Source organism: Ammospiza nelsoni, chromosome 1 (genome assembly GCF_027579445.1).
Source record: "Ammospiza nelsoni isolate bAmmNel1 chromosome 1, bAmmNel1.pri, whole genome shotgun sequence".
In the NCBI taxonomy this organism is placed as follows: Eukaryota; Metazoa; Chordata; class Aves; order Passeriformes; family Passerellidae; genus Ammospiza; species Ammospiza nelsoni.
Genome location: NC_080633.1, coordinates 59684097 through 59822882, shown reverse-complemented (window position 1 = coordinate 59822882; position 138786 = coordinate 59684097). Strand labels below are relative to the sequence as shown.

Sequence of the window (138786 nt, the reverse complement as noted above, 5' to 3'; positions counted from 1 at the left end):
TAGAGGTAGGGAACCTGTCAGATTTTTTAGAATAGCATTTTTAACTTCTGAAACTACTCATGCTCAATTTTCATGCAACTTTGGGGAGTCTATTGAGTGTTTAATCAATTTTAATTTCTAGTTGGGCTTTGAAAGGATGTTTTGCAACATGTGCTGTAAAGAACCAATGGCACCATCAGGCTAAAATAGCGAAATAGGATTTAACAGCAAATTTATTATAATAAAGATGAAACTTATGCATCTGATGAGTCACCTCAAGAACCATTAATTAAAAGGAAATGTGCAAAGGTTGTTGCTGACATTTAACCTGTCACCTGGGTTTCAATGAAGACAGATGGCTAAGGACAGGAAAGAAGACCTGCTACAGGTGACAGTCTTCAGCCACACAAACTCCCTCCTTCCACACTGCACCCAGAGCTGTCTCAGCTGGAACTCACTTGAATGTTTCATGCATGCTCTTGGGCTTTAAATGAGCTGCCATTCTCCATTAAAACAAAAATGCTCAAAAATACCAATATGAAAAGGATTGCTGGGTTCTGTTTAACAAAACTGCGTGCCCAAAGTATCTGAAAGAGTGCAGTATAAAACAAGTGACATTTTTTCCCTGCAGAGATTCATCTCACGAGAGCCCCAGCATGAAGCATCGTTAGATCTGCCCGGTGTGAATGCAGTCAGTCAGGTTATAGCATGGATAAGTAAGTCAATTTTGCACTCCCAAGCACTTTCATCTCTGTCATGATCATTATATGACAAAAAAACATTTTGCTGAGATGCAACCTTATCTTCTGGCTCTGCTAATTAATTATTGGTCGAGGAGGGGCAGTCTGTCAGCTCCCAAGCAGCACAGCACCTTCTTTTTCCTGAGCTACTTTCCTCGGAAATTGGCTGCACTTCAGAAAATGAGCTGAAGGCACCCAAGGAGGCTGCTGCTCCTTGAACATCTGCCTCTTTTCCCCTCCTTGCTTGTCCACCCTTCTGGCCTGAAACTGTTTCCCCTCTGTAGAAGTGAGAAGGTTCCTTCATAATGAAGGAGAAGGAGCTGAAGGCAAACAGCTCTTTTGTGATACTTCCTGTTGATGCAGCCCCCACCGGTGTTTCTGAAGGATCACCTCAGTGAATTCTGAAAATTGTTTTGTTTTGGTTAGGTCTCTTTGTTGCCAAAAATATCACTGACAACACTGGGCATTCATTTAGGGGTAATTCAGTCATTCAACTTTCCTGACAATTTTTTGTTTCCTTGCTGTCAGCAGCTCCATTGCTATTAAGCAGTAAATGTGATAAGCAGTGCAGATAAAACACTAGTCTTGTTCTTATCAAGACTAAACACTGCGAGAAAAGCCCCAGTTATCACACGAATCTGCTTAAATAATTCTGCAGGTCCCATCACTGAAATTACTCATGTTCTTCACTGCAGATCTTGTTCGGCTTTGTGTTATAACTCAGCCAGTGGCATTTAAAAAAATGCAATAATTTAGAAATAACTCAATTTTACAACTGATGTAACATACACCAGAGCTCTCTTTATGTCCTTAGCGGCATCCCGTTTTTTGTTTTAAAGACACACTGCTAATGTGAACCATGATGGAATGAATGGGGTAACCACATTCCTTCCCTCCCCTCCAAACCACACTTCTCTGGATGTCAGCACTGGCACTGTTATTCTAACTCTCACTTTTACAAAAATATCCACAACTGACAAAGTTCACAGGTGACACTGACCATATTGCTGCCCTAATCTCCTCTTTCCATCAGCCATTGCCATGTGCTTTCTCATCTGCTGTTTTCATAGGTAGGGATAGGTTGGCATCCATGTGAATAATTTACAAACAGCCCACTGGTTGTTCAAAAGCCACCTGAATCCCAGAAGGTGACTGTGGCTTAGGTGGATATTTGAGGTTTGTGTGTAGCTGCTTGAGACCCACCTGTGGCCCTCTGTTTTTCTCTCAAGCTTAATTGCTATGTAAAGAGCAAAAGCACTTTGGCAAACCTCACCATTTTCTCTAATCTGTGCTGCAAGCTGCTGGAACAATAGCTCTGTTGTTTTTTATGAAAAAGATGCCATGCATAGCAGCAACATGATACTAATGGCAACATGAGCAAATCATTTACCTGACTCCTGTTTGTTGAGTGGTTAAGTGGAAGCCAAAAATAGCACATCCATTCCTGACCCCTGAAATTTGTTTCAAAAGCTCTGCAGTAACTTCAGCTCCCACTAAGAAGCTGGAAACGTTATTAATAATAGAAAGTCTTTTAAAAGAACCAGGCAAATTCACTAAGCCCACTGACCTCTTGCTTAGTGAATTCTGTGGACTGCATGCTCATTACATACAGGAGTCTGGCGTTTCGGATGTTATTTAATTTACTATTTCTCATGGCAAACAGACTGGGGCAAGAAAAGCTTCAGGGCTAGTTCTCAATGCAGTTTTTATAATGTGGCCTTCACCACAGAATGCTGTGCAGAGTGTTAGTTCTGCATCAAATGCCACGACAGGCTGAATGGTGCCATAGGCATGAATCTGCTGAGTGCTTTTCTGCATTCTTTTTTCCACAAAATGAAAAATACCAGCCTCTCTGCTAACTCAAGGAGTTCCACAGCCACTCTCTAGCAGGTCCCCAGGACACTGGTCACCCCAAACTCACAGCACACCCAGGCTGCCATCAGACTAGCCCTCCTGTGAAGCCCTGCTCTGTTTCAGAATATCTACACTAGCATTGAAGTTCAGATTATTCTTGATTCTCCCCACTTAGTGTGTGTTGCTCAATACTCCCCAACCAGGGTCTTTCTGCAGGAGCTAAGCTGAAAGATGTGCTTCAGGCACTAATGGGCTTTGAGTCCCTGGGAACACACCACAGCTACACTGCAGAAAAAGCTCCTGAAAGACAAATGTTGGACCCACGTCACCATTTTGCTCCTAATGCAGACATAGCTATCCTTCACTGTTTGGGCTCTGATCCACTTTGTAGCCAAAGTGCTGCAATATGTGCATGGCAAGATTCACAAAGCATAAATTCTACTGACCGGGATGCATGTCTGCAGAGAAAGTTATTGTGAAGTTAGTGAGTGTGGCTGGGAACTTACTGTACACCTACTCTTCCTGTAGACCACTAGTAGGGATAATTCACTCCTCCCTGAAAAAGGCATATTCTCCTTCAACAAAAATTTAAATGCTACTTTAGAGCACATTAGGATCACCATGTTCATAAGCCTCCAGACAATGCTGGATGATTAAACATTTATCTGAATGAACTTTCAGAGTGATTTTATTAAACTGTTTTAAATTCTATGTACTGGCATTTGAAATTAAGGGAGACGTAATTTTTTTCAAAGTAAAGTACAATTTACTGTTGAAACCTTAATTCTGAGTCAAAGAGCCAATACAAGAGCTTGCCTTGGTTTAATGATCCATGTCAAGAACCTGAAACTAGTGAACTTGGCTTAATTTTTTTTTTCTGAGAACAACAGTGCAAATAAACCCCACAAAAATCATTCTGATATTATTTTTCTGTCACTGGCCTTGATTTTCAGCCAAATGGATTAGGAGAACCCTTCAGACCACAAAACCTGTATTGAAGCAAACATAATACTTTGAGGTGAAATGTTAAATTTACACAATGAAATGTATTTAAGAAGCAATTTTTCCCAAAGCAGGGCAGGATCAAGCTTAACATTGTTGGATTCATTTTCCATTTGTCTGGCTGCCTGACCATATATTTATTCAGTAATTATGCTTTTATCTCAGAGTGTTGGGTGCTTATGTTTGATTTGAGAGAAAAAATATAATTTCCAAATTGCTTCCAGTTTATGTTCTGTATTTCTTCCCATTTATAGAATGTTTTCTGCCTTGGTCTTTTGAGTGGGCAAATCCCCACACTAGCAAAATGCCTTTTCAGCCTGAGCACGGCTGCTGGGATTTGTCCTATCAACATGGAGGCAAACATATGTAGATTTTTACCTCCAAACCTCCTGTTGATTTTCACCTCCAAATCAATATGTGGATTTTTAGCTCCTTTGCAGACAAGCAATCTCTGAGCACGTGGTGTAGCATGCAGTCAGTGCCAGTTCCTGGGCTTGGCAGCTCGGTCAGATCTCTACAAAGAGACAGTTTTCAGCATAAGTTTGCATCTGACCTGGAAAAATTGAAATATAACTATACATGTTGTTGTCGTAAGGCTCCAGTTTTGCTCAATGTTAATACGTATACTGGGTCTCATTTGCAAATCAAAGAGCCAAGTAGCTAAGAGTTTCTTGCTTGGCAGAGTTACTCTCCCCTGACCCTCCCCAACACCATGACTCTGGCAATAAACAGACCCAGAAGAACATAAACTCCTTTCTACATAACAAGTTTTCTTTTTCAGGGTAGGTTTGCATATACTACCTTAAAATTTAGTTTAGCTATAATTGGAAGGTGACTTGTACACTGTTTGTTACGACTGTGCTCCTGCAACTTGAGGCAAGAGATTACAGAGATACAAATTCATTGCTGACTCTCAGCAAAATGACAAAAAAACAACCTAATATCTAACAGAAGAGGAAATACCAGAGCTGTAACTCACAGCAATATTATTTCCACACAAAAAGGATACAGAGTGTTCACAAGCGATCACCACAACAGCTATCACCACAGTAGCTCTATTACATCTTCTATAACTTGCTTGATTTCCTTTTGCTTTCTTGAATTTAACTTTTGTGATTTTCCAACCTAATTTCCCCTGAAATAATTTGAAAAGTTGTTATTAATATATAAGTATCTCCTGCTTGCAGCATGTTATATAATTTATACAAATAGTCTGCAGAAAACTCTAAATTGTCCCTTTGATACCTCTTTAACAGAAGAAAATAAGTACAGAGAAAATATTATATTTATGTAATATATACACATGGCCATATTCATGTAATGTATACACATGGCTACTGTTCTAATAGATCTAAAATATTTTGCACATGAATGGTACCACAAATAACCTGAGGGAAAAACTACTGCATCTGCTGTCATTGCTACAATTATATTACCCTTGCCTTCTGCATTGTTACCTGCAGTATAATTTCTTAGCTCTTGTTCCGATCAGCTGCCCCAAACAGAATTGGTTGCAGTCATGTAAATAGAAGTTCAGCTTAATTATTTCCCTGTTTGAAAAATCACTTTTACCTGAAGCAAGTGATGCTCCATTTCCCTTTCCGGTTTTCCCTCCCTTCAGCTACAAAAATAATTATCTCCATCACAGGTACCAAAATTTTGCTATCTGCCTCTCTCTCCCTGCAAAAACTCAGCAGCACTTTGTGACAATCGATCAAAAGCATTACAATAATAGTGTTCAACACAGTCTTCACAGACATATTCACTTATCCATCTCTGAGATTTCTGTCTGCTATGAGAGCTGAAGAGTGGGAGTCATGCTTCCAGGGGCTTCCTTTTGTTCCTGCCACCACCTCCAAGGAGCAAGTTTCTATAACCATTTCCACAGTCTACACACACCCCAGCTGTCATGGCCACTATCACCTTTGTTTCCCTTTTTGTGACACCTTCTTTTACGTAGAATCCTCTTTCTAACATATAGAATTCACCTCCTGCCTGATGCCACGTTTTTAGGCACATCCTCTGCAAAAGCTTCCAATTCCCTACTTGGTCCCTTCCAGGCAGATGGGCATGTACCAGTTTGCAGCTAAAACAACTTGCCTGAGTGGGACACCAGGGTGAAAGTATAAAATTCCAGCTTTAGTGCAGATTCTTACTGCCTCTGCCCATATACTGTTTCTTTGGTCATTGGTGAACTAATTTAACCATGGTGAACTAATTTAATAGGTTCTCCATCTGTAAAACATATGTACTTACATGCATAAACTCTTAACCCTAAGACTGCTGATCCCAAATGAGTCCTGAGAAGCTGAATATATTTGAAGAGGGCTTATTGACACTCAGATGAAGCATCTTATTGACCTGTAAAATAGCTTCTGGATGACACAAGTCCTAAACCAAATTCATCAATACAACAACTGAGATGCTAAAATAATCAAAACAAATCAACAACAACCCCACAATTCTAGGAGTTATTCTGTTGTGAATCAAAAGGAAAAGGTATATCCTTTCCCCTTTCACAGCTCTGGGGTAATATTCCAGCCTTACTCAGATTTCAGATTTTAAAAAACCCCTAAAGTATTGCATTTAAATCTGCTTTTTTTGCTTTACAAAAGTTGGTCTTGCTGAGCAGTGTAAGCAAGTGGCTTAATGCTTATTACAGTTTAAAATTTCTTAAATATGCTTTCTAAAAACATTTAAGCATATTTAAGAAATTTTAAAATAATTGAAAAAGTTAAACAGAGGTAGGCTTTGTCTTCTACATTTGCCATGTCACTGCCACTGAAGCTGCGATCTGTGGAACAGAATGGCAATAGCAACACTAATGGGATGGATTGGAAAGAAATGGGGAAACACACCTGCAAAGCATTTAATCATACTCCTCTGAAATTTTTGGTACTTCAGATGGTAATTTCATTTGAAGCAGGACCAGGTCCAAGTAAAAAATTAAATTTTTGAACTGGAAGACTGATGAGGCTGCACCCACACACCTGTATAAAGAGAGCTCCTCACAGAAAGCCATACAAATGTGTTTTCAATTGCAGTAGAAAGGCATGACTGTAAACCAAACTCAATTTTATTTACTCCAAGCAAGTCCAGGAGGAAGAGTAAGAAGAAATGATTGCTGTCCCAGTCTTCTATAGGCATGGATATGAAACAAAGCTGCCAATTTACCTTTTGTGGCACACTTCTAGATGTGAGGGTCTTCAGGAGGATTGGAATGGTGCCTGTAGCCTCCCTGCTGCAGCTGTGGGTGCTGTGTGAGTCGGGAATAGCACACATGACGTGGCCTTCAAGGAATAGGAGCACAAAGCAGCACCAAAGCAAGAGCACTGAGAGAAAAAGGCTGGAGCCAGAGACCCAGTTTTCAACAGAAGTAATGCCAAGACTGCACAGTTTTGATCCTGTCCAAACCAATTAACTGCTGCATGCAACCTTTTCCCTATCTGTTTAGAAAACTGGAATTGTATTATTTTAAATGGTAAGTGGCATGGACCCCATAAATAACATTCTGCTATTGATTTTCAATTTTACTCATCACTATCATCTGTGAAGTAAAGGAACTGCAACTTAGTGGAACTGGGGGGTGGAGGAGACGGTATACTGTTTAATATTTTGGAATTATTAAAAGTGGAATTACATCTGTCCAGTCATGCTGACTCTTCACTTCTGAGGATGCACAACTAATCTCCAGTGTAAGCTGAAAGGTAACCTCTTAGAAGTGAGATCCTAATCTCCATAGCCTTGTCAAATTACTTATTGGGCATTAGAAGGGGAGGGGGAAAAAAGGAAATACCTACCTCTGTCTTTGTCAACACAGATTATTTTGAGGAAATACAAGCCATAAGCAGGTGGGATAAATCCGTGCTAAATAAATAAATAGAACTGGCACAGAAAAGTAACTGCACAAAAATCTTATGCCAGGGGGAATATGTTCCAGGCTATCTGTGCTGTCAAGCAGCAAAAAAATGAAAATAAAAAGGTCTTGCTGTATGAGAAAGACAAGTGGTTTCAAATAGTTCTTTCACACCGATACGAACAAGGTCAGATTTTGTGACGCCTGTCTCGCTTCCAAGACTTCAGTGGGAGAGCAGAGGGGAGTGATTCATGGAGATCATGCAAGAAGCAGTGCTGAAATGGAGCTGAGAAGGCCATGAGCAAGGTCCTGCTTGTTTGTCTTTACATAATGCAAGACAAACAGAATATGAAATGAAATTAGAAGGCAATGTACTTAATTGCCAATTCTTCACTGCTATCTTGAAAACCAAATACTTTAAGAGCAATGAATTGTTCCCATGAAACTTTATCGGTTTTGTAGTGGTTGTAAGCAATAATTACTAAAAACCATGAAATGCATATACATGTACAAAGAGAATCTCCATAACAGCTACAGATACTATAGGCAGAGCTATGTCCTACTCTCCCTGAGACAGAGTTGGCTCCTTGCAGAGACAAGGGGCTGCCTGGGACTGACAGTTTCTGTCAAGTTTGACCTAACAAATTCTTGCTCTTGATCCACTAACTGAGAAAAGCAACTAATTAATACACATATAATCTTTGCTTCAATATTAAGAGGCAAAAATCATGACAGATGCCAGAACTACCCAGAATTTTCCCCAAGAGGAAAGGAAGGAAATTTTTTTAAAATACACCAAAAATTAAAATTAATGAATGCCAGGATCAAAATAAAATAAGATAAAATACGATAAAATAAAATAAAATAAAAGTGTTTAGACTGACAAAAAACTGGATTCAGGTACTAGCTACAGAGGCATTTTGAAAAAAGCTGACAGGAGATAAGAGACACCTCAGGAAATGCATTTCGATCCTTACAAATAGGTTGTAAGGATCCTAACTACAAATAGGTTGTAACTTGGTACCGATCGAGGTTTAGCGGGGGGGCGGGAGGAGTCGGGGTAGAGCATCCTCGTTACTAAAACTATAAAAGTTACGAGCGTGGTTACGAGTGTGCTTTTGGTTTGCCCGGTGAGCGGCATCCTGCGGCGGTGTACATGCGGTGTACGCGCGGGCAGAGCCTGAGCGCTCACACCGGCATCCAAAGGCCTAACCTTTCCCCGAGCGCCCGCTCGCAGATCGGGGACATCAAGCAGGGCAGTGGTGTCTCCGTCTGACCATCTGTGAACGCCGCTCCCCACTTTGCCCCCCGAGGGCTCCTGGCAGCCCCGGCACACACGAACCCGCTCGGGACGGGGTCGGAGCCCAGCCGCGCTCTGCCGGAGCGCCGTCCCCGCGGGCTGCCGGCCCCGCTCCGGCTGCGCCGGGCAGGGGTAGAAACTCGGGGAAAGGGCTCTCCCCGCCTTGGGAAGCGCCTGGCCCGCCCCGCAGGCTCGCTGACAGCGCTCACCTGCCGGCTGCACGGAGCCGCCCGCGGGCTCGGAGCGGAGCGGAGAACTCAGCCGGGAGCGCAGCGCAGCCAGCACAGGTCTGCGCCCGGGAGAGCGCGATCGCCGCCTCAAACCGCGTCACGGTCGGGCTCGGGATGAGTGCTTGGGCAACAGCGGGGCCCGCGCTGCCCCGATGAGGGGAGGGGGCGCTGGTTAAAGACATGAACGATAGATGAGCGCCGCTGCCCGGCCAGGACGGAGCCCCCTGAGGCTCGCAAGGCGGCCGGGGCAGCGGCGCTCCGGGGCGGGGGGGCCGTGCCCCGGCGGCAGGCGGCGCTCCGGGGCCGGCGCTGGGGCTGCGGCGGCGGCGAGCGGGGCCGCACCAGCCGGAGCGAGCGGGGAGCCGGGAGCGGGGCGAGGCGATGGAGAGGGGAGCAGCCGGCGCCGTCCCCGGTCCCGGCCGGGAGGAGGCACCGCCTGAGGTGAGAGGGGCTGCGGGCGGGCGGGCCGGCCGGGGGCACCCGCTGGGCGAGGGACTGGCGCTGGGTAGCGGCAGCTCCGCCGGTTGTTTGGCCGGCGGCACCGTGCGCGAAGTTGCCGGGTCCCGTCCCTGCCCGGGCCGTGCGGAGCGAGGGGCGCTGCCAGAGCCGGCGAAGCGCGGCCGCCCCGCCCCGTCCTTGCCGCCTGCCCCGGGCTGGGCGCTCCCGCGGCCGGCCCTGCCCTGCCCTGCCCTGCGGAGAGGAGCGGAGCGGAGCGGAGAGGAGCGCGGCCGGCCCTGCCCCGCACCGCGGCCGCCGCTGAAGGTACCGGGGCAGGGCGGGGGCGGCGGCGCCGGGAGCTGCGCCGGGGCACGGCCGCTGCCCTGCCCGGACTGCCCCGGAGCGCGGCTTTGCTCGCTTGCCTGCTTGGGGATTTCGGGCGGCGATTCGCTTTCCTTACAGAAGCGGAGTGTGCGGAGCTGTCACTGGAATGACGGTGGTGTGCCCGTGCATGGAGCTGCACAGGGGCCCCAGATCCTGTAGTTTTTGCTTAGGCAGAGCTGCCGCTGGGTTCCCGGGTCTTTCTCAAGGTTTATGAAAAATTGAGTCTTTAGTCAGGCTGCAACATCTCCTAAATAATATGTTTAGCTAACGTGATTATGAGTTTCAGTTTGGATCCTAGGCAAAATTTGCTCTGAATAGGCAAGGCATAGTTAATGTTTGGTAAATGCATTACTGTCAATTTGAGTGCATATTATTAGCATGATCATACCGTAAATCTGAAGGAATATGGAGGGGCTGTCTTTATTCAGGTCTATACCGTATGGTTTGAATATTCCAGTTTTGGCACTGACCCTGAAAACAGTGGTTAAGGTTTGTCCCAAAGAAGAAAGTACCTGACCATAAGACCCTTGACGAACCTGATCACTTCTAGTGGAGTCTTTTTGGAAAGGCAATCTCTCCTTTCTTTGAAGCACTTGTGCAGCAGATACTTTTGCTAGAAGAACTTCTTACTGCATCTCTCTCCCCAGGGTAAAATTGGATAGGTCCATAAAAAGTGGCAAACCTCCACCTGAGGGCATTTTTTAAGTTCAGCCTGAAGCACCAAAGTTTATTGAGAAGAAAAGCTGTCTTTTGAGTCTGCTTATCCCTCCCCTGGCTATTTCCACGGTTCTGAAATGACTTGAGGGTGACCTTCAGAGAAAGAAGTCAGCTTTGCTCAGAGGTTTTCAAACCTTTTATTTGTCCTTTGTAAGGTTTCTCTAAAACAAACAAGCAGAGCATTTGGAAGGAAACCTATGATTGAATATTCAGCAGTTCATTTCCCTTGGGTAAAAGCTGATAGATGTTTTCACTTGTTTTGGAAAAGTTTCTAGCCAAGCAAGAAAGATCTGATTTGACACTGCTGAAGTAAATAATGAGGTAAGGCAAAGGAAGGTAGTATTTTTTTGGTACATCACTCCTGATGTGTGGAAACAGGGGTTAGAAACTGGGTGAACTGTTGTAGGGCTTCTTCAATTATACTCTTATTTTGGTGGGTTAATCAGTGTATCAGTTTCTGTGAAAACTCAAGACTCCTGCCTTTTAAAAAACATTAGCAATATCACTGGATATTTTCAGGCAGTGCATATCTGAGACACTGAGACACTCACCAAGAGATGAACAGCACTTGGCCCTGTGCCTCTGGGCTTGTGCCTAATAATACATCACAGGAGCACTGCATTAGCTGTCAATAAATGTTTGCCTTCACTTCGGGCTGAAGTACGGAGTGGCTTTAAAACAGCACGGAGAGAAAAGTTTCAGCTCAGTTTTTAAATGTGACACAGCCCTTTGTATGACTAACTTTTGGTTCTTGGATCTATTGTCAGGGTCCCCCTTAATATAGCCCAGCTTTGTTTATGTGGCTTTGGTTTTGAAAACCTAAAATGCATGAGTTTATTTCTTTAATTTCCCCATAGTAGCTCCGTGTTGATAAAACAGATTAGAGAAGAGTTTCATTAGAATTGCATTTCTTTGCTGAACTTAGACAGGACTGTGATAGTCATATTCATATTCCCCTTTGTCATTGTGTTTGATTCTGGGAGAAATCCTTTTAAATGCCTGACTGTGATTTCAGGACACTGTAAGAAGTTACCCCCAGGTAATCAGATTGTGCCTCGCACTGAACCCAGCACTGTCTGCAGTCAGACAGGATCACTAATCAAGCCAGTGTTGGATGGATTTTTTGACACTGTGGAAACTCTTGGACTTCTCCAGCGTGAGACCAGACTAATTGGAGAAGCTAGAGCCAGAAAAGCTGGTGGGAAGTGAGGATGCTCTAGCTGTAGTTATGCTAACATTGTGCACTGGTACTCTTGGTACAGGGTGAGTACCCAAGTGGGGAATTATTCCAGAGTATTGTCTTCTGAATGCTTGACATAGCTTTTAGCTTGTGAACTTGCATGCACACGGCTATTTGATTGCTTTTTTGAGCGATTAGGGGAAAGACTGAGATGGATTTGAACCCTCTGTCCTCAGATTGTTCACAAGAAAGAAAAAGAGGCAACATTTTAAGACTGAATGAATGCTAAAAAATAAATGTTCAATTTAAATAGTATTAAGAGAAGAAACAGGAAACTGGAGATAGTGGAAACTCCAAATCTTTTAAATGTCTGAATGATTGAGGAGCTTTTCTCTTATTTTAAAAATTACATGGGCAATCAAGGACCAGTGTGTTAAGCCTGTGATACAGATGGGTTTCAGTAGAGGGTTCAGAAACTTTCAGATGCATGTAGGTGATAAGGATTGACATTATTTCTTTTCAAATGTTTTTTCAGCTCTGCTGAAGACATGAAGAAACCTATCAGGTCTGGTGCAGTACCTCTTTAAATACTCAGTGTGCCTTGAATTGCATGGAATAACTTATTTGCTCAGTTAAGACATCAGAGTTACCTGACTCGTGTGTTTCCCTACTCAGATGAATGTCTTCATCAGATTCTAAGAGGTGCCATAATCAGCCAAGGGACTTCAGTGCTTTATTTGCATCAGGCATTTTTAAAACCAATTAGTTAAACCTGACAACTTTAAGTTACTTGGTACTGCTTCCCTGGTGTATGCTGCCTCTGCACCACACGCATGTTCCATTTCAATGCAGTTTCGCCCCATGGAAGGTCAGGGTCTGTTGCTTCTGTTCCTCTTGTGTAGTGTTTTACCTGTGAGAGACTTTTTCCTTGCTCTTCATTTAGTTTTGTTCTTCACTGGACTGAGATACAAATGCTAATTCAGATTCTCTGCACTGTGGTTAAATGGTGAGCTGAGTAAGAAACAATGTTTGTGAATGCTCTGGTGCTGGTCATAGTGCCTGATGAAAGAGCAGTGGCCTTTCCCTGACTTCCCAGCAGAGAGGATGGACACTCCCTATGCTATTTAAGATGAGAGAGGGGCTAGAGTCACCCTGCTTTCTTAATATTGTCCTTCTGCCCTTGCCAATTCAAAAATCATCTGTGATGGTTTACTGAATGCTGATGTGCTTTAGGATGAGTGCTTTACCTCTTCAAACTTCCAGTGCTTTCACTAACCTTAGGTGCATGAACAGCAATTTCTGGAGCATTTTTCTTCTTATTAAATATTTAAAATCTTTGTTTTTTCACCCTGGAATTAAGATAAGAAGTATGCAGTCTCCCAGCTTCTTAACATGAACTGGCATCTTTGGTAATTGTTCAGGTTCTACCAACAAATTTGCCATTTCACCACTATTTGGTGATAAAATCTAAATCTTTAAAGCAAGTCAGAGGTTAGTGGTATTTTTTCTAGGTGACATAAAGCTAAAGAAGGAATTTAAATTACTGTAATTGAATTAAGCCACTATATTCTATTCCTATTCCTGAGTAAAAAAGGTCCCAAATGATTTCTTTCTTCTTCTCTTTCAGGGTTCTAAATAACTACTTTAAAAATAAGGATAATTAAGACTGTAAGCTGTGATACCAGCTATTGGTCAAAATAAATGTAAAACCACTATGTTTGTAGGCTACTTGCACAAACAATGGTTCTCCATGCTGTGTGCTTGGTCAGCCAGTGTCTTTCAGAGCTCTCAGTAGAATCTGTAATGCTTGTTGAAAACAAGAGATCCAACTAAAGTGTGTTATATTAGAGTTCTGCATAAGTTGCAGGAGATAAATCAATGTTTGACAAATGAGAAAGGATATGAGCATTTAAAAGAAAAAGTGTACTCAAGATTCTAGGAATATTAAAGCAACCAAGATGAAACAAAAATAAAGCATTAAAAATATATCCTTTCAGTGTTGTTTCAAGAAGAAGAATTACACATGTTGGTGTTTAAGGAGATTATTCTCATCTTCTTATTCAGAGCTTTGTGTTTCTTGAAGATACAAATAATATTTAGACGGAGATGGTACCCACAAGAAGCACTTCGTAAATATTAATGTTGTGGGGGATTTTTGGCAATTGAGTTAGAGCTGTTTGTCTCAGCCATATATAAATGCTTCTGTGAACAAAATAAATAGACTGATACCAACTGGGCAGGGAGTAATGGGTAAGATCCATCTTTGTCTGTGTGCAGAGTAGTGCCAGGATGCCCATTAGGGAATGGGAGCAGTTGGGGCCATGCTGGTGATACCCTTCTCTGCTTGAATTTCCTCATTCCTTAGGGAGAAAAGGGTGCTGAGACACAGCAGAATCATAGAATCACTTAGGTTGTGAAATCTCAGGATTTCTGCTGGTCAGAGTGACTCTTAGATACATACAAGTCTGTTTTCCCTGCCCAGCAGTCGAAGGAGTCAGGATTCTACTGTTTTCGCTCTCAAGGTTGTTTATTGTTTCTTATCTGTAACATTCTTTCTCTGGCCTGCCAAGGTCTGTTCAGCAGGTTAGACAGAGGCACACACTGACCGCCCTAAGAGCCGGTGTTGTCTTTTATACTAAAAACAAAGTGTGCATTATTTACAATAACTAACCTATCACCTATGCTAGACAGTGAGTTTCTACCTTAAACCAATCCAAAAGTGCCAACATCATCCAGAAGTTGGAGGCTAGGGAGAAGGAGAAAGAAGGACAAAGCATGCCCAAATTCCTCCATCTTGGGACTCTGAGTCCCCATACTAAAAACCCCAAAATTCTACTTTTTCACCCTGTGATAAATTCACTGTCATTCTACCTAAATTTTCTTGACTTGTAACTCTTCATATAAATGTGGTAATTTGCTCCATGGGTCAAAATCAAAGGCACAGGGGTCTTGGGCTCTGTGCCAAGGTCTCTGCCAGGGCCTCCAGTGCTCCAGGGCAACCAGAGGAATTTCCTGGGTTCTGACAGTGAAAGACCTTTAAGATCATGAAGTCTGACTGATAACACTACCAAGCCCACTACTAAACTGGTTTTGTTTAGTACACCTGGGATTTGAGCGTGGTCCTCTGGGAGCTGTGGAGAGGATTTATAAACATGTTTATTTGTTTATTATATATCTCTTGCCATCTTGCAATGTTTGTTGGGGTTTCTTATAATATTTCTAGTCAAACACATTTTTGGGATGGACTGACAATGTGACCAGTTTCCTAGATGTTCTGTGTAGCAGTTGTGTGTTGGCTGTGAACCGGATTCCTCAAATCATCATTTTGTGCACATTTGCTCCACTGAGTTACAGGATATCTGTGATTTTAAAATGTTTAAAGAGAAACTGGACAGATTAAGGAGAAAGGAGGAGAAGTAAACTAGATTTAGGGTAAACCATCCTCCAGGGATTTGGCACAGCTGTGAGAATTTTTTTGTGCCTAGGCCTGTACTCCTGAAAACTAAACCTAACTTGTTCAAGTCTGGCACATTTCTGAGACTTTGGTATTTTATCTGTCCAGGATGTTGAACAGAACTGAATCCTGAAATAGACCTCATTTCCACTCATGTTATAATTTCTCAAGTTAGAACTGGACCTATACTACTGCTTTTAAATGTTTGTCACATCAAACCAGCTTTAAGTCAAGGAAATATACTGCTTGGATACCCATTTGTCTGAAAACAGGTATCTCTTAGTGCAGATCTGCTTACTTTGGTGACTTCAAGGGTGTAAACAATTGCATCCTTTCAGAGTCTCTCCTTTTTTCCTTCTCTTCCCCTTTGGTCCCTGCCTTGCTGTGGTTGTACATGGATTGTGAGCCCTGGTTTCTGTGCTGTGTACAACATTCCTGGTTCGGGTGGCTTTGGCTTACTGGGCTGTTACTGGCCTGAGCTGGAATTGATTCGCAGCTAAACTCTGTATTTGTTTACAGCTGAAGCAACACTGAACTGCATGAGCAATAATATAAGAGCATCACATTCAGAGTCAACAAGAATGGGAATGTGCTGGTTTAAACACACAAATGATGTAGATTACTGAAGGGACCAATATGTGATTCCCATTAATGGGTCTAGGTTGTGTTGTTTGCCCGAGTGGTGTAAGGCAGTGTCATCCAGGAACCTGTCTTACTGTCTGAATGTGGTTATCATAATGATGGACAGGCTTTTGCAGTGTATGGAAAAAAATCTCTAGGTTTTGTTTGGTTTTGGACTTTGGGGGTTTTTGTTAGGAGTGGGCGTTAATATGTTTCTAAGAATAAGAACCAGGATCTTGCTTTGGAAATGAGGTGGAAACAATTGCTAGAGAAAGTGCATTGTCAACACTGTGAATCATTGAATTCACAGACTGAGCTTGAGGGAAGATGAGGGGTTTTTGAACTTCTCAGAGTGAAGTGTGAGAATCCTTGGTACTCCATGCTGAACAAATTGTAATGGATGTGAGGAAAATAGTTGTTTTCTTTCAGATTATCAGTGCAATTTTTTTCAGCTGGTAAAACCAGGAAGCCAGATCCTCAATGGAGACTCTGCAATCACGATATGAATTAATTCAACGAAACTCTGAGTGAAACTCAAGCCTCTTTAGAGCTTTTCAAACATTATCCCAAGACTAAAGTCTGTATGGGTTAGAATTCTACTTTATTTTTACCTGTCAGGATGAAATTTTTGCTTGGTTGTCACAAATTAAATCTCTTGCCTCACAAACTGCCTTTGATAATGTTCCAAAGTTAAGGAACAGCTACTTTAAAAAGCAGATATTTCCCAGGAGATGGAGACCATCCCATAAATTTTAGTTTCTAATTCTGACATCAGAAATTATTGCTTTTGGAGATCACTATAATGTGCTCCTGGTTAATGAAGATTGTTGTAGGCCATCAAGACTGATTCTTGCAGTGAAATTGCAGTTATACTTTGATGGCAGAGACCTGCTGTGTGCCTCCATGGATGGTTTAGTACCACTTTGTTACCATTAGTGGACCTTTTGCCATCTTTTCAGATTGCCAGAGCTTGTTGTTCAGTTGAGCTGTTAAATTTGATTACAGTAATGCACGCTGATGTACATTAATGCCTGTTGATTGCAATAATGCATATTGATATATTTCTGAACTTACCTCCATGCTCAGAATAATGACCAGCCTTACCTGCCAGGCCTCAGCAGGCAGTGAAGCCACAAGAGGCTGGTCTGTGGTTTCTATTGATGTGCATGAGTATGCTAACTTTGAATGGTATCCTTTATATGATGGCTTTCACTGTAGAGGAGCACACAGTAAAATCATGACCCTGTTACGTTTAATCAGACAGTTTCTGTGACAGTACTCAATAATATATTCATTCTAAGTTCCCAGCTAAGCTTTAGGGTTTTTTCTGGCTTGCATTCAGTTGAACTTGTGTTCATTATTTAAGGGAAAGTCATATCAATTCCTTAAGAAAGTCTCCTCTATTCAGCCTATGAGAAGGCAGGAACAACTCTAGTCACACTAGTTCTGGTTCAGATAAGGTTGATTTGTTTTAAGTTCTGTACCTAGAATAATTTTATTGCCATGTTCTTGTCTGTTGTGTTTTTCAAGGTCATTTATTCAAATTCTGAGGAGTAGTTTTTAATGTTATTATATACTGTAAAGTCATCAAAGGTGTTTCAGGAAGGACTTTTCTGAGTATGACTTTAAAGCCTGCAAAAACCTTTGCAAATATATATGGATTAAGGAAGCTGATCAGGGTTACATATGAAAGAGAGAAAAAAATAGAAATTTTGAAAAGTCTTTTCATGACAAGTTTAAGTAGTCTAGAATGAGATATAAGGCTCCATTTCATATCTACTCATTTAGAACCAAAAGGCTGAGTCCTGTAAGGCTGGAAAACGCACAGCATACACAACCTTTTCTTTATCCACCAGAAGCAGCAGCAGCATACTGCCCAGGCTTTAGAGAGTCTCAGCATTTTGTGATCGTAGATTGTGAATATCCTCTTTCACATGATTTTAATTCTTCAATGTAAATGTCACTGAAATATTTCTCAGTTTAGTACTGCATTTAGTGTTTCCCTAAAAGCCTGATTTTGAGCTCAGCCTCTCCTGGTGGTTATGTGAGGCTTCACACCATGAAGGCTTCCTCTGGCATCAGAGGGACTGGAATTTGTTCTGCAGACTGGTGTTCAGGGCTCTTAATTGGGAGCAATTCCTGGCTGCATGGCAGGGAAACGTTCTTCTTGGCTGAGGTAAATCAAAGGAGCTGTCCAGACCTACCTTTGTGTAAATGAGAACATGTCTCAGTCCTGGGTGTTTGTACTTATATTTCTTTGTACCTGTACAGTGGTCTAGAGTTCTGACCTAGAGAGTTAAAACCCTCAGAGTTATGGATGAATAATATATCACTCTTGGACCAAGCAAGAGTAAAACTTCTGATTTCATTTCTTTCCTAACTTTAAAATAAAAAATTGTGAAAAGATGTCATTCATTAGACATTGAATGTCTAATCCTGAAATGCTTCACCGTTAGATCATAGAATTGTAGAATATCTTGAGTTGGAAGGAATCCACAAGGATCCTTGAGTCCATGGAAGCAGTTTGTTCTATGGCTTCTCAGTTTCCACTGCAGTCTGCTGGTGTTCTTGCCTAATTGCTTTTCAATTAAAATAGGTGATTCTCACTTGGCTTTCTTCCTCTACTCTGAGTTCCAATGTGATGGTTCTGCACTTGGGTCAAGTGAGAGCAGCCTCAGGACTGCCCAACTTGGTCTGTTTGTAGACATGTATGATCTGGGATGCACTTTCCATTTGGAAGTCACTTTGGCAAGCTCTGCTTTTCTCCTGCAGGAAGGGAATCAGCATAAATACCTTTAAAACATGCACTAGCTTGGACTTGGCACCGTAATACTGTGTCTTCTGTAGGTGAAAATTTTAACTGAGCAACTGCAATCAAAGATTGGCCTCTCCCTGCACTATTCCAGTGGCATTGGAGAATAGAATAGTATGAGCTGGGAGGGACCTTTCATGAGTAATTCACACAAACTACTGAGTACGTTGGTGTCCTGAAGCTGATGGGCTCACAAAATGTAAGGGGTTTTGAGTGGGTCCTTATAGAACATTGTAAAGCCTTTTATTTATCAAATTTCATACACACTCTTTTATTTATCAAATCTCATTCATTCTAATGACTAGCTCAGGGTTCTTGTGCTTTGTCATGTTAATAAGTGCAGTGAATCATCTTTAATAACCATTGCATTTCTCTGTAAGCTCTGATAGCATCTGTGGGAGACTGTGACAAATAATACCTGTTCCAATGCTGCACATGTGGGTATGCATGCTTTTTTGTTTCATATCAAACATGGCTCCTTGTTCAACAACTTACTACAATTCTAAATACTGGATTTCATTTTTTTTAAAGATTATCTAGAATTTCTTTATTCCTCAAATGAAGGGATTCACCTTTAGCTTAAGTGAGAGAAGACTGGTGTACAATCCAAAACTCATACTTTGATACTTTTTAATAAACTGGATTAATTGAGCTTCTTATAAAAAAAGTGTTATAAGAGGGGCACATTACTCTATGCACACATCAGCATGAAGAACCAGAAAGTCAGATGAGGATTTGTCATGTATAGTGGCAGCCACCTGATTCTTTTCTGAAGCCTCTGGACTTAGCATTTCTCTGGGCTCTTCCTACTTCATTCTTGGTCAAGATTTTTCAAGCACATTCAGACTATTGAAGTTTAGTGACATGATTCCTTCCTCACTTTTTTGCCTCCTTGGCATCCTTTATACCACTCTTGGCATTCTCAAAAGAGAATTAAAGAGAAAAAGTAATTGTACCACGAAAAGATTCTACTCTACAATTTTTAAGTTATTCTATGCATCACTGGAGATTTCCGGGAAAGATCTTGAAGCAAGAGACAGAGCTAAAGTTAAATTCAATAGCATAAGAAAGATATAAAAGAAATCAAACCCTTTGATTTCAGAATGTAAATGAAAATGCAGCACTGGGGTTTAGGGGCAAACTTCTCCCTAGAGTGGAATACATCATGAATGTGCAGGTTCCTTGAACCTTCCAATGAAGTGTTCTGTAACTACTGATTTTGTTATCCTGTTACCACCTATGAAAGCTAGTAGGCATGGTCCAACTTTGAGACATCCATTGCTGGAATTTAAGCTGGCTATTAAATGTATTCAGGTGGTCATAATAGAATGATCCACTTTCACTTAAAATAAGTTAGTGTAGAATTACCACAGACTGGTGTTTTGACTTAAAATACTGCTAGGTCAGAGTAGAACAACAGTGCTCAGGCTGTTTATCTGTACATTTTGCATTATTTTCTGTCCTCTGTTGTAATAAGTAAGAGATTTTCTCAATTCATTTTGTGCATTCACCTACCCATTCACAGAGATAACAGGTGTCACCTGAAATGGTTTCAGAGTCACCAGTTGCACATTCATGGGACTGTCTCTGAATATAGGTGTGGGTCCTGACCAGCTAGAATCTGACAATGCCTGACTTCAGGTTTCTGAATTAACTCCTCAGTCCCATGTAGGGGCTGGATGAAAGGCAAAGGCAAAAGGGAACATGACATTTTGCCCTACATTGGTGATGGTACAGAGCTTGTGTCTCGTACAGTGATAGTGAGGATGGAAGATAATGAATGAGTGTGATAAGGAAAAGTGTGTCCCTCTACCTTTTCCATAATTTCATCCAAGCCAACTGGTAAATGTTGGAGTGCCAGGAAACAACATGTGGGCTTCCAGGGATCCAGTGATGGATTTTAACACATTTTTGTGTTGCTTATTTTCCAGTGTTACATTTTTGCTATACCAGTGGGTTCTCAACAGCACAGGAATAAGTACATTAGTACACTTATGATTAGGACTTTGTAGTTATGTAAAGGCAGTCTCATTTATCAGGTTTTATTTCCCACCCACATTCCATCCTCTGGCTTTTATTATTTTTTTGAGTGGAGTGGCAGGCACGAATGTGAGGGGCAAGGCCTTGGTAGTTTTGCAGGGGCAAAACGTGTGGAAAGTGATGCCAAAGTCCCTTTGGAGAGGAGGACAAGGCAGGCAGCCAGGGGGGTTCGGAATGACTGCTATGAGCTGGCATGCAGGATGTGGCTGGAGGGAAGGCTTAGGTGAGACTGCAAGAGGGAGGTCTTGCCTGGAGTTTAATTTCAAAGCTTTTTGAGCCTGGGAAAGGCTGGGAATGGTTTGTGAGCAAGCTTGGCTGAAAGAGCTCCATTATTGCACTAGACAGTGCTGACTCCTGATTGGCACTGGTGTCACAGAACTCTTCAAGGAGTCTCTCTTGGTACAGAAGGTACCACTCAGCCTCAATGACACATACTGAAGCTTTTGTTCTTTTTAGCATGTTATAGGGATAGATTTAGGCTGGGCCTAGCAGAGCTCATCTCCCCTTGCTCCCTTGATACAGTGCAAGGGAATCAGAACCACACTGGCTTCTCTCCACCTCCTCAACACTGCATGCTCCTCACAAGAAACCAGAAACAAAGAGTGTGTCACATGTCACTTGTGTCTGTGATTCAGCCTGCCAAGGACCCTCAAAGGATCATATGTCCTACTGCATCACCTGGTACACTGTGTGTGGAAAAGAGGCACCTGCTCCTCTGAGGGGTGCCTAAGGCACCAGAAACCTGTTTCAGTGACTTGAGGTGGGGCAAGAAGACTTAATTAGCCTGCAACTAAGTAAAGTGCACATGGTTTTGGGGAAGGCTGAGCCAGCGGGCTGAAGCACACAGAGCTGGTTTCCTGCAGAGGGGATGCGAGTGAAGGAGGGATAGGCAGCAGCATATGGCAGTTCAGCTCCGAAAAGGAGCTGTGGAAAATGGCAGCTCCTTATTTAGCAGATCAGCTTCCTCTCTGGATGCCCTGACTGGATTTCGTAGAAGACCTAATTCTTTCCTTGATAACTGAATGGATTTGGTCTGGAAATAGAGAATCTCATGGTGCCTCTAACTGAAGATTTTTTCTGGAGTGGAAAGACACTATCAATTTCAAGGCAAATAACATATGTTTGAGGAGAATTTTAGGAGGCTGCATATCAAGATTTTAGGCCAAACTCTGACAAAACATTTGGAAAGCATTTCAGAAGTAAGTAAATGCAAAAGATAGAACCATGGAGCGGGGGAGAAAAGTCTATTTACTTTCATCTGCTCTTTAGCTGGACAAAGTCAATGGAAGATCTTTGCTTAATCACAGACATGTCTTGGAAACACCTGCAGGCTGAATCTTCAAATAACCTCCTTCCTCCTACTCTGAATGTTTGGAATGGGAAGCACAGGTGGGATGAGACTGGGGCTTAGGAGAAAGAGAAATTGTGTTTGTTCTGGCAAGCTGCACATTTTGTCATTTGAAGCTACGTTAAGGTCAGTCTTGTGCTCTGTGAGTCACCTGGAAGAAGTCATGGAGCAGTGCCAGGAGCTGGCAAGCTACTGATAGTAAGTAACTGACTTAATTACAGTGATATAGTTGGAATAGAGCCAGAAGGCCAGATATGACAAAAATAGCTCAGTGTAAGTGACAGATTTTGTTTTCCTGTGCACTTTTATGGCCACACGCAGTTATTTTTCATGTTCCAAGTCAACATAAGAAGTACCAGTTTTCAAAGCAAGAATTAGAGTAGGAGGCTTGCAGAATATTTCTTTGAATTTTGACTTTGCAGCATGTTGCTAGTCTAGTATAAAATTTACTGACCTCACCCTCCAGAAGGAAAAAAGAAAACAAAGAGATGCTGAAATATATATATCCTATTTGCCTTAGGCAAAGCAGTCAGGTAATGTCATTTCACTAAGAGTAGTTGAAAAAGTGATGAGGAGAAGAACTGTTCAGGAAGTGGAAAGAAGTATATATTTTTCTAGGTAAAACATGCACTTCTGGTATTAGGGTTTGTATAGTGTGCCCAAGTTCTACTTCTAAGCATTGAATGACAGATGAAGCAAGACTGAATAAGGCTAACTAGAGAGGTATGCTCAAAATTTGTAGTTGTATCTTGTCAGGGTGAACCTTATGTCCTTTTGCATCAGTATTGAATTTCAGCAGACCAAATTTTGAAAGGTTTCAGAACTGCCAAGGATAATGAAATTAGATCAGTCTATGGAGGGAAAAGAAGTTGAGGGATCACAAAAAGTGCTGACACTTAATGTAGTAAACTGAAAGCCTAAGGGGTACACATACTACTTAGCAGGAGGAAAGAAGCCTAATCAAAAGACAGGAGGTTTGATACCAGTCCTTGTCCTAGAAGGTAAACAATTGTATGAGAAAGAGGGGCATATGGAAGGTTAAATGTAACTATTGCAAGTAGTCATTGGAAGTTTCAAAAGGTGAAATATTCAGAATTAAACAGAAAGAAATTGGAGGTTTAAGGTAGCCTTTATTGGAACTTAACTAATTGGAAAAGGTTTTAAGAATAGATATATGTCAGCAAAACAGAGTGATCCTGAAATAAATTATGAATGTACCAATTGCACAAGTTTGCTTGTTCTGTTTGTGGAAGCACATTCTGCATTTTATAATAGCCTCTGACCAGATTTATTTTCAGTGGATCAAATGTGATTCTTTTCATAAAGGAACTGAAAATGTATAAAAGGATAGCAATAATTTACACTGTTGCAACTTAGAATGTGTTTCTTAATGTGTAATATCCTCTAGATTAAATAGTCAAATCTTTGTTTGGCTTCTGGTTTGTTTGTTTACAGTCATTCAGGTATGAAAAATCTACATTTGACAGTGTACAGATGCATTTGAATAACTGCACAGCTAATTAGCTGATACATTTATGTGGAGGTATTTTGAACATACAAATAAGGAGGTGGTGAAAATGCAACCTTAAATATAATTTATTCTTGCCACAGTTTTGATAATTTAAAGAGCTGTTAGTCTCTGTTTATTGAAAGCATCAGGAAAGCTTCATGTGTTGTCCTGTGTCCTAATAGTTACTCACCAGCCCTTTTGGGCTGGCACACCCAGCAGTGATCGAGGATGGAGAGCAGATAACAGCAGTGTGCAGACCCAGACATGAAAAGTCAGGGTCAATCTCAGCTTCTGAACCAAGCACCAAAGAAAGCTTGCCAGGTAGGAAGGTAATTAAAGTATTGTTTCAAAAATAAATTTCAAGGCCTGTGGGGATGAGATCACCATAGCTTTGAAATTAGGATCTAGGCAAATAAATTATAAGTTATTGTTTCCAAGATGCAGCTTCAGTAACCTGTATTCAGTTAACTTTTGACTTTATGGCTTAGATTTGATAGCTAAAATTGGGATGAAGTTTGCAGTAGATAACAATTGCAAGTCAATTCTTTAGAACATATGACAATGACTGCTGATTTATATAAACTATTTCACATAATGTAATTATGCAGGTGTCTGCAGAAGGAAAAATGGACCTGGTAATGAGGAGCTGGGACTGATGCATGGTGTGTTGATACTGCAAGACATTCATTTGGGGTGAAAGGGTCCTTAATACGAGGAAAAGTATGTTGCTCTAGCAAAGAATAGCTTGGAGAGAGAGTAAAGAAACTGTCCAAAAGGAGAAGAGATCTGCCAGATTAGTAAGAAAGATTATTAGATCTGCCAGGAAGTAAGAAAAGATATTGCAAGTGACTTCTTCACCTTTTCAGTACTAGGAAAGCAGCAGAAACTAGGCTAATGGACAGAGGTGTTTTATTCATGCTTTAGAAAAAAAAATGAGCTCAAGATTTGATTGAGGGGATCACTCATTAAAAAGTGACATGGACATAAGAGAAGATGTCCATAAGGGAGGTGCTCATCAACAGCTGTGACACTTTCAGGAGAATTTGAAATGATTATGTCTGTAACTTGTATCAAATTCCTCCCCACTGTCTGTCTGGGATGGCTTGTCTGGGGTTCTGCAGTCCTCATTGCTCCTGTCTTACTGGGTTGGAAATAAAGATGTTAAGGAAAGAAAGATGTGAAATGAGGTGAAAATGAGGCAGCATATTGTCTATTCTCTCACCTTGTTCCCATCTTGTCCCTATAATCTTAGACTCAGTTCTCAAGAAGGCTCCTTTATAGTGGTTTCTATATTGCTTCCTCTTCTTCCTCTCATTTGGTGGAACCACACGGACTCCAGTAAGTCTCGCTGATCCTGAGAGAGCATTATTTTCTCTGTGCAAAATCACAACAGTCTGAAAACCTTAACAGGTTTACATGCAGAAAGACAATCTGCATCTTTCTGTATCGAGAATTAAAACACCTCCTTAATTTAGGCGTGTGTAGCCTGTCTGTACTGCAAGATTTCATCTGCAGTTTGTAGCTGTGTGTTTATAAATCTTTATGACAGTCTGACAAACACACAATATCCAGGCATTCCAACACAGTGAGTGCTCACATGATGCCTGGATATACATTATGAAAAGTGCTTGCTTTACTCTCATAGACTGGTGAATTAAGTGGCTTTGCTTCTTCTGTCATTGCAACAAATTCCCAGCTTTGTCAAGTCAGTGGGAATGCAGACTATGCATAAAACAGAGGCAGGAGAAAGCATGAGATTCTAATACATGAAAAGCATATTTAGGTGGTTAGGTTTAATTTATTTTTCATAGCTGGGCTTTGGTTTTGTATAAATGCAGTGAGTAGTAGAATTTCTACGGTTTGGAGGAAACTGGTACTTTTTTGCTATGGTTCACAGAGGATGCATTTTAGTTTAAAACACTTCTACTTACCAGTCCAGGATCAGGAAGGCTATTTGCTATTTTTAGAAAACAGCATTTATCCAGCAGCAGAAGAGGTAGCACCACTTGACATTAACCCTTTCACTGGCTTCTCTTTTTTCTATTTGGCTCTTGGGTGTGTGTATGTGGAAGGGTGAGGCCCACCAGATTTTCCATAATGGCATTGTGTGACCATGGTATCTCCAAAAATAAGGAATAATTTGCACTGCTTTTCAACCTGTACACACATTTGTACACACATTATAACTAAACACAGACTTATTTCCAGGTGGTCCCCATCACAAGTACCTTTAAATGAGCAAACACCTGATCAAGCTACAAACACTGGAAATTCACACGCATAGGCTGAGTACTTGCAAAACCAGTATCTGCAGTGATCACATTGAACTTGAGCACTGAGGAGTTATGCTCTGATTACAGATTCAGCAAATTGCTGAATGTGTTCAGCTTGGGTAAAACAGCTATATTTATTTAGTAATAAATATAGCAGCCTAATGTGAATCTTATGGAAACTTCTTCTAGGATAGTGTTTAGCTTTAATAACAGAAATTTTCAGGTTTACATGCACCAAAGCATGGTAGAAATCCACTATTTTTTTTAATAGCACTTCTGCTGTTTCAGTGAGTATCTCATCTGCATGGAGAGATCAGTTGGTCTGCAGCACTTGCTTTTGATGTAAGAGTGCCATACTGTAAAAAGTTATGAATATGAAGGATCTTTTGTCACTGCCAAGAGATTAAAAATAAACCCCAAAAGGCTCTGTGTGCAAAGATTCTCAAAGGACCTGTTTACCTAGGGTAGTTCTGGTTGCCCAAAGATGGCTCATTCAGATGTACTAGCACCTCATTCTTGCCATCCAGCTGTTGCTGTTGTGCCACATCTGCTGTCCTCAGATATGCCAAGGTGTCTCAGATTGCACTGGGTGCCTCTATGCAGGCACCAGATTCAAGCTGCTCATTTCCACTGGAAGCCAGTGGGAGCTGATGGCTGATTTGACCCTCCTTGGTGCTTCCTGGCCTTGTGCTCCTGCGGGCTGGAGCTGTGCCACAGGCATGTGGTGTTGCAGATCTCATATCTGTCATTTCCCTGCCTGTTGAGGAGAATGTATGGATATCTGCATAGATACACATATGAATGGGGGAAAATACAGCATTTTCTAGGGGAGTGTTTATATATAACTAAGCATGGGCTTAGTACCAGTTATGCATGTACTTGGTAATGGTTTTCTTAGGTGATATAGCAGACTGGGATCCTGATTCTGAGAGCTTCTTACAAGCTGCTTGGCACTTGCTGACTTACATTAAGAGTGCAGGAATTCAGCATATGCTAGAATTAGGCTCTAAAATAATGAAGTAACTGCTTTTACCATATTGATCTCTATCCTTTTATTCTTCTCCTCTGCCTTCACACTGTAAATTACATGTGGGTTTTTTTTTTTTATTTAGTAGTTGTAAACATAAAACCACCACATTATTTTCATTTATGATCACATTTTATCTCAAAACAGTTCCATTTACATTTCTTAGCTGACCACAAGAGGTTTAGCTAAGTGCTTTCTCTCTCCCACTCTCTTTCTTTAAATCCATCTGTGTTTGCTCATGTCTCTTTATTTATTTCACACTTTGTTTCCCTTTCAGATCATGAAGCTATCCTTTACACAAAAATATTTCTATAATGATGACAGAGACACAGAAATGTATCTTGTGAATGGGCTTTACTGTATAGCACTGGTAGGATCTTTCCAGTTCTGCCCAGCAAGTCTTCACAGGGGTACCCTCCGCTCCAGCTCCTCAAAAGCCTGAGGATGGACCTCTCTAGAGCCCAATTCCACAGTCCATTCAATTCCTCTTGATTCAGTTGAAGCTAGACTTTGTGGAGTATGATTATACACTTCAGGACAAGGTTTCTGAGGCCAAATGGGGTTTCAAGTTGCTGTCAGGGTACAGAAGTTTTCACCAGCCAAATAAAATATTGCTGTTGGGAAGGGAACTGATTGAACTGGAGAGCAGCTGCTTAATCAGAGTTTAAAATAAATTATTCTGTATCAGTGAGCTACTGAGACTGAATGCATTAAATAAAATAAAACAAGGTCATTTAAAGTGTAAAATAAATAATACAAAAAGAATTATGCAGTACAAATCAGATTACATGCATTTTTTTTGAGCATCTTCATTAAGTAGCTGTTAGCTGCATGTTTGCCAATCTTTATTCAGATTTTTAGATGCTGTGCTTTAGATATCTGTGCTTGCTTTTTACTTGATGAGCAAGCAAATTGGATATGAATTCATATTTTATGAGATGTCTTTCAATTAAAAATTTTCAGGAGGAGAGAGAATGAAAATTATTTTGTTGCTTATTTCTTCAGTGTATCTTTTGTGCTAACAACAAAGGTTAGTTGTTAGCAAAAAACCCAATAATAGAATAATGAAGTTTTGTTTGGAACAAATGCCCTAGGATAAATAAAATTGAGGTAGATAAATCTGGGGTGTTTTGCTGTATTGCATGATACAAATTTACAGAGCTGATCATATAAGCCTTGTGCCTGAGAATCACTTCTGTTCACTGCTGTCACTGTGGAGAGTTCCTATAGAGACCATGCTCCAGATTCTTCAATGTAGTAGATAAACCTTATATTTACCAAAGTACCGGCTTGCAAAAGAGCTGGAGCCCAGCTTTTTTCTTAGATCGCAGAATGGAGTTTTATAGTACTTTCTTATGTAGCTGAACATCCATCTTTTTTCCCCTGACTATGCCAGTACTGCAGTGCCCTAGCAAACCCAACCTCATGAGTTAGACCAGCGTATTCATCTGCAGAGAACTTTCCAGGGAGCCTCCTTTGGCAGTCAGGGAGCATAGCTGGAAAGAAAAAGAGGTGCAAAATTATTCCTACACTTGCCAGTCTCCAGCTTCTTTGAGAGCCCATCAGATCTTCTGGCAACACAAGAAAGTGAGCGCAGCTTTCCATTGCTCAAAGTGAAATAGGCATGGATATCCTGTTAGCTGCACTATGAACTGGCCACTCAGGTAAAGGTGGAAAGAAGAAGAAACTTGCTCTACTCTGCTGGCCCAGTTCACCGTCTTGGTCACCCTGCTGTTTTCCACTGGCAATGGAATTGCCAGGCCCGCTGTCCTTTGTAGGCCTGGTTCTGAGCAAAGCCATGGCGGCACGCGCTGGGAGCGGCAGCTCCGCATGGATCCCTGTGGGACTCAGATTTGGGGTGAATTGATCTGTGCAATCTTACTGCTTCTACTGATGTAAAGCTTCTTTGTGTGTCTGCATGGTACCCCACAACTGGCCTCTCTCACGGAGCGCTGCCGTGGGAACCTGCAGGGGGAAGTTAAAACCCATGAGGCGACCATGAAGGAGGCCTAGAGTGAAGTCTTGAACACCTCCTGAGCAAGGCCCTTGGGTAAATTACCTCCTGAGGATTAAGCATGAGCACCACCGACTGTGCAGCTCATGGGATCTTCCTCATGGAAGGGGAAGGCCAGCTGGCAGTGAACTGAAGTAACTGGAAATTCCTCATCATCTTTCTGATGGTAATAAGATTTAAAACATGATAATACAGAGGAAGAAACCAGCAGCTTTGAAGTGTGCCAGAGATACTGGGATCTGGCAGTGATTTATTGTTTGTCTCACTTGCAGAATAATGTATGCCTTCTGAGTAACAACATGTCCTTTTGCTGCATGAAAATAACTACTCAGAAACAAAATCTTATCAGTAGTGGTGACACTGTGAAATTAATTCCTTAGTGGTATTTTATCCCAGTGTTTCTATGTATTTGTCAATACTGCAGGCAGAAAGGTGGTGAGCAATCTGACAGAGACTGATGGAATTCTGGACAGAGGAGTGCTTTCTCATGGAGAACAGGAATTGTTCATTTGCTAGCCCAAGTGCAAAAACAATTAGTGAATAAATAGCCACCCTGTTCATCCTTTAAAGGTATTTAAAAGTCTAAAGCAACCTTTAAAGGATTGTTGTCATAGTGTTGATATTATTGCCTGCTTTCACTGCCCCAAGAGCTCACCTTATTCAGTGGTACATATAAACCTATTGGGTCAAAAACCTCTAGACTGGGGAGCTGGTCAGAGAATTGGGCTTCTCACAAGTGGCATTATAGCAGTTCTCTGGAAATGTTGCATCAGTGCTTCTGCATGACATCTGATCAGGGTTCTCCACCAAGATATCAGTGAAATGTTTTCAGCTATTGCATACATGAATAATTAGCCTGTCAGCCTTTCTCTTGTATCTGTTCCAGTATTTTTGAAAGGAAAGGTGATTTATGAAGGATTCAATGATTGCTGAAGATATTGCACATAACTGGATCAGTCATATTTTACCTAATTTTAAAGCCATCATCTTCACAATGGAATCCATTAATTCCCACTGCATTGTGTAGACAAGTCCATTGAAATTTTCTAGAGAACAAGGTCTTAAAAATGCTATCATCCTCACTCTGTGTGCATACTGAAATAATTGCATTAGAGAAAATGCAAAGTTTTCTTATCATTTTGGCTTTTTATGAAAATTAAAACTGGTAACATTATCAGATGATCTTTTAAGTGAGTGAGTGTGTTTCATGAATTCAAGTGTTTCTCTACTGAATTTCTCCACAGAAATGGCAATTCAGTGGAGGGGAAAATGGGTTGCAGGTGAGAGAAATTACAGAAATGCCTTAGACTATTGCAGGTCGTTTTCATCCTGTTCAATAGCAGGGTAAGAATGTGGAAATGCATTTGTAAACCCAAACTGCAAAAGACCTCTCTACCTGTTTGAGGGGGAAAAATATAAACTGTCTCCCACCTTTTCAGGAAACAAAAGAATCAGTACTTCTACACAGGTGCTGTGGCTTTGTTCTGTCAGCTTTTGTTGGGAAAGTTGATGTTGCTACCACATTTTTCTAGGAGGAATTCAGGACAGAAGGTGTAATGGAATTGACATTTTGAAACAGAGTTTTGTGTTAAATCTATATAAATACATGAGGGGTTCTTTGTTAGTCATAGTATTAGTTTTCCTTCTTATTTGAGCACAAATTTTAATTTTTTTATTTACTTCAAGCTGCTGCAGTATTTCCAGTTCACCGCAACTGAAAGCTGCAAAATGCAGATGTCCCTGGGTAAAGACTGCCCAGAATAGAAGGGAAGGGCTCTAGGAACGCCCTGCTCCAGGCAGTGGTGGTCGTTCCTTGTGCAAATGCAAGTTGTGTACAGATTTGGAACACCACTTCATTTAAAAACACATCTGGAGGACAGGATTCCTGAATTCTGTCCGCAGCAGATAGGGCAGGTAATTCTTGCTGCACTAAGCAGCAGTTATTAGCACTGTGTCAGTATTCCCAGTGCTCAGTAAGGGCATCATGCCACAGAGTTATGAACCCCCTCTGTTTAGGAGTCACCTCATCCAAGGGCTGTGGAACCACAGCCATATTAATCTTCTGCAAAATAAGTGTGTCACTGTGAGTGTGGGTAGGGATATTGGGACAAACAAGGCAGAACAATCTCTGGGGACACCAGATGTGTGCAAAGAGAGTGATGAGTTAAAGTGGACAGACTTTAGGCCATGAACTATCCTTTAACCAGTGTCTCTCTGAGATAATTCTATTGAATGTGGAGTTTTGTTTGATCCAGTTCCTGTTAACTCCAACCATGGATTAAATTTACAATCTTAGTGAATCTCAAGTTACAAAGTATTCTATGCAATGATGTTAATAATTAACTACAATCATGTTAAATTTAGAGACAGAATTGTGTTTAAGTAGAGATGGGAATATTTTTGAGGTCAATGCACAATTGACTTACGAAACACACATGAGAACAAGAATGTCATCTGCAAAAAAACAACGAAAACACATAAAATCCAGTGTTCACTAATTCAATCTAACAAGAGAAGCAAGATGCATCTGTATACAATTTATTTTCTCTGCAAACGATTTCATGTGGAAATTTAAAAGGCTAGATCTGCATCTGAAATCTGTGAGCAGTTAATAAGAGCATTTATTCATAGAATCATTTAGGCTGGAGAAGACCCTTAGGATCACTGAGTTGAACCATCAGCCTGGCGCTGCCAAGGTCATCACTGAACCACATCCCTAGGTGCAGTGTCTGCAGGATCTCCAGGGATGCTGACTCAGCCACTTCCCTCAGCAGCCTTTCCAATCCTTCATAAGTCTTCCCATGAAGAAATTTTTCCTGATATCCAGTCTGAACTTCTCCTGGCACAATTTGAGGCTGTTTCCTCTCATTCTTTCACATTCAGTCATATGTGTCTAACAACTATTTGTACAAACCTGTGAATGGCGCTGAAAGAGACACAAGGACAGGTTCAGTTATTAGGAAAAATGCCCCAGCAAATCTTTATGACCTCCTGAATGTGAAACTGGGCTAAGAGTGGCATCACATAGCCAAACCTCCTTATTTCTAGTGAGAAATCTAGTTGGTAAATTCTGTATGAAATCAAGCATATTAATCATGTGGGTGGGAAGCTGCTAAGTATAGAATTGCAAAAACCTGTAGAATGGATCAGAAAGAAAAGATCAGTGTTAGGAGCAGAGCTTGAGTTAAAAACTGCTTTTTCCCCCCTGCAGTGATCTGCAGACCAACTGGAACACTTGACTGGTAATTCTGTGATTTTCAAAGACACCAAAACTTGTTTGGTTTTTTGTGCTTCCTGAATTTTGGCAATAGAAATGAGACAATTTGTTTAATTTCCTGGATGAGAGGGATAAACAATGCTGTTTTAAAATACTACACAGTCTGTCACTTTTGCATTTAATAGTGCCATTCATGTGGTATCTTAGGCCAGCTGTGGGTATGTAATCATGACTGGAGCAGATACTTTAAAAACTGGATTTTGATTATTTTTTTATTCTTAAATACAACAAACTAAGAACAGGGAAAGAAATATTTCAGATTGGCAACTAACTCATAGTACCTTATCTGACTGGCTGATTAAATGGGATACTAACAGGATTAATCAGTAAAGGTCCTAAAATAAACTTGTGTGTGATTAATGGAAGAATAAAAATTTCACCATCTAGTGGCTGCCAGTAAGGGTCAAAGGTACTGTGCTCACAGGGCTCAGGCTCTGACCAAGCAAGTGCAGACAGAACGCATTTTAATTTTAGGCTTTTGGCACTGTATACTTAATCCAAGGTTGCAGTTAACAGGAATTGCATCAAACAAATCTCCATGTCCAAGCTAATCTTCCCAGAGTCTGGGAGGTACACCTCTGCTCTGAAGTCCCTTCCCTTTCATCCTCTTGGTGCATATTTGGAGTCTGTTCAGTTGTTCAGGAAATATGAACTGAGGGTGAAAGCACATTTTACAAACCTGTTTTTCTGGTAACCAACTGAAGGTTAAGTCACCTAAATAAATAAAGCATGGTTTAAACATTATGCTCTATTTTATTGTAAGTAGTAATAATTCTGTGGGGAAAAACTTTTCTGCCTAATCTTTGCAGTCTCTGCTTGTTTTTTATTTATTGCTCTTTTTAAGTGAAATACATGTTTTAAGTCCTTTGTGAAATCTTTAATCTTGCTAGCCTGAAGAGAATTTTGTAATTCTGGGTAGAATGCACAAATAAGCAGTTCTTCCTCTGTCTGTATTTTATCTAGCACATCTGTCTTTGTCTGCTGTGCAACTGAAGTGTGCAAATAGCTTCATAGAAATAATAGTTTGGTGCTATTTAGAGTACAAAGATAAGTGGGCATAGAAATCTTGTGGATGTGCAGAATAAGACTGGATTTAGCTATGAAGATATAGGTAAGGATTCCATAGCTTCACAGAGGTAGTTCAACCAAATTCCTGATTTCTTAAAGATGTCACAATGTTAATACTTTCACTATAGAACTCTGGTAAGTGCAGTGACAGAAGATAACTCATAATCTGTCTAATAGAGACAAATAGCTATGGGTGTATGTCAGAATAATTAATGTTGAGTCAAGTTAATTTTTTCATTTAACAAATTGAATTGTTTCAGCTAATTATGTAGTGTGGCCTAAATGTGGTGAGGGATGTTCAGAAAAGAAAATTATTACTTTTTTCCTCCAGTGAATTAATGAAAATATTAAGGAAAATGTACATTCATTTGTATGTATGAAATAATGTCCAGCTTCACATGCTGAATTTTGCAGCCTTCATTACAGCATGAGTCTCCTGGGCTTCTTGGACTGACTAGTGCAGCATCCTCCTCAAGGCCCCCAAAACACTCTCTGGAGAAGACTATCTTGGCTGTTGTGCTCCATACCTATAAAAGAAGCCATTTTTTCTCTGTTAGATGGGTAAGGTGGTGTCACTGCTTCCTGTTACTCTCATGAAGAAACAGACAAAATCAAGGGCTGCTCAAAATTTTAGTACCTTTTCAACTTCTTGAGCTATTGCCTTCCCTAAGCAGGGGCTTAGGAGGTTAGGGATATTAAAGTTTACTGGCAGTAAATACAGAAATATGTAAAATTTGACTGTGCCCAAGTTACAGTTCCCCTGAAAGGAGGCTGTAGCGAGGTGCGGTTTTCTCTTCTCCCAAGTACCAAGAGACAGGACAGGAGGAAACATCCCAGGTTGTGCCAGGGCAGGTTTAGATTGGGTATTAGAAAGCATTTTTTCACTGATAAAGTGGTCAAGCATTGAAACAGGCTGCCCAGGGAAGTGTGAGTCACCATTCCTGAAGGTATTTAAAAGTCTATAGATGTGGCACTCTGGGACATGGTTTAGTGGTGAACTTGGCAGTGTCAGGGTAATGGTTGGACTCAGGGATCCCCTAAGGGTCTTTTCCAATGTAAATGATTCTGTGATTCTGTGATAATGAGTATATAGGGAGCCATAATCATTTTTGGTGTGGACAAACTCAGAAGCTAATTCCCCAGATCCCCTAGGGTCTGCCTTCCAGGCTTAGCTGCATCTGTTTTACCATATCCTCCCAGTCCCCTTTTCAGTTTTGTTTTGTTGGGGTTTATTTCATTTTGTTTTTAAATATGTGTATTTCTCGCACCCCATCTGTTTTGCATTTTGTAAGCCTCATGGGCAGGTGCTCTCCTCTCCATGTTTCCACAGTGATTGGCAAGGATTTATTATTGGGAGTCCAAGTTCTACTGGATTGTAAATAAGTACAGGAGTAACATGGATCTCCTAAGCCTCTTCGTCCACGCTATTAGCTGTAACATCACCAAATGGAAGGTCAAATGCCTGTGTAAGGTTTATATAAAAGTGATTGTGTGTGCTGTGATTTATAAATCACATCACGGTAAGAAGTGGGAACTGCTTTGGTCCCAGGCAGCAATGCCAGGTTTCAGCACATCCCTGACTAGAAATGGCTGAGCACTGCGGAACAGATTCACTGACTCAACTCGCATTGGAACCGAGAGAAAACATCTCGTGGTCACCCTAATATATGTTTCATGTTTGTGGCTTTAAATTATGACACAATTACCCGTTCTCTGTCAAAATGTGTTTCATTTCACAAAGGAAGTCTTAAAACATTAATTACTAAAAGGTCTCACAGCTTCCTCTTGCTATTGTAGCCCAAACGTAAGCTTTCAATACTTTGTAATTTTACAGCAGCAGTTAAAAAGAGACTGTTCCCAAAATCACAGAGTAGTTTAAGTAGAAAGGGACCTCCAGAGTTCATCTGATTTATCTGCCACTTCTCAAAGTGGCATCAGCTAGAACAGGTTACTTGGGACTGTGTCCAGATGGGTTTTCAATATCCTCAAAGACAGAGCCTCCACCATCTCTCAGCATTCTCTTTCAGTGTTTGACCACCAGAGTAACAGTTTTCCTCTGTGCAACTGCACAAAGACCTCTAAATTCTCCCAGTTTCAACCCCCCTGCCTCCCCTGCCCCCAGCCACCTGCTTTTGCCTGCAGCCCCTTCAGAGCCGCCTGCTCAGGCTGGTTTCTCAGAATAGGTGTGAGTGCTCTGCCCATGACACTTCCCTGTACCCTCACTTATGAACACAGGCTTTATGTGGCTGCCCTTCCTCACGAGGTCTCTCCTGCCGCGGCATCCTGCAGTGTTTGCTCCACCACTACCTCCCTTCCAACACTGTTTTCAAGTTCTCCTTGCCACGCTGCTCAGCCTCTTGGTAGGGATGATTTTGCCCCATTTTTCATTCTTATCCAAGGTAACTTGAGACCAGAGGAACCTCATGCAGAATCACATATGACTTAGATGCAGTGATACTGATAGAATGGGACAATGAGGAATGCTGGTGTGAAGAGAAGTTCTGGGAACAGGCACAGTGAAGAGGCAGTAAGCAGGGAAATAGCCCTTTCTCCACTGAGGAAATAATTCAGCAAAAAGAAGAATGTGAGGCAGTTGTGTGCTTCTGACATTTATTAAGTCTTTAAAATCTTTGATAAGAAATAACTGTATTGTGAAGGTCTCAGCTGTTTGCTGCTGACAAAATGTGGCTGAACTTAAATGTGTGTGTAGACATATACATGTGCATACACAGATGGCCAAGGAAAGTACTTCTTAGTGAATAAAAATTGTTGGAATATACTTCAAAAATAAAAAAGGATGACCCACCCTGTATATGATCCTCAAACTGAAATAATCATGCAGCATTTCTCCCACAGCACTTCAAAATTATAAACAACAAATATAGAGTCAAATTCTATCCTTCATCCCTATGATGGACAACTTATTCCAGACTGTGTTTTAATAGTCTTTCATACACCCATGTGTCAGATTAAATAGTAGAAATGCCAACTGGATGATAATGTAGTATCATTTCTGAAAGTATTGGCTTTTAATATTAATCTTCAATGGGATGCTTTACTGCAGGCATGTGCATACATTAGATAACCCTGGCATACAGAGAGTATTTTAAGACCTACATAATTTTGAAACACCCTTTAATATTTAGTGATAGTCATGATACATGATACATTCCATGCACATAAGATCAGAAGCAGACCTTCCAGGCTAGTTTTACTTCTCAGGATGGATACCAAATTGGGAGCCCACAGTATTTTGGTTTTCTATAGGACAGTTAAAATGGCACCACAAGCTGTTCTCTGACATCTGAGCCTGGTCTTGGGCAGTCAGATCACAAGGTGGAAGTGCCAAGAAGAATAATAAATACAACTGTCTTCGCATGCTTATCTTTTAATCTGAGATTAAATATGAGATATCCAAAACATATGCTGCCAGCTATTATGGATTCTGGGACATTGAACTGTGATGTCAGAAAATTCATTTTCCTTACTGAACTCCAGCATCTGGTGCTGCCTGCACTGTCCAGAATCAACTTCATAGACAACTTTAATTTGTAATTACTTCTCTCTCACTTTCTATTTATCCACCGATGATTAAAAAAAAAAAAACCTGCATTCTTAAGCTTTAGATTTAAGCAACATCATTTTATATCCACAAAATAAAATACTAACCCTCTATAATTCATAGATTTTGTAGCAAACAACATGCTTACAGATTTTCACATTGAGTTAGCTGCTGCTTAGAAGGAGGAAGAGGTGCATGTAAGATTAGATTCAAAGCAGTTCTGTGAAATCTATGTAGCCCCTTTATGCAACAACCTGCTACACGGGGGAGAGGAAAAAAATAAATCCTAGCCTTGATGTCAAAACAATGTAAACTCCTTTTAGTATGTTGACTTGTGGAACAAGTGAGGCATGAAAACAAAAGTGCAGAGCCCTCAGTAGTGACTGTGAATATTTTATCTTACCAAGAGAAAGCAACAAGAGACGAAATCCTTAAAGCATATGCTGTGCTGACAGTGCACTCTCGCTGTGACAGTAATGGTATTTGCAATCCCGGCTGCACTCTAGCCTGTGCTGTAAAAGCACCCATTCCTTAGAGTATGTGTTGCCCTTTCCTGGCCCTTAGCCAGATGAAGGAGCTCTTCTCTCTTGCTCATGTTGCCCTGTAGAAACGGATGTTTAAACTATTATTTCTCTCCCCTGAAGTGAAATTGTAGAGATTTTGGCATCATTAGCTCTTCTGAAATTTTCACGGTGCTGAAAAAGCATCTTTGGGTGACTGTAGCTTTTTGCACACAAAGCAACCATTCTCTGGCTCTTTACAAAGATCTGATCTAAGTGTTGCTCTGAAATCCTCATAGAAATGTTGAAGCAAAAATACCACTGTTACTGCGGTGTTCTTGTTGAAGAGTGGTTGGTAAGAATGTTTAGAGGGTGATTCAGGGCTGTGACTGAAAGTATTCACTAGTGTCTGTCAGAGATCATTTTGACTAAGTCTAATGAGCTAAGTTGGTGAGCCGATTAAAGATAAAAGAAGTTGCTCCTCTGGGAATGTGTTTGAATGTGAGTGCTCTCCAGTTTTTCCTAGCACCCTTTTGTTTGTTCTTCTCTCCCAGCTGAGGCATGAGATTCAGAGGGAATTGTTGCTTATAAATTATGAATTTACTGCCTCACAATTACCATTCTGTCATCAAAAATATCAGTTTTTCCTTCACTAGTCAGTTCTTTCTCAGTTTCTCCATCTTCTGCTTAAAATTGTTCCCCATCACTGCATCCATTCTCAGCCCAGATCTTTGTGTGGAGACCCAGTCATCCTTCACAGACTTCTTATTTCCTACTTCATATTTGAGCAATTCAGGAAATTTTGGGTGATTCACAAATGTGATTACATGATAGCATTTCAAGACATCCCAGTATTGCTTCAGAGAGACAGCTTTGAAGAATGCATGTGATGGGCTTTAGAGAAAGTAAGGAAGCAATGTGGATTGTGGTGTGGTAAAGGAGGGATAAGCAAGAGGCACAAATTAAATCCTGGAATCATACATAATTCCTTCTAAATGTGACCAGTTGTGTTCTGCACTATCCGGAAGCAAGAGCAGCAACCGAGTCACTTCCAGCTCGGCTTCATTCTGAGTTTGATCTCCTGTTTCAGAGCTGCTGACAGGCTGCTTGGAGCCCTGTCCACAACTGCAGCCAAGCCCATAGCAGAGCTTCCAGCAGTTACAGGCTCCCAGGCAAGCTCTGCTTTCAGCTCAGACCCAGCATGCCCTCAGCTCCCACATATTCATTGCTGTTGCTAGGCTTGGTGAATTTAGGTTGGGAATTACCCACGTTTTTGCCATGACATTTTTGACTGTACTGTAAGTATCCATTTTATCCTCACCCTACAGGCTTTTTGCAATAGGAACATAATGTAGATGGGCCAAAATAATAAAAAAAACATTTGCAACTAAGTTTTTTAATTAGGTTGCTAAACTGTAAATTGCCATTTATGCACATGATAAGATTTCTCTTCTAGTTTGCATTGATGTCCAGGATATAGCTTGAACCTCTAGAAATTTCTAAAGATGGTGATACACTGGTTTTGTTTCCATTCAACCACTAACTAAGAAATTACATTCTACTCTACACTCTAGAAGTAACAGCATGGCTTCTGACTTGATTGTAGTGTAAGTTCTTTCCTCAAGCAGCTGTCAAGAAAAGATAGTCCTAAAATAATGGGGGAAGAAGGAATGCCATAGAGAAGAGTTTCTCGGCAGGGAGAGGATAGGATTGTTATAATTTAAGAGTGCCCCACTTCTCTTGTAATTTTAAAATTCTGTTTTACAGATAGACTTTCTGGTCAAGTTCCAGGTGCTTTTGTTTGAGTAGCCTCAACCTCCCTATGGACTCAACAGATGTACCACGAAATGGCATTGCTCACTGGGAATGCAGATCCTGACTTCAGCTCCCGCTCCTTCAACAACTTGGAAAACCTCTGTGAAGTGCAAACCAAGAAAGGATTCTTCTACAAAAAGGCCAAACTTCTGCATCCTGGAGAAGACTTGTGCTGCTTAGCCCGCTTGGATGACCGGTCCAGGTTTGTGATCATCAACGTAGGTGGTATTAAGTACAAAATTCCCTGGACCACCTTGGAGAACTGCCCCTTGACCAGGCTTGGGAAGCTAAAATCCTGCAATAATTATGATGAGATCATGGACATCTGCGATGATTATGATGTTAGCTGCAATGAATTTTTTTTTGACCGTAATCCTAGTGCCTTCAGAACGATCATGACATTCCTGACAGCTGGGAAGCTGAGGCTTCTCAGGGAGATGTGTGCCCTTTCGTTCCAGGAGGAGCTTGTGTACTGGGGGATAGAAGAGGACCACCTGGAGTGGTGCTGTAAAAAGAGATTGCAACAGAAAGAGGAAGAGGCAGCTGAGACCAGGCTGTTTGAGAGGGAGATGGTGTTTAATGAAGCTACGCAAAGTGCCTTCCAGGACAGCAGCCGACTGAGTCTGTGCATGCGAAAGCTCAGGGATATGGTGGAGAACCCCCACTCAGGGATCCCAGGAAAGATCTTTGCTTGTATTTCAATCTCTTTTGTTGCCATCACTGCTGTCAGCCTCTGCATCAGCACCATGCCCGATGTCAGAGAAGAGGAGGATCGGGTAAGTGCAGCTCTTCTTGGGGTAGAGCATGTTTTGCATTCTTGTCTCCTCAGGAAAGGTGACAGGAAAAATCACTCCAGCAGATATGCAGGCATTGTGTTCAGTATATATGATGTGGAGGGCTAGCTGGATAGAGGACAGAAAGGGTTATGTCACTTAAAAATGAGGCAAGGTTGGGCCAAACTCTGCCTGCTAGCCCAGGTTAGCCAGTTCACACCAGCAGAAAATCCTACCCACCAGATTTGTTTTCTGACATGTCTAACCAGATGACAAACTAGCTACTCTGGGGATAAAAAAACAGCCTTTCTTTTGGTTTAATGTTTTGAGGTTAAGTTTAGAGCTAACAAACCAATTTTCCCTAAAGGTACTTTAACAATTTGAATGAACTCTCAGTGTGCCAGTGTAAAAACCACATCTAAAGTATTTTGATGCTATAGGGTGATGTAAAGGCCAGCGAAGCTGAGGCAGCAACTTAACAGCAGAAACACAGCGATTGTCCCAATTTTCAGACCTGCTTAGTATTCTCAAGCGTAAGCTGGGGATGATTCATGCCCTTGAAAATCAAGTCTTACAGATATTTTGTTTATTCTTTAGTTCATCAAATTTCCTAAGGGTTTAGTCCCTTTTTTGTGCAAGCAGTTCACTTCCCTAGGATTAATTGTATGTAGGCCAGGAAGAGCTCATCTGAAAAATGGTAGAGGAGGACATTCACATTTTCTTCACGTATGTGCTGAAATGCAATCTGAGGAGTTGGGGGTGGGGAGGTGTTGAGGAATTCATGCCCTCTCTAGTTTTACCCAAGTCCAAGCTTAACACTAAATGTTTGGGCTTATTTCCCAGCCCCGTGGTCATTAAATGTGGTTGTGAACTTCAGCTGCTAAGACAGTACCTCACCTCATGAAATGCTGCCTCTGAGCTGAAGGCTGAGCCCTCCTGAAGCAGCTCTTCCCATGTGCTGTCACCCAGGGGCTGGATGGCTTGTGCCCTACTGCCACAAGCAGAAAAGAGGGGCATCATCCCCAGACCAGAGGCATTTGCTGTTATATCACCTTGAAAGTAAGATGCAAGGTGATGGAAAATGAATCCAGCTACACCTCACTGAGCACCCTGTGTACAGTTAAACCCACCCTTTGCTTGCAAGGTCTGCTCAGGTTGCATCTCAGCTGAGGAGTTTGATTTGGAATCAGACTCTTTCAGGAGCAGCCAGGAAAAAAAATAAAACATTTGGTATGTTGACTGATGTGTGATTTATTATCAGATCTTTATTTTAAAGCCTTTTTCTGATTTAAAATTTGAAGATGGTAGTACTGGGTACTAGTTCACACTGTGTTGTCCTAATAATGCTTTTTAAGATATCATTTCTAAAACACATGCCTTTTACTGTAATTAACTATCAGGGCTCTGGTATCCTGAATTCTAAGTACAAGGGATATTCTACTGTTGAAAACTGAGATGTATTATTATGTTAGACCATTCCTAAACTCTCATAATTCTAAAAGCAATAGTTCAGCTCTCACAGGTTTAAGTGAGAGCTGAACTATTGCTTTTAGAATTATGAGAGTTTAGGAATGGTCTAACATAAATAGGGACTCATAATAATAGGCTAATAATGTTTTTTGGGTGGAGCAGGATAATAATGAGGATAGAAAGAGCATTTGAGAGAAGCCTGGATTTCTTGGTAAACTGGAACCATTAAAAGGAGAACATTTTCATAGTCAAATGCAAAATTTTGCAATAAAGACAAATGCAGGCTTGCTTATGTAAAAGCAGGGACTGGTTCCCAAAATGAGGCACTGAATAGTATTTAGTGTACAAGCAACCATAAATTCCTATTGCAGCATAAAGTCAGAAGGGTTAATGCCATCCTTGAATAGCTAAGCTGGGGAGTATTAATAGGAAGCTGGAAGATTTTTTGTGCCTGTATGCAGTATTGGTGAGACTGACACTAGAATACCGCAGTCGGTTCTCACATTCATGTTTTTCATGGTGTTTTGAAAAACTGGGAGAAGGCTAAAGACCTGTAAATCTTAGACACCTGGGGAAAATGCCATACAATAAGAAACTTGAACATTTCAGTTGATTTAAATTATTGGAAGGAAGGTGAGTGGATTAGGCAGCACGTAAGTTTTTTGTGAGGGGAGAAGAACTGTATCATCTAAAAGACCTTTAAAATAAACAGGGGGAGGATGCATGGATAAAAGCTGGATCCTTTTAAATACATATGGGAAACTATAAGCCAGTATTTAATACCAAATTGATTAATTACTGGGACAGGCTAGGAAGAAAATTAATGGATTCCGTGCTTTTAGACATTTTCAGTTAAAAGCTCAGTGCCCTTTTGTTTAGCCCTCAGGTAACCACATTTTACTTCAATCAAAAGAAAAACATCAATTGCAGACCAAGTTACAAAGGGGAAATTCTTGCAATACAGAGAAGATCAGAATAAATTATCCAGCGTTCTTCTGTGCCCTTAGATTCTAAAAGCACAGAGCTCCTGCAAATAATCTTTGTTCCACACGGAAGGTCTGTGGACAGGCTGGAAATGGTTATTTTGTTTGAGACAAAGGTGGCTCTCTTGCACAGGGGACTGGTGAAGGATCACTTCTGGCAAGGCAAGGAGTAGGCATCTGCCCACCTGGAATCACCTGTGGGGTCTGGGACCGTGGCTGCAGACTCCCTGCCTGCACTCCCTTTGTGGCTTAGCAAGCCAAGGCAGCTCTGCAAGTAACAGGTGTGGAGACAAGAGAGCTTATGTGAATTCAAATTCATGGTAATCATCCTGAGCTCTATTCCCAGTATCTAAATTAAAATTTGTGCCCAGGGATAGCTCTTTGGTCTGGCTTTGCAGTCTCCTAACAAGCAGAAAAAGGATGTGCATCCCTCCTGACTAAGGAACAAATGAATAGTAAATACTATTTCAAAGGCACACCATACTCAGTGTGCACATTTTCCAGGCTTTCTGGCTGGCATTGCTGTTGTTATGGTTCCATGTCAGGGCTGTCATAGGTGATCTGGCTAGCAAACATTGGCCTTTTCCTTGAGCTGCTGTTAGCACAGAAAACAAAAGCTCTATGTGCCATCTATCTGTCCTGTTACTGCTTCAGGGAAAGGCAGAGAAGCCAATCATGAAAAAAGCCATTCTGGGGAGCAATTTTCCATACCCTGATCCTCTAATGCATCTGAACAGACAAAGTGTTACACCGAGTGATGTCCTGCAGAGGTGTAAACAACCTCAAACAAGATGTAAGTGTGGGACCTTAAAAGTTAGAAGTAATTACCAGGTGGGTGAGGAAATTATTTTAGGTACCTGCCTTTCTCTTTTAAAATAGAGCAGAAAATTCAATCATACATGTTGTTAACTTTATTAGCTGCTCCAGGTGTTCTGGATGACAGTGGCAATCCCTGGTGGTTTAGCAAGAGTGGGAAGGCTCATGCTCTGCTGTACTGTAGATACTTGTTCTTACTGAAGGTCACCTTGATTCACCTTGAGTGTTACTCTCTTTTGAAAGTAGTATTGTGCATTTCAGATGCTGCACAATTGTCAGTAGAGTTAACAGAATCAGATCCAGAGCTACTTTTCACTTACCCAAGAAGGATACATAGTTAGTCAATTTTTTTAGCTTTTATTTGCTTATTAAATAAAATCCACCAATCCAGTAACATGTATAATAGCTCCTTCTGGAAATTTCAGGAAAGGGACACTTCAAATATGTGAAGGAAACATGTGAAGGCAGTCAGGTTCTTCCATGTAAAGTAACAAGACAATGATAAACTTTTTATTTCAAAATTTTCAGAATGAGAGATTTCAATGAGAGATTTAGATGTAATGGTGAAAAGTGTCCTCTAAAGGCAAAATCTGCTGAGACAGAATCATAGCAGGAGCTCCCAGGCACCAGGCTCTTTCAAGACCACCACAAAAGTTGTCTCCAAGACATAAAAATAGCCAGAGGCACAGAGTATCCTCAAGGCATTTTAGGCATATCCTACCTTTAAGTGGACTTTTCACCTCTCTAAACAAATAGCAGCTATCTCAAAGTGACTCAAAGAAAGCAGCTAAGACATCAGAGAAGTAAACCAGTCAGGGATATATTACAGCAAAAGCTTTAAACACAGAGTGAGAGCTGAACAACCAAAAGACATTCAGAGAGGTTCAGCTGAAAGCCCGATGGTCATCACACCAGACTCTTCATTTTTTTCTTGGTGAAAACAGAAATGTCAACCATTTCTCTCTGAAGACAAATCTCTTTTTTGTTAGACAGCAGCCTTTGTCATCAGAGAAGAAAGGGTGGAACTTAGAAAATAATATCAAACATTCTGTCCTGATTCAAAAAGGTATTTATAGGCCTGAGACCCCTGAGCTCAGTCACTTGTAGCAGAGCAGTGCAAAACAGGAGAAGCAGATCAGAGAGCTCGTTCTTCACGGCGCTTCGTAACGTGTTGGGAACAGCTAGCCTAATTAGAGATGCTGTGATAGGAAGTTACAGTTCAATAACATTCAGCAGAAGAACATTACAACAAAGAGACTTATAAATAATGAAGTTAATAATAGCTTGTAAAGAAGCCAGAACTATTTAACCTTCTAAGCTCAATTTACACACTGTACTTCAACTTCCATAATGGTGAGGATGGGGAATAGGTAAATTGTGAATGTGCATTTTAAACAATCTTGTGACTAAAGGTTTCATTTCACAAAGGTACACACAAAAGTAATCTCAGACAAGGTTAAGAGAGTCTTGGATAATGATTCTCCTTAGCTTTTCATAGACAAACTGTTCTTTAAGAGGCTGGATGAGCAGACAGTGAGGCTGACTGAAAACTGTCTCAATGGCCATGCCCTGAGCATGGTGGTCAGTGGCACAGAGTCCAGTAACTAGCACTGTGCCCTGGGGGTCTACACTGGGTCCAGTCCTGTTAGGCTTCTATATTCATGGCCTGGAGGCTGGAGCAGAGTGCACCTGCGGTGAGTTTGCTGATGACACAAACTTTGGGCACGTTGTGGCTGGACAGTTGTGCTGCCGCCCTGAACAGCCTCAGCAGGCTGGGGAAACAGGCTCAGGAAGACTGTGGACCTCAGCAAGAAGAAATGCATAGTCCTGCATTCCTGGTGAGGAACAGCCCCACACAGCAGTACATGCTGGGGACCACGCAGAGGGAAAGGGGATTGGTAGCAAAGGACCTGGGGATCCTGGTGGACAGTAGCACAGTAAGCCAGCGCCATGCCCTCGCTGCAAAGACAGGTACTGGGCTGCATCAGGCAAAGTGCTGCCAGCACATCAAGGGAGGAGATTCTTCCCCTCAGCTCAGCACTGGGGAGGCCACACCTGGAGCAGTGTGTCCAGTGCTGGGCTCCTCAGTGCAAGAGGTACAGACATGCTGGACAAAGTCCAGTGGTGCTTGCTATCCTAAGATGGCACTCTGCTTGAGACTCTGGAATTACTGGCATAATTTTTGTGACTTTATCTGTTTTCTGACTGTCCAGTTGCTGCTCTGCTTGGGATATTGAGACCTTAATTTTAACTTAGAGCCAAGAGTGATGCATAGATGGTTTGTTTTCATGAATGAAAGTATTAATAAAACTGCAGCTTGTGTTTTTACTTTCATTGTGAAATAAACTGTTCTAGAAATTACAGCACAGTCAACAAAACATGTATTAAAAAATATCTCCCTGTTGGTGTTACAGATAACTATTACTAGTGTGTAGGCACTGAGGGTGACTTTTTATAAAAAGAATCCTGGGGAATTGGACTAACTAATTTCCCTAGGGATCATCTGAGAGTTTGTTATACCACTCTCAGCTCTGCTATTGAAATGCAAAAATCATAAGCTGCAACAGTATCACCAGTTTTGGCATCTGAATTGATGTACTGTACTTGTACCCTATATTGCTAATTTGCATTTTGTGTCTGCTCCAGACTCCTCAGGACACAGCTGACTGGAGGCCAGGGAAAGACCAAATGACTCAGTAGCAATGGTCACCTTCCTTTTCTACGTCGGGCACAAGGAAGTTCCTTTAGGCACATGAGATTCATATTCAGTTTAACATTCACATGTCCTTGCTTAAGGGTTGTAGGACTCAGAGCACTGCAGAACTCTATTTTAACTAGAAGTAAGGTGTTTCTTACTTTTTTTCCTTTCATAAGCCAAAGTAGGTTTTCTCCTCAGATAGTACTTAAATGGAACTGGTAACACATGCTTAAATTACAAGTTTTGAGAGCATCCTTTACTCACAGTCTCAGTTATCAGCAATAAGTAAATATTTGCTTTCTTGTTGAAGTTCTCAATTGGCCTCGTGTAGTTCCATCACCTGTTCTGTGTAATCTTGCCTTTATATTGGGAATGCTTTGGGACAGAATATCTTAAACACAATGTCTGTGGCCATCATAGCAATAGAAATAAAACTATATCTGTTCAGGTACCTTCCTCATGCTACACCTGCAAGACATGTTTCTAGGCAAGGAAATTCTTTTTTGCAAATGAGACCAACTTAGTTCATGCTGAATCCAAACTGAGGATTAACTGTAAAATTGTCAAGTCTGAGTCATGCTAGCATCGTCTCCCAACTCCTTTTTGATGGTCAGAGACATTTGCTAGGCAAGTTATCTTTCAGAGAGATCAGGTTTGTCTGAAAGCAGTGGGAAGTGACAAGGTTTGGTTTTACTAAGTGATGCTGCTTCTGTGTGTCACACAGACAGCGTTAACATCATGGAGCTGAGAACTCTGCACTGCTCAATCTAAACCTTAAATGTCAGTTCTGTGGAGCTTTCTGCATCTTTTTTCTGAGTCCCATGGAATTTATAAGTGTGACACCAATGGCAAAATGTTCTTTGCAAATATTGAGAAATGGTGATCGTGTCCTTAGATCATTTTCCTGGGAAATATCTGTGAGGCATTTAAAAGACACAGCCCCTAATGTAAAGGAACACATTTCTTAGGTTTTGCCTTGTGGATTCGAGTCTCAATCCCTCCTTTTCAGCTGTCCAAATCCAGCTGTTATATGGAGCGTGTCTCAGTATCAGTTTATTTTGCTGAGTTCAGGATTGCTGTATTCACACACTGAGGAGACACACTGGGAACTGGGAGTCCCCAGCATCACTGCTGTACATCTCACTGCCCTCTGCACCAGCTCTGCCAGCCACTGCCCAGCACCCCTGCTGCTTGCAAAACCCCTGGTCAAATAGCACACCATGTGCCAGCTTTGCCAGCTCTTACACAAGACAGTACTTCCTCTTTGCAGGGCTGCTTTAAGCTGCTAACAAATAGAAAACATTTGAAGGAATGATTGGTTGTTCTTGCTATTGGTTGTGTGGACAGAGTGCTGGATAACAACTGGCTGTATTTATTTGAAGATATCTCACCATTTCTTCTCCTTGGCTTGCTTGCTTTTCTTGGGAAAAAAAGCAATTGTTTTCTGCAGTTGTCCCACCCCTGGAAGAAAAACCAAAAATCCAGCCTTCCTGCTTCATTGAAGCTCTCTAAACTTTGGCACATGTACCTGGTTGTTCCATCATGGCAGCTGCTTCAAGAGCAGATAAAGGAACCATGGTCCCAGTAGGAAAATCATCCTCCCGTGTATTGGGAGGATTAGGAGGAATGTTGTGTTTTCTTTCTCTGAGAATTGCCCTTAGATTGAGGGTGGGGACCCAGCACTGCGTGGCAGGTTTACACAGAGTCCCTTAGGGAGCCTGCAGACCTGCTCAATATTCCCCTCTCAGCAGAGTCACCACCTGAGCTCTCCATGCCTGGCTCACCCAACCGTGGCTCTCACGGCACCGCCTGCTATTGGGTTGCTTTTCCCAAATAAACAGAGAAATCCTTATGGATTAAGGAGCTGCCCTGGAAGGTTTTGAGGACAGTAGGTTACAATATAGATTTTGGGAGCCACCTGAGATTCTCTGCAGTGTTTTAGGCTTAGAAATAAAAAAATGGAGAGTGTTTCTCTGCACTCCTTGGGAACAAGGCAAGAGTTGGCTAAGATAAAATTACTTTTGACTTGTTAATAATTTTATTCTGGGCCAATGAACTCTTTCAGTCTGCAGGATATCTTCTCATTAATAAATAGCAAGCTTGGTTCTTGTTTTAAATATTATATAAATATGCTGCAATGTAACATTAGTGATAAATAATTAAACAGCTAAAACTATTTCATAAAAGCCTTGGTAATTTTGTCACATTGTTAACTGGTTTATATTTGGTGCAGTGTGGCTCACCCAGCAAAATATGCTCCATATTTAATTTCTTTTAATAACTCTCTGGTTCCACCCCCATAAGTATCTATCCCTACCAGTGAGTTTATTCTCCAAACTTCCAGGTAAATCATCCAGGGAATCTCTGAAGATATCTCACAATAATAGGCACTTGGCCTTCAGACATGTTTGTAAAATTGCTACAGCTACTCATCACAGCCTGATATCCTGGGGGTACAGCACAGCTCCTGTATTCCATGGATTGCTCCACTGCCTTTTGCAGGAGAGCTTGGGCACTGCGGGCTTGTTGAGTACTGTCCCAGTGTTCTGAAAGAGAGAACTCTTTCATTTATTTGAACTGAAAATATAATCTGGAAATTTCATTTCAGAGCTCCAGGATAGGTTGCTATCAATTCTGGAGGTTTGGAACGAAAGCAAGGAGGCAGATTTACATTTGGCTGCACCTTATATAGCTGTGCTGAGGTAATGAGCTGATTCATGTGTACGGCACTTAAAGAATTGCATTAAATCATTCAGCATTATAAATGCTTCCATTTTCATTGCCTAGAGTGTAGCAATGGAGATGAAATATAAAAGTTTTTGAAACTGGGGTTTTTTTTCAGTGTAGACATTAATATTCAAGACAAATTGAGTGGTATACAGATGGGGAAAAAAATAGCTGTAAGATTTTTTACAGAAGTTTTTAAACAAAGGCTTGAGAAAGGACCAGGAGAAATCTATAAAGTTGTTAGGTTTTGTAATGGTAAGCATGATATTAGTTCCAAGTAAAAAAATCAAAAGCATGGTACTGAGACACATTTTGATCTAGTTTGTGTAGAACACCTCTCATTAATCAAATTTTTTTTTTTTTTTTAGGTTATAAAGTTTTCAGAAGAAAGTAATTTCTGGTGTAGGTACTTCTGTAAGACATTTGAATTAGTGCTGCACAATATTCTTCCTTAATAAAAAGGCATTTTTCAAAAATTAGCTTCCTTACTGTTTAAAAAAATTCTCTCAGATCTCATAATAGTAGAAAATCAACATAAGACATCAAGTGAGTCTTGAGATACTGTGTCCAGATTGATATCCATTTGGAAGGCAAATTGAAAAAAAAGTTTTTAAAATGGTTTAAAATCTTGAGTTCTACTTTATAATGAGACACTAGAGGTGCTTTTAATGAAGAGGGAATCATAATAAGAGAATGTCTGTGGGCAACAGTGAACTGAAATAACTGAAAGCTGCAGCTGGACAAACTCATGCTCTGAATTAAAGTGTGCTACAGTGTGGGTAATTAACAATGGAAACCATTTATCTGGACATGCCTGTGTGCATCTCACAGAGTTTTTAAATACATTCTGTCAGTCCTTCTAAACGTTCTGACTGAGCTCAGCTGAAGCCATGCATATGATTCATGAGCCACTTGGCAAGATCCTCTGCTCCACAGAGGATCAGCTCAAGAGCCTCTTCTGCCCTGCCAAGGGTGGTGAGCCATTGCCATCCTGTCCCTGACTCCTGCTGGCATAGGAGGTGCCAGCAAGGATGCTGCACATCTTCTCTCTGTCTGGAGCTTCCTTGGCCCTTGTGAATATTCAAACCTAAAGGCATCAGTAAGATGAAATGAGCAGTGACAGTTCATAATTGTGATTAAAGGCAAGGGCAGCCAGAAAAATCTCAGAAGCCTGGAAGCTCTCTGAGGAGTGGTGTGGCATGAGTCTGGTCCCATGAAGGCAGCATCCTAACCCAGGTGTCCTGTCCAGCACTGGCTGTGTTTGCAGGGGGTGCCACAGGGGCTGGGACATGCTGCTGGTGGAGCTTAGCCACAGCCAGAGCAAGGCTCACCAGGAAATGTGCCAGCCCACCTCTCCGGTCACTCTCTTACTCTACCCTCTCCCTTCCATGAGTCACACACACACACAAACAATCCCTTTCCCTTGCCCCATCTCATTTCCTGTGCCTGGATTCAAATAGGAAATGCAGAGAATAGTGTGAAGGTCCCAGCCATCCAGTACATCCTGAGCTGTGCTGAACACTTGGCACCTGGTACACTGGGTAGAGATGATGACAAGAGAAATTGCAGCACTCTCCCAAAAAGTGCCTGCTCTGACTGGGAGCAGGCACTGCAGAGATTTTCTCCCAGTCTGCAGCTCGCTGCCTTCACGCATAGTAGAAATGTTGGGTGTTTAAGGTAAGCTCTTGCGTGCTGCACTGCACTGCTGTCACAGCAAGCCCTGTTCTTATTGTTGCCTTGAGCAGAGAGAGAATATGAAAGTGTGTGTGGTTTTGCCATGGCCACATCTACCTGGTAAAAACCCACGGCAGCTTAGAGCATTGCAGCGCAAGGGCACTGCGGGAGCTCCCTGCCAGCTGTGCCTGAGCTGCTACCAGCAGGAAGGCAGATCTTCCCACAGGCAACACAGGCAAATCCTTCCCCTGCTCTCAGATAAGAGGATAAAGGGAGACTGCGGGGGGAGAGATACAGGTTTGGAAAAAAATGTCAAAGGAAAGCAGTAAGCTTGACTCTGTCCTCCTTTCCTCCAAGGAAAAAAACAGACACACCCAGATCTTATTACAGGTTACAGGGTTGCAGGAACCAGTAAAATAAATATGGGTCAGTAAAACAGAACCAGCAGCGAGTGGGAGGCAGGAGAAGAAAAGCTTCAAAAAAATGATTGAAAGAAGTGAGAAATTGGGGTAAATAAGAGGGAAAATAGACTGTAAAATGATATTAAGAATTTGTTGATCTTTTAATATAATTAATAAGTGAGAGAGACAGGGAGAACAAGACAGATTCTTTTTTTGGTGTGAGACAAGCTTGAGGAGGAGAAGAAGGAAGGAGGATGCTGGATTTCAGAAGACCACAGTGGTAGGCAGTGTGTATCTGTGAGCACAGCCAGGCGCCACCACATCACCTTTTCCCAGGTATTGGGTAGGTATGAAAGCCTTGGGGATGCCACTGCTTTGTCACACAGCCCTGTCCCTTTTGGAGGGGTGTGCAGGTGTTCCCATTCCCTGGGGAAACTGTTCAAACTGCACCCAGGTGCCCTTGGCAAGAACTCGGCCCTGCTCTGGTTCTGCAGTTTGATGCTCGTTTGGTTTATAGCCCTCATCTTTATTTCTGCAATCTTGCCCTGTCTGTGAGGACCGGGTGTGCTGCAAGTGCCATGTGCCATTGCTCAAGCTTTTCCAAGTGCCAGCTGAGTATGCCTTGTTTTCAGAGCACTAGGATAGAAAACACAGAAATCAGATTTGCTAAGTTGCAGTGTAACTGATCTTCTTCATGTGAAAGCTCAGGATCAAGCATTTGCTTAGATTTGCAGATACTGGATTTTTTAAAAAAACATTGTAAACTTCCAAGGCTCTGATGTCTCTATCAGAGCTAGAAAATAGAGGGAGCTGAAGAGGAATATTTCTGTTCATATTAAATCAGAGGAAGAGGGGGACACTTCTCAGTAAGGACACTCTTGGTGCTTCATTATTCTCTTGGGGATTATTACTTCCAATTTGAGTGAAAGAAATGGGCCAAACCCAAAAAAAGCATTCTGGAAATCCAGATATAGAAAATTCCAATGTAATTTTAGTCAGAAATACTGAGAACATTGGTATTTCTAAATTGAAGCTGTTCTTTGGGGGACACCTTTGCTTGTTAAAATCATCATTCTTTTTCCTGCCTCTCTGCCTGTGGCAGTGGCTGATGAACAAATCCTCTGTGCTGAGCTGCACCTGAGGCCAGGCTGGGCAGGTTGTGCTTGGTCCAAGCACAGAGGGCTGTGCAGGAATCCTGGGCACACCTGGACCCCTGTGTCACCCACGGGTGTTTCCCACAGACGGGTCAGCTGCAGGGCAAAGACAAGCAAGCCATACGGACTGTGGTCTGTGAAATCCTGCCTCAAATGCCATGGCAGTTGATGAGTTCCAAATACAATACCTTGTTTTCCTGGACCTGTGTCTTCCTGTGTAGCTATTTGTCTTCAGACAGTGTCTCAATGGCACTGAACAATTGCACAATTGCCAAAGCAGACCCCAGGTACGTAAGTAGTGTTTTGGTTTAGAAAATTTGTTCAAGCAAATGGCAGTAAATCTATTCTTGTACATAAAGGTTGTAATTCTCTAAATATTAGTAATAGCCTGCTTATGTCTTACACTCATGCACCGAAAAAAGTTGTGTACCAGCCAGGTGGGGATCTCAGACCCTGAAGGCCAACTCCAGCATCACCAAGAGAGCATTTCCTCTGCCAGCTGGACCTTATGGGCAGGTAGGACTTGGAGGGCTCCACTGGGGTGAGTGCAGACCCCTGTTCTCACGGGAACTGCATCACACCACCAACCCTCAAAACTGAGATGCTTAAATCTTAAGAAGTCTCTTGTCTTCCCTGTTCTTGCAGAGGGTCTTTTTTGGAACCTCATGTGTCTTCTGGAGTCCAGGTACTGAAAGCTGGTGTAGCTATTTCTTCTCTGGCCAACAGTCTCCTGTCAGTTAGTGAGGGGTTCCCTTTGAAGGTAGCCAGCATAGACCGATCATGTAAGTTCCCTTTCCTTCACCCTCCTGCCTGCCATGCTGGTTGCAGTTATTCAGCTGACGGTGCTGCCCTTCCAGCCACTCCTGGACCACATCGGCAGAAGATGTTACCCAGGGTGTATTGCTCCTCCTTAGGTTGTAGTACAACCCCTCATTCCTGGTGAGTGGTGTGATCAGAGTGGGAGATAGGAGCAGCTGGCTGCTGGAGCTCCACTGGTCCCTTAAGCTGCTCCCAGCCACAGTCACAGACTCTGAGGAGCTTTAAGACATTGGATGTCTTGATGCTTCCCCCAGCCTCTCTGGATGAGGTGCTGTGCTTGTTCCTGATAGACACCTGAAAATCAGGCAAGTTGACAGTTTCATAGATATTTCATGGTCTGTTTTATTCTTTCTGTGTTTCCTGCTTCTTGCTGACTTTAGGTTTTGGTTGCTTTCCATAAAGTAGAGCCAGATAGCATTTTTTTCCCTCTAACAAACACTGTTGCTTTTGGAGAAGTGTGTGCTAAAAACAGGCACAGGCATGAGGAGGTATTAATGAGAGGGCATTTTGTGCATCTGTGGTACTACTTACCTGCTTTCCATTCTTCTCAACAACAGCTCTATTGGGGCAAAAGGAGGCAGGATAGTGGACCAAAGAATACATCTGCATGTGTCAGGGGCAGTACATGAGGGAGGTGGGGAAGTGGAAGAAGGCCTTAGGATCACAGTAGGTCTTGCCTGGTAGGTAGGCAGTTGAATACCTCATGTCTGTGTCGTTCTCCCCCATTCAGAGCTATATGCCAGATGCATGCAGTCAGCTGTTAAGACATCTGTAGCATTTCCAGGGAAAAAGGTATCAGTTAAACAGGTCTCAAAGCTGACTATATGGCTTAGGAACCTGAGGCCTACTTACAGTGTCTAATTTTGATTGTACAGTTTGGGGCTGAGATGGCCCAAAGCATCAGCTGCTTGTGCATTGGGCAGAGTAACCCAAGGAAGCACAGCTGGTTCCCTCTGCAGCTTCCTGGATCGGGAATGCCATCCTCATGTGTCTCCTGTCTCTATAGTCTGCAAGGGCAGTCTTAGGCAAAGTCCTCACGTGGTCTCCTCTTCCCTCTCATTGACTCCCAGGCCCTTTGCTGAGATTTCCATGAGCACAGCCATCTGGATTCACAGTTAGAGGTCAGAGCAGCAATTTGAGACAAATGAAAGGCACATGCAGGTATCTCAGTAACCCCTTGGCTGCATACTGCAAGTGAATAAAACAGCATGCAGTTCCATGAGCTGATTAGACTCTGGCTGGGCATTTTAGCACAGCCTGCAGTTACCTTCTAGCAGCTGCCATAGTCTCTTGCATCTCCCTTGTTCCTGTTGGTGTTCTGTGTTTATTTGCAGCTTCACTGGCAGGATAAAAATGGCAGCCTGAGGGGTTTTGAGAAGTGGTGATTTGGGGCTGTGCTGTCTCAGGATCAAGGGAAATCCAGAGGGGCAAGCAGGTGTAGCTCCTGCCCACCTCCTTGCCCTTTCTCCTCAACAAAGACAAGTTGTATAAGAGCTACCTTGTGTCCATAACATGCTGCCCAAAGTTGGCAGCAGCCCTCCCCTCGGAAGGCACAGGTTACCTTTGATGGCAGCTGGGCTGAAGATGAAACAAACGAAGCTCCAGTTACAGATCAAAGTGTGGATAGCAAGAAGCAGAGGACTCTTTCATGGCCCTTTGGTGACTTTAAAAACAGAAATTGTTACTTTGACTTCACAGCCCGCCAGCTTTGAGGACAGGCTGTGCAGTTATGTGAATCATCTTTGCTCGGGAGCACAAGGAACTTTTGGGAGCAGGCTGACCGCGAGTTCAGCCTGACCCCAGCGTCGGTGGCAGCAGCGCTGAGTTACAATCGCCGTGTCTGTGGGTGGTCGGAGCCAGGGGAGCTGCCTGTGCCCGGGGCAGGGCGGGATGCTGCCCTTCCAAGGTCGGGCACATCGCAGGAGTCCTGCGCTTATCCCTGCTGGGAAAATTGTCTGGATGCTTTCGCTAGAAAACCACTTTTCATCAGAAAATTGCCTTTCATCAGAAAGTGAGCCAGCGTGAGCAATACCTTAGAGTTTCATTGGTAAGCCGTGTTTCTGGGAATGTTGCTCTTTTGCTGGAATTTTTCTCAAGGAAGGCTTCTTCATTTTACAATGACAAGAGAGAGCCAATGATCCAGCAGCCAGTGCTCCAGGCGTTCCCACGCACTGGGACAGAGCCAGATGCAAGCTTCCACCCCGCTCTCACAGCAGTAGGAGCTGGGTCTCTCCAAAGCCCGGCAAAGGCTCCAAGTGTTGGGCTGCTGAATAATTGGTACTGGAGGAGCGTCTGTCCTCTGGGTCACCCCGCAGAATGTAGTGGAGGAGTGTGTGTCCTCTGGGTCACCCCGCAGATGTTCATTGAAACTGGCAGCTCAGCCTCCCACCCAAATCCAAGGGGAAAACCCTAAGCCTCTGGACTGGGAACTGTCAGCAGACTTGTCAGCAGCCTCAGGGCTGCAGGTCTCTTAACACAGACCTCTGATGCTGAGACCTTAGTTGCATCAGAATTTCAAGTTCCACACTGTTGTTAAGAAAGAGCTTGAAACGTGTGACCCGAAAGGCTCAAGTAACAAGGGGCAAGTGGACGTGTACAAAATATCATTTTAGAAATGTCATGATTTTCAAGCTTATGTAAGTACTTTTGTATGCAATGCCTCTCATGTTGGAGTTTCTTTTTTCTTAACATATAGATTTGACAGTAAGGGAAATCTCACTGTAGGGTCAAAGTGGGCAGCATTGAAACTTCTTCCTTCAAAGTGCCACGGAGCTGCTGACCTCACAAAAAAGTGCATGGAAAACAGTACAAGAACTGGAGCAGTTAAAGGTGATCTGGCTTTTGACATCTTGTAATGCAGAGGGATTAGAAGACGGTGTCAAAGCCTGCAAGAGTCTAAGGAATGGTCACAATTTCTTCCCAGGAGACCAGAGGAAAAGGCAGGGCCGAGAAGTCACACAACACACAGTGGAGAATTTTTGTGGGGCTCAGTACAAGTGAAACGGACCCTGTAAGCCAAACCAAAATGTTTCTGAAAGATGTCTGCCACTTTTAGACAGGCCATACAGAACAATGAATACAGATGGATTTGAACTCCAGTGACACCAATTTTCCTTTTTGTAATTTTCCTTTTGCCAAAGGAACTTTTGGCAAAGAAAACGTTGCTCCAGAAGAAAGATGCCATGGTTGGCTTTTTGACAGCAAATTTCTGTAGATCCTAATGAAGGAGACTCACTTTAATTTGACTGCACAGAATTACTCACTGATGTCTTTCTTATTTTCTTTCCTTGTTCCCTGTGTTGATATTGGTATATAGTCCCCAAATTCTGTGCAACTGCAGATAATTTCCCATACTCAAGAATTTTTTGCACAAAAAAGAAACCCAAACTACTCATGGTTTGAAAGAAACAAATGTACACAGATAAACAAATATATACACTTTGTGAAAAACAACTGTTTTCCCTGCAGCTCAATTACATCACTCTAAATATGAAAAAGTAGTGATAAAACTGTATCCATTAGATTACAGGGTGAAGAAATTTTGTTACTTAGTATGAGGGAGAGCTGTTTTGCTTATAAAAAGTAAAAAGCAGTGTGTAGTTGTTAATGGACATGTTTATGGCCACAAGCTGGTATAGCTCAATCTTTTTTGAGAACATACAGATTTGATGAAGACCTATTTTGGGCAGGATGCCCTATTCTGTTAGGACTTGTTTTTCTTGTGTTCCAATGGCTGATTAATTCCTGATTTTATTTTTTTTTTCCATCTGTGAGTGTGCCTTTCTGAGAATTTTTGCTTTGTTTTCTTGAACGGAAAAACCTCAAAAGCCCAAACAGAATTTCAGCATCCATTTGGACTGGAAAACATAGTTAGAAGGTTTAGAAAGCAAAAATTGCCCTTTTTTTTCATTTTTAACCAATACTGTAGTCAAGCAGGAAAAAAAAAAACACCAAGGAAAAGCAGCTGCAACCGAAAGAAATTAAGTGCAAAGAGTATGAAATACAATTTTGAGTTGCTGTTTTTTATAACATGTGAGGACAATAATAGGACACACCTAGATGAGGTTGAAACATGGTCCAAGGGATAGGAAGACATTTAATTAGAGGAAAAAAGAGACCTCTGGCAGGTTGATCGACACACAGATCTGTTTTCTAAAAGCATGTTCAGACCCTCTTATTCTTAGGACAGCCTTTGGACAGAGCCTGGCTTGTTTAGATAGTGTTGGTTAATAAGGATACTGAGCAAGTTGCTGAAGATAATTATGCATTTGCTGGAAGGGGGATTGTTTCATTCTGTTGAAGTGAACTCTGTGTAGTAAAACATTATCACTCCACTGTACTGAAAGTAAACATTTCAAATTTCATATTATTTGTCAGCTGTGGAGAGTGGGAACAGTGGAAAAAAGGCAGGGCCCAGCCTCCGCTCTGGATGGAGGAAATTTCATCTCCTCATTATCTTGATGGGCAAAGATGCAGCTTGGTTCTGCAGTGCTGCATTATCTGAGCTCCAGATTCCACCAGGCTTCTTGAGCTTGGCTGAACAAATATTGCCAGGCTGCTCCCCCACTTGCGTTTGGGATGTAGTTCTGCAGGAAGATTGAAGACATAAATAGCAATGTTTTAGGTCTGTGAACCTACAGGGGATAAACATGTCAGAGTGTGGGAGAGCAGACAGGATCTTCCAAAAGTCATCTTCCCTGGTAGCCCATTCATGAGGAGTAATTTTCACTCCTGTTTTCTCCTGCACCAAAACTCACACACAAAAGCACTTTGGCAGTCTCCTTTCCATATGCAACTAATAGAAATTGCTGGGGGAATTAGGTGCCAAATTAGCTATTAATCACCTTAGTGACTCTGTAGTTTTATTTTAAGGCTAAATTCCCCATAGGCTTCACTGACTTTCCCAAAACTTTTAGTGGCACAAAAAGTCCATATATTTGCATCAGAGTCCAGAACGCTTCCTGCCAGACAGGGCTCTGAAGGCAAGGTGCATCCTAGTTTCCATAGGTGGTGATCCAAGTAATGGTGCACCTGTCAGAGAAAGCAAATTTGCACATTTGGGTATTCATCTTGTCATTGCTGTTGCTTTGCTCCAGCCATAGCTGTTCTTGTCTGGATTATCATTCTCACATCGCAACCTGAACCTGAAGAGCACCTGCAAGGATGGGGTGAAGAGCTGCAAATCACCTCCAGAGACTGCCCTTAGGTGTGAGATCAAGCATATCCTGATGAGAGATTCCCAGGCAGAAGAGTTCTGGGACAATATTGGTCTGGGGGCTGGTTTCTGGGTCAGAAGGAGAGAAATTACAGTGGTACAGGCAGAGTCCTTCCACTAACCTTGTGAGCTTTGTCTCTGGCTCACAGAGCCAGATTTGTGTTGTGGTGTGAAAGCATCTTGATTCTGTATTTGATAGGAGAACCTGACAGCATAATTATCCTGTGATAGGAGGAAAGCTCCTAGAAACAAAATCTTGTATCCTATGTATTATGCTTGTGACAAAAATACTTACTTATGACCAAATTAGTTTGGTGAGGCAGATATAAATTAAGCTCCTTCTGGTGTTCACACAAATCAAAATTTGGAATTTAAAGAGAGGCTATCCTGGTACTATACTGGTAAAATAAGATTATCATTCCTCCCTGCAATATGCTTAAAATCCTTACAGTAATTTCAATAGGACAAATAATTTTTCTCTCCATGTCAGCATGACCCCCTGGGAAACAGGGGGAGGTACATCATGTGCCAATTGAAAGTGGAATACGAAATAAAAAACACAAGGCATCACAATTTTTATTGTGGTTACTGCAAGGACCATAAATCCTGGCTCTGAGGATTCCTTTTCACATCTGTTTTTCTTGTTGACATCTCTTTAGTTATTGTCTCAATCTCTTCTTAAGTGTAAGATGTGCAGGGTGCCTCAGCGTTTTGGTTGTCATAGTGAGGTAACCCAAGGCTTTGCATTCATGTGGTGACACTGCTCTCACTGCTGGCAGTGCAACAGCCCTTGAAGCATATCCAGTCCCTCCACATTTTGGGGAAGGCTGCAGTTAGTGAAGAGGGCAAAAGTCTCATCATCAGTCTCTTGTGTGCTGCTTTCCTTCCAAACAGGGAAAAAGCCTGCGCATACACACTTCAAGAGGGATGAAGTTAGGATGTGGTGCTGTGCATTAAAAATTTCCCTGGCTCTCTGGAGCAAAAGACTCCCCTAGCTCAGTATGTGAGCAGAGCTGCTATAGATATGCCAGGTTCTCAGCTTCTCCGGCAGTGAAATGGGAACCAGCTTGACACAGCTTTGCCATTCTCAGCTGATGTTTTATTGCTGTAATTTGGTATAGGCAAGTATAACAGGGTTGGGAATTGGGACCTAATACCTGTTGCATCCAGTGGGAGTCACATACCCCACTAGCATGGATTGACTCCTTACAACAGTTTCACAAACTGTTCAAACTGGCACACTGAGTAAATATACACTTCCCCTATTAAGTATATACTTGCCTTCCGCACAAAGGCCCCAGAGCATTCACACTTTTATACAAGCATTTACAGAGGAAAGAGCACTAGCCCTATAACTGTCCACATCAAAATCTGTTTATTTAGAGAAGCTGTTTATTATTCAGCTGGAGGTACCAAGAGTGATATAGCAGAGAATTGCCACAGTATTAACAGCGGAGGAGTGGCCATCACCAGCATTATTGTTTATTGCCTTTCCAGAGCTCTAAGGCTTGTTTACAAGCATCATAACCAAAGAGCCAGAGCTCTCTTTATTTGCCACCAAGTGAGCCTGCAGGGAAGAGCAGGGGAAGAAAGCTTGGGGAAGGCATTGTGGTCACTAGTTGTTACAGGTGCAGTAACTAAAAACACTTACCTCTCCAGAACGCACTCTATCCTGTGGTATTTTTTCTTTCAGAAATGCCTACATTTCTCAGTACTTTATATAAGTGTTTGACTGTAAGGCTGTGCTAATAAATGTTCACTGGAATATAAAATATGTACTGTATTATTGAATAATAGATTATAGATAACTCTAAGCATATCACATAAAATGCTGTAGGTGTTTATGAGCCATTAGTAAGCAATTTATTATTGATCAGGAAGGGAAGGAAGGATAACATATTTATTACAACCCATGAATCCTGTATTAATCCTTTTGAAAAGATGTTAAAGTCTTGGTTAGAAATGAAGTGCGAGCCACTGGCTTTTTAGCAGTAGGCTCTCTGGCCAACAGCTGATAAGATCACGCCACATTCTTGGCAGCTTTGAGACACTCCAGAGCATTGTTGACCTGTCCCGTAGTCAAACATGTAGCCTTTTGTTTTAGTACCTCTCAAAGCCGTAATTTTGCTTTGGTACATCACAATTTACATCAATTTCACGTGATGCTTTCCTTTAAGAGCTGACACTCTTTTTTTCACTCCCCAGCTAAATCTGTTTCTTCCCTCTTCTATGTGTTTCCCACTCCTCTTCTCCCCAGGGTGAATGCTCACGGAAGTGCTATGACATCTTTGTGCTGGAGACGGTGTGTGTGGCGTGGTTTTCCTTTGAGTTCCTGCTGCGATCCATCCAGGCAGAAAACAAGTGTGCTTTCCTGAAAACCCCGCTCAACATCATCGACATCCTGGCCATTCTGCCTTTCTACATCTCTCTCATCGTGGATGTTGTTTCCACAAAGAACAGCAGCAAGCCCGGCGGGGGAGCCGGGAACAAGTACCTGGAGCGCGTGGGGCTGGTGCTGCGCTTCCTGCGGGCGCTGCGCATCCTGTACGTGATGCGGCTGGCGCGGCACTCGCTGGGGCTGCAGACGCTGGGGCTCACCGTGCGCCGCTGCACCCGCGAGTTCGGGCTGCTCCTGCTCTTCCTCTGCGTCGCCATGGCCCTCTTCTCGCCGCTGGTCTATCTGGCTGAGAGCGAACTGGGAGCCAAGCAAGAGTTCACCAGCGTCCCCAGCAGCTACTGGTGGGCCGTGATCTCCATGACAACGGTTGGCTACGGGGACATGGTGCCTCGCAGCATCCCCGGACAGGTGGTAGCCCTGAGCAGCATCTTGAGTGGGATTTTGCTGATGGCTTTCCCAGTCACATCCATCTTTCATACCTTTTCCCGTTCCTACAGTGAGCTGAAGGAGCAGCAGCAGCAAGTAGCCAGCAGGCAGGTGCGCCAGAGGCAAGAGAACACCGAGCTCCTGGGTGGTGACAGTACAGGGGGGCTCAGTGCCACATTCCCGCCAAGTGCTGGTGAGCAGGAGGGTCAGACCTTGGTGCACCAGTAAGCCAAGAGAAGTTCTTGACCCTGAACAGCTGAGGACATAACGTTGGCAGGCCAAGAAGCAGCGGACAAGGGAGGTCAGTTCTGCAGGAAGAATGCCATGAACTGCATAAATGACGGGCAGACAAACACAAGGTTTCTCTAAAGACCAACTGCTGATCTTAAGGGACCTCTGAAAAGTACCCCTACAAATTCTACCAAGTATAGCTCTGCTCCATTGCTTTTCTTAGGGCTTTTCTATTGAGCAAGTATTTTTGGGTATGCCCAAGGAGCAGCCATTGAACATAGCCAGCCAGCAGAATGTAGTGTGAAGCACAGCCCATGCCAGGTGCCATGTGTCACAGCAACCAGCATGCCACCTCCTCCGGGCCCTGCTCAGTGGCAGGGCTGAGCAAGGGGCTCCCCGTGCTGCGACGCCCCACAGCACGTTTGTTTTGGCAGCACCACCAAGGAACACAAACGTCAGACAAGCCAAGGGGCGAGGGCAAGAGAAGGGCAGAAGCATTCCTTCAGCTTTACCAGGGGCTTGCTTTTGTCTTCTACAGATGAAGCAGCACAGCAAGAGTGCTGGCAGTGCTGCCAGCTCTGAATTGTGTGTGAGCACAGTTTGCATTATTTAGTAGAGATGCATATTTACCATCCTAAGCTTTATATCTCACTTAGTCCCATGACAGAAATACACATACAAAAAATCTTCCTGACTACAGTACTGAATGTTAACTTGGTTATTTTTCCTTTGCTAACAGTCAAATATTAAAAATACCATGACAAATGATGACATTTCTCCACTTTCTGTTAACTATTTCCATCTCTTGTGTATTGAGAAATGTGTTTAACAGGCAACTGAACCAGTCTGAACTACATGTAGCTCAAGAAGGGGAGGGTGATGTTGAACCAGCAGCAACTCTCAGCTCTGCACAGTTGTCCTCAGTGGTGATGGCTGCACTGAGTGCAGTCGTGTGCAGACAGGAGTAGGGGAGCAGGACAAACCCAGTGAAGCCAGCAAGACACCATCAGTGGGCTCAGCCCAAGCTACAGTGCAGCAGCTGTGCTCTGCCTTAGGAGTAGCCTTTTGGTTTTGCCCTTCTACAGAGAAAAAGACAATCCTGTCATTAGAACAAGTGTTCTGGCTCTTCTTCCTGATTCTCAAAGGATTTAAGTCACTATAAAGGGAAATTAATCATATGGTGGCATCTGCATGTTTGCTTATTGATGCCAGCCCCATGCATGAGCTTTCCCTGGCGGAGCTGTGTAGCTGTTCTAAGTCAGGATGCTGTGTGGGTCTTTCAGTGCTCCTACAGGTGGGATGTGGTCAGGGAATGGAGGGAGATGGAAGCCAACAGTCTCTTGTACCTACACCCCTATTTGTACTAAAGCCATGCAGTGTCTCCACCCACCAGGAAGGGAACAAAACCTGATGTACTGAAGATGGGATTTGTCTGGTCTGTTGTTTGGGTTTGGTTTTTTTTTTTTGCCTCAACATATGTCGTAGAACTAATCCTATGTTACCAAACTCTCCTATTAAGCCATTCCTTATAGGAATGAAGCAAGGGAAATGGAAAAGTTACACTTTATTTTAATAAAAATATAAAGCTTTGTTGCTGACTCTCTGTGTCTGATGATTTGGGTGTGGAGGGAGGTGGTGTTTTGCTGTGCTGATGTGAATTAACTCGTGTTACTTGCTGCTGAGCACTGCAGGAGATGGAGGCAGCAAAACTGAGCCCCCCTACCCTGCAGGATGCACCTGGCTCAGCAAAGCCCCAGCTGTGTTGAACTGCAGGCACACCTAACGCAGGGGCCCACGCCAGGGTTCTGCCCATCCTTCATGGCCCAGCAGCACCGGGAACACATCTGCTCCTTGTGCTAGAGAGGAGGGCCAAGGGCTGATGGTGCCTGGGCTGACTCAGACTCCTGGCAAAGCAATGCCAGCAATGGGTTGCTGTGACTCATGAAAGATTTTAATTTATTGGGTTTTTTTTGTTCCCAGTGTAGACATTTCTTTCATTAAGGATTATTAAGGTCTGACATCAGGGATCCAGCTTTGGAGCCAGCTGACTGCAAACCAGCGAAGGGAGCAGTGGCTGGGGGACAGTGTGGCCTCGTGCTGAGGAGCAGCACTGCATCTTCTGGTGTCATTCAGATGCTCAGTCTTAAGGTGGCACCTGACAGGCTCACTAGGTGGACTCACAGGTTCACTCCTCATGGTGATTTGGCTCATGCACACCAGGTGTGCTTCATGCGCCATCTCCAGTGTGAATGAAGCGACCATGGCTAGTGCACGTGGAAGGTGCAGAATGCATCTCCTTGAGGTTGTGAAGCCCAAAAACTGCAAGCACCCTTACCTAACTACTAGGAAAGCCATGCTGGAGTTGACATCCTTGCAGAATGAAGAGTTTCACACTTGCAGTGCTAGCAAATAACCATGAATCAATGCATCTTTTGGCTTTGAAGCATGAAAAAAACAGTGCTGGGACAGCAAACTGCAGCTCAGCAGCTGTGAAGAAAAACAGACTGATGACACATGCCATATTGCTGCTGTTCTCCATTAAGTTGCTATTGTCCTACAATAGTGAGATCTTGGTATTTTTCAAAAGGCACATAATTAATTCCAGCATGCACAGAGTTTTAATAAAGTGACAAAACCCACTCATTGTCTCCTAGTCAAAGCCTGGCTTTTAATAAAGTTTCATTTTATCTATTAGGATGGCAGATGAGGAAACAAATATAAACCAGGAACCTTTCAAACAAATTATTTTTGGAAGCTATATAAAGTTGTGATGCACACATTGCCAGACATAAAAAACACTCAGAGGAGAATAAATTTCACCCAGGGCAGCCATTGTAATGGGTGATGCTTATTGCTTTTGATCAGCTGCTGGAGAATGTTGGTTTTGTTGTGTATAGTGGTTGGAGTTTTTTGACACTGCACACAGATGATTTTAAGGCCATTTATCTCTAACTATAATAAATGCCACACTGCTGTCTGCTGGCACACCACTACCACCAGGTAGTAATACCTGTTTCTTTGAACAGCTAAGTGCTTCATGATTGTAGCACACTAGTTTTGCCTCAAGGAAAAAGAAAAAAAGGAAAAAAAAAAATTCTCTCTCTTATATGGGATAAAGACTCAAAACATGAGCAAAGACATCTCTTTTACCATGGTGGATGTGCACCTACACATACACCTTGGTGGCAGCATGCATGGATCTAGACCTACAAATTCTGGCAGCTGGCAACACCAGTCATGAACACCACAGCTTAGGAGAGTTAAGGATGTGTTAACTGGTAAAGGGACAGAGCCAAAGGGAATAGCACAAAGTCAAACACAACTTCAGCTCATACAGCATATGTGCACAGCCACCTCTATGGCACAGTTAAGAAAAAGCAGTAATGTAACAAAAAATGTGATGCTGGTGTCATCTCCTCAGCTGTGAGCCAGACAGAGGCTGCTGTCCCACACTGCTGAGGGCAGAACACGCACAGGCCACGGCAGCCTCACAGCAGATGCTTCAGGGGGCAAAGGATCCTTGGCACCTACAAGCCACAGCCTTAGAAGACTGTGAAGCCTTGGCATGGAAGAGGACAGAGGCACATGGAAGGGCTGATGGGTACAGAAGTGCAGTGTGGTGCTGCTGGCCCATCTGTGGCTGAGTGAAGCCCCTCAGCCTCCCAGCCAGCACCTACCAGAGCCAAGTGCACATAAGCCGGGACACAGAAGGGCAGGAGGGGGCTCTGAAATGCTGTGTTTGCTGTCAGTGCATTTCTAGATGCTGACATCCCCTTGGGACTGGCTGCTTTACAAGGCTGTTTACAGGAAGACCTGCCCATGCCCCAGGGTGACCCTCACATTATGTTCTAGTCCCCACCTTTTACTTACTGCTGTTGGCACAGGTATCCAGGAAGTGTTTATTTATTGGCACACTGCTCACTCTCATATTGGCGTCTTCTTTCTTACAGAAAGCCTCCAACAAAGCTACAGTTGTCAGTCAGGTCCTTGAAACCTGCTTGGCTCTCGAGCCTGAGGATCACAATCAGATTTAACAAACAGAACCTGTGGGCCCATTTTTGCTTCATACCCAGTACCAAATGTGAGCTTTATTTTATGTCTTAATTTTTTTTTAATTGCACCTAACTGCATGCATCTCAAACATCTAACCATGAAATTTCTCCCTCCCTGGAGTCACAGTGCAGACCACTGACTGCCATGCACAGCAGAGGGAGAGATTTGCCCTGAGGGAGGCCTGGGGCAGTGCTGGGCTGGTACAGCACCCAGAGATGGGGTTCCCCATTGTTTCCTTTGGGGCCAGTCCCACCACTGACTGCCCCACAGTGAATGCCAAAGCAGCAGCCAGTAATACCAGCACTGGCTGGGAGAGAGGGTGCAGGCACTGCAAGTGTTGATCAGGCTTGACTGCTGTGAGAACTGCTTGGGTCTCCACTGCCAGCAGACTGCAAGTGAACAGGCAGGGCTTACTCCCCACCCTCATATTTCTCCTCCTTTCCTACCCATTTTGCTGATTTACCTTCATGTTTTGATTTTCCTTCTAACCCTTCCCTTCAGGAGTATCACCTTTCAAACCCTTATTTGAGCAAGCTCAGTCTGCCCCACATCTCCTCTTGCCCTGCCCAACCCTCTCTCTTACACCTGCAGCCCTCTCCCCTCCCCAGCTCCCCTTCTGCAGCTCCAGCAGCGTGGCACACAGCAATAGCAAACCACCTCTCCATGCCAGAGCAGCCCAACATCCTGGATCAGCAGCCTGACAGGATCCAGGAGGTGCACAGCAGCTGCAAGGTTGCTCCTGACAGCCTTGGCTTGTTTTCCCATCCAGAAGGAACAGGGAGGGTGGCTAAGACTTCTCTTAGAACAGTAGCTGGCCATGAGATGACAGACTCAACGTCCTCATCTTCTGTGCAGAGGCTGCCAAGAGCACATCCCTCATCTGTATCCCATCTTCAACTTCATTCTGCAGCCTGCTTAAAGCTATGTAATAATCTGTTAGCAGTTTGGTTTTTACTGTGAGCATTGCAAACACAAGTTATGTGGTCTCAATGGTTAAATTCACCCTGGTATGTACTGAAGAGTAGGGAACAGAAATCCAGAATCCCTGCTGTGCATCATGACATCAAGAAAATTTCTGCCTTGTGCTTACTCACCCATCAGAAGGAAAAACCATGCTAGTTATTTGTATCAACAATGCTCCTGACAAGAAGATTTATAGGAAGAGTTAAGAAGCACACATTTTGTACCTGAACAAAACAAAGCAACTCTGCAATTTATATATAATAGGTAATTTTTATTAAAAAAAAAACATTGCAACTGACAGAAAAAATCAAGTCCATGAAATGTGCCATACATTCAAAGAGAATTATTTAAAGAAAGCGATTTCTTATTCTCTGAGGTGATCATTGAAACAGATACTTCCTGACAACTAGAGAAGAAAACAAAAGTTCTGTAACACTTTGTCCCTAAAGTACCTTGTAAGAAGTTCTAGAGTTCCTGGCCAAGAGTCCTACTTGCTAAATGCCACATACAGAAGATGACTTAGACATGGTTTCACTGGCTTCTCTTCCAGCATTTGCTGCTGTGGTGTAAATGAGACTGATCCGCAGAGCTCGCTGGTTTAGGTACTGGTGACAGACTCAAGAATCCACCCAAGGAAGAATCCCAAAAGGAAAAAGCAGAAATTGTTTTATCCTTTTATCCTCAGTAATATCTGTAGTTCAAAGCCAAAGAGGTGGCCAAAAGTGTGCACTCCCAGTGAAGCTGTAACATACCAAAGTAAGTTTCTTATGAACCAGAAATTTCTTGCATCCCTGTTTTGCAGAATATTAGAAAAAGACCACCAAATACAAAAATCTTACCACTACAAGTTATTAAAAAAAACCCTTCAGACAATTAAAACACACAACAAAGTGTTTGTTTTCTAACAGTAGAAATACAATCCTCATTAAAGCAGCATATCGGAGAAGCCAGTTGTTATGTTTTCAATTAAAAAAGACAAAAGCCCAGATGTTCTTGTAGCACAACCAGAACATTGGAGAAAAGAGAAGAACAAAACATTCATAGTCTGCCATGCTGAGTACATTGTCTTTGTAAGGTCACTTCAGGCCTAGAAGAGTATGGTATTGAACAAAGAGCAGGGAGTCAGTGCCTGGGCACAGTGTGACTCCCCTCCACTGGACAGTTTGCCACCAATCCAGACAGTCCAGACTCAAATTGTGAGGTTCCCAAAGAAAGCACGGTAGGGGAGTTATCTGACTTACACACTGAAGTCATCAAACCTCATACTTGCTGCCACTGCTAAGAAAACAGAAGCTCTTGGGCTATTCTTAGAGAAAAAATGATTCTGAAAAATCTGTCCAACACCTTGCCTGTGGCCAGACAGGACTCACCCAGCAGAGGGAGGAAGCCTCATGAAGGAAGCAGCACAGGCACAGCTGTTCCTGGGACCGAGGGCATTGCTACGGCCTCCTCACATCACCTGGGGCAGGTTCATGACAGCAGTGTCACAACAGGAGCCCAAGGGCTTGGTCACAGCCCCACGGGTCCACACCACCAGAGCTGCATGTCACGGACAGAGTATGGTGACCTGTGCTGGCTAATGGCCTTTAGAGACAAAATCTACATGAACTCTGCTCTTTTAGTCCCTCTCAGTACAGCCTGCTCATTCTTCTAAAAGAGAAAAACCTCTTCTTTAAGAGCTCAACAGTTCACAACAGTAAAAGAAAAACATGGACCCCTACCTTGTTGGGCAAATGCAGGAAACACCCCAAAACATAACCTGGCTCTTGTTTGGCATTGAACAACATGAACACGAATCTCAGCCTCAACAAATCAAGCTGTCAGATGCTGGTCCTATTCCAGGGGATTCAGCTTGTTCCTCCATCTCAAACTTTTTCATTTCTGAGCCAATGAAAGTGGACCTGCTTCTATCTTTGTGGCTCAATCACATCTAGAAATACTTGCCTGGCAATACTGGCCATGCCCATTGCTGGCCGCTCGATTTGGGAAAGACCCTACATCCCAGCTGTGTCCTGTGCACAGCTGCAGGGGCACACCCCACAGTTCCAAAGCACGAGTACCTAAGTTTCCAGAAATCACCTGCTGGCTCCTCCTTTTGCCTGGGTGTTTGACTGGCTGTGCCAGCTCTAGACGTGACTCCAGCACCATCAGACCCCCTCCACCATCTCCTCCATGTGTCCTGCAGCAGGGATGAATATCTGCCGACTCTTTAGCTTTACAGCATCTGTGGTCGGCACATTTCTGGCTGCTCACCTCTTTGCAGGGCCTCCCACCCCCACCTTCTCTCACCAGACATCCTTATAGGGAAAAGAGAAAGTTCCTGGATTTGCTCTTCAATACTGCTTCCTCCATCATGGAGATACTGAATGCTAGTATATGCCACAAACCTCCTGCCAATATACAGACTTTATATTTTATAAATAGGTAGAAGTTTCAGACAAAATATCCTATAATTTCTGTGGTGTAACATTTTTAAATAGCATTAAAAACACAAACCATCCAGCCCTTGTGATTATATATACAAACATTTGTGAATTAATAAGGCTCATAGGTACATATGCAAAAATAAAGTGCCCCTCCCCCCACCAAGAAACAGTTCTGTACAGCTAAGTCTGAAAACAGAGCAAGTTATTTAACACAGAACCTCCAAGGCTGGACGTGCAGCCGCGTTTTCCATCCTTGTTCTCATTTCTGCTTTCAACTTGGCAACACAGGAGTATTTACAAGTGGAAGAAGAGATGCCATGGCTGACTCTGCTGACCTGCAATCTGCCCAGCCAAGTTCCTCACAGGGCCTTGGTGCTGGCTGGGTGTGCAGCGTGGGACACGGGCTTCTGAGGGTAGTGGCTGTACAAGTAAACCTGCAAGAGGATAGCGATGTCCACAAATACCTGCAGGAGTCCACAGATGGAGAACTGGAAAGGGGCCTGATTCAGGATGAAGTAAACAGTCTTGAACGTGTCCCCACTGGTCCACATCAGCACCATCTTGATACTAAAAGACAGAAGAAAGGGAAGAGTGTTTGCTGAGAACTTGGTTTTGGATTAGACCTGCTGTGCCAGAGGATCCCACCTACTGCAGGCAGGATTTACAGCCAGCAGTGGGCTGGGACTCCCCTGGACAGGGGCAGCCTAGCTGAGACAGGCAGCACTGCCCTTGAAAGGGAGGATCAAACTCTCTGCTCCACAAAGTGCAGCACTCTTATCTCAGCAAGCACAGCTCCAAACACCTGTGGCTATGAAGGTATCAAACTTTTTCAAATCTCCAGCTAGGATATTTGACTCAGTGGTGCTCTGTAAACATGGCTGCCACATACTGACAGCATTGACCACAGACCAAAGTAAAACAGTGCATGGAAAAGAACAATAATTCATCCCAGCAGTTACTTCTTGTGTGTGCCATTCTGTGCTCATGCAAGGTAAAGTAACATACACATTGCTCTCTCATGCATGCATGCTTTCAGCATCTGCTGAAACAAACAAAACAGATAGAAGAAACCACTTCTTACCGCAGAAAATGCCTAACTAAAAAAAGCAGTCAGACAGATTGTCCAGTAATACAGAAAGAGGAAAAATTACATGCCTGCAGCTGTTACTGGAAGGATGAACAGCACTAGGGATTTTTATCAAGGACACAGATCAAGAGCAATGCTCAAAGTTCCTTTTAATAACAAACTTGCTTTTATCTTGCTCTTCTGCTAAGCATTTCCTGTCCTGTAGTCCAGCTCCTGCTCCCCCACATCACAAGAAACTCCGGGGAATAGAAGCAACTTCTTCAAACAGACCAAATTATTTTCAGTGTCCTCAACAAAATATGAACAACCAAACCTGGAAGGCTGTTTCTGAGCTTCATGCACTTTATCAAGAGAGCTTTTTAAGCAGCTGGATAAGCAGCACTGGACAAAAGCTTTGTAGTTCACAGTATGAGCACCGCACATGATTTGTCATAATTACAAGCAATTTACATTTTGCCAGCACAGACTCCATCACACACAGTCAGGCCCATGCAGCAGGGCAGGACTTAATGTTCATTTTTCAAACACTCGGGCAGGAGCTCACAGGATTTGTGTTTTGGGCAGAAGCACATAACGCAATTGCAAGCCAAATGCTGCAGCCCATTCTTTCCCCACATGGGAAGGGTGGACAAAGCATCAGTTTGTACAGCCCCATCACACCACAGAAACAGGAGCCTTTTCTAACTTGGGTCCTGTGGCCCAGAGCATGAAACAGGTCTACAATCAGGACCTTCCACAGAATCTATGTGGAACTGCAAGCAAGGATATGGGGTTAAGCGAGCAGTCATTCCTCGCCCACGGTCATTCTAAAAATGTAAATAAATAATCAGAAAAAGAAAAAAAACTGCTGAACTCTACACGTCATTTGTGCTCAGTGCAAACAGCCTGCACCACCTGCCCTGTGCATGTTGCCAGTCACACCAAGTCACCTTACATCACACTTACAGGACGTTTATAGATGCAGGTGGTGGTCAAGGAATGATTGAGATTTTAATTAGGAAAGCAATAAACTCTGAGGGTAATAAAACTGGCACCTTGCTTGCTGGCAGTCAGTACTTCTCCTCCTTTGATTTTAAGTATATTAGTGTTTGCTGGGCAACTGACCACAATTTAATTGTGGATCTGTCCTGGCATAGCTAGGTACTCTCACTAAAAGCACATGCTCAACCAGGCCGCTCACTGTTGACAGAAGGGCAATTCAGAGATACCATGAGATAGCTGAATAGGAATTTAACAAACATCCTTAATACAAAGGATATTTGTCACTCATTCCCAATGGAGAAAGCCAGCGGGGTTTTTTTGAGCAGAGTTAACCTCCTTAAAGAAAGAACAGTCAATCACTGAGGAAAACTTCAGGACACCTGCAGTTCAGCAGCACCCCAGGAGCCAAGCACACCTCTAACTGTGTCACATGCTGTGCCAGGCTTGCCAAAGCAAGTTTTGCTCGAAAGCAAGTTTGCTAGGAAGCCACCTGTGAACTCAACATTCTGCAACACCAGCTGGAAAACTGGTGCATGTTCTGATAGCCTCTGCACGTTCCAGATCCCACACTCCAGCTCACACATCTGACTCTCAAGGACATCATCATCATGCCTGGAGTTCTCACTAGGAAATGACAACACTCCACACACATGAAAATCTCAACTTGTCCTTGACAAAAATTATCTTAAAAATGATACAGGTAGTTTAAAGAGCTAATGCCACTGGTCTGTGTATCAAAAAACATACATCCTATTCTGTCCAGCTTGGACAAAGAACCAGAGAAAACCTGCAAATCATCAAGGTAAAACGCAAATAAAATACAGAAAATGCTTGATATCCCACAACAATCAGTCCTGCAGCTGCACCAAGGTATTCTCAGGGCTGATGCAAAGTAGTGACTGTGGAGTGCTGGCCGCCCTCCCAGAGGAGAGGCTGGGACTGGATAAAAGGAGCACATCCAGCAGGGACCAAAAGGTGCATGGGGTAATCACAAAGAGCTTAGCAAGAAAATGGGAACAGTGTCATGCAAGAGGAGAGAAAAGGCAATGAAGGGCGATAGAGGAAAGCAAAGGAGACAGGAGAGGAGCCAAGAGGTTGGTCCTTGATGAGAAGAGGATAGAAAAAAGAGACTGGAACAGAACAGGGAATTATAGGAACTGAAGAGAAATGGAAACTTGGTACACAAGTCCTTGAAAATGATCTGAATTTGGGGTAGACAGTTTGTACGGCAAGGTTTTGGTAGCAGGGGCCAGGGAGGCAGGCTACAAAGTGCCTTCTGTGAGAAGCTGCCTGAATCTTTCCCTACATCCAAGAGAGCCCATGCCAGCTGGCTCCAGATGCACCTGCCACTGGCAGTCTGAGGCCATCAGTAACAGTGGTAGCACTTCTGGGATAACATATTTAAGAAAGGGGAAAAAACTGCTGCACTGCCAAGCAGCCAGCTGAGAGGAGTGAGAACATGTGAGTGGAACAGCCCTGCAGACCCCAAGGTCAGTGCAGAAGGAGGGGGAGGTGATGCCCCAGGCACTGGAACAGAGATTCCCCTGCAGCCCACAGTGAAGAGCAGGGTGAAGCAGCTCTGCCCCTGCAGCCCACGGGGGTCCATGGGGGAGCGCAGAGCCACCTGCAGTATTTGAAGGAACCCACTCTGGAGAAGGTGGATGCCCAAAGGAGGTTGTGACTCCATGGGAAGCCTGTGCTAGAGCAGGTCCCTGGGAGGTCCATGGAGAGGGCAGCCCACAGCAGCAAAGCTGGAGCAGCTTTCTGTCAGGACTTGTGACCCCTGGAGCAATGGATGGAGCAATCTATCCCTGAAGGACTGCACCCCATGGAAAGGACACATGGGGACCCACACTGGAGCAGTTAATGAGGAACTGCATAACAAGGGAAGGACCCACACTGAAGAATTACGTGAAGCACTGTCTCCCTGGCAGGAACTCCAAATGGAGTAGGGAAAGAGCATGAAGAGGACAGAACAGCAAAAGCAACATGTGATTAATTGTCCCTCTGTGCCATTTGTAGGGAGAATGCAGAGAAGATAAAATAAAATTGAGCTTGGGAAGAAGGGTGAGGTCTGGGGAAGCTGTTTTAAGATTTGGGTTTATTTCTCATTATTGTACTCTGATTTTGATTGGCAATAAATTAAATAATTTCCTTGAGTGGAGTCTGTTTTACCTGTGATGGTAACTGGTGAATGATTTCCCTGTCCTTATCTCGACCCATGAGCCTTCTGTTGTACTTTTCTCTCCCCCTGTCCAGCCGAGGAGCAGGAGCAGTATGAGTGGTATGAGAAGTAAGCACTTGGCATTAGCCAACATCAATCACCATGAGGGTAAAGCTAGGGAATGAGCAAAGAGGGGTGTGCTGGCCCAGGACCCTCACCTCACCACTCCAAGTACCCAGGAATGCCCCCAGCACTCTCTCCAAGTCAGTACATGTCTCACTCCTCCAGTGCCCACTCCAAGGAGAGGAAAAGCTCCAAGTGCTGTTGGCCCTCTCCCATCTCAACCAGCACCCATCTGCACACACAGCCTCAAAGTTTCAGCTTGCTGGGAAACCCCTCGAGTGTCTGTGCGACACCTTGGGGGAAAGAGAGCTGGCCCTGCCCCACTGCATCACAGGCCTGAGATGGGCTAGATGAAGCTCACATGACCAACATGGCTTCTGTCAAGTCCTAGTTTCCAGATTCTCAGCACGATAGTAATGGTCCTCCTCCCAGTTTGGGATTTGCAATTGCTCTGTCCTTGCTGCATATGCAGATGTCACTTGCAATGATGCAGCGGTGCATGTAGGACTATGAGGGATGGATGGCATGGATACACTGTCACTGTTCTCATACCTTCCAGCTTTTGTGTCACTTCAGGATGCCACATTGTACAGAAAAGTCAGTTTTTGTCTGCAGCTTCTCAACTTTATCCAGTCACCTGGGGAAGAGAGGTAATTCTTATATTTGGTCTAACTTTTGGGGTAGACAAGAAAGACACCATTTTAGCTCAGGCAGATAGCTGCCCCTTACCTGCCCAGGTGGAGAAAAGAGCAGTGTCTGCAAAAAAGGAAGCATTTTACTGCCCAGAAGAAATGGGAATTTTCATTTGGTTGTGGAGAAGAAAGAGCAAAAAATGGGAGAACACACCAAAGCCCTTGCTTCACTGCTCTACTGTAACCCTGTATTTGCTGAGTGAATCACAGAAGCATTAAGTTGGAAAAGACCTTTAAGATCACTGAATTCAACCATTAACCTAAACTCACCCAACCATGTCAAGTCTACCTCTAAACCATGCCCCTAAGTGGTACATCTGCACATCTTTAAAATATCTCCATATTAAGGTGGATGTCAACCAGCATCCCCAGGTCCTTTTCTGCTGAGGACCTCTCCAGTCACTCTTTCCCAAGCCTGTAGCTTGGGCTTGTTGCAACCCAAGTGCAGGATCCACCATTTGGTCTTGGTGATGCTCCTGTAAACATCCTCAGCCCATGGATCTGCACCTTTGCCATGTGCCAGGTGTTGTGGGCTGGTAGATCATAGACTGGTGCACCAGAGTCTGACCCCTGGCTTCACAGAGCAGAGAAAACGCTGCACTGCTAATGCAGAGGAGGTTTTGCTACAACAGGCAGTCAGAGCCCACCACCAAGGCTGCCTGGGACTGGACAGCACGGCACAAAGAAGCTGCAGGCAGCAAAAATTTCCCAGACTGTCTCACAATGACCAACTTCACACTCTATCTTCCTGCTATCTACAGTCACACAAACCAAGCTGTTCTGTGCAGCACTGGCTACAAAGCAAAGCAGGACTTAGGAGTAAATATTTCTTTCCTGAAACAGCCCAAAGCTAAGCTGGGGAGAGGTGGAAGGCAGGAAATGCTCACCTTGTCGATATGGAGGATACGCTCTAGGAGGACAGCACAACTGCTCTTAGCACAAATGAGCAAGCAGGTTAGGGGTGAGCACTGCCAGAGAGCAACCTGGGGATGCAGAAATAAGCAAACGGCAGCATATGTCTGTGTGACAACAGAGATGCCAACTGGAGAGGCAGGAACTGTGCTCAAATAGCTGGTATTGCCAGAGGCTGAGGCAGACTTGCGGTAAAAATAGCACTTCCCAGTAATGTACATCAGGACTGCAGTATCCAATGACAACAAACCTCCTAAAAAGCAAGTGACTTCCTCACAGCTGAGCTCAATAGAAGGAACTGTTAATGTAGTAACAGCCAGAGCCAAGTCTGCATAAGTTGCAAATGATCACAAAAAGGAAAAGCTGGGATTTTTTTAAACTTTTTTTAAAAGTTGAAAGGGCGCTTATTTATTTTGTTGCTGGAATTAATTCTCAGAGAGACAACAACCCTTCTGATCAGACACTAGATTAGGGGTGGGTTGCTAAATGATGGTTTTTTATATGGTAATATGAAAATGCCCTATGGTACTACTGTTCTCTACCATGGACAGCAGATTTCATAAATAAGCTGTACCCGTCTTCATTTGCTAAATAAATAAATTACATGCTGGAAAACAGCATTCACTTTTTTCATGGAATAACTTCTTTTATTCAGGTTCCCTGTATGTTGTATATTAATCATGAAGTGACAGAAACTAGAGGTAAGAGCAGCTATCAGTAACATGGCATCTGCAGTCAGCCAACAAATCTAAACTTTCACAGAATTATTTCTGGAATTATTTAGATGTAGAAAGAGCTACATTCAAAACAGAAAAAAAATCCCAAACCATATTCTCTTTCTGTGTAACTATACTAGAGGATGAGCAATTTCCAAAACAAATATATCTCTCAGATATTCAGGCGCAATCTTCCATATCCAGGACTAATACTATTCTAATTAAAACTTTTCGGCATCTTCACTCTTTCTGCACAAAACCTGGCTGCAACCAGAGTCTCAAGTCTCTGATTTTCCCTTGGAGTCTCTGCACACTCTGATGAACATTAGTCACTTGTGGACCATTACATCTTTCTTCTTCATTCATCTGAAAGAACAAAAGCTACCAAAAAGAAGAATCTTGTAAAAGAATATGAGATGTGAAGCCCCCTCTTCCACTTCCCTGGTGAACCAGTCTGTCTTAAGACTGTTGCCACTCTCCAAACAGCAGCAGGGCTGCAGAGCAGCAGTTTGCAGAACACAGGCAGGGACTGAGCACAAAACATGCAGAAGGAAAAAGACACAGCAGTCCTCTCTTCCTGTTTGCACTGCAGATTTTCTCACACTGATGTTATGACTCTGCATGTTTGCAGCTTAACACACAAACCCAAAAATACCCTGCACGTTGGAAGACACTGAGAGAATCAGACATTAGACGGTGACTTCCATTGAAAAATCCTGCAGTGGTTTGAGCAGACATTTCAGCACAAATAGCAACAGGAGGAACGTGTTGCTCTGATGTAATTACATCCTGCTACAGTCAAAAACTTAGGGCTAGCTGTGCTCAGACGCTTGATGAACTCAAAATTTCTAAGTTATGTTTGATAAGAGAAAGAAAGAATATAATTTATTTACCTTTACCCATGTAAAGAAGAGAATTAGACTGGACTCTGTTCAAGAATCAGTGGAAGTTGTCCACAATCTGATTAGACTGCCACAGTTTCAGATTTCACATTTCTTCATATATTAGCACTTGACTTTCACATATGTTAAAACACAGTGACAAATCTTTGAATGATCTGATATAAAAGCAGAATAAAATAATTTAGAAGTTGATAGTATAGTATTTCATTCAGAAATAAAGTCCACACAAAAGCAGCCTATCAGTGAGTATTTTCAACACTGCATTTGGTTTTGGGAAATGAGGAAGAAGGTACAGAAGGTACCTCTCCAGCAACCTTTTAAGCTGCTACCTCCCACAAGCCATTTGCACAGGAATGTCTGGAAGAGAAAGCAGACTCAGTTTTAACATCCTGACTTTGGAAAACTTTCGGTTCCCATTTGCAGCTCCAAAATAGTCTACTTAGAAAAGATAGCAAGCATCCCTAACACTGCAATTCAATCAGAGGCTGGCCCGCCTACAGCAGTGAAACACAGACCAGAAAACATGAAATACGAATGCCATGTTATTTTTAACACTGCACAAAACAAACAAAAATTAACAAATAGAGCATTTGTTTCTAACAAAATGCCATATGGCTTAACAAAAAAAAGGAATCCTCCTCATGCTAACCAATTTGCTTAGCCTGCCAAAAACTATTAAAAGGAAAAGAAGAAAAAGAAAACACACAGATCAGATATCCAAAGCATCTGAAGTTTGAAAACATGAAAACTAAGTGTGCATACCCTAAGACAGGTCCTTCTGTGTGAACAAGCAAGGATCTTGTTTTAAATATTGCACAGCCAGCTGGGAATCCAAGCATGAAACTGTTCACCAGTCCTACGTGCCCTGCTCGGTGTGGGCGCCTTACCTCACTTCTCAACAATTCCTCTGAGGCTGGAGCAGCACTGACCATCTCCAGAGAAAGACATTTGTCCAGCCCCACAACACAAGCAGGAATTTAAGAAGAGCTTCCAGCAAGAGAGATCCACCTCTGTAACCAAGCTGAAGCAGTTGAGTTAAAGCCATATCCAGAAGCAATTGATATCACAGTCAGCTGCAATTCAAGAGCAAATTATCTGAAAGTTTCTGTGATTTTCAGGGACTGTACTCATCAGTGAGAAAAGATGAAAAGCAGGATTTCACTCTGAAACACCATCAGGCAAACAATCCCAAAAAGGTACATATAAGCAAAGGTTTCACAAAAAAACCTCAGGGTAAATGGGCATTTGTCATTTTTTTTTTCCATTAATATCTATTTTCTAAACTCCCAAGTACAGCAGTGTCAGGCATTTTGATCCCATGCAGCATATCCACTCAAAATCCAGTATTTGTTAGAACATGTCTGTGAAAGGGCAGTCAAAAGGAAACCACAGGACATGCCACACAGGGCTAGTAAATAGTCCAGGATCACTAATATGGCCTCCAACTATGCCAAGCAGCTGTGCCTAAAGTGCAGTCTGTAGGGGTCCAGAAACTGGTAACCCTTAACAACTACAAAGCACTTTTAGTACTCTACAACTTGTGCTGCAGAAAGAAGAGCAGCAGGTCTTAAACAGCACAAAAACCTCCAAGTTCTATGAAACAGGTGTGAAAATAAATCTCTTCTGTGGATCAGAGGAGAGAGAATTTGAGCCACAATTCACACCAGTGCCCTTTCTGCAGGAGACACAGAAGGATGCCAGCCAGACTGCAAAGCTCAGGTCTGCTTAGACATGTGGTATGAACACAGATTAGACAAGCTCTGTTTCTGCTGCTGGTGAACTGGGAAGCTTGAGACCTGCTGGGTCCCATGGCAGGGACCAGATTTTCTCTGGTGCCAGGGCAGAAAATCACATCCTGCACCTCTCGCAGTAACCACAGTCAGCTGCCAGCACACACAGTACTGTCAGTGTAATAAGAATGGTGCAGAGCACACCTAAGTTACACCATTCTTCAAGATCTCACCCGTGAAGTTGTTCTCGAGGATCTGTCCCTGCCTCCTTGTCTCTCACCTCCCACTCGCGGCACGGCAATTGGTGGAGCTGCAGGAACAGCTGCTGGCTCATGCTGCTCTAGATGCTCTCCTGCTGCCCATCCTGTCTCCAGCTACTTGGCACAGCCCACCCTGGGGCCCCACATCATGCACTGAAAGGTGAGGGATAAAAGGACTTGCTGCCATGCAGGGCACAGGGACACAAATCCCAGGAAGCAGCACTCCTTCCCAAGGCTCATCTCCCTGCAGGGTGAGTTGGCCAGCCACTTCCCAGCAGTTGCAGCCTACCCACTGCCACATCACTGCTATGTCCTGCAAGGCCAATGCCAAGAAGTATCAACATAATGTCCCTGTGCAACACCATTCAGTGCATTTCCTGCTCCAGTTCTAAATAACTTGGGAGAAATTCAATTTGAAAGGTAATCAAAAGACATGAGGGAACAGAGGTTTGCTTCAGCACAGCTGTGCATCCTAAGGCTCAAAGCAATGCTTTTAAATCTTCCTTTCTTCCTGCCCTAGACAACCAAGAGATCATCAGACTCTTCATTCAAGTAGAGGTAATCTGAGCACATTTTCCCTTCATCTTCATATGGTAACAATTACATAGCTTGAGCACACTTCTAGTTTCTACTTCAACAACTGCAATTACCTCTTTGGTCAACATACACAAAGTAACAGTCCCAGCTCCAGTGCTTTCCTTTTTCTAGATGATTGGAGTTCACTTGTCTTCAAAGCCAGCATCCACAAGGACAAAATCTAATGATATTGCAGTCATTACTTTTCATGAATAATCACATCCTTCAGTTAGTAAAACTGCTTCTCACATTCTAGGAAAACACTGGGGAAATTAAGACCCCAAACACACTAGAAGGTAAAATAAGAGTGATCACTTAGGGACAAAGTCCAGATTACTGTCTGGAAAGGAATTACAGATATTTGCAAGAAAAAAGCTTGCATTCTCCTCCAAAACATCTTAGCACCATAAGGAAATATTGGCAGACCTGGCAGTTTTAGGTTAATGGTTGGACTCAGTAATTTTAGAAGTTTCTTTCAACCTTATTGATTCTATGAAATAACCCCTTGCAAACTCTCTATGAAGGTATGTCACCACTTAATTCTTCATCTGAAATTCCAGGTTTCTCCATTTCCTTCCACATGCTCAAGTGCTCACAGAGGTGCAGCAGTGAAGTTACTGGTGACAGTGACACACCATACACCTCTGTGCTACTCCTTAAAGGAAAGCTGAGTGAGAAGGCTGTCTTTGTCAGCAGGTGCCACCACAAATCAATCCCTTCTGAGCCACTTTCCACATTGCCACTGACCCACAGTGGCTGCAGGGCTTTGAAGCCTGGCTGTAGGCCAAATTGAATGCCAAAGGAAGGATATAAAAGCATCATGATCACATCCCAGTAGCATGAAACAAATCTTAAAATTTCAGCCCCAGTAGGGTTTTTGCAGTTCAACAAGGATAGACATGCCCTAGCCTATCTTCATTCCTAAACTCTTGCCATTTGCTGCCTTGTACACTATGAATACTGTTTTGGGAAATTCTCTAATACAAGACTTAGTATCTGACAGGACAAGGCTTCCACAACTACCCTGAAAGCTTGCCTGACAATGCCAGGACATCTGGCTAGGCATGTAATTCCCTAATGTGATGTAGACATGTATCATTCTTAGCCATCCTCCCCAGAACAAATTAAAATCCTACCTTTTGGCCTTGTTGAAACAGGTTTTTCTGATAGCAAGATTATTTTTCTTTCTACATTTCACTCAAGAATACTATGAGCACTTCCTCCCCATCTCAGTTTTTGGGCTCATCATTCAGTATGTTAGTCTCTGCACTTCCCACTCTTCTTCTGTTTGCTTGTCCCTCTGTGTCTGAGGAGTAGGGGACCAAATAAACTATTCAGGTCAAAGCTGAAACAGAAAATCTCTGCAGTCAACCCACTGGCACTGCCCAACGCCCCTTCTCTACCCAGTCCTTCATCATAGTCTTTCTGGACCACCCTGCAAAGTTATTTCCTGTGCTAAGGTTCTTTGATCTCTTTTTTCTGCTCTTCTGGCTCATCTGCTAACTACTTAAATTACTCACCTCTCTGCTGACTTTACAGATCTTCACAGTCAATATTACCATTATGGCTGTTTACATTCTTAAATCTCAACCTACATGTCTTCAAACTCAAATCTCTGTTTACTTCCATTCTGTATTTCTAATCCCACTCAGTCCTACTGCACTGAGGGAGACACCTCTGCAACCACTCACATGCTGTAAACTTAACCCACTTACACAATTGCTGTGGTGAGTTCTAACAAAACAATACAAGTGCTGGAATGTAAAGAACTGAGGCACTTCTGTTCCCAAATTTGTTAGGTAAGAGAGGAAGACAACATTTTTAAAAAACTTTCATCTCTCAGGTATCTTCATGACAGGCTCAATTCCCATCTCTTGTGCCTTGACCTGACCTTATTTATGCAAAATACCTTGCATGACACTTCCTTGCTAGAGGAAGATGGAGCACCTAAACTTAATGGAATGGTTTTGTAACAGAAGTACAATAAATTTTATCTTGTCATTCAAATTCTCAGGGCACAGAGAAAAGCACCTACCGAGAGAGCACTCATTAAACATGCCAGCAGAGCTTTATTCCTATATTGTACAGAGGCCTTGAACTATTTGTAAAAGATGAATGCTTTTGGTTTGAAGTAATTTGCTTTGATTTTACTTTTTGAACAGAGGGGATGAAGTGCCAGGGGAAGAAAAATGAGAAGAGTTCAATATGTGCAAGAACTTTAGCAGCCCACACTGCGCTACAACCTTAGAGATGCTTAAGATAAGTGGATACTGCTGCTCACGCTGTCAGAAGTGCTGGGAGGCTGAGGGAAGGAAGGTCTCCCTCCTGGATTTTTCCACATGTCTCTTCCTTCAGTTCCTGAAATTCTCAGATGTGTTGAGTACACAGGGAAAAAAGAACTGTGTTTGGAACTCACACTGTCCTGCTGCAGGTGTTGAGAGAACAGCCCTGGAGAGACACAGCAGGCGAGCGCAGAGGTGACTGCAGTGCTGACCCAGCACAGCAACCCACAGGCCACAGACCTGCAGAGAATTAAGCAGGAAGTGCAGGCCCTTGAACCTGGGGCATCAATCACAGGTCTGCTCCAAGTGAAAAGAGAGTTTGGAGAAGAGGAGAGAATCCACTTAATTCCTAGGATTAGAATAAAATAGTTTCAGCCCACATGTTCACATGCTGACAGGACTCTGCCCTCATCCTGAGTGCACTGAGACCAAGCCTGTTTATTTTCCTGATGTAGTAATACTTTCAAGGGAGAAGAAATTAGAAATCTTCTGAGAACTACAGACTACTTTATTTAATCTCTTAGCCTTAAAACAGGCAGATTTGGGAAGGGAATCTGATGTTCCTGTTGCCCATTGGAACTACAAATGAGAAGGTTAAGAGGGAAGACAAACTATTTGTAGTAAGCCTTACAAAAACCTCGTCCATCCAGTCACAAAAACTGTTCACTGACTATTATGCCAATCTGGATGTGTTTGTAAAGTCCACAAATGAAAAACCTTGGAATATTTTACATAAAAGCCACAATAAAGAACAACAGCCACCAGCTGATCAGTGCCAGGAGCAGAAGAGGAAAGTCAGCAAAGCAACACAATCCAAAAAGTAAAACTTGTCCAGAAAACTACGAATGCTGGCTGAAGCTACAGAAGTAATGACAACAATTGTAGGTCCACAAAGAAAACCAAGGATCTGAGTAAAGAAGAGCATTTAGGAAGACAAAAGAATACAATCACAGAACTACAGCAAATTATACGTATAGTTTAAAATAGGCAATTTGTAAGCACAGTGACAGTTCTGATTAACTTAGTGCAATAGGAAAGGCAGCAAAAATAAGGAATGGGCTATACAACCCTAAGTACAAACCACTTTTAAGTAGAGCTACTAATTTTACATTTACCTGATGTAGTTCTGGCTCATGCTTAAGACCTTGATTTCTGTATTTGCTAGGGCCCCATATTTAACTTTTAGGTCCTAACTAGTCCCTCAAGAACTACTTCCTCTTTCATAACTTAGTCCCTGTGACTGTCTGCACAATGCTTTATGCAACGAAAACCTGCTTCTTAGTTGGGTCAGATGATTTGAATCCACAAAACTATACTGGGGGCTGTTTGTTTCCTTGAACTAAGTGGCCCTCACCTCCCATACCCCTCCTTCCATGTTCTCTGATTTGTCTGTTTAATATATAAAGCAGCTGGAGGGTACAATGCCAAAACCTGTGGGAAACCGTTCTCTCTCTATTTGGCATCTTCCTTGGTGTTAGTTCTGGACTGGGCACAATTTACTCCTTACTCAGGTCTCTGCTGTACTGGTCTGCTTTGTGTATGTGGCATACTCAGGAAAGGAAATCTTTCACATAGGCATCCATTATCCCTACTCCTATTTCTTTGATTTTGCTCTCATCCATGCAATTTCTGACAGGGAGAGAAAGGAGCTGAAGAGAAAAAACCCCACAACATTCAATATAGCCATTGCCTGCATCACTCTCTTTTAACTTCCCTCCTTTTTAGCACTTTTAAAGTTCTTTTCCAGTTAATTTCTCTCACTCCTTTACTGAGTCTCCCCAAAAAAGCACAGATATGTAGCAAAGTTGCCATAACAGATGTCAATTCCCTTTTAAATTGAACTAAATTTATGCTGAAGAAGCTAATACACAGTTGGTGCCTGAGCAGAAACATCCACGAGTCTCGCTACTTCCCTCTAGCACAGGGTTTTGTTTTCTTTTAAATAGCATAAAGGAAGTAATTCAAAAGTTACTCCAAAGGAAGTAACTTACTGAAGCTGTTTTACTTACTCACAACTAAAAAATTCTCTTAGGCTAAAAAATCCCAAGAAACCACAGGAGTAACATTTTTAGAGCACTTGCCCAATCTCCTTAAATCTAAAATCTCACTAAGGGAGGTGGCCAGACATTGGTTAGCCAGTCCTGAATAAAGCCTGCAGTTGCTCCATCATAGCAACTGGTTAATACAATACAGGCAGAAAAAATACAGCAGCTTTCATTACTTCACAGCTTTTGAATAAACCCAGGATTTGTCTCTGGGACAAACACTGGTTTCAGAATTCAAAAGTTTCTCCTGAAAAATTATATAAAGAGCTGCATATCTCATAAAGGAAAAAGCTATAGAGTAGTATTCAATAAAAGCAACCAACAATAAAATTTATCTAAGAAATACTGTCTTCTAGTATTTTTAATATTATCTACAGAGGCAAAAAGTAAATAATGTATTAAATACATATACATAGTAGAATCATTTAATAGAATTTATTTCTTTCATACATCTTTATACCACACTCATTTCACTGAATACATTTCAGACAAACACTTGCTCATAACTAGCTCACAGCTGCAGCATACCTTATAAAACATTTCTGAATGAAAAAGCTTTTTATAATTTGCAGCTTTTGACTCCAGCAGCTTCTGAGACAATAAACGCCAATTATTTTTCCATCAGTGATTTGCGCTTTTTAAAACAGGATAATCACTGTGACTGACCCAGCACTGCCACAGGATGGACTAAATTAATATTTTTCTTTCATACCACAATAACCAGATTGAATGAAATCCTGAGATTATCCTCATTCAGCCTTTTCAGACTAGATTTCCCAAGACAGTCTCCTATCAACACATAAGCAGAGTCACTGATTGTGTTGCCTGTTTCCAAGCAGTGAAATTCTGCACCCCCAACCCAATGTCAGCCAAACACAACAGTCAAAGCTGTGAAGAAAGGAGGTTCCTTCCAAGCAGATTGAAAGCTGGCTATGAGCAAGAAGACAGACCTGGGAAATTGCTGGCAGAGGGACGACACAGGTTTTCCCTGGTTGTGTCCTTCTGACCCTGCAGCTGCATGTGCAGCCCTGAGCCGGCACAGCAAGGGCCATCCCATGCCCAGGGTGCAGCCAGGGAAGAGACAACACTGCATATCAGGATACCAACTACTGCTGCAAAAATACCTTGCTTTATTGAACCCACATGTTTCCAAGCTAACAACTGATGGGCACATTTGGGTATCCGATGGACTGTGGCTTCTGACATTTCAAGACATGTAGCCCAGCTCTGTCCTACTGCCAGACCTCCTTCTCGGACCTGGGAAGATTGTGCCATGCAGCAGCTCTGACTAAAAGAAACTGCTTCTCCATGGGGTTTGAGAAGCAGCTGGCAGTCAAAAAGGGTTACTGCCACGTGATTTTGAGAAGTCTTTGCAAAAAACTTGTGATGAAGGGCAGTTGCTTTTTTCTGGAGCAGGGCAGCAGACGGGAATGCAATACTGTCCTGGAGCAAATCAACCCTCACGCAGTCCCAAGGTTAACACGGTCCTTGGGTAGGACCATACACCTACCACTTGGCCACAGACGGTACAGATGAACACCCTTGTCCTGTTTAGGGCAAATTTGGGAGAAAACCTCCAAAGGGGTTTCCTCTAGAAAGCAAACTCAAGTGGCCCCTCCCCCATCGGGTTTGGGAAAATACTTCCTTGGAGAAAAGTGGAAAAAACCTGTTTATTTAACAGGCAAAGTATTCATCAGCACAAAAAAATGGAACAATATTAAACAGTAGAACCTCTTACTGCTCTAAAGGAGGTGACAAACTCAGAAAGGCCCCTCCCTGGGTTGCAGCTCAGCTCACTCAGTCTCTTATCAGTTCCTCCAGCACTGGAAATGCCGCAGCCCAGGCCCAGCCTGGTGGCCACAGGTGTGAGCTGCTGGTGCTCCTCTGGGTGTTCAGTCCAGAGCAGGTTTAAACAGAAACCAAAGAAAAAGACAAACCACAGTCCAGGGAACTTCACTGCCTCAGCTACCTAAAAACTAACTAAAAGCAAAGGAGAGCTCTGTCCCGCTGTCTGTCCATGCTGCAGGCAACACAGTCCAGCACCAGGAAGCAGGGGAGCAAGTGCAGTTTCTGATAAACTCCATGCTTCTTCTCTCCCCTACTTCCACTCTTAAAGGTGCAAAACTTATTTCTAAACAGACAAACGGGGATACAAGCATCATGAAGTCACTCCAGGACAACCCTCCATTTTCCTCCTTTGGTGGAGGAAGGTCAGCTGGGATTATGAGGAGAGCATAGTAACAGCAGTGCCTCCCCTCAGAGGCTCTCCCCACACCTGCACAAAAGCACACAGTGCCCCCCTACAGCAACTCCACAAAAGCTGCTGTCCACACATTCTCCCAATGCACTGACCTCTGTGTGCAGCAGTGTTGCTGCCAGATCCAAATCCAACCTTCCTACTCTTTCCATTGCCTCCTGTTGAACACCACCATTTCTCATGAATGCAGTTTATTAGAAAGAGAAAGTGACTGGGAGGCAACTATCCTAGAAGGAGTGGGGAGGCAATGAGTAAGTTCCTGTCTGTATATTTCCTGTCTCAAAACAAAAGCAGTTAATAAAACAAGGAGCATCAGATCCCAACTGTAGTATTCAGCCACTCTGACTCCTAACAGGTGGTAGAGGAGAGGTGTTCTGGATGTCAAATCTTGAAATATTTTACCACATAATATAAAGCAAATTTACAAGTGATGAACCATCTTTTATTTTTTTTCTCAATTACTCTAAAGCTCTTCAACTTTGAGGCAGCTTTTGTCCTTTTTCTAACATAACAGCTTATAATTCTAATCCACCCCAATAATTAAAGTAATCAAATTACTCTTCTACTAGGTCACCTGACTGAACTAGTTTAGTTCTTGAAAAGAATGGAGATTAAGTAAATATTTCTTTGATAGGTATTAACACAATTCTTTACAAAGCACTTCTGTCAAGTTTAGTACCATAATTTATATAACTACTACTGTACTATTTAGGTTTGCAACCATTCAAAAGTACTTAAATACTTAAACAGAGCTCCAAGTTTCCATAAAGTACTCACTCCAAAAGTAACCAGGTGAATTGTCAAAGAGAACATGATGAAAATTTCTGTTGCTTTAACTAGTTTACTTAATCATAGGAAAATTTCCACCCATCAACCATCAGCCCACAAGGACATATTACACTATCTTCACTTCACAAAAGCTGTTACTCTCCTTTTGCATGCATCTCCTTTCTATTTTTATTGTTTCCATTACTTTCCAACTTCTCCTTTGGTCTCTGCTCTGTCAGAAGAGAGGAGGAAGCTACACGACCAAGTAGCAATAATCCCACAAAAAGCAGGAAAACGAGAGAGGAAGGGGAAAATGAAAACTTAAAAATAAGATGTGAGGAGCTCTATCCAGCAGAACAGAGATATCAAAGAACCAGCAGACTCATTCTCAGGAGCACTACAAAGCACATAACTGTGATTCCTTCACTCCAGTCATGCTCTATTACAATAAACATAACTGCCTAAGCTGCAGATGCCCTCTGAACATTTACCTTAGACACAAAGGATATTTTCACTAGGGGACTTTTCAGGCAGTAGCAAAAGGAAATACAGGGGCGAGATGATAGGACCCTTTCCACAACAGACTCCTAAAGGATATCCTGGCTGCCACTGCAGCCAGCTCTCCCATTTGGCTCTTTCGTGGCCCCTGGTCTCCAAGTTTGTTTATCAGGAAATGACTGCTATGTCAAGTATGAGATGTCCCCAGCTTCTCACTTAAACAGATGTTAGTGGGGCAGGAAGGGTTGTGGATAGTGTGGCCTTTTTTCAGAAACAAGAGTATCAGAGGAGTCCAGCAGGATACTCCAATCAGATGGGGCCACATACTGAGACCTTATTCTCCATTTCTTTTTCAACAGTTAACCTTTATGAAAAGACTTGTTTGCTAAATAGAACTAATGGATCAGCTGCTCTGTCCCAGTTCAGAGACAGATGCACATTACAGCTTTTCTAAGCCAAGCCATGAGGACCTGTGAACAACCACTTCTCTGGCAGTAGTGAAGGCTGTGATCTTTATCAGGGACACAGACTGCATTCCTGCACTGGGTGACAGAATTACTGTGGTTTAAGAAATTACCACCTCCAACCAGGATGTGATGATTGACCAGAAGGTCACTATATAGAACAGCTAAATACTCATTGCTCTTCCCATTAAGCTTAAAGTCACAGAGACACTAGAAACTCATTTCTTTTTCTTTGCCACTGAGGCTTGCTAAGAGCACAGCTGGCAGCCAGCCATTTTGGCCTGGATCCCCAATGCAATTGCTTCCGACAATGTAACCAACCACACACAGGGTTATTTCTGCCCTGAGCTGTAAATAACTGCACAGAGCAGTGAGAATCAGCTGACCTGGGCATCAGCCAGCCCTCACCTGGTAAATACCCAGGCAAGTAGGCTGGCTGCACTGTTACATGCTCCCTTCAGTATTCCCATGACTGGGGTTTCTTCTTGATATGCACTTAGAGAAGTGGGCACAGGAAGGGAAGTTCAGAGGAAGTATTTCCAACAGTTCCTTCAACAGAAGGCAATACACTGGGAGAAGTCACTCACTCTCACAGGAGGAACAGCCCAGTAATGCTTAGAGAACATGCAGTCAATTTAGGATTGCATGGTACTACAAAGTGTGTGTGGTACCTACAACATATATAAAACCACAATTTAACTTGATAAAAAGAAAGAGCACCAACACATGCATGAATATCCTCCCACTGCAGTACAACAGCAGAAAGTTGTACATTACTTCATCAGTGCCCAGATCCATCAATGTCGAATGCCACACAAAGTATTTCTTCAAGAGTGGAACCAGAAGGAGGAATGCATTCTGGAACCATGGGCACAAGTGATAAGCAGCGTGGCTATGCTTGACCTGGTTCTGCTCCATGACAAGGAAACGTGAGCTTTTATGCTATTTTCTCTGGACTAAACATGGCACTCTTTCGCCAAGTAGTCTTAGATGAGAATTCTGCAATTCTGTGCTTAGCAGTTTACAAAGAACAAAGGTTTTTAAAATCCTTTTGCTAACAGCACATACAAGAAATAGCAAAACTGAAACTCACATCCCCGGGAAGGAGTTAGGAAAAGCAAAATACAACCAGTGGCCATCATTATTATGGCATTATGATTCACAGATGAAAAACAGAAAAGGAAAAAAAAAAAAGTCAAACCAGAGCATAGAAACTGTTTAGCAGGTAAGTTGCTTTCTGGATATCACAGGCACAGAATTTTCCAAGACAGTGAGTGCATGAAAAATACCCCAATATTTTGGAAGCAAATCCTGACTCATTCTGTACAAAAGGGGCTCCCAATCAGAAAATGCCTTAAGTATCAAAGCAAATTTCTGAACGTTTCAACATTTCAAGTTAGAAAATATCTCAGAGTAGCTAGTATAAGCATGCTCAAGCCAAACAAATAAAGCAAACAATGTGAACAGAGGACAGAATTGCCTTCGTTTGGGGGTGTCATGGTTAACTGTCTTGACCAAAGTAAAAATTATCCCAGCAAATTTTAAAAGAAATGCAGAGAAGTCATAATGAAACACTGGAACAGATGACAGTCACAAATGATCACAGCACTTTGTGAACTGCATTTGCTGCTGTATTGTTTCTACAGATCAGGGCACTGATGCACCACAGTGAAGGTTTCCTCTCTCAAAAAGCTTCACAAGTTGCCTTTGCAATCTTAGTGTTACCATTTGAGTTATCCAATAAACAGTGTGAAAAAATAATCTGACTTAATGACTCAAGAGTGGGCACAAGATTAAAATTTTCTGTCCCACATTTTTACAGTCATGACTGTAAAAGTCGCATTGGCACTTTCGCAAATGTCAGTTTCAAGCTTTGACACAAAAATAAGTACTGATGTCATTTGCTACAAATGTAGTAATGGATTATGAAGAAGTGATGAGCAGATATGTGAGGAAAAGCTAATTATATGAGTAACACTGATAGTTATAGGCTGCAGGCTCAAAATATTTTCATCCTCTTTATTACTTTTGATATGCAAGATCTCTTTGGACCATTTCTAATTACCGGTGTAGCACAGCTTGAGTAGAACTGTAACACGTTGCTAATGGCTACAGCAGTGGTTTCACATGTTTATTTCACTAGAACATGTTTCACCTTGGAACTCCCAGCTGGACTTCGATAATGGGCAGACTTCAGAGGTGTCATGGAACTCCCACTGCCTTCAGCAGTGCTGCACCGGCTCCTACTGACAGAAAAGTCTACTCCGATTGCTGCTGTGTTTTCAAGTAAAAATTGTAGAGATGACATTGCCCTTCCTGGAAAAGCATTCCCACACTGCAGAGACACCCCCCATGAAGGCACACACGTGTTTGATGTAGGACAGACACCGTACCTCATTCCTTCTGTCGATCTGTTCTGGTAGTTGCGGTACAGCTGGGGGACGCCCAGCATGGCCTCAGTGAACACTGCAAGGAAGCCCAGCGTTTCCACAAAGAGGGAGGAGTCCAGCCACAGGTAAGTGATGTAACCAGTCACACCAGTGAACGTGAGGACACACTGCACGTAGTCTGTAAACTTGCTCCAATGCCAAAAATAGTTCAAGTCAAAATCTGCAACAGAACGAGAATGCAAGAAGAATTAAATATGTTTTCCCAACCAACTCAAAGTTAATCAGGGTGGAATTGAGAACTGGGAAGCATGAGGGAGCCACAGTCCTTGGTGGAAGGGGTTAGTAGAAAATGAGGGATAGGATTAAAAAAAATTAAACAACCAAACAAACACACTTGCGATCATCCCCACCCCACCTCCCCTCTGCAAAAAAAACTAACAAAACCAAGAAAAATAAAAAATAATAGTCCTGATTTCAAAATCATTTTTTGGGGGGTGGTCAATAAAGAAACGAGAAAACAAAGGCTTGCAAGCCAACAAAGTATTTACAAAGATGTGGTGGTTTGACAGGAAATGGGTCTTCTGGGATGCTGTGGTCAGGTTAATGGGTGCTCAGATTTTAATATTGGCACTTGGTTTGGCTACTGGGGCATTGGATCTGCTTCTGAGAACACAGGGTTAAAAGCAGGGCTTTTCCTTGGGAGGCTCTCTTTGGTTTTCTGGCAAGGGAAGCAGGTCAGACCTCCCCTGCACAGCGGGGGAGGGCAAAGCCATGCGGCTGGGAGAGGTAGGCCTGACCCTGAGGGTGGAAGGGTGGAAGAAAGAAGTACCGGGAGGCACCGGGCAGCTCGTCTCTCTCTTCTCTTTCTTGGAGACAGACAGAGAGAGAGAGTGCAGCCTGTGCTTGTGACTGTTACCTTGAAACTTGATAAACATGTGCTGGCAGCAGGCAGCATGGCTGAGAATGAGAAGAAGGGAGGGGTGCACCAAAAAAAGAGTCCAGCAAAAATGCCACTCCATCTTCTCCATTCCTCCAACATCTCTCTCTCTGGCCCATAGCTTCATCACTTGCCCATTTCCTTCTTTATCGTCTACTCCTATCTCTCTTCTAGGAAGGGTTAATGTTCTGTCAAGTTTTCATTGTCCACAAAGGATAGAGGTTTGTATTGGGAATTTGGTGGGGAGGAGGAGGAGATGTATTTGTGAAGTTTTCATTTTCCTTGTGTGTTTCTTTTTTTCTTTTCCTTGTAGTTTAGTTAATAATTTCTCCTTTATTTCTAAGTGAGAGCCTGCTTTGCTTATTCCTGGTCACATCTCACAGCAGAAACCAGGGAGAGAGTATTTTCATGGGGGCACTGGCATTGTGCCAGTGTCAAACCATGACAAAAGATAACTTTTTAAAAGTAAGCATTTCAAAAATACCTTCCTATCAAACATGAAGGACTCTGGATACTGCTCTAGTGGAACTGGCATAGGCAATGTTTCACAAAAACCTTCCAGTCCTAATAACAGGTCCCAAGCACCGCAGTGCAAGCATTCTTTCTCTTAGGTCATTATCTCTGCCTTCCAAGTGCCTCAATCCAAGCTGCTTAGAAGGTCACCTGAAGTCCACAGCTCTGTTCCCTGGTGCAGTGCAGCTGCCTGTGGGGAAGGGCAAGATGCCAGGACACCTGCTACAGTTTTACTCAGACAGGTACAAGACGGAGGCAAGATTTTGCCTGGAAAAAAGCCTCTCACAGACATCACCACTTTCACTTCCAGGACAAAGCTTTGCTCTTGCCTTTGCCAGCACCAAGGAGTGCAGGTGTGGCACCCATTTCTGCATCTATCACAATGAAATGCTCAGCCACAGCACACAATATCCCCTGCTGAGGGAAGGAAAGAAGGAGCAAACCAACCATGGCATTTGCTTGGTACATTAACAGCGTATCATTGGGAAATACCTGGCAGTCTTATTGATGAATAATAAAATACACAACCCCATAGCAATTGATTGTACAGCAATGTAACAACTTCATTTTTAACAAAAATGCTACAATAACTGTTTGTTAGCAGGTGCTGTCCCTGCCTTCCTTTCATAAAAGCATACTCACCTACTTCAGACCAACTGGACTCTCTGAACTACCAAGGTGAGGAACTACTGTTCTAACAGGGACATTACAACCAGCCCAAAGCCATGCAACACACAGCACATCACTAGAAGATCTCCATGGCTGACACTTCAGAAGTAGTTGAGAAAGCCACAGAAATAGTGCCACTGCTAACTCAAGCAAGGAAGACATCGACCTCCACTGACTAACACTAACAGAAAATTCAGTGAGATGGGAATACAGGCACTTGGCTGCCTCAGGATACATACACACACCAAGTAATAGTTTTATATTCTACATCTCTTCATACCTTCGTATCAGTATCAGTCTGGCGCTCAGACACACTTTATTAGCTATTCTCTTTTTAGTGCTTGGCAAACCCTCACCTCAGGACACCTCCTGAGTGCACCCAGCTGAATAATTTTAATTTGCCACCAAAGAGGAAGGCCCAGCTGGCCAGGAGCCATACCCAACCTGCAGCATTATCAGCCATTATCCAGGACTCAATAAAATGACCTGGGGCAAAACCACTGTCAATGTAAATGTTGACTTTCAGTATTTTAGGGTAGTGGCTCCTCAGCCTCAGAATTCAGGGACACAAGACTAAATAAAAGACCCAGTGCTGGCACAGCCCAAACCACATGAGCCTTGTGCATTTCTGGAGCTTTCTGAAGGCTTTCCTTTTTGGAGATGAAGGGCCCATGGCCCTTCATTCATTACACCTTCCTACCAGCTGTCACATCTGCCCTGCATACACCATGTTTTTCCTCCTGCGTGCTCCACATGCTCAAAGATTCTTTTCAAAATACTCATCTCTGGACACCAAATCCTCATTTCCCCAGTTCATTTTCATAACAGAAACCAAAGAACCAAAACTACATTGAAGGAACAGAAGTTTAGGAAGTTCATGAAACCACGAAAGTCAACATTCCCACAGCTATCATGAGGCAAGCTACAAAATCCATGGATCCATGTAAACACTTGAGCACAGATGAGAAAAACACCGTGTGAAACAGGATTTCAACTGAAGCAGGAGAACTAATTACTAGTACAGAGACCCTATTTTGCTCAAAACTATCATGATGCTAGATAATCTCCATTTCACTGTAGTAGTTTATAAGTTCTGGTTTCTGCTATAAATTTTCCTTGGTAATATAGTTAAGAAAGAAAGGAAGAAGGGAAGAGAAGACAAAAGAGATAAGAGCAATCATAACCTTAGTAATAGCTTTGCAGAAAAACACCTGAGTTATTGTAAAAACAACCCAATATATAATCACTAATTCCTCTACTTAACAGATGTGTTCTCCAGATGCAGAAGTCTGTTTCAGGACACTAAACCTCACCACACTGCATTACAAAAAAAAAAAAAAAAAAAAAAAAGTAGAGAATGAAACACCTGACTTTCCATAAGGGTTGTAGTTTCTTGAGCCCTTATTTAAACTGCTAAAATGTTTTGCCAAATGATTTCTTATTTTTAACCAAGACTAAAGTTTACTTTCTTTGAAAAATGGTTTCAAAAATTCAGAGGGAAAAAAGTCACACACCCATCACTTCAAGGTCTGGAAAGAAACTGTGACTCATTTTTCCAAGTGGCTCCCTTCTCAAGGGTGTCCAAACACATTAGTTCTGCAATGGGAGAGATATTTTTTTAAAGAAAAAAAAAGTTGATTCTGCTGAATACAGTGACAGGTATGTGCAAAAAAAAAATCTTAAATGCTTTTTAAAAAAGTAGTTTTAAAAACAGAATAAAATTCATGCGTGTGCACACCAGTCCTATTCCAAGAAGATTGGCAGAGAACACCAATCCCTGTCCCAGACCATGTCATCTGATATGTATAACTGAACAAAGTTATACCTATAATTGCAAACATTATTCATGTTTGAAGAAAAGTATGAATAATAAATATCATATTGGGATATCTGGTCCCCCCATCATCTCTTTTCCTTAGAATGACAAAACAAGAAATCCCCTGAACCATCATTTATTTCTAGCAAGCATCTTTAAAACTGTCTAAGTGAAACGTGGATGCATATCTTTGTGCTCCCTGAAATGGGAAGGCACTGCCTGCACAGCTCACTGCATTCTGCCCAGTGAGAAATCCCTGACATGGGCTTGTAAGTACACTCAGCTAATGCAGTTCAAGCAGTAACTTCAGTCACTAACATCCTGTGTGGATCAGAATAAGCATTACTGTGGTGAAAGGTACTGTATTTCATTACCCATGGCTGAGCTCTTTAAACCACCTAGTGAATTGCATTTTAAGCACATTAATCCATTGATAGATGAGAGATTTATGTTGGAAAATCCTATTAATGCTGGGGGAAGGAGCAGCTCAGTAGGTTTTTTGGGCACTGACTGGAGAGAACTCTACACAGCTTGAGGGTGAAGAAGGATGAGATTAAAAGAACTCCTCTGGAGGCACTTTGCATGTCAGAGATGAAAAATGTAAAGCAGGCCAGAGACAGCATTGTAAATAACAATGGTTATTACCAGTCGGGCCAAAATGCAAATAGTAAATTCAAGATTCCGGTGTGGGATAGATGCCAAGTGACACAAAGAAGAGTCCAGAGTATCAACTTTCAAGTGAGGATGACACAGAGGTCCAAACAGTTACATTATTTTTAGTCAAGAAATATTTTATACCAAGCCAGATACCATGCTAGTTCCTTTTGGGAAAGTGAAGCAAAGACTTTGACATCCTAGAAATTATTTACTGTAGCTCTCAATTTCTCTTACTAGTTGCAACTTATTTTGTGCTTTGACATAATTCTGTACCTATATCCTTGCACTACATTTACTTAACACTTGTCCTTAGACATTTGACCCAGCTCCTCCATTTGGTTCCTACTTTTGAAGTCGAGGAAAAGCTTACCATTTCCCCTGCCTGTCTTTGCAAGGTGGGAGAGTTTGCATTTGAGCCCTCTGTATAGCTTTGACAAGGAAATAAATTCTTTTCTTACGAAGGTTGCTGGCTTTACCCTCTCTCCCACTCCTTACTGAACGCCATTACATCACAGTCACTCACCCAAACTGCCTCCCGTAACTAAACTCTTGACCTCTTGTATGAAAAGCACTGCTCACTAACTCCTAAGAGCACGCTGAGCAGTCTCCACCCCTGAGTGCCCTTCTAAACAGATGACTCAGTAGTTAATCCTCCTACCCCTTGGTACACAGCTAATTCTTATGTTTTGTGAGACTGTGGTGCTGTTCAAAGCATATCCAATTTCCATCACCTGGCTGTCAACCACCGTGCCAGCCCACCTGACCTGTTCCTGCCACACGATCAAAGGAGTCCAGCTGGAGCTGTCAGATGTCCAACGCCTCCCTCAACAACACCGCAATCGAAAACCTGGCTTAGATGCTGTGAAAGAGCCTGATAACAGCAATATATCCAACCTGGAACAGTTATGAAATGCAGCCAAGGCTAGGAATTATTTCAGATTATTATCCATGCTCTGTTTCCTGTAAAACGTACGCACTTTGAAGATGCAGAATCCACAACCTGCAACACTCTGTGCTGCCTGCGGGTCTCAGCCACCAGGCTACAGTACAACACTCTCCCCTTCATTTGCTCTTCTGCTTGTCCCCAGAATTCATGGTCTCTGCTGTAAAAGAGGTTCAGCTCTGAGCTGCAAGCAAATATGCTGCTGCTCCTCATCTCAGCCTGGCTACAACAGCAACTCTTTGGGCAGCTGGAAGATGTAGACTTATATCCCCAGGCTGACAAAAGAAACTATCTCAGACCTCTCACACTTCCATTGAGTGCTCTGAGCTATACACAGCTCCTGCACTCAGCAGGGGCATCTTAAAAATAAGTTTTGCCACATTCTCTAAAGAGGACTTGCAAGGCACCTGCCACAAGAGGTTGGGCCCAGACACTGGATTCTGAAAAGGAGACTTTTACACTTCCAGTTCTTCAGCTGCAGCAAATCCTCAGACATTTGCCTCAGGCATTATCTGCCTCCCTGCCAATCCTGATTTCAGCTGTCTCATCTAAAAACAGCAGCCGGATTGCAGAGCAGCATGCTGGCTAGCACTCCTTACCTTGCTTATTCTGAGCAGCTCCCAGACAGAACCTGGGTTTCTCTGATGCTCTGTTCTTAAATTCCTGAGTACCCCACAGGGCACCCAGGAAATAACTGGGGTGATAAGGGCAGTAAGACTACACATGACTGTTACTGCATGATCCAAAACTTTTTCTCCCTCTCATCATGTACATATCCAGCTAGGCACCCTTTCCTTCCAGAAAGAAGAAGGAAGAAAGGAAGCAGCACTACAGACAGACAGTGAGAAGTGATACATTTAGATTTTCTTTCCTCCTTTTTTAAGAACTGACAGAAATGTGCAAATGATGTCTGAAGCCAGCATTTCCACACATTGGGACTGAGAAGGGACTTGTTATCTTTCACTCATGGTACAAAAGAGAAGAAAGGAAAGCTTAGCACAAAAAAACTTTGGCTCTAATCCAAACCACTGTCTTTTTGAAAGGACACTGTCTATAAACAGACAATGCTCTTCATCTCCATTCCTTCAGGTCCAAAACCTAGGAACTTCTCAAACAGAGTTACTTTTAGATATCTGCTCAGCCCTGTCAGCATCTCTCAAACATTCCCTTCTATTTGGTCTTCACACTGACCCTGTACCTAAACATTGTCACTGTTTCCTCTCTAGCCAATGCAAGATTAGAGCAAAACATTCCAGAGGGTCTTGAACCTTTTCTGAAAATACCACCCCAGCCTATACAAAACAAATTACTCCCTTCCAATGAAATCCATTTTTGTCATCCCTTGGCTCATACAGTGCCTTCTCTTGGCCACATCTAGACTAATGTCAGTTCATTAAAGCCACTCCTCTTAGTATCTGACTCTCCCTAAAGGCCCAGCATGAGTCCTCTAGTCAACAAAAAGTAACCAGCAGATTTTCAAGTGAGAGGGGGAAAATGTCAAATCCCAATCACATAGAAAAAAGCTGAAAGCCTGACCCACACAAACCTTGAAGATTCACACAAAGAACTTTTGTTTTTAAAAGCTCAGTGGAGCTTTCAGTACTTGATGGGAGAGAGAACACCTGAGATTAGTAGTTCAAGTGTTATGAAACCTCCTCTACATCAAAATTATCCCTATCTCCCTTCAGTCATCTTCTCTAGTTTGAAGGCAAGTATCTGCCTTAGTTTTCTTAGCCTAATTTTAGTTAGCTTCACAATCTTCTAAAATCTTCTATGCTGAGTCTCTGTTTTGTCACATCAAGTTCATGGTTTTTCTCTCCTATCAGGATTATTACCCACTCTTCTTCCTCCTTCTCAAAAACACTACACATAAGTGGGCTAACATTTTTTCAGCGCTATCCTGCCCATCCAGGGCTTCTCATCATATTCCACACTGTCCCCCAGCACACACCTCCAAGCATCAGTAGCTGCTCTATCCTTCCCCTTTGGGTTCTGCAGGGCCCACTCTACCTCTTCACCAAAGGTAATTAGCAATTGCCGTTAAGAAAAACATGTGAGTTACAACTACTTCAAAAAAATCTGACACAAATGCACTAGTATATATGAAAAGTCAAACAATACACACTCTATTTCTTAATACCTTGCCTTTCCTATTAATGTGCTATTTGCCTGCTTTTATAGCCTTCAGTTTAAGGGAACCTTTTGAATACCAGTTAGCACAGTGGTCCTCACTAGAGATAATTAGCGATAACACCTATCTTGACTATTTTGTGACCCTTAAAGAGCAGCAATTTAAAAGTTACAATTTATTCTGAAAGTTTTACCACTGCTGCTAACAACACAAATGACAATAGGAATGAAAAGCTAAATCAAAATATCCATACCCTGGGCACCTTCTGTGCAGCTGACAGCTTTTGCTGTGCTATCTGCAGTATAATTTGCTTTGTACACAGCTTCAGTTTATGGGAGTCTCACAGTGAAGAAGAAAAAAAACTGTAGAGAAAAATGCAGTTATATAAACCCACAAAATTAGGTTGACTTTACTTCATCTTTGAGAATTTCCACTGTCTTACAAAAGGCTGCAGAATTGTTTACATTAGTTGTGCTGCACTGATACCAGCCCTGTCAACATTTTAATTTGTGTGTTTAAACCTAAATATGCCTGCATACATGTACATGCCTCTTCCTCACAGCACTGCTGATACATAAGCATGAAAAAGAAAGCAAAATTATAAAAGCAAGCTAGGGAGAACAAAGATTTTTGTTCTAATACAGAGGAAGTTTTAGCAAGTATGGTATCTGTAGAAGGTTCCAATTGTTGGGCTTGGAAATTGCTGGTGAATGCCAGCTGAGCTGGGAAATCCTTATGGAGCAGTACAGCTCAGCTCAGCCATCTCTGAACATCACTGCAGAATGAGCGTAATCAACCTGGGGGCAGCCAGAAGCAAACTCCTATCCCAATCCCTCCAACAAACAAGCGTGCAGAAGAGTACTCCGGACTTCTCTTCCAAAGCAAGGCCATTTTTTGGGTTTCTCCAGATGGAAGATGCTTTTGAGGCAATCTTGCAGCAGGTACACATGCAACTCTCCCACCATTGTACCTTGTGCAACATACGCTAACCAAGTTCTTTGCTTTCCAAGTCCAGCTGAGAGAAAGCACTGGGTCTCTACTACTGGTGTGCTAGCAGGCCAGTAAGATCAGGAGAAGAATAAAAGACAACAACCACCACCACACACATGCCAATATTGCTACAAGAGCAGTGCACTTAACTTAAGGCTATGTATATCTAAATCAAGGTACTTACAGCACTATATTCCCCCTGTAAAGACTTGCTTCCTCAGTAGCATCACTACTGCAACTCCCTACTGTGTTACTGCTACACTTGCCTGTTCAGTATAGAGGTCTCTCCTTTCCATTCCAATGTTCTGACTGTTCTTCCTAGTCACTGCATTCATGAGACAGTCTCAACAGCAGGCACAAGTGGCAATTATGACCAATGAAGAAAAACAGCCTAATAACTAGGCAGATCATGGGGCTTGGAAAGCCACTGGAATAAGACAGCTGTGGCCCAAAGGATTCAGTGCTACAGAAATAAGCTCTGTATTTGAAAGGTGGTGTGAAAGCATAATGAACAGCTCTGGAAGCCATGTGACTCAGAAGGAGCACGGAGCCCAGGAGGAAATCCTCCTCTAAAGTTGCAGCAGAGGCAGTGAAATGGAAAGCCCAGGGAATGCCACAACAGAGTTCTGATCACTCTGGGCAGCCGCTGCCTTCACTACAAATACTCCCAATTCTGCTCACCTCCTACACCAGGAGCACCAAAAACCCCAGAGCAAGTCAAACTAAAGAAGCGCCCCAACCCTTCACCCTCAAGGCAGAGCTGTGAACTCAGGTCTCTGCTCCCAACAGAGCCAGCAATGGAGGTGGCAGATAAGAGATAAGCTCACTGTTCTTTGGGCCAGATACGCCTTTCTATGCTAACTATAGAAAGAGACTTCTTTTTCTGACAGCAAGATAAGCAGGGATGATGAGAATGTCACAGCAAGAAGAACATGTATTACTAAGTTTCTATTTCTACAATAATTTTAACAATATTTTACACTATCATATGCATAGTTTATCGAAGATATCACCCACAGCCCTAGCAGGCAATATACAAAGGCCTCCAAGAAAGACTAAAATGCAGTAAGTTCAGCATTGCAGAGCAGGCAGCCTTGACTCTAAAATTCTTGTAGTTGGGAGCTATAAAAAACTGTTAAAAAAACTGTTTTCTATATGAAAACAGTTTAATTTATTTTTAATATTACTGAAACTTACTCTTTGCAGCTTAAGTCTCAGAAGATATCAAGACTACTATAATATTAGAAACAATATGTCCTTTCTCATTTAAAGACTGTAATTAAAGAAACGAATAAAAGTTCTTCTAAACATTACAAAACCAACCTGTGCATTAGACCAGATTCAGTTTGATTCAGATTCCACTGTGCCAGAGATTACAATGCCAGGTTGCATGTATAATGCAGCAAGTTATCCCAGAAACTCTGGAAGTAACTAACTGCCACGTAAGACTTTACCACCTTTTGAACTGCTAGATCTCTGAGAAAAAAGCGGATAAGTGACCCCTCTTTTTCAACCTTGCCTGAGCTTGACTTGCCTGAGACCCTACCTCCTCTGTTGGGAAGACACCACAAAAAGAAGGCATTTGTGATTTTTTTTTTCAGACACCGAAGTCAGACGGTTACACATTCATAAATGCATGTGTAAGTATGTTCACGACACAAAGCTAAACACTCTTCATGAGAATACAAACTCATCTCCTTATTTAGGATTTTTGGGGGCAAGTTTAATCCTTGTTTCCTAGGTAACTCACCACCAGCCAAAACAAATTCTAGCCCCCAAATTGGCCCTAGTAATTTAGTGTCTAAACAGAAGAATGCCCTGTGCCACTGCCTCATTTGCTAAAACAATGTGACTTGCTAAACATCTCTTGGCCATTACCTCAGTTAACCTCAGAATAACCCATTCTAGTATTGATAGTTGAATACTTTAAAGTTATCACAGGCATGGAGGAAATTGTAGGAAGCTTTCGTCTCTTTTTTTCACTTGCCTCTCTCCTCTGCCCAGTCCTTGCTACACATATGAAAATGTCAGGCAAGTTTTCTTTAATCATCCAAACAGCATTACAAAGACACTAATATTTCAAAATGACGGCACAGACTACTCCATTTCATAGAGCCTCCTTCCAAATATCTATAGTTAGTAATAATAATAGGGTAGGCTGGTGAAAAAGAATACCGTACTAAAAAAACCCTGTATTTCTCAAGTTTTGTTCTATGTTGGAATAAAAAGAAAGACTTTGGGAAATCTGAGGGAGGATGAAGAGAGAGGCAAGCATACAGATGAGATCTGAGAAACCAGTTTAAACTTTTAATGTCTCTGATTTGAATTAAGGACCTTCCATTTAAGTTTTTTCCATGTCCTATGGCAGCAGGTCATGAAGCTATTAGCCATGCAGGTCTGGAAGCATCTCCTACATTCTGACCAATTTTGACCAAATTCATTAAAATAATTTATGTATCTGTGTATGTGAAGACGTGACCATTCACTGGTGACAACCTTTATCCCCAACAATCAATTCACGAATTTCAGGCCAGCAGTAGCAAAAAAATTTCAACTTATAACTTCTCATTTACTGCAATACACATCATTTAAGTGAAAAGGTGACTATGGAAATTTATCTGCTATTAAAAATATATAAATATAGGTAGATAAAGTTGGCAGTAATTCCAATCTCCATGTAACTTTCCAGGGAAAAGGGAATGAAAGGATTTCTGGTAGCAGGTTTTCCAGAACCTCCATGCCTTCCGTGTTCCCTCACAACCACTAAACTAAAGCTCATCCTGGTTACAACTCTGCACAAATCTAAATTACTGCATACGGGCACCGAACAGCAGGAATTTCCACTGCACTAGCAGGAAGAATTTACAGGACAGGAGACCAGTAGAGAGTTTCACTTGAGTGCCTGCAGGCTGCGTTACTGATTACAGCACTTGTAACTGGAGGAGCCAAGCGAGACAGAGGTATCCTGACACACAATTTCCCCTTCAGCTTCCCAGCTGTTTAGTTTGATCAGAGATAAATCCCTCTTTTGACAAGAGCAGCATTTTTTTATGTAAGGTGCACTTCCAAACACCTTTTTATCTAAGGTGCATTTTCTGAACACCTTGTGCCTGCAGTTCAATGCTCCAAAGCTAAAAATCCTTCAAGACATAGATCAAAAGGTAGTTGATTTAAGTAAGTGGCTCTGTAATGAAGAGTTTGGTGGTGACATAGCTGTGCATTCACAACTTGTTCCCATTTCCCAGCAGAAGTTCAAGCTCTTCTTATCCCCCTCAATCTCTAACAGTTCAGTTTAGTTCTCTGAAGCATTTCCCACTGAAGCCACAAAATGTGTGCTTTTTACTTCCTTTTTTTAAGATTTTACACACAGAAGAAAAGAACAAGCCTGCATTTAAGCTCTTATTTGGCTCAAAACATAATCCCACAAACTGTTCTGTCAGTACAAGTGAGGGGGCAAGAAGGAGTGGGGGGAAAAAAGAGGATCAAGAATATCTTCAGCATTGCTGCTAAGCATCCTGGCACCCAGCCATTGCTAGAGTCAAAAGACTTTGGCTATTATGCCCTTTTACAAATATTTTTACTTTTTAAAAGAACAACAAAAGACCTTCAAACCAAAGCAGGCAGAAGAGAGTGCACTGGAAGTGTTCACCAGAGAGATGACTTTGCCACCACAGGGCACCATCTTTTTATCCCTGGCCAAGTGATTCTGGGATTTGCCCTCCACTGCTGCTGTCCCTTTCACAGTGTGTACTCAGGAGTGCCAGGGATGTGGAGAATGATGACAGATGAACCATAAACAATGAGCTGCAAACAACAATCCTATCCACAAAATCCTCATTACATTTCTGAGTTCTGCTGGGAAGAAATAGTGAATTTCTTTCAGGGCTGATCAGTTCTTTACCATCTACTGTACACAAAAATTATATGAGGTACTTGTGTACAAGACTATTTTAAGCCATTTCCATATTAAGTTTGCTCTATTCCCTAAGTGCAGCTACTTGTTCTACTACAACCTACTCTCAACAGGGCATAAGGAAAGGCATCAGGGAATAAATAGTGTCTCTGAAGACACAGTAAAAATCTAAGGCAAAAGACATTTTCTTAAAATAACTGCTCCTGATTTTTACATGCCAAGGGGTGCAAAGACAAGAAAGGGCAGCAGTGGAAAACACTGACATAAGCAAGGAGTCACTGCAAGTTTGCCATGGTATAAATGGACAAAAAAAATGGGGGTGACAGGAAGCAGAGAATGTCAAGACCAGCAACTGTTTTTTTTTTCAAAGGCTATACAAACTTGAGGTAAGATGGGGAAAAAATTTACCTCCAAACAACTGCAGTTTGTGACACTTCCAAAGCAACCTACTAAAAAGCTACTTTAAGAAAGGAGAGGATGACATAATTATTATTATCATAGAGATAAATGTCAGGTTTTAAAGCTTAGCTATGCTCACATGCACGCACAAAAAAAAAAGCAAACTTGCAAGGGCTACTGAAGCGTGTGTAACACCAAAGCAGTCTATGTATTTCAGAAACAGCAGCACTGGTCCTGATTTTGATGGGAAAAATATCCTGACACTCATACCTTACGCAAAGAAACAGAGATGTTCTGAATATTTAAAATGTTCCATCTCCAAAATTCTCTTCAGACTTCTGAGTTGCAATGGGTAATAGTAAAAAAGACAGCTTTAAGCAGCTTTTAAAAATAAAAAATGTTTCCATGAAATACTTAGGATCTGTCTTCCTTTCACAGATTTCTATTTCTCCATGGAATCGGTCAGGATGAACAAGACCCTTTTTATAAACATACAATGCAAGTAAAAATAAATCTGTCAGAACTGAATTCTGGGATTTGGAATCTTTCCCCCACCCATGGGAGGGGACATAGGATCCTGATGCAGAGATGTAATGCATACTGATCACAGAGCAGAGCAAAGAGAAAGTAGGGCACATAATAAATGCATCTGAAAGGAGATCCTCAGGAATAATGGTGGTATAGTTGCTCCCTCCTATAGTTGCCTCAGTTGTTTCCTTCCCACATGGAGGGAAATATGCTGTTTACTAGTAATCCCAGTGTTAGGAGGGAGGCTGTGTACACCCTGCCCCTCACCATAAATTCACAATTCTCTAAAAAAACCACCTCTTCTGCTGCTGATTTGAGACCATAGAGGAAGCAGCTTCTCACACAGAGCTAAGTTACATCCTTTCCTCCCAACCTCACTCAGTGTTATGTCACCTCCTCCTATAGACAGAGATTGCACACCATTCTCTTAGTTATAGCAGTCTGAAGCTAAAAACATTTGCTCTGAAGCACAAAACAAAATCAAATTTTGAAATGTGATTATGAACCCTTCTGATGAGGTCTATATTTGCCAGCCTATTAACCTCACTTAAATCCCTACTAGATTTAGTGAGTCAAATACTACATCTGGCACTGGAGCCAGAGCTTAGAAGGCTTCATCTGCTTCTGTAAGAACAATTTTTATACTTTTTCAGTTTTGCTTAGTAAAAAATCTCATTTATTCTCACAACAAGAAATTGATTGGAGCTAACATCTGCTTTGTTCTTGTGTCTCTGAATAGCAACTGAGAGTATAAAAGAATGAGAAAAAAAGAGAAAATTAATTTTACTAAAAATCTATCTGAAAATAATATCCACTTCATTTGTTTTTTAAAAAGAAACATTTCCAAAAAATGAGTTTTCAGAACAAACACTGCAGTTCATTTACCTTTTTATAATTTAAATTAAGTCATTTTGCACTTCTATTTTAAATCAATTTTCAACCCAAGGAGCTTGCTATAAGTTACAAGTAAAAGTAACGCAATATTTGACCATTTAATTAATTTTTAAGATGATAAGAAATGTAATTTAAATAGATAATTACTAAAATATAGTTACTCTATTTACACACAGAACCGAACTTTCTTTAGTAAATACACAAAATAATTTATTTTATTACCATATTTCTTGCTTGGTAATTCAAATTATTATTTGCAAAGGTAGCTCCAACATTAACCTTTCTTTGTACTAAGAGAAAAAAACATACTTTCCTCATCAGCTTTAATGAAGCAGAGTGGTTGGAAGTGAAGCAGAGTGGTTTGGGCCTTGAAACAGGAACAACAGTTGGTGGGACACGACTCTGAAGTGAATTCAGGAACTGCTATGACCTACAAAGTAATCCTTCCACCTTAATTCTGCCTGTTCCTTGACACAATGTCCTGCACAACTCCCCAGCAGTCCTGGCTGCCATCTGGAATGTGGCTATAAGCCAGCACTGCTCTACACTGTGCTATCACACATCTAAATGTCTAAATAGTTTGCTCCAATATCTAATGCAACCTAAAATAATCTATACCAGGTGCATGCAGCAGTAAAAAGTATCAAGCTGGAAGGCAGGGCAAAGATGATGTACTGCCTGTTTCAGAAAGCTGACTGTCACATCTCAGTGCAGATAAGCATAGTTGACACACAGGCCGAATCTGCTCCACTGCAGCACTCCCAACAACCAGCTTCACACTTACTGCCAAGGTCTGCACCACTTCCCATAACAATGCCCACCTCCCCAACACACAGGAACAGAACCAACAAATAATTTGTAAACAAGTTTCTTCTCTTGAGCATTCCACTCTTTGGGCATCTGTTAACTGCCAGACAGCACAAGTGACAACTTGGCATCCACACCAGAAGGGTGTTTGGTTTGGTGTTTGCTCTTCAACACACCTTGGTTCATAAAAAATGATTCCAAATATAAAACTATGAACTTACTATCGCAAAAGAAAATCATTAAGTAAAACTTCACGAGGCAGGCAGCTTTCCCTGACAAAGTGCTGATCTCAGCACCACAGAAGGCAGCATTCATCTCATCAGACTTGAGATCTGCAGTCCAACCCTCAGATTCAGGCCCTTTGCAATTCATGGGGAGAGATTGGCCTGCCTTCAGCTTCTGCAGGCCACTCAGCAAGTCACAGATGCCTTTTTCTGGTATGGAAAACACTGAGATTTCAGGTGTCTCTCCAGCCCAAGTCAGGAAAAAATCACACTAACATTAAAAGATGGGAAACCAGCAGTACCCAAACAGCCTAAAAGGTTAGGATGCAGGCTTTAGGCTCCCATTGAGGGTTTTCTCTCCCCTGTCTGCAGCCTGGCTTACCAAGAAACCATCAGAGCCACTTTGTTCACTAATAAACTCAAGAGTTACCCATGCAAGCAGGAGCCTCCACCTCAGTCTCTTGTATCCCATGCAAGTGCCATGATACTGCTTTGCAGCCTGTATAACTGGAGTGCTCAGCTCCAGCCTTCACAGGTCTAAAAACGTTCAGGGGCAGAGACAGACACAAACTAAATGGGCCATGAGGGCTAAACAGAGCCAACTGCATGCACCTTCTTGTGGTGGCAATAGGGGATCAAGAACACACAGGAAAGCAGGAGCACCTAAGCCCCCTGCCCTAATTCATCCTTTCTCAGCATTCACATGGAACACAGAATACTTAGGTTCTACTGCTTCATTTTCCTGCTTCAGAGATAGGACACAGTAGGATTTCCAAAGTCATCTCCTAAAAGCAAACAGAAAAGGGAGAGTGTCTAAGATCTCTCTTCTCTCTCACTTGAAATGTCCTCCTAGAGTTTGAAAATCCTTTTCCAATGAACATTTGGTGCATCACTGCTTGTAAAGCGGGAATGTGCAGCGGAGAGAAAATGGGAATCTTTTCAGAAAATAAAGTTATCACAAATTATTTTCAGTCGAGGATGGTCAGTGTACTGCATTACAGGCTGAAAGCATGACATCTGTGTCACAATAGAAAAGGGCTTATTTTGATTTCTGTTCATACAGCAATGAAAATGGCAAAGCACTGATGCTTCAGTGATAAGTGCCTTTCAATCTCCAGCATCAGGAAATGCCTTGTTAAAATGGCATTATTTATAAGAGCTTCAGAAGCATTGATTTATTCATTTATATTCCATATTTCTAGCTTACTAGAAACTAGTAACTTCATATTCTCAGTGATTTTTAAATAATTAAATATAGCTAACTAAATATATAGGACATAAAATGAAGTGAAAAAATTCATCAGGCTGTGTACAACGATCACCCTGTACCTTTAGCATTACCTCCACATACAGTTCATAGAGCACATATGGCAGCTTAGACATTCAATGTCACACCTGCCCCGGGCAGCATTTTAACTGCAAGCAAGTGGGCGCTGCCACTCTGCCCAGCACTTCAGGTCACCTCATTGTCCATCCCTCCCACTGCATAGAGCAGCGGGTATGGTCATCTCAGAGGCTCATTTCCAACAGAAGGCCCTAACATATCAAATGAGCTTTCCCAAGTGACACCATCTGCCTTTCCAATTGAAAGAGGGGAAATTTAGGTTAGATATTAGGAAGAATTTTTTTACTGTGAAGGCGGTGAGACACAAAACAGGTTGCCCAGGCAGACTGTGGATGCCTGGCAAGTGTTCAAGGCCAGGCTAGATAAGACCTTGAGCAACCTGGTCTAGTGGGAGACATCCTGCCCATGGCAGCGGGACTGGAACTACATGGTCTTTGAGGTCCATTCCTACCCTTTAAGAGTCTATGAATTCATGGTTTTAAAAGCAAGAGGGGAGCAGTAGGTGTTATTTACAGTGCCTTTAACAAAGCTGCTGACAGTCTCCTGTAGTATCTTTATTAACGAATTACTGATTCGTTAGTGGACAATAAAAAAGGCAGAAAATTGGCTGGATCATCAGGCTAAGAGATTTTCACCTCTCAAAGAAAAAACATACAATTTACAACCAGTTACAAGGCAGCACACAGTGATTAATATTAGGGCCAATGCTCTTTAATATCTTTCATTAACAACCTGGATGATGGTGAGTTCATGAATACCAAATTAGGGAGAGTAAGCAATAAACAACTTCATCCCAATGTGAAGCAGAAGGGAAGATGCCAATCTCTTCTTTTGGTTGACCAGTGTCAGGATCTCAGGAAATAGCATGAAGTTGTGTCAGGGGAGGTTTAGTTTTGATATTAGGAAAAGGCTCTTCATCCAAAGGGTGGTTAGGCTCCTCTGAAAAGCAGTCACGGCACCAAGCCTGACAGAGTACAAGTGTCTGGATAACACCCTCAGGGTCACAGTGTGATTTTTGGGGCTGTCCTCTACAGGGCCAGGAGCTGGACTTCAGTGATCCTTGTGGATCCCGTCTAACCCAGGATACTGTATGATTCTATGAACTGAAGACAGCACTGCTATTCAAAGGGATCTTAGTCTGAGGAATGAAGTTCAGGTTACTGTGAAGCTGGGAAGGAGTAACCACACAGTACTGGTGCAGAGAGTGACTCACTAGAGAACAGCTTCACAGAATAGCAGAGGGTAGCATGGCAGGCAATTTGAGCACGAGTCAAAGTGTACACCTATAGTAAAGGCACTCAATCACCTTCCAGGCTGTATAGTTGGGCAAATGTATGGCAAGCAGATGATGGATGTGTTTATTCCTCTCTACTCAACGCCCACAAGACACATTATCTGGAGCAATGCATTCAGGGCTTCCAAGTACAAGAAAGATGCTGGTCTACTGGAGTGTGCTCTTAGCAATTCCACAGATGACACCAGGCTAGGTGGGAGTGCTGATGTGCTGGAGGGTAGGAAGGCTCTGCAGAAGGATCTGGACAACAGGCTGGATCAATAAGCTGAAGCCAAGTGTATGACAGTCAAAAGGCCAAGCACCTTCAGTCACAACAACCCCAAGCAGAGCTACAGGCTGGGACAGGGCGGCTGGAAAGCTGCCTGGTGGGAAAGGACCTGGGGGGTGCCTGCCAGCTGTCAGTTGCTGAACATGAGCCAACCTGTGCCCAGGTAGCCAAGAAGGCCAATAACCCTGGCCTGCATCAGCAATAGTGTGGCCAGCAGGAGCAGGGCAGTGATTGTCCCTCTGTACTTGGCACTACTGAGGCCGCATCTCAAGTCCTGTGTCCAGTTCTGGGCCCCACACTACAGGAAAGATATTGAAGTGCTGGAGTGTGTCCAGAGAAGGGCAATGGAGCTGGGGAAGGCCTGGAACACATGTCTGATGAGGAGCAGCTGAGGGAGTTGGGAGTGCTCAGGGGAGACCTCCTCACTCTCTACAACTGCCTGAAAGGAGACTGTAGCCACGTAGGAGTCAGCCTCTTTTCCAAAGTAATAAGCAATAGAATGAGCAAAAATGGACTCAGGTTGGATCATAGGAGGTTTGGATTGTATATTAGAAAAAAAACTTCACAGAAAGGACTGTCAATCACTGGAACATGCTGCCCAGGGTAGCAGCTGAGTCACCACATCTGAAGGAATTTAAAAGATTAGCTGTGGTGATTAGGGACACGGTTTAGTGGTGGGTTTGGCAGCGCTGGGTTAACAGCCAGATTTGGTGATCTTAAGGGTCTTTTCCAACCAAAATAATTTTATGATTACATAAATGAGCCCAGTGGTGGGCCACCAAGAAGATGAAAGGGCTAAGCTATACAGCGTACATGAAGAGGCTAATAGGACCCATTCAGCTTTAAGAGAAGGGTTCTTGCTGCCTACAGCTGAGGAGGAAGTGGATCATGGAGGCAGGCTCTTCTTGAAGGCACTTGGAGACAGGACAGGGGATAACAAGACACGAGGTACAAGGGAAATGCCAATTAGATGGAAGAAAAACTTTATCATCATGAAGACAGTCAGATATTGGCACAGGTGTCAGAGAGGCTGTGGAATCTCCATCTCTGGAGATACTCACAACTCATCCACACAAGGCCCTGAGCAACTTCATCTAACTGGACCCACTTCAAGCAGGGAACTGGATCAAATAACTTCAGAAGACCCTTCCAAGTAAAATTTAAAGAATGAAGCTCACCATTCAGATCAAGATGTGACCAAGTTTACAACAGCATGTGACAAGCTCAAGAAGCAGGCAATTGCAAAAGTTTCTCACTTCTACCAAACCAAAGCAGCAGCTTTGCTGCACACATGCTCCCTGATGTGAAGGGTGAGCAGACAAACCAGCTGTCTGAACATTTACATGTTTCATTGCTGATATTATTAAAGCACCTACTTATTCTGGGTCCCATCAAAAAGGAAAATATTTTTTCAACATCTTTGTTTATTCACTATTTCCACAGCCCTGAAAGCGAGCTCAGCCTTGTCTCTGAGGTTCCAGTTTAGCAGCTCAGCAGACAAGTTTTGAAAATACCAGAGCACCCCCATGTGGCTAGATGTTGCTAGGAGTTCTCCTTCCTCCATCTGAATTGTGTGAGGCACAAGCAAAATCCACGTTTTATTCACAGGTTTATCTCCCCACCACACCACCAACTGGACATGGGTCTTACGCCATAAATAGTATTTCTGCTGCCACACAGCTCTTCCAACAGACCCTGTTTCCAGTCTCTTCTTCCCACCAGAGCAGAGCTGGATGACAGGCCTGCCGGATAGCTGGTCAGAGGCACCAGCAGCCAGAGCAGGCAGCCAGAGCAGCACACTCCACAAACACAGTGCTGAACCTTGTTCCTGTGAACCTCTAGGTATAATTGCTCATGCCAGGCTGGGGAGCAACCTTCACCACCTCTCTTCTTTGCTCCCCAGACTGAAAAACAGTTTTCCCTCAACTTAAGGTAACACTGAAATTTCTCGGTAGCAGATAAAGACTTTTTTCTTTTCTCCCCACTCACCTTTTTTTTTTTTTTTTTTAATAAGACAGGCTGGGAGAACAACAGCTGCACTGCTTCCTTCCAGCTCTCGCAAGCACTGCAGTGTGCTCCTCGTGCTGCACAGCAAAGGAAAGGCTCGCCTCCTTCATTCAAATCATGCCTGCCTGCACATCCCCTTTTTCCTTGCAGCAGGCAGGCTTTTGGAACAGGCATGGGCCCTTCACATGCTATATTTAGCCTGGCAGATCCTCTTAAACTATAAACACAAGCACTGTAAACTGCATTAAGAAGTTCACAAAACACCAGCCTACCCACATTTTCATGTCAAACCCATTCAAAAGCAGCAGCAAGGCTGGTGCAAAGAAGGGGCCAAAAGACTGAGGTCCAAACATACTGCTCTACCCCGAAATAACATCTCACTGAAATGACTCCAACTCACAAGAGATAGTCAACCACAGACTTGTACAATCTCCCTGCTGTCTGTAGGCTGAAAACTTAAAGGGAGCTAAATAATAATTTCAAAATGCAGTAGCAGCAAAAACAGAACAATGTCCACCAGGTTCCCTGCCCTGGTGACAAGTAAACATGGGTAATACTTTCTCAACTCCCTGTTTTAGGGATAGAGAATATGTATATTGTTAGATTACCACCAATGACAGAAGCCAAATGAATGAACACGTTATACAAAACATTACAAAGTTACTACAATTGACAGAGCAAATTACAAATATTTTATTTACAATCCCACAATAGCTTGGATTGGAAAAGCCTTCTGCAGGACATCTAGTCCACTCTGTTCAACAGTAACCTGTTCAAAATTTTAAAACCGAGGACATTTCATCTTACGAAGTGGTACTTTGAATCTTGCTGATTAAAAATGGGTAAATTTTTAAACTGTGAAGAAAAACCAGTTTAACCACAAGTTACTGTATGCACTACAATAAAACATAACGTTGAAAAAAATGTTACTGTCCACATTACACAAGATCAGAATAATGCCCTCAGTGCTTAAGGCTTCAGAGGATTCAGTTTAACAACTAAAAGAAGTTGCAGGTGGCAGTTCCAATTTCTCAAGTATTTTGAAAGAGTACTTTTTACAATACAGCTCTCAAAGCACAGGAATACTACTGCATTTATTGCTGAATGCAAAGTACTTCATACAGTGCATCACCTCTGCCAGTGCAAAATGTGTGGCTAATATGAAACAATCACTAGTCACCATCTCCCACACACTAGGGAGGGAGAGGAACATTACTGGCCAGAAAAGATTTTTATTGTCGAAGGTGCCACTTCTGATCTCAGAGTGAAGCCCAAAAGCAAAAAATGTTTTTGTAAAGTTGCCAAACAGTAAGTGTAGAAACTAAAATTCATCAATAGTTACCAAAAGTTACAGACTCTAGAACTGTTGGCTTCATTGTCCACTAAAAATATAACCTGAAATGCAACTCACCCATCCACATTCCATGGTGGGTGTTCATCACATTCCGCATCCCACAGGTGGCAACTATTCTTCCTGCTTAACTGTTGTAACTGATACAAAAGTTAAACTTGGGAGAGAAGCAGCTTCCAAACTGAAAGGAGCTTGAAGCTCACTGCTTCTGACCTGCACAAGAACTTGCACAGCTGAAAACACTTTTTCCCCAAGTTGTCTGTTAAAGGACATTACCTCTCTGCCTACCAATTCTAGTTTTATCTTAAACTAAGGTAAAATATCTAAGTTCCAAAACAAACCCCAAAATCAGTAGGAACCTGTTAAACCATCATTGTGCTAACCAAAATTCAGAAAAAAAGGATTGTTACCACCTAAATAAGATCTCTCTTCTCTGAGTTATGTTACCTACATAAAGAAAACACCAGGTCAGCAGCCAAAAAAACCGTTTACCTGGCAGACACATGTCATTCCATTTTCAGATAACTGGCAGCCCCAGTAAGAATCCACCATGAAGCACACTAAGACAAGACTTCAACTTGAAATGAGGACCCATGTGCTAGCACGAAGTAACAGGTGCTCCACAGCTCTCGTACACTACTAAACCAGAAAGCAGAATTCAGAGAAGAGTCCTTGGCATTTCTTGGGCTCAGAAAAAACAGTGGTTTTTTGGATTTATACCACATTTCATCACCTCACCTTTCTTCAAGAGGCAACTCAAGCATTTTTGTTTAGGTAATACAGGCCTGTGGTAAGAGGCACCCTATCAAACATGTCTGAGATTCCTGCCCTGTTCTGGAGATAATCAAATCACAGCAGAGCCTGCCTGTGCTGGCTCACACATTGATCAAGTGATCACAGAAATTGTAAGCAGCATGCTCAGGAAGAGGAAGTGGGGACACCTGAAATTATGGATTTTGTCTCCCCATCATGCTCCCATGGTGAATTCCTACTTCCCTAGAAATGTCTGAACATTTGCCAGCTGATGGGAAGTAGAGAATTAAATCCTTATTTTGCTTTGCCTGTATTCACAGCTTTTACTTCACCCTTTAAAGTGTCTTTACCTCAACCCAGGAGTTTCTCACTTCTGGCCTTGTGACTCTCCCCTCCCACCCCACTACAGGGGACTGAGAGGGTGGTTCTGCTGGGAAGAGCTGCCTGCCAGGGTGAGCCCACAACACCAGATTATTCCCTATGGCTAACTGCAACTACTGATAAATCTGCAGTTCATTAATGGAACAATACATCCAAGATTAGTTTAAGACTTGGGAGCTATTGCCTCATACTTTACCTATCAGTCATGCAGGTAATGTGAGTCTCTTCCACTTCCATCACATCCCACTGTCCTGGATTGCCAAGCAAATTATATTCTATTTGCCATCTGTATGGCAGCTGTCTTCTGTTAAGTGGGCAGTTTTCCTTATCTCTTCCACAACCTATCCTCCCTCCAGGGAGACATCTGTTGATAACAGGCTACTGAATATCACTGCATGACTGATAAGAACTGTTAGCATTCCATTGTGACATGCTCTTCCCAGAAGGAGGAGCCAAACATTCCTACCCAGATATAATCTTGATATTCTGGAACACCAGCACAGCCTCTCCACTGCATTTCCCAGAGGAACAGCTGCCTTTTTCCACTGGATCTTCAGAGGAAGACTACACCTTTCTACAGGATCCCTGCTCCAACAGAACCACACCTGACACTCCAGGAGGACTGCAGCCACCATTTACCTGGACTGCTACCAACACCCTGACCCACAGGGTGTCAGGTTGTGTTCTGACTCTGCCAGTGCTGTTTTAGTTTACTGCACTGTTTATTTTATCTTTTTGTTTTCTTCCCTAATAAAGAACTGTTATTCCTGCTCCCATATTTTTGCCTGAGAGCCTATTAATTTAAAATTTATAGCAATTCAGAGGGACGAGGGTTACATTTTCCATTTCTGGGGAGGCTCCTGCCTTCCTTAGCAGATACCTGTCTTTCCAAACCAAGACACCCACAAAAAGAAACACCCTTGGGTTTTCTAAAGGTGAGCACCTTAACTCTCATGCAAAGCCACCACCTGTCTCTCAGGCCTACACCTGCTACATGCCATGCAGTACAAGTGTGACTTGTCCACCTGGATCCCTCACCACTTCATCTCTAAGTCTCTAGATTTACTGCAATTCTCCCTCTCCCCTTCCTCCACCCTCCAGATAACCATGTGGGGCAGCTGCCTCCAGCACAGGGAAATGGGAAAATAAAAGAAAATTCATTCCTGACCACTGTGATCAGGAATGTGCTTTCAGAGCACTCAGGGAGGCAGAAGGCAAATAGGCCTCATGCCTCCACCTCACTGCAGAGGATTTCTGGATCTCCCACCTTAAGGAAACTGCAAACTGCCAGACGCAGGGATCATAGCTGCTCAGAGACCTCAAAAATCCTTCTTTGGGTTTCTCCCTTTCCAGCTGTCTTTTCTGAAAGGAAAAAGTCTCTCTGGAATACAGAATTTAAAATTATCCTTCCCTCTTATATCTTCTGAATAATACCAGATAAGCCTGCAAAAAAGGCATGCCCTCCTACTGAACCACTTTCAACATTTTCAACAGGACATAAAAGGCCACAGAATTTTTATTTTGAGGCCCATTAGCCTAAGGGGCTGAAGAAAGATTTACACTGAATGGAACTTCAAAGCCTGAAAGAGAGTATCTACTGGGAAACATAAAACTGATTCCAGAAAACAGACTGATCCAAACCCATTTTTCTCATGTTTTCTGAAAGAAAATTATTTCAGTGTTGAATTTGCAATGGTTCAGGACAAATTCTCTATGAAAATAAAGGAACAAATTTTTAAATGAAACTATTCCCTCTCTGTCTGTAATTTAATTTTAAAAAAAGTTCTGTTCAATCTGTTCAGTATGCCAACAATTTTTTTTTTAAATCAAGTGTTCTATTTGGACTGAATTATTCTGAAATGCTTGAATAACTTAGACCTCCAGCACAGACCTATACCTGTAAAGACAAATTGCTTTCCAGACTTGTGTTGGTCTCTTTTGCAACATCAACTAAAAATAAACCAAAATTATGTATTAAAAAGACAGCAATGTTTACCACTTAAGTATTTATTTAAAACAAATTTTAAATTGCCCTTATGTGTTTATAATCTCCATTTTTTAACTCTCTTTTGTCTCCTAAAAGGTCTACAAATTGATGCAGAGAAACACATGGGGAAGTAACTGTTCCCATCATATAAAGAATTACAACCAAAGCGTTAATGCAGACAGATGCCATTTTCTCAGGCAAAGTAGACCTGAATTCTTCAACAACTAGAACTCCATTAATATTTTTTAATCCTTTAAAAAAAATTAAAAACAAACCACAAAACTAAACAAAGCAAAACTAAACAAAGCAAAAAAAATATCCTTTTGGCATCCTGTTTTCTCACAGACATGCCATTATAATCCCTTCTCCTGAACATCCTCCCCAAAATACTAACAAAAGCACTCTGAAATTAGTCTACAAGGATACATATAATCCTGGGGAGGAGAGATCAAAATCCTTCCAAAAGCACTTCCATGTTCAGTTATGCACAGACAGAGGTGGTGACACCCCAGCAACAACTCTGCTCTCATTGTTCCAGCTGTACAGGGAATTCAACCACCAGGCACCACAGTGCAGAAGTCAAGCACTTCCAATGAAACCCAGGTGCTCCCCACAACCAGCAAGGAAAGCTGTGCCTCTGCTGTGTCCCCAGCTCTGCTCAGGGTGTTAGGGCTGGACAGAGAAGCACATAATGCATGTGGACTTACAGAGCACCCCTGGAAAAACACAGTGCTCGTACACAAGCTGTGCAGGACGCCGTGCTGAGCCCAAACAGACCTAACACTGAACAGAAGTCAGAGAGCTGATTAGATAAAGTTTACATCCTTCACGGCACATGTAACGCAGTAGTGCTGTTCTCAAATATGTCAACACTGTGGTGGTGCTGTTGAACAACACAAGCCAACTGCTGCCCTGAGCTAACTAAGGAGCACGGACAAAAGGAGAGGTGGAAGTGCGAGTCATTCACCAGGCTGTCACACTGCCAGTGGAAACTTGCAGCAGATGCCTGCACCTGCTCAATTCACATTACTATTTTCTCCTCATTATTATGCAACTGTAAGGCTGCAAAGTCAACTATACATACATTTTACATTTTCCCCCCATAAAAAATGTTTAGTAGTTTGAAATATTTTGCAACAGGTATTCCATGAATCTAAGTTTTTGCTGTTCCATTACCACTAGTTCTTATTACTCGTGTTTTAAAATTTAGTGAAATAACACTCATCAAATCAGATGAGGTTTTTTTAAGTTAAAACCAAGGTTCAGGATTCTGTAATACAGCAAGTGTTAAAACCATCTTCAGATACAGAAGGAAATCCCAGAAATGTCTTTCCAAATGCTTAACCATCTACTTAGAAGGAAAAAAAAATTCCAGTAAGTCTCACCCATGTTGAGACTCACCTGCCACACACTGAAACCACCCTGAACAATTTTAAACAATACAGGCTCTTAGGAACTGTGGTCGTGTTTTGTTACTTCTTTAGTGATTTTGTTACCCCAACAGTCTCCAACACTCACAGGGCTCAGAATATATATATGGAATTTGTATTTTAGCAAAACAGATTAATACACTCATTCATATTTGTTCTAAATCATCTCATCATGAAACAAGGAACAAGCAAAAACCCAAATTTCAACTCAACTGCGCCTTGCACAGTCTCAGCAGTTGCCATGCTACCCTACCAAGCACTAGGTAGAACTAGGTATCTGAATTAGAAAACAAAAAAAAATAAAGCATTAATCCTTTAGAACTGGAGCTACCTCTTTTTGATCTTTCCTTCACCAAGAAAAAAAAGGAAAATCATTTTATTTCTGTATGGAATCAGAAAACCTTACACCCTGGGGCTAACCTTACTGTAAATTTTTTTAGGTCATTCAAACTGCAGTAACCTTCCCCCACACCCTCAACTCTCTCTCAGTATTGACTGATAGAAAGTCACTTTTCAGTGTCATGTGACAGAGATAAAGACTTTGTCAGATAACATGTGGAAAAATAGTGGCATTAAGTGGTTTCTTGAACTACCAACAATAAAACAAACCCTAAAGCAATCTCAGGGACCTCTTCAGTTCTATTCAAGGAGAAGCACCGAACAAATGCCTTTGTACTTATCTAACAAGTTCACATAAAATTCATCAGTAGCCCAGTACATTTTCAGACTAATGGCTCAACAGCTCTATAACTAAATAGTTTTCACAGATCAAAATTTACAGACATAATTTACAGACATACTTTCTTTTTCTGGTCATGTAGTAAATTACTGTAAATAAAGATGTAGTAAATTAATATAATAATTTCTGAAGCCTAAAACTACATTGAAAAATTTTTTACACCACTTAACTATTCAAAGGAAATTAAAAAACATGTCGTTCTTGAGCAGAAGTTTTAATTAAAACTCATTAAAGTTTTAATTTAATAATGAGAATGCACAAGCACATGAAAGTATGGTCAATATTCCCCTCAGCTAATCCCTAAGTGAGCTTCCCCAGAGCTGTAGAAAAACCCAGCACTGCAAGGCACAGCTCAGTTAAGCCCTATGTCAATTCAGTATGACATATGCTGTGACACAGCACTGTGCACCTCACTCTTCATACCACCAGCACATACTTTTGTATGCAACAGCTCAAAACATCTCTAATTTCTTTATAGCAGTGAGAGTTGTCATATTTCTAACTTGCCCACCCAGTCTTTAAACTTCAGAGCAGTAGTATAAGGCTGCCTCGTTCCTTAGTGATAATTCAATTCATCCCATTTTTCTAAGCAACTCCAAAACAAACCTCAAGTAATGCCTATTAACCAATGTTTCAGACTTAGACCAGCTGGATTAAGATGTGTGGTGCTTTATTCTACATCTTTTTAAGCTATCAAACTGCCAACAAATTACTTTTTAACCAAAAAGACAAGGAAAAAACATTGACTGAAAAAAGTAAAAGGTCACATTAAGTTACTTATTTCTGTTTAATTTTAACCACTGGAAGCTGGCAACTGTTTATAGCTCTGAGACTGTAAATAAAGCGTTGCTAGAAACTAGTAAAAGACAACAGGAATACAGGCACATGGAAGACAGAACTGCTTAAACATTACATTCCAATGATTAGTGTTGCAAGCCAGTGAGAATGACCACACAAACTAGAGTTAAAGACAAACAGAAAGAAAACAGTTTGGTACCAAATCCAGACAAAATAATGTTTTGAAAATATAAAAGGAAAAGTTGCTTTGCAAAAATACCGGTATCAGACAAAAAAAACTGATAAATTTCCCAAAGCATGGATTTTGCCCCTAACTCTGAAAGGGGAGATCCAGAAGATGAATCATTAAAAGACAGTCTTATTTAACCTAAGCAGGAATGGCCTTATGGCTTCAAGAAAGCACTCAGGTTAATACCATTCTTGGGCAGTTTCTTAGAGCTAACTCCAGCTTGATTAACTGTGTGTTGAGAAATACAGAGACTCTCGTTTTGCTGCAGTAATGTTCTTCTGTGCCCTGGATATTGCCAGCTGAGTTGATCCCTCACTAACTCAAGAACTGCAACAGAATATAGCTGGTACCAATGGAAGATTCTGAATCAGTTCAGTTAAAACCAGACTAAAAGTTGATTTTGGGGAACTTCTCTGATGCAATACCCCAACTAATTTAAAACAAAACTACAATTACTTGACTAAAACTGGCATTCTAAACTATTAGGAGTGGAAAAAGTACTGCAAGGCTAGTTTGCACCTAATACTTCTTGTTCCTTAGCTAAATTAAACTACATAGATTCCAACTCTGAAACTGAAGATTGGAAGCTCTCACCTTGAGCATTACTAATTCTCAAACAGCAATTTTGATGCTGCTCTATAATGAAAAAGAGAAGAATATTCACAAGGATGCAGGCACTTTGCTTGAATATCAAAGTGAAATATCTGCTAAAAGATACTGCTGTATATTTCATAGTTTCCTCAGCATTAGAGCTGAAAAAAGGCCAACTGAGTCTGAAGAAGTGAATCACTGTTTTGTTTGTCCAGCTTGGGGAAGGAGTATGGAAGACACACAATGTAGTCAATTCAACTGCCTTCAAAGAATTAGTTTCTGAAATAGAGCTGAAAGCATCTTTTCCTCTTTTCCATGAAAGTTAAAAGTGGGCAGGTGAAAAATTAAAAAAAAATTATAAACCAGGTTTTAGTATGTCAAGAAAAGGTAATGCAAACATTCTCTATAGAAATGATCATGCAATCATTTCCAAAAATGATCACAAAAAGTAGCAAATCATGAAATATGTGGTTAAGGGGACAACTTCAGGCAGAATGGGTTTGTACAGTACATACCCAGATAGGATCTCTTGGGAGGTGCTTTGATTTCTTCATCCTTACTATCTGCAGCTACATAAAAAAAGAGTTGAAGGGAAAAAAAAAAAGAAAGGAAAGACAAACAGACTTTTATGATTAAATGTAACAGTGGTTATTTGAGCTACAGTTTAGTCAGTTAGTACATTTTATTCATTAAAAAATAATAGCCAGACCAAAACATGCCAGAAATTTTAGTCCCCATGCTTTCTATAAGGCTCCCACCCCACAATGCTAAGATAGGACTGAGCAGTACGAAGTCCCTGAACAGTCTCAGTGCACAACCCAATATGCAGTGTACCTAGGAGGGGAAAATAAAGGCTTAAAAAACAATTAAACAGGCAGCTTGATTCTTACCTTAGACTACATAAATTCTAACTTTTAATGATCAGAGAAAACATCCTGTTACCTCAGCAACACAGGGTGTGTGGACATATATGTATGTACGTATTAACAGCTGAGACAGTAGTTATCTTGCCTCTGGTGGAAAATGCTATTCAAAAATACTGTCACAAAGCCCAAGAAGAAGAAGAAGAGAACAGACCTCATCTGCAACCATGCTGCATGCTAAACCTTTTCCACTCTAACTTTCCTCTGCCAGTTGAAACCCATATATTACACAAGAGAATTCTTCAGTGCCAAAACCAAAGCTCTTCAAAGGATCATAGTGCTATAATAAGATACAAGTTATAAAGGAGATTAAGTCAATCAGCAAAACTGGATGAATGACAAGAGGAAATGATCTTAATGCAAAAACACAGGAGCCCATGCTCTACTTGTGGAGCCCAGGCTGCACAAGTACAGAGAGAGATGTCCAAGAATCTCCTTTCAATAAATATTGTCCACTGGTTTTCAGTATAGTTCATACATTCAAGGGAGTCAAAATCTGTCACAACGTCTTGGGCATTACTAGAATGTTTGCTGGAGAGAGGTGGGAGGCTGATTTGGGGAGAGTGTCTGTCTCTCCAAGAATATGAACAAACTGCTCTGGCCCACCAACATTCCCAAAAGTAACCAGATGTTTTCAGCTGTCTGTACCTGTGACAATTTTGCTTCAGCTACCTCTTGGTTCTTGAGTAAAGACATAGCACATCCACATTTTGTATTTCAAAATTCAGCTCTTTAGCATGGTAGCACCATCATGCCCCAAAATATTACAATACTTTGAACAAAAACAACAACAAAATTAACAAGAAGCATGGCCCTTTCTGTACTGTGCCAACAACGCAGCATAAATATGGCTCCACAGATACAACTTTAAAACTTGGGAACAAATATGGAAAACTGTTGTTACCCCAATAATGGTACCAGAAGATCTGCATTGGAGCACTTAAGATGCAGTGAGGCTGAATACAAAATAAAAGACAAGAAGCTATTGTTCACAGCTGCTGATTTCACCTGAGGACCCCATGTAGTTTTCAAAGCAACATCATGCAAGGGAGAGAACTGTCTTATCACTGGAGGTTTTAAAATCAAATTGGGGTATTTGTTAGTTCTGTATTTTGCCTGATTTGGGTGCTGGCTTTCTCCAACCTGAATTGTTAAAAACAGGCTATACAGTCCAAGTTAAAAAAAAAAGGTAATAGAACAGTTGGATATATGAACAGCATTTGCTCTGTTTTCAATTGGTATGTACTGAAGGATAAAGTCTCTGTATCCAAAACAAAAAATCAGAGAAGGCAGCAACAGCACAAGATGGGTGACACCACTTTCAACTTAATTTCATTTTGTAATACTAAAAGGGAGTGGGGGAAAAATCCCACAATTTAGAAGTAACTGTGAGAAGGGAAAAATTTAAGAAAATTCACATAATCTTTTTAAGTTCTCTATGTACAGAGTCTAAAAAAAATAAAAGGAAAAAAGATCAAACATTACTAGAAAATCTAGGGAGACTGCATTTCTCATGCTATGATAGTTACCCTACAAATCAAAATACAAGCAAATTGACTGAATGGCTTTGCATGTTCTGAATAGCTATTGACATTTTGGGTATTTTAAGCCAGTAACACCAGAAAACATGATAAAGAATAAAGAACAAGCTGGTCAGGATTTGAAGAGATTGCTTCTTAATGCTTCAAGATAGGAAGCAGATTCTTTCTGAACTAGTTATTACTTAAGGGACCTAATTTGTGAGAAAAATAAAAACAAAAGGAAAAAAGTCAATTCCCACATAACTGAAAACACACTGGTAAACACACTTCTACCACTTGGAAGAAATACCACATTTAAAAATAATATAAGAAAACAGCAAACTCCCTTCCACTGAAATATTCTATTCTTTCTAAATATTTAGGTTAATTTTGCTGAAACATTCAAAGGGAGGATAGAAAAGAAAAACGTTTACAATGAAGAGCAGCAATGTGAGAAATAACAATTATCATACAGAAATGCTGTACCTTCCCTTAGGATTCTGCAAGGTTAACAAAAACAATGACTTCAAACCTAGCTCTTCACTGCCCCAGCAAACTATAAGAAAGGAAAGTAAGTACACAGACTTACCAGCTTGCCTAGATCACCATAAAACTTTAGAGATAAGATTAGGTGTTTGATTAGAAACAGAGTTCTCACTCCTACTCGTATTGTTCTTGAAACCTACCATTCTGTCCAGCTTGAAAGGAGCTTTGCATGCACCTGAATGTTTATTCTGACCCATCATACAGTTGTCCTTACTAAATATCAATCCCATGTAAGAAAGATATTCCAACTATTCTCAGTGCTTGTAGGAAGACTCATGCCTTTCTATGAAAACAAATAATGAAGGACCAGAAGTAGGTAAAAATCCATCTCTCTAGCAAATTCCCTATGACAAAATGAGTTTTAGGAAAAAAGTTTATATAATACAATGCAACCTTAAAGAGGTTCTATCATCTGTCAAGGGAAGGACTGATTACCCCCTTAGGAGACTGTATGTCCTTCAGGGAGAGTTGCTTAAAGAGCACTATATATTAAACTGAAGAGTCTCCCTTTTCTGTCCAAAGGTTACTGAAGGAGCCTGCAAGTGTGTGTGTGTGTAAATGTGCCCAAGAACAATTTCCTCTCAGAAAGGGCAAACAGAGAAACCTCTCTGTCACTCCACAAAATGCTAGCACTAACAGCAGAGGAGGAAGAAAGCACACATGCCCCTCCCAAATGCTTCCTGGATTTTACCTGCTGCTAAATCTGGCTGGAAGCAGCTTTTAAGTCGTTCATCCTGCCAGACTGAAAACCCCTGTGAACACAGCAGCTTGTGTTTGGAAGCTGGATTGCAGCTCCTCTTCCACATGAATTCACTTACCTGAATAGTTTCTCACTACACTCTACAATGAGCAGGAATGGAAGTAGCCTCCTTAGCTATTAGATAAATTACCCTACTGCACAGCCAGGAGCTGCTGCCTTCTAATGCTGGCTGTGGATATCTGGAATTGGATCAGACCCTCAATTACTAGGGAGTGTGGAAGAGAACAGATGGAGAGAATAAATTATACATCCTTAATGGCAAAACAACTGACAGAAAGCTGACAGTGTTAATTCTGTTCTTGTTGGTAATAAGCTGTTCTTTGTGTTCAAAGTCAACACAAAGAAACAAAAATCTACCCTATCTCACATTTCTTATCTGCAGGGAGAAAAAGACTTTGCACAAAGACTGAACATTTTATTAAACAGAGAATAATAGTCTGTCCCAACTGAAATTATCAAAATTAACCAAAACAAAAATATGAGAAAATTCCCACAAATCCCAACTAATCTCACACTAAAGCCAAAGGAAATGGTACACAAAAAAAAAAAAAGATAGTTTTGCAACCATGGTAAGAAGCACCTGGTTTCTTGATGGTCAGTAACTCAAGTAAATAGAAAATTATTATCTACAAAAGCAAATGTTTGCAATTACAACATTTAGATAACAGCATAAGATCATAACTAAGAACTTGGTAAAACATACAGCTGAAGAAAACAGCTTCTTACTCCAGCCAAGATCTTTTAAAAAATCCAGGCTAGCACAATAACATAGCAACTAGCTCTATATTCAGAATGTGGTGTGAAATACTAGGGAGAACTCCAATTTCTAGACTGAACCAAGACCTGTCTGAAATAAAATTTCAGCTGAACATTTTTATCTAGAAAATAAGCAGTTTTAAAAAAAAGTTCAGAAAGTGCTACAGTGGGGAGACTGGACTGCAACACAGAATTTTTGTACTGAAAGTAGAGCACACCATATTTTCAGAGATATTTATCCTAAAAAAGCCAATTCCCATCACTGACCTGCAAAAGAGCGGCGTTTCACGTTCAGCTCATTGGACACACGAATTTCAGTGCACAGTTTCAGCATCAGTAACATTGTAATGATCATGATAATGCTCTGCCACAAAAGAGGGGATTCAAAACGCCTTCCAAACCTAAAAAAGGAAGAGAAAGTACATAAAACATCTAAACACATGCAAAAAGAAATGCTACCAGTGAGAGGTATGGAAGGCTCAGGAAGCCAGAGTCACCAAACAGACTTAGTTGCCCATACAGGAGCTCAGAGCAGAAGTATCTGAGAACCTTATTCCAACATCCCAGTGGACTGATCCTAGAGATGCTGAAGAGAGAAGCTTAAGGCTTTGCTTCAAAAGCCAGCAGCAAACCTATTATTTTGAAAGGAGAATCACATTCAGTAAGCAGTAAGTCAGTACAGAGAGACCAGAGAGTTATGCCACATTAACACCAGTTATGTGTGCTCTCCACACTTACACTCCAAAGATTTCACATGGAATTGTGCAAAACTTCCCTTTGACAATTCTCCATTTTTAAGTTAAGTCATAAAAGCAACAGCACTTGCCCTATAAAGAAATAAATACCCATAGCCCTGTCTACACATCTGAGTGGAAAAGCCAGGTCTGCAGAACACACCAACTATTTAATAAATTTCTGCCTTATTTGAACCAAGATTGGGGGAAGGAAGGAAGTACAGATGACATGTCTTGGGAGCTTCCATGCACTTCCTTCACACAGCAGAGAGGATGAACTTGGATTGTAGCCAGTCCTGACTGAAGAGCTTACTCTTAAGTGATTGCACAAGATTCTGCTGTAGGAAAAGGAGAATCCTTCAGCGGAGATCAGTAATGCTCTTCCAACATCACCTGATGAAAGCTCAGCAATCCCCACCACACACTCAGTAAGTGCATAAGGGGTTAAGGGTGGAAGCATATTGCATTTACAACAGGAAGGTGACACACACATCACAGTGAGCTGCTTCTCTGTGCTCAGTTCTGCCAGTTTTTATGCCTTGAAGACAGAGATGCTGAGGAAATAGTTTGGTCAGAACATATTGCTGTGCTCCCCAGCTCCCTCACCTGCACCATGAGGCACACAGGCTTTCTAAATTTCCTGGCAGCACAGTTACTAAGGTAAATCTTCCACCACATCATGCTGACCGAGTCCCAAGCCTCACAGGCATGGCAATTATTGCCCTCTTCTTGACAGTTCCTGTTTTACAGTACCCTGGCAAAATGTAATTTGTTATGCTTGGCCTAGTTTTATGGCCAAGCTCCATGCTAGTAAAAACCAGCCAGGTTCACCATCATGCTGTCTCACACTACTGCGCTTCCACTGCAGCCATTTCACCAGAGAGATTTTTTGTTATGAGTCAACTAACAAGGAACAGGACAGAGACTGGAAAGTCCTTGACTAGCTTCCTTGGAAATCATGTGCAGAAGAGCCAAGCAGCCCACATCAGTGAAAAGAGCCAAGTATTTCTTGCCTAGTGGCATACAGCTGAGGAAAAGTACAGCTCCTTGAGGCTCTGCACTACTGCCAGAGGGCCCACCAGTTACTACTGCAGGAATAGCAGTTCTGCGACCTTCAGCCCCCCACTTCTACCCTCAATGGAGCCTTTACTGTAACAAATTTGGAGGACACTATGAGGAAGGAAATAAAGAACACAGCTGATAAGCATAATCATAGGCAGCGTGTGCTTTGAATAAGGCTTTCACTGCACTAGTTCAAAATGCAGGGGAAAAGAATAAAAGTTTGGCCTAACCTATGCTCCAGGCTCATGACTCCAGATCTCCTTCAGCCTGTGTTGCTGACTGTGGCCAAGTTCCCCTCATCTACTGGAATTCAATACTATAATATTTGTCTCTTACTCAGGGATGAGAAAAACTATGGGAAAGACTTACTGACAAGTACAGAACAATTAACTATAAACCACTTTACATCAGATTTAGAAAAACCATCTTCAATACAAATGTATTTGCATGTAAAAATACAGTAATGCATTTAAGAAGGGCTGAGCTAGCAGCACAACAAGTTAGAAGCTATTATGACAGTAAATCCAGCCACAGGTCACTGCAAGGCTAGCTCCTCCCTGCTGATGAGATTATTGGTCATTCACTAATGGGTGCCTCACAAAAGTATTGCCTGCAGTACAAATACCCGCTCACCACAAACACAAATAAACACAGCCACCTGCTTGTCTGATCACAACAATTTGTCATGACATTCAAGTATTGCTACAGACTCTCTCCCCCTAAACACTAGGTGGGAAAAAAAGTAAAACAAAATTCACAACACACAAGGGAGTTAAAAGGGAAATTTAAAAATTCTTATGGGAACTTCAAACAATGCAAAGCACCTGTAGGGTTTTTCACAACCATCCAGTAAAAAGATAACAAAGGTTATGCAACAAAACACACTCATGTGAAATATATCTCCCCAAACACCCAACCCCAGAATAAGTCTTGCAGGTAACACAACCCGCTAAACTAGATCACATATACAGAAAAACAAACAAGCTGCTATGGAGACCAACAGGCAGGGCAAACTACACCACATGGATTACACCCCACTACCTGGGCAGCAAGACTGAAGGGAATACCACTGTCAAGGACCACTCCTGGGTTCTTGAAGCTGTAAAAGTAAAGCCAGAACACTCATTTTGCTCAGGATCATGGACACAAACACCACTCCGAGCTACCTACTCTGCATTAATATCAGGGCCTGCCAAAGCAACACTAATCCAGTTTAAGATTCCTCAGGCCAGCTTGAGCCCGGAGCACTGTGGGATGTAAGCCCTGCAGGGAAAGCATGCCATGCCATGCTGTTTCCTTTCTGCCTCACAGATATTATTCCTGTCTCTGTGTAAGCAGGAGCCAGGAGAGGAAGCACGCTAAGGTAATTAAAGCACCTTTTGAGAGAAAAGTGAAGAGCCTTAGGATACTAGAACAGACTTGCAGAAAAGATCAGCTTTCAAGTCCTGGGGTGAGGGGTCACCACCATTATTCTGCATTTTCATCCCATAACTACAGTGTTGTATAAGGAAATGAACAGTGACTCTTGCAGTATTCAAGGAACTCAGAGTTCATATGTCAGACTACAAAGAGACAAAGAGCTTTTCCACTGTTTACTTAATTTGTAAAAACAAAAGAACCCTTTATTTCCTGTACTAGTCAAATAAACAAATAAAGGAGAGGGAGTGGCTTACATGCTATTAGTTATGTTATTAGTGTTTCCACAGCCTTCAAATGACTAATGCATGTTCAAGCTGACGAAGACAAGAGAAGTGCACGTTCAAGGCAGAGCAGAGACTAACTAGTTATTGAGAAAACTACATAATTCCATTGGCACAATTCAGTTCTGCAATAATCCTGCTATTCCAGTCCTGAGCCTACTCGAAACAGCAAATGCCAACTGTGAAAAGGAAGCCTAAGCTAGACCAAACATAAAGGTTTGCTTATCGCTTTTCCTAAGACATCTTTGAAAAGAAACTGACTGCTTTTGGTGCAGCCAGATCACTCTGTTTCCTCCTACACTCATGGATGCTGTTCCAGCTTTCATCTGCTGTCTGCTTTTCAGCTCTCTGAGAAGTTACAGATTCTAGGCAACACGGGAAGCACTCAGGATACACCACACACTACCAGGATCACAACAGATAGCCCAGGGTAGCAGCACAGCAGCTGTCCTGAAAGGCACCCCACATAATTACAGAATTTAACCTCTGGGATTTAAGCAGGAAGAAGAAACAAACTAGTTTTGCAACAGGATCTTTAGATACAAGGTTCCTCTTGACATGTAAACTTCCAACACTTAACGCATCATCGCAAATGAAGCTCCTCACTTGTGCATACAACATTCCACTTGACTTTCTGCACAAAAAAGTAGCGCATCTTATCCCTACTCTGTGGCACTTACAAAAAGGAGGAGGAATTGCATAACACTTTTAGTCTCAATATCTGAGCAAGATTCCACCAGCAGGCCATACATAAGGCAATCTTTCAAAGTCATAGTCATTCTATCAGCTTGATTCGTAGCATCATCCCACATGCCACACATGGTAAAAACTGGCAAGATCCATTTTAGTAACAGAAGCCTTAAAAGCACAAGTTTCTCTTTCTCGCAGAAAGTCTTTCAGACTTCACTGCTTTGCGTTCCAAAGCCAGAGCAACACAAGACAGAAGGGACCTGGTCCACAGGTAGCACTGCAGATGTTACAGCACAATGAATACCTAGGAGTCTACCCCTGACAAGAGCAAGTTCACCATTTCTCTGCAAATGACCTCCAGCTCCGTACCTGGGTCTCTAATTATTCCATTGACTCCAGCACAGAGAGCTCTGAGCTCTATTGATATTGCTGTTTTAAGAAGACTTTTTGTTTCAGGTCAACTGATGTGCAATGGGTAGAGAGTTACCTTTGATCAAAAATAACACAGTCCATAGCCTCCATCCTGTCCCTGGCTGCCAGAACTTGTTCCCATGGTTTGCCTTACAGCAACTATTTTGTGAGAACAACTCCAAAACTGGATGGTTTTATTTTCTTGGTTTTGGATTTCTGTGGCACTGCTGTGTGAGTTTTAGTACAGTGTCCCTTGGAATTGCAGCTCAAAACCTTTGGAAAGAACATTGTCTTCTTGGAAAATATACAAACCCTATTATATACTGACATCCATTTTACAAAATGTAAAACTGAAAAAAAAAATTTTAAAAAGTTTTGGGGATAGCAGGCAACATAAGTACTTTTGGCTGCACTTACTCAAGATATATATAAAAATGTCTATGCTGATTTCTAAGAAATCTATAGTTCCTTTTCCTCTAGTTATTTATTCTCATTTTAATATTAGAAGAAACTGTAATTTATCTCTTTATAAGCTCTGTTTCAAAAAAGAAAGGGTGAAGAGAGAGAGGGGGTAGAGAGGGAGAACTCACAAGTAAGTTTTTCTGCATCCTCCACCCTCTACTGATTACACAACTCTCACCCGCCTTCTCATTGCTGTTCTCCATCATGACAATGCAAAGCTACTCAGCTGGCAGCCACACGAACCAGAAGATGTGTGTGCCTTGGTCTAGTGCCACAGGGAACTCTGGAGCCATCCCACAAGTTCCAAACACCCTGGGACAGCTTAAACAGATAATTAATCACCTCAGAGCTCAGGTATCCCTTGAGCAAGAACACGGAGCTAACTCAAGAACATATAATAAGACATAAGGCACAAGCTATCAAAAATGGTAATGAAGTGTTTAATTAAAAATGTAGAGGGAAGAAAATTGCTCTCAGGTTTTTTTTTTTGAGCAGGCCATACACTTTCATATGCACCAGAATTACAAAGGCCTGGAGTTCTGCACTGTCTCTCGATGTCTATCCACAGTGCCAACTTTCCCCAAGTTGACCAGTCCAGAGAAACAATGACCTGTAGGGCTGGAGAAGACAAACAGGAGAAGCAGTACTGACAACGGCAGGACAAAACAAAGGGGCAGGCAGCTGATGCAGCCATAGATCATATCCAGCAGCTATACTGGCACCCCAGAATAAATATTGCTTTGATGTGTTAGATGAAATTGTAACAATAGATTACTATTTAAAGTTAAATTGGTATAAAATCTACTACAGCACAAAATCTGCTCTTCACACTGGTAAACAAGAGACTCCCTTGCATGATGTTATAAGCACAAACTGTCTACCTTTCAATTTTTTTTAAGAATCCTCTTTAAAAGGGCAAAAGACTTAAACATAACCAAACTTAGTTTCTTTTTCCCAAACAAAAGCCATACATGCATAAATAAAGTGAAGTAGAATCACACCCATTGCTATCCATACCCTGTCTTCATTCTTCCAGAACAATCCTTTCACCCAAAGTTTGGGCACATTGCTGGAACACAGCAAGGCCAAACACACATAACTGAAAGCAGAAACAGCTCCTTAAAGATGAAATTTTGAGACATTGTGTGAAAGAGAAGCATGAAAAATGGATACTGTGCTATTGTCATCACTAGCAAACTAAAAGTTCTTTGGGAACACCTTGAAATTAAGCAATTAGATGTAAGAATCACAAGGAAGAGAGGCACTGCACTGAGTCCTCTTGACTTCAAAAGATGGCTTACCACTAAAGACAGTCTAATCAGAGAAACAGAATTGGTGAGAACAGGTAACTGGAAACAGGATTGTTATCCTTGATCTCAGTAGTACTTTGTTCATTGGCTACTGTCACAGTGCAATTCACCAGCTGAAACTCTATTGACACGTAAAACATTGCAAGAAGATTAGGAAGCAAATACTCTATTTGGAGGGGAGATGAAAGGTCAAACTTAAACCACAACAAAACCAGGCATTAAACCAATAAGCGATAACCTCTGAAATAACCAAGTACAGTTATAGGAACCTGTGGAATCCATTATTCCACAAAGAGAATGTGAGGGAATTGTCCCCATAGCTGAGAAGAAGGAAGAGTAATAAAGCCATAAGGGAAAGGTGGGAGGACTGGGTCTGTTATGAGTAACACAAATACAGAAACACCAGCACTACCCAAGAGCAAGTATACAGAGGCATAAAAGGCATTACAGGCAGGAACAGTCTGTCCTTGTGAGCCACAAATTCAATACATGAAATTTCAGGGAAAACCTGGAAGTAACCACAGACACAAATTACAGAAGCGTCTTTGACGTTAAAACAAAACAAACAAGCAAAAAACAACAAAAACATCATCCATCCTAGGAAAAGATTAAGTCCTGAAAAGCAACACTATTAAAACTTGAAAGTTTTTGAGGCCTAACAATTTAAGTACTTCTTTTTGGATCAGGGAGGAGAGGAAGTCCACAAAAAATTACTCTGGCTCAAACATCATGCTTAATAATCACAGGTAATGAACTGAAACTAAATGAAATCAGAAGCTTTATGGCAGCAGAGTTTTCAGAAGAGAGACTTGGATTAATACAGGGTTTTCTTAAGGGAAGGAGACATCAAGTAGTACTTGGGGAAAAAGATTATATACAGAACAAAATTACTTGTAGGAACAATTCTGTCTTGGCACCACAATGGATTAAATTATTTAATAAATTTAAAACAAAATAAATAAAAACTTTCTAATTTCCTCCAAAGAATTTTACATATACAATTAAAATCATTCTGCTGTTTATGTCATTATTGAGAGCATTGTGTCCCAGATAATGCATCGGCCATAGGTGACATTAACCAAATAATGCAAAAATTGAATTGCCAAGATGCTACATGAGTGCATTTTCACAATGTTCACAGGAATCACAGGCTCTTGCTCCGTGATCTTCCTTAAATCATCCAGATACCCAAGGATATCATCCACCTTCAATGCCGTTTTCATGACTTACTGGTGCTTATAACTAACTACCAGGGATGCAATATTCTCTCCTGGGAACACTGAATTATCATTATGCAAGTACTCTTTTGTCTTTTAGTTCAGCAGAACCAGAGAGAGACAATTCATTGCAAGCACAGACAGAAAGGTTTCTGCAGGGTGCCATGTGAAGCCACTCCATGCTAAGGTCCAAGGTGACCAGAAGTTACACAGTGCTTACACATGTCAGGGAGTGATACTATCATGTGGCTCATCTATTCATACCTACTCCTACCAATAAAACTGCATTCTCTCTTTTGAGGTATTGACAAACCTTTCAATATTGATATAAATTATAACTTTTCACTACTTGCAGTATTTATACTTTCACACATCTCTCAACTAGATGTACTTAAAATCAATTCAAACTAAAGATCTTTCAGTTTTTCCATAGTCTGAGTCTCACTAAAGAGATGCACTCACCTGAGTTACCTAGAAACTGCCAGCATCTCCATTCAGGTGTAAGCCATTTCTATATTTTGACTGTCTCCAGTACAACCAAAAATTAGACTATTTCTCTTTCTAACACTGTCAGCTCAGGCTCTTTGCTTCTCCTTCTCCTGCCAGTTCCTCTGCTCCCCTCCTGCTCTCTGCTTTCTCCATATACTTCTCCCCAGGAAAACACAGTTCCAACGCAACAAGTAGCTCTGTTCCAGCGATGACTCCTCTGTTTGACTGCCAGCTTGTGGTGCCAAGAAAGGGTCTCCTGCTTTCCACTCCACTCCAGCACAGCACTTACATGCTGTATTTTGCTGTAGCAGAAACCAGGAAGCCATTATACAGAGTCAGAGGAGGTTTCTTTAAAAAGAAACCAAAAACCAACAAACGGATGCAGCCTTGTTACCTATCAGTTCTTTATGGATTAAAAAGCACTACTTTGTAGTCAAAACAGAATCATAGAATAACTGTCCTTAGTTGCACTAATTACCCAGACCATTTCATGTTTGGTTTCCCAAGTACATTCTCAGTGGTGTAGCACCTGTATAATCAGAAACAATGGGCAAGATATTTATAACATTGATTCACAGAAATCACGCCGTAATAACGTTTTCTTTGTCCGGCAACACAAGACTAAAATATGGAAACAAACTTGCTCTTAAGTATTGAAACTGGTGTTGAAAGCAAAAGAAATTTGCTTTTGAAAGGCAGCACACCTTTTCCTTGCTTATCCAAGAAAAAAAATTTTCATCTGTAGTTGTGCATGAAGATCTACAAGTGAACCCCCTCTGAAGCCAGCTAGCACCCTGGGAAAATGCAAGAATATATGGCAAGTGTTCCAGTGACTCTAATGCCAACTAGACATTCGAATAAGTGTGTGATACCGAGGCTTTCACTCTGAAAATGGAGATAGTGGAATATGAGAAATGCAAAATACAGTCGGCAAAAAAAAGATCTGACTTAGCAAAAACCTCTTTACCAACAAGTTTAAAAGGTTCATCTTGGAAATCAGAGTGCTGATAATCAGATCTGGCAAGGGAAACAAACCATGCTCCCCAGCCCAGTTCACTCGACTTAATAGACACACACTAACGGAAAGACAGCATTTAGAACTTCAAGAGAAGGGAAAATGCACGTAAAACTTTATTTCTTCAAGCATTCCAATCGAAGCTTTACACCTGGCAAACAATCAGGAACCTTCAGAACTGAGCAGAAACACAGCCAACTTACCAAAAAAGTATGCGCAGAATGTTTGCGACCAGCAGCACCAGGCAGACGTAGGTGGAGAAGCCCTCGGCGTTCTGGGTGCGCCGAATGTCCCGGTACTGGGGGATGTAGGGCACGACGCCGCCGAACACCATGGCCCCCGCGGCGCCCCAGGACACCAGCTGCCGCATGGGCACCAGCAGCCACTCCAGGCCGCCCGGCTCCATGCCGGGGGCGCGCGGGGAGGCGCTCAGGCTGAGGGATGCCCTCAGGCTGAGGGTGCCCCGCCGCAGCTCTCCGGCCGGGGCCGGCTCTAGCCACGGGCGGGCTCCTGCCCGGGATGCGGCACCATGACTGCGCCCTCTCCCGCGGGGCCCGGACCTGGGGAAAAGGGATGGGGCGTGAGCCTGGCACTGCCGAGGGCGGCTCCGGCCGCTGCCAGCCGGGCGCCGGCGAGCCCGGACCACCGCCCTGCCGCGGGCGGGTCGGGGCCGGCCCCGCTCCAGCCTCAGCCTCAGCCCCGGTCCCGGTCCCGGCCCCGGTCCCAGCCCGGCGCTCCACAGGGGAAGCCCGGCCCCGGCACAGCAGCCGCGCCGCTCCATCGCTAAGAGCGCCCGGGCAGGGCGCGGATACGCGGCTCCGCCGCCACCCCGCCCGGCCCCCAGGTAGTGTCTCCGAGGGGTCTCCTCCGCCTCCATCGCCCACCCGTGCTCTCCCCGCCCCGCGGGCAGGCACGACCGCCCGCCCCGCACCTGCTCCCCGAGCTCCGACCACCGCCGCCTCCATCCCCCGGCGCCGCTCCGTGGGCGGGCGGGCAGCGGCGGCCGGGGCGGCCCGTGACGCACCGGGAGCGGCCCCGCCTCCGCCAATGAGCGCCGGGGCCGCCCCTTCCTCCGGCGGGGAGCGGTGGCACCGGGCCCGGGCCCGCCTCCCCTGCCCCCGCGGCACCGGGACACGGCGGGCAGCACCGGGCTACCGTGGGAGCCTGGCGCCGGAGGGGGCTTGGCTCCCCCGGGCCCACCTGGGCGCCTTCTCCTCCTCGGGCTGCGCTGAGCCACCGCCCCGGGTCCTGCTGCCCAGGAGTTTCGGAAAATTCCGTCGTGCCTCGTGGACAAGGGGGAATGGCTTTAAACTGAAAGGGAGTAGATTTAGATTAGATACTAGGAAGAAAGTCTTTACTTTGAGGGTGGCGAGGCACTGGAACAGGCTACCCAGAGAAGCTGTGTCTGTTCCATCCCTGTGAATGTTCCAGGCCAGGCTGGATTGGGGCTCAGAGCAACGTGGCCTCATGAAAGGTGTCCATGGCAGCGAGATTGGAACTAGATGGTCTTTAAGGTCCCCTCCAACCCAAACCATTCTATGATTCTGTGATTTCTGTGGCTCTCTGAATTGCACTGGCTGGGGAGGGAAAGTGTGCAACTTCTACCCAAAGTAGGGCAGATCCAAAGTGACCAGGGAGCCTCTACTGCTGCTTGCACTGGGCCAGGAGAGGGCAAGTGCTGCACACAGGTGTTGTGTGGAGAATGACAGCATGCACACTGCAAACACCTCCTTCAGCCACACTTAAAAGAATGGATCATCACCATGCGTCCAAGTGGCTGCAGAGCTCTCCTCAAAGCTTGTTCCTTGGGCTCCCCATAATACTACTAATGCTTTCTTCTACCTTGTTAGTAGCAGGAAGGCTGCTCATCCTCTGCTGCTCATCCAACAGGTAGGAAATGAGATGGGTTTTCCTGCATCTGAGTGATGTATGATTTTGTGTCCTAGAGCAGAAACTGCAAAAGTTTTTTTTTGTGAATGTTAAAGGGGAAAAGGAGCTGAATTAAAAATAGAAATGTCTGTTTCAGGATTTCAGAAGCCTTTTGTTTACTTCCTGCATAGCAGCACTTTGCTCAACTGCAAGCATTTCTTCCACTGGGCAATTCTTGCAGCATATGTGCAGCACATGAACCTGCACATTACCACAGAATGTATTTGTCAAAGACATTCTTGGAGTACCAAAATATCCAAAACAGCCTCCTATGTAGATCAGGTGACCAGTGATAACATTGAGACTTCGCTTTCCTACAAGGAAGTAGCAGCTCTGCTACTTGAACAAAGCTCTATTCCATTACACAGACTTGATAGTTTGATTGCTGAAGTTACAAATACATAGCGGATGTTCTGAACTCTGATTTTTGGATGGGGATCCTGACGTTCCTGATGTCATTGCGTCTGACTCACGCAGAGAGACTATAACAATCAAATTATGTATAAACTGCATTATTTAAAACATTTTGTTATTTAATGGCTCATGTTTCATGTATCACTTGCACATTATCATCAGGCAGTTATGCCAACTTCTTTACATGCTTTCCTTGGAGCCCTTAGCACATTATTTTTCCTTAAGCACAATGGTCTAAACAAACTTTCAAGTTGAAAATAGGAGTAGCCCAGATTAGAAAGCCAATCTTTATTTGTGTAAACAAAAGTATTTTGAGAAATCGTGAAGAAATTGTCTTGAGAAAACAGATATTTTGAAGTAATGGTTACCTAAGTAGAAGAAACTGCCCAAGTGCCACCAGATCTCCAGGTTAGCTTCCAGAATTATTCCAGGATGCTCTTGAGTCTATTCAGTAACAAATTGTGCACAAAATTCAGATTCTAAAGTACTCAACTGGAAACAGACAACTGCCTAAACTTAGGTTGTTTTCCCTTACTTGAAACTGTATGGGTAAAAACTGCGAATTACAGCACGTTGCTGTGTGAACACAATTCAGTTCTGGTCACTAAAATCATCCTAGTTGCTCAGGAGTTAATGCACGGATGTAAGCTAAACTGACCAGTGACACCAGACACTGAGTAGGAGGAGGAATGACAGGCTGGCTAAACTCCTCAGGCTGAGCAGCTGCTAGCATCAGGAAGGGACCCTTCAGGTCTCAGGATATCTAAAAATCCAGGCTCAGGTTTTTTTTTTTTGTAGTGGTGCCACCCTGAGGTGCTTGCTGCCTCCAGCGTAGCATCCTGCCTGGCGCAGGAGCACCCAACCACAGCAAACCCAGCAAGACTCCAGGAGGAGAGTGTGCTGGAAGAAATAAACCTGAGGTGATAACAGGTGATTGGAGAGAGTCTTGCATCATCAAGGAAACGTTCCGCAACCTGCAGGTCTGAGTGCAGTTACAGAAGAATGAGCCTTGAGAGGCTTCATATGAAAGCAAATTTCTGTCTCTGGGAGATTGTAACTGAGAGGGAGCTCAGAAGGACCGTCCTCTTGATGTAAAAGCAGAGCTTACCGTAGAAACAGTACTGCTTCACTGCCAGACAGCAATCCTCTCTTTCAAGTGAGGAGAAAAAGAACAGGTGTATTTGTTTTTTCACTCAGAATGGCAAAATTCCCCTATTAGGAAAAGAACCCTCTATTTGCTAGAAGTACATTACCCATTCAGAAAACAGAAGCAGACAGTTTCACACCAGATCTTTGAAGACTAAATTAATCTTTTTAGGACATCTGCTGTAGGAGAATTAAAATTGATTATGTGAGCAGCTCTAGCCACTTAGTTATGAACTAGCTTCTAGCAGCTAACATTTTCGTAACTACATAGTCCCCAAACATCACGAGAACTTTGATTTATTTTAGATTAAGAAATCTGATAGGAAATGTTCCTGTAGTATCTTTGGATGTGGTTTAAGCAAACTGAAAATGGTGAACAGACATGGGATGTTTTAAAAGGGCTTTTAACTTTAATGTTGGTAGAAGAAGTAAAAATTACTATGTAAGGTTTAGTTTTTGCAAATAGCTTCACTGACTTTAAAAAAGTAAGCAAAGCCCCATTTCTACACTTGGCTCCATATGGCCATATTCCTATCAGGACGACATTAGGACCAACAGGACACAGGAATGAACCACCCAATAGACCAGTTCCATGACAGGAGGAGGAGGAGGACAGCTGTTAGTACTTGACTTGTAATTACTGCAGCAGCAAAAATACCAGATTGCTGCAAGTCTCCCAATCAGTCTGTTGTCCTGTCAATTGATTTTGAAAGATGAGTAATAAAATTATTTTATATTCCACATTAGAGAAATGCTGTTGCACAGAAGCAAGCATATGAAGTCCCTGCAAGACCCTGCTAGAGTGTAGATAAGCTCTAAGTTACTTCTTGAACACATTGCGCAGTAAAAGGATAAAGTGAATGCCTATGGTAGCCAAATTCCCTTCAATTATCACATTATATATCTCATTCTGCAACTACAGCCATGGGGACATTAAAAAGAAATATTCACTGTACTGTTCATAAAACAAGTAAATGGGTCTTAAGTGTCTTGAAATTGGCCATTCCTACCATAATATATTATCACTAAATCAGCTGTCTCCACTTTTTTATTTTTTTTAAAGCAACCCTGCTGCAGCTGGTAGCAGAAGCTGCCTCCTGGCCCCTCCTATCACTGGTGAGCCCCTGTTTTGGCAGCTGATGGGCAGAATCAAGCTAGCCTTAATAGGAGATACATTTTTGTGCATTGCACATTTTCACCACTCTTCCTTTCTCCTTCTGAGCTGGTCTTTGCAAACAGAACAGAGTGGAACACCCACTGGCCTGCAGAGGAACACCCTTTGCACTTCCAATAAGGAGCATGGAACATGCCCAAGCCTACAAGCCCATCCCTTTGCACTGGGGAGTGGAAACCACAACCGTGGAGGTTGATGATTTGACACCTCTCTGTACTTGGACTGCTGCCATCTCCACAGACAAGTGGAGAAAAAGCCCTAAAGCAAACATGCCAGAGCAGGAATCAGCCTGACAGCTGGCAGAGATACATGAACCCGTCTTCAAACCATTTCAGCTTTGTAAACAATGGGCAAAGTTCAGAGTGGAGAAATAAACAAATAGCAGTCCTGGTTCAACTTTTTACCTGTGTACCTGCATACTCAGGTAAGAAGTTGAACCAGAACTGCTTAACCCACAGCCTGCTCTTCTGTCAAACAGGTCCGGCTGGCTGCAATTATTTCTTCCCCACCTGCTCTTGGGATGCCCTTGGTGTGTCCCATGGCATCAAGGTCACCTCAGCAGTTGGCTGCATCAGAGGAATCCATAGACAGCTCCCAACCCACCTGCATATGCTTGCCTATCTCCAACAATGCAGCCAGAGGTTCTCACCTTAACCTTCAGGAGCAGGGCTGCTTTCTCTTAAGACAGAGGAATGTCTCCACAGATGAGATCTGCATAGTGTGCCATGGGAAAGTACCATGCAGAGTCCATTCATCACTGATCCAATGCATGGTGCTCAGCATCAGAAGGGATAGATTCCTCTTTTTATTCCATCTAACTAAAATGGCTATTTTATTAAGCTGGTTTTTGTTGGACCTTTCTTGACATGATAGAGAAAGAGCTCTGTACCATCTCCCTCTCTCATGCACTTCACTCCTCCCTTGCCCCTAAGGGGCAAAATGCTCACTTAATTACAGGATCAATTGTGTTCCACAAGAAGCTGCTGATACTGGGGAGTGAGCTGGGAAAGAAGGAGGGTGGTGGGCTGATCCTAGGCAGCAGTGAAGCCCCCACTGCCACTTGGTCACTCACTCCTTCCTACAGGATGAGGAAGAGAATCAGCAGGGTGAAGCCATGGGAAAAATACCTATGGGTTGACATAAAAGTCTTGTAGTGAATAAAAAGAACATAACTAAGTGACGCAAAGTCAACCACTCACCACCACCCACTAAGAGACTGGTGCCCAGCCAGTGTCTGAGCAACAGGTACTTTGGAAGAAACTTCCTGCCTGCAGCCTGCTTTTATTGCTGAGTGTGATGCTGTGGGTCCAGCATCTCCCTCTTATCACCTCGGTCAGCTGTCTTGGCTGCTTCCCCTCTCAGCCTCTTGTGACCCCAGGACAGTGAGAAACAGAGGTGGCCTTGATGCTGTGCGAGCAGAGTTCGGTGATGGCTAAAACACTGGCGTGCTGCCAGCACAGTTCTAGTCACAAACACAGCACCATAGGGGCCACTCTGGAAAAAAGCTGACTCCATCTTGGCCAGAGCCACCTCAGGGCATGAAATGCAGTTGGGGAGATCCTCAAGCTGGCTTTTTTGCTGAACAAGTGAGGGTGCAAATGCAGTGTCCAAAGTGTCAGGAGAACTATTCCTAGTCTACTCTGACTCATTTTCTCTCCACTGTGGAATAAATAAGAAGCAAAGAGAGAAAATAAAAATGACAGAGAAACTACAGCTTAATCATGATTCAAAATACCACCAGGTGACCTGGAGTCAGTAGCATTGCAGCACCCAAACTGTTTTTTCTCTGTTCTAGGACAAGAACAAAGTGCTCCTGGTGGCATTTACACACTGTAGCACACACCTGGCTTGTTTCTGTTAGATAAGCTCAACATCTCTGGTACACTTAAAAACAGAACAAAACTAAATTTATGCTCTCCTTACCGAGAGCAAAGAGTACAGAATGGGAAAAAAAAAAAAAAAGATCCCAAAGACCATCTTTATTGCAAGAGTAATACTTGAGTCGAAGATAATTTAGACAAGACAGATACAAACACAGCAGACTGACTTTTCTGAAACCCCAAGGAGCTGCAGTTACAGGTGGTTTTGTTTCTGCTTAATACAGAATCTATCCCAGAGAGAAAATTAGCATCCTCATGTGTCCTCTGGCCAACCCTAAAAGTGGGACCAGCCTTGGGGACCCATGCCACTGCACATCTTCCCCAGTTGTGGAAGGCCAAATCCCCAAGCGCTCTTCTGCTCAGCCGACACTTGTGCTACCTATGCTGGCAGTGTCCCTTTACACCCTCTGGCCCCTCTATGCCCTTGTAATTTCAGATGCCTTTTGCTAGGCATGCTTGGAATATGCATCCAAATGTCTCCTGCTGGCAAACACCATGTGGAACACTAAATGGAGCTGATGTGGGAGGGCTTCCAACATTACCCAAGCTGCATAAAATACCTGTCATAATTCTTAGCTCCTCTCCTCTTCCACAAATGTCTCACAGAAGCAAGCAGGCGATTGCCAGTCAAGGTTCCAGTCTTAAGAGCATATTTGCAAAAGATCTTTGTTTCAGATGAGGAAGGGCAAGCTTTTTCTCCCCCCTTCCCAAAAAAAAAAAGAGCGAAAGAGCCAAAGAATCAGATTACCACAGTCTTGGCTTTTTTTTGTTACTGTCATTGCTCACTGATCCACACCTTGCTGTAGGAGCCTCTTACACTCTCTTACACCCTCTTACACTCAGTGTTCTCCAGTGTTATTGTCCGAATTTGCCCAAATCAACTCGCATCTTATGCAACCATAGTAAGTGCTTTCCATTCATTCAAGGTGAATTTAAACTGCCTGTACCAGGGAGACACTCCAGTTGCCTCCTATGGGAA

The 138786-nt window shown here is 42.5% G+C and overlaps 2 protein-coding genes across 6 annotated transcripts; one reads left to right on the top strand and one right to left on the bottom strand.

Annotated features, from left to right (window-relative positions):
- The first annotated feature begins 8966 nt into the window (after nt 1-8966).
- Nucleotides 8967-62379, top strand: KCNG2 (potassium voltage-gated channel modifier subfamily G member 2). Of its 3 annotated transcripts, none has more exons than XM_059474885.1 (3): nt 8967-9018; nt 38954-39777; nt 59989-62379. In XM_059474885.1, the coding sequence occupies exons 2-3, from the start codon at nt 39022-39024 to the stop codon at nt 60781-60783; spliced, it is 1551 nt and encodes a 516-aa protein (XP_059330868.1). In that variant the 5' UTR covers nt 8967-9018; nt 38954-39021; the 3' UTR covers nt 60784-62379. The 3 variants fall into 3 exon arrangements, with proteins under 3 accessions (XP_059330868.1, XP_059330859.1, XP_059330854.1); XM_059474876.1 differs by lacking the exon at nt 8967-9018 and adding an exon at nt 9303-9402; XM_059474871.1 differs by lacking the exon at nt 8967-9018 and adding an exon at nt 9649-9723.
- Nucleotides 62380-66052: 3673 nt separating this feature from the next.
- Nucleotides 66053-132242, bottom strand: SLC66A2 (solute carrier family 66 member 2). Of its 3 annotated transcripts, XM_059474900.1 has the most exons (7): nt 132196-132242; nt 131468-131824; nt 122442-122575; nt 118185-118238; nt 89079-89295; nt 68693-68795; nt 66053-66543 (listed from the first exon to the last, which is right to left on the bottom strand). In XM_059474900.1, exons 2-7 carry the CDS (start codon nt 131668-131670, stop codon nt 66484-66486), a joined length of 771 nt encoding a protein of 256 aa, XP_059330883.1. In that variant the 5' UTR covers nt 131671-131824; nt 132196-132242; the 3' UTR covers nt 66053-66483. The 3 variants fall into 3 exon arrangements, with proteins under 3 accessions (XP_059330883.1, XP_059330878.1, XP_059330889.1); XM_059474895.1 differs by having other exon boundaries at nt 66053-68795; XM_059474906.1 differs by lacking the exon at nt 118185-118238 and having other exon boundaries at nt 66053-68795.
- Nucleotides 132243-138786: the final 6544 nt, after the last annotated feature.

Bases quoted from the DNA above. Each gene is read 5' to 3' on its own strand.
- KCNG2 (XM_059474885.1), top strand. From the start codon at position 39,022: ATGTACCACGAAATGGCATTGCTCACTGGGAATGCAGATCCTGACTTC. The intron at 39,778-59,988 runs GTAAGTGCAGCT...TCTTCTCCCCAG, and splicing joins TCAGAGAAGAGGAGGATCGG to GGTGAATGCTCACGGAAGTG.
- SLC66A2 (XM_059474895.1), bottom strand. From the start codon at position 131,670: ATGGAGCCGGGCGGCCTGGAGTGGCTGCTGGTGCCCATGCGGCAGCTG. The intron at 122,576-131,467 runs GTAAGTTGGCTG...TTCCTTTTTTAG, and splicing joins ATTCTGCGCATACTTTTTTG to GTTTGGAAGGCGTTTTGAAT. The intron at 118,239-122,441 runs GTCAGTGATGGG...TTTTTTATGTAG, and splicing joins GAAACGCCGCTCTTTTGCAG to CTGCAGATAGTAAGGATGAA.